This window comes from Canis aureus, chromosome X, assembly GCF_053574225.1.
Source record: "Canis aureus isolate CA01 chromosome X, VMU_Caureus_v.1.0, whole genome shotgun sequence".
In the NCBI taxonomy this organism is placed as follows: domain Eukaryota; kingdom Metazoa; phylum Chordata; class Mammalia; order Carnivora; family Canidae; genus Canis; species Canis aureus.
Genome location: NC_135649.1, coordinates 17,700,318 through 17,843,256, shown reverse-complemented (window position 1 = coordinate 17,843,256; position 142,939 = coordinate 17,700,318). Strand labels below are relative to the sequence as shown.

General features: G+C 46.7%; 2 protein-coding genes and 1 non-coding gene across 15 annotated transcripts; 2 read left to right on the top strand and 1 right to left on the bottom strand.

Moving 5' to 3' along the window:
- Positions 1–31,861: 31,861 nt before the first annotated feature.
- On the top strand, positions 31,862–92,176 carry ZNF75D (zinc finger protein 75D). Of its 11 annotated transcripts, none has more exons than XM_077888698.1 (8): positions 32,056–32,324; positions 33,851–34,377; positions 35,818–36,010; positions 36,732–36,823; positions 37,158–37,284; positions 82,155–82,232; positions 90,792–90,958; positions 91,777–92,176. In XM_077888698.1, exons 2-6 carry the CDS (start codon positions 33,931–33,933, stop codon positions 82,175–82,177), a joined length of 882 nt encoding a protein of 293 aa, XP_077744824.1. In that variant the 5' UTR covers positions 32,056–32,324; positions 33,851–33,930; the 3' UTR covers positions 82,178–82,232; positions 90,792–90,958; positions 91,777–92,176. The 11 variants fall into 11 exon arrangements, with proteins under 11 accessions (XP_077744819.1, XP_077744826.1, XP_077744827.1 ...); XM_077888699.1 differs by having other exon boundaries at positions 91,769–92,176; XM_077888700.1 differs by lacking the exon at positions 90,792–90,958 and having other exon boundaries at positions 32,055–32,324.
- Positions 56,498–56,604, bottom strand: LOC144309295 (U6 spliceosomal RNA). Its single transcript, XR_013375345.1, has one exon. It is a non-coding gene; the product is annotated as a U6 spliceosomal RNA (small nuclear RNA).
- A 9,455-nt stretch (positions 92,177–101,631) lies between the features above and the next one.
- Positions 101,632–116,401, top strand: ZNF449 (zinc finger protein 449). 3 transcript variants are annotated; one of them, XM_077888704.1, is made up of 6 exons: positions 101,889–102,182; positions 102,562–102,635; positions 103,873–104,320; positions 106,104–106,308; positions 113,157–113,270; positions 113,471–116,401. In XM_077888704.1, exons 3-6 carry the CDS (start codon positions 103,967–103,969, stop codon positions 114,352–114,354), a joined length of 1,557 nt encoding a protein of 518 aa, XP_077744830.1. In that variant the 5' UTR covers positions 101,889–102,182; positions 102,562–102,635; positions 103,873–103,966; the 3' UTR covers positions 114,355–116,401. The 3 variants fall into 3 exon arrangements, with proteins under 3 accessions (XP_077744829.1, XP_077744830.1, XP_077744832.1); XM_077888703.1 differs by lacking the exons at positions 101,889–102,182; positions 102,562–102,635 and adding an exon at positions 101,632–101,752; XM_077888706.1 differs by lacking the exon at positions 102,562–102,635.
- Positions 116,402–142,939: the final 26,538 nt, after the last annotated feature.

Here is a 142,939-nt window from a genome sequence, read left to right as displayed (position 1 = left end):
GAGCGACACGTGGGGGGCGCGTGGCCAGAGGGCGGGCGCGTGGACGGAAGATGGGCGGCGGGTGCGTGGACGAAGGACACGCGCGGCCCGCCGCTGGCCCGCCCGCCGGACTCCCTGCCGCCGCTCCCTGCGCCCCAGGCCGGGCCTTGCCCAGGTTGTCTGGGGCGAGGAGCGCCCGGCGGGGCCCTGGGTCATCCTGGTGGGGAGCGCGCCCGCACCCGCACCCGCACCCGCACCCGCACCCGCCCCGGCGCCCCGGCAGCTGCCTGGTAACCGGATTTTGGACGTTCCCGAGACGCGTCGCCCTCGCTTTTCCCCGAGTGCGTGCCCGCTTTGCACGCAGCCTTCTTATCCCGGGGCCGAGTGAGCGCGGGCTCGCTCAGGCGGCTTTGGGGAGAAGCCGCGGTGCATGCAGTGAGGCTGCCCTGCGGGAGAGCGCATGGAGGGACGGCCTGACCATCTGGGCCCTCCCTGGTGGTCGTGCTGGAGGGTTGGGGCCCGTGTGGGGAGGGCTGCCAGCTCTGAGGCCCAGCACGGTCAGGGCACGTATGTCCACAGCCCAAGCGGCCCGCTTCCTGGATGCCTCGGAGCCGCGAGGAAGGCTCGGGGCTGAGGGCGGGCGACCGCGCACGCTCTCAAGGAATGGGTGCTCGCGAGCAATCCCCCTGCAGGAGCGCTTCCTCTGGGCCAGGCCGGCCTGCTGCCCGTGGCTTCCGTGCAGCTGCATGCGCCGCCGCGGGAAACCTGGGGAAACTGAAGGTTCAAGGAGAGACCCTGGGCGTCCTTGCAGATACCTTCCCCGAGGTGGGGGGAGGGGGGGCAGAGGCGCGGCGGCGGGCGGGGCCTGAGCGGCTCAGTTGCTTGAGCTTGGGATCCTGGGGGTCAGCTCAGGCCCTCAACTCAGGGTCCTGAGGTCAGGATCTCCCGCGCTTGTCAGTCTCTCCCTCCCTCTCCCTCTGCCACCCGCCCTCCCTCAAGGGAAGAAATCATTCCTTGTGCAAAAGAAACTTGCCCAGGGGTGGGGTGGGAACAGCGCTGTTTTCCAAGACTGGGCAGGAAGAGTCCTGAGTCGTTTTCTGTTTCATGGCCTCCAGGGACGAGGCCGGGGACCCCAGGGCTGTGAGCAAAGAGAGGGAGAGCATGTGGGGGGCGCGGGTGGGGGCCGGTACAGGTCTGGAGACCTGTGCTGACGTGCACGTGACCACCCCTGTGTCCACCAGCCTGGCCCCGGACGTTGCACTAAGAACCTTTGGATGTTGCTACACGTGAGCATTGCAAGGGCTATCCACTCTAGCCCGGTCGCCATAACCCTCTGGCATATTCTGTGTGACCTGGGACGCGTCATTCAGTGCTCCTGAGCCACAAGCCTCAGGCCCCTCCTCTGGACTCCGGGCATGAGCTTTGGGTGAGGGCTGGGGGACCCGGCCTATGCATACGAGGCTTAGAGCAGCACCTGGACACAGCAGGACGAGCGTGACACGATCGGTGTCCTTCGTCCTTCACGCAGCCCAGATGGCCGGTGGCCCACCCTGTTGCGGTCTGTTTCCGCCACCCCCCAAGCCGTCCCCTGCCCGCCCCCGCACGAGGAAGCCCCGCATGCCCTAGCAGGAGGCCGGTCACGCTGATGCTGGCTGAAGGATGCACTCCTTGAGCGGAGAGGCACGAAGCCTTGTGGATTTGCAGCCTTTGGAGGCATGGCTGCAGCTATGATGCCCGTGGCGCAAGGTGACCGAGGGTCACTCAGAGCCACCTGGACCTTCAGGGTTGCTCAGCAGAGGTGTGAGCGCTGCCCCCACTTGTGCGGCGGCCCGCCTATATACAGAAACAGAAGACGGCGAACAGTAGAGTGGCAGTGGGGTTACAAGCCACCAGATGGATAGGGCTTCGCTTAAGGGGTGGGGTCCTTAGCCTTAGGCCTGTGGAGTTTCAAAGCCGAGCTGTCCCATAGGACTTCCTGAAATTCTGTCTCTAGAGCACTTGAAATGTGGCCAGTGGGAATGAGAAACTGAATCTTTCAGATTAATTCAACTGAAACTGCCACACGGGACGTGCACTATCGTATGGGGCAGCACAGTCATAGAGGGCCCTTGGACGTTCATGGACATTTTGTAAACCTTTGACATGGGATGTGTGTGTGTGTGTGTGTGTGTGTGTGCGCGCGCGCGCTGTGTATTTCTGGGAAGTGAGTCCGTGGCTTTCATCGGCTTCTGCTAACTACGGAAGAGGTCAGGACCTGCAGCTTTATGGCTTTGGGAGAAAGGAAGCAAGGTGAGGGAGGTGAGTGTGGCCTCTGGTAACCACTGCGGTTGCCCCTTTCTGCGTTTGCCTGTGGCTGGCTTCTCGGGATGAGCTCCTACGTCGTTGACTTCTTCCCAGCAGGCTAGGACCGCTAGCCCAAAGCGCACTGGTGTGAAGCTCAGACTCTGATGCATCCTGCGGTTTTATATTTTTTAAGATCTTCTTTATTTGGCAGAGAGAGACAGAGCGCAGAAGCAGAGGGAGCAACAGAGGGAGAGTGAGAAGCAGGCTCCCACTGAGCAGGGGACCTGAGGCGGGGCTCTGTCCCACGACTCGGGGTTCACGGCCTGAGCCAAAGGAGATGCTCAACCGCTGAGCCACCCAGGCGCCCCTCTCTCTGTGTCTCTCATGAATCAATCAATGCAATCCTTTTTAGGAAAGGAATAGAGTGTGACCCTTGAACTCGGGGGTGTGAGCATGAGCCCCTCGTTCAGTGCAGAGAGGACTCAGAGGCAAATAAGCTTTTTACAAAGGGAGCACCTTTTAAGTGCGCAGCGCCCATTCTAGCCCTCCCACCACAGTCCAGCCACTAGCTTTCTGTCATATCTTATGGACATTTTAAAAACTTTCTCTGAAATAGTTCATCGCATGGATGTCTCGCACTTTATGAAAACAACCGGCTCTTTTGGATAGAGCCCTTGGTTCCACATCTCCAAACCTCTAAGTCACGCTTGATGGAAACGCCTGGGCACGCAGACCCTCCTTGCTGTATGTTTTAGACCCGTGACAACGGATGAGCTGGAACACTGGGCCGGGTCCCCTGAAAGGGGAGTCACTGGAGAACGGGCTAAAGATATGAACGGAGAAGAGACAGCTCAGAGAATTCGGAAGAACAAGTGCCCTGAGGTTTTAGGAGTCAATACCTTAGAGCAGACGCCATATCTGAGGTGGAGTCTCAGTGTGAATGAGGGCGAGGGGGTCCCCGGTTGCTACTCCTTCTGCCCTAGGACAGGAACAGCTTCCTCGCAGCTCTGCAGAAGCAGCTTCTGCACGCGGCTGTGGATCTCCTGGGCCAGGAGGGCCAGGAGCTGCTCGGACACCAAGGGACCTAGGACCCGTTCCAGGGTGCGCATCTCGGGCCGAAGCCACCGACCGCTGGCAAAGCTCCAGGAGCCGCCTGACGGTTTCCTGGGGCCCAGCGGCACGATCCACAGGGGCAGGTAGGAGGCCACCAGGCTGCGCCCTCCAGCTGGGCTGGGCTGGGCTGGGCTGGGCTGGGCTGGGGGCAGCTCCTGGCGGCAGGTGCAGTAACTCCCGGGCTGTCACAATCAGGAGGCCTTTGGCTCCTGGGAGCACGGGCCAGACGCCAGGGTCAGGTTCCGAGCCCTCGTGACCCCGAAAGCAGGCGCGACCGCCGCCGACCAAGGAGCCTGCGCCCGGGGCGGGCTGGCGGGCGCCAGACCTTAAAAAGCAGGTGCACGACCGCCGTGCCCCGGGCTCCCAGTCACAGCCCGGAGGGGCCGCGGCCTGTGTGGCTTCGGGGAGTGGGGCTCCCGCCCCCTCGACCCGATTCTGCGCGGCCTTGGGAGGCCCGATCGCAGGCGGCTGTCTCCTCTCTGTCCGGGACCCACGCACCACTAGGCCCTGCTCCCACCAGGGAAGTGGCAGCAGCCCTAAAGTCTGGCGTCCGAACACCAAGGGCTCCAGCTGAGCTGCGGACCAACGTGTGCACCACTTGGCCTCAGTGACAGCATCTGCCTGGCGCCGGCTCAGCCAGGAGGGAAAAAATGGGACCCCAGCCGCGGGGCGGGGACTGGCCCAGCCCCGCCCCGCCCCGCCCCGCCCCGCCCGCCAGGGACCAATTGGAAGACAAGAGGCGGGGCGGCGAGGCCAGCCCCAGCCCCCACGAGCCCTCTGCTGGCGGCCCAGGGCGGAGAGGAGAGCACCGGGCTAGCCAGGTGGAAGCTCAGGTGTCCAAGGGAAGAAAGTAGGAAGGTAGCTCAAGGCCACTGGGACCCGCCAGACCAAGGTCAGAGGGATCAGCCCAGGAGAGCTTCTGAAAGTGCCAACTGTCCAGCTCCTGCGAGATGCGGTGCGTCAGGGCGTCGGGGTGTCGGGAAGGGGGGCCCCAGAGACGTGCAGTGTTCCGTGCAGGGCCTCCCAGGAAATTCTCCCTGCACTGAGACGTTTGAGAATCAGCGACCTGGGCGGAAGAGCCCGAGGGGGTCCCCACCGCTCCGGTTCCTCTCGACTGGACGGCAGAGAAGCCCTCGCTAGGATCAAAAACGGGGGATGTGCCACCCAGGCAGCCCCTGGGCTCTGGAAGCGCTTCAGACCGGAAACGGGGACGCTTCCGAAGCGGCAGGAGGCCCGACCCACGTCAGCGTCGTCTGGGGCCCAGCCTCGTCTGGGGCCCTGGCGGCGGGGCGGGAGGCTCAGGGCCTGCCCAGGAGCTGGAGTCCGCAGGGCGGGCGCTGCCGGCCTGGGAAAGTGGTGCGCCCCGACGCAGTACCTGTCTGAGCCACCGGAGGGCGCGTGGGTCTCTGGGACGCGGGAGGCGCGGCTCCCCGCGCGCGTGCCTGGACCAAGGACCCGGGGCGGGCGCGAGGACGGAGGACTGGCACGTAGAGGAACGATGGGCGCGTGGACGAAGGACGCGTGGCGAGCGCGGGGACAAAGGACACGCGGGGGCGCGGGGACAGAGGACAGGCGCGTGGAAGAATGATGGGCGCGTGGACGAGCACGGGCGGCGGGCGCGAGGACGAGGACGAGCGACACGTGGGGGGCGCGTGGCCAGAGGGCGGGCGCGTGGACGGAAGATGGGCGGCGGGTGCGTGGACGAAGGACACGCGCGGCCCGCCCCTGTCCCGCCCGCCGGACTCCCTGCCGCCGCTCCCTGCGCCCCAGGCCGGGCCTTGCCCAGGTTGTCTGGGGCGAGGAGCGCCCGGCGGGGCCCTGGGTATCCTGGTGGGGAGCGCGCCCGCACCCGCACCCGCACCCGCACCCGCACCCGCCCCGGCGCCCCGGCAGCTGCCTGGTAACCGGATTTTGGACGTTCCCGAGACGCGTCGCCCTCGCTTTTCCCCGAGTGCGTGCCCGCTTTGCACGCAGCCTTCTTATCCCGGGGCCGAGTGAGCGCGGGCTCGCTCAGGCGGCTTTGGGGAGAAGCCTCGGTGCATGCAGTGAGGCTGCCCTGCGGGAGAGCGCATGGAGGGACGGCCGGACCATCTGGGCCCTCCCTGGTGGTCGTGCTGGAGGGTTGGGGCCCGTGTGGGGAGGGCTGCCAGCTCTGAGGCCCAGCACGGTCAGGGCACGTATGTCCACAGCCCAAGCGGCCCGCTTCCTGGATGCCTCGGAGCCGCGAGGAAGGCTCGGGGCTGAGGGCGGGCGACCGCGCACGCTCTCAAGGAATGGGTGCTCGCGAGCAATCCCCCTGCAGGAGCGCTTCCTCTGGGCCAGGCCGGCCTGCTGCCCGTGGCTTCCGTGCAGCTGCATGCGCCGCCGCGGGAAACCTGGGGAAACTGAAGGTTCAAGGAGAGACCCTGGGCGTCCTTGCAGATACCTTCCCCGAGGTGGGGGGAGGGGGGGCAGAGGCGCGGCGGCGGGCGGGGCCTGAGCGGCTCAGTTGCTTGAGCTTGGGATCCTGGGGGTCAGCTCAGGCCCTCAACTCAGGGTCCTGAGGTCAGGATCTCCCGCGCTTGTCAGTCTCTCCCTCCCTCTCCCTCTGCCACCCGCCCTCCCTCAAGGGAAGAAATCATTCCTTGTGCAAAAGAAACTTGCCCAGGGGTGGGGTGGGAACAGCGCTGTTTTCCAAGACTGGGCAGGAAGAGTCCTGAGTCGTTTTCTGTTTCATGGCCTCCAGGGACGAGGCCGGGGACCCCAGGGCTGTGAGCAAAGAGAGGGAGAGCATGTGGGGGGCGCGGGTGGGGGCCGGTACAGGTCTGGAGACCTGTGCTGACGTGCACGTGACCACCCCTGTGTCCACCAGCCTGGCCCCGGACGTTGCACTAAGAACCTTTGGATGTTGCTACACGTGAGCATTGCAAGGGCTATCCACTCTAGCCCGGTCGCCATAACCCTCTGGCATATTCTGTGTGACCTGGGACGCGTCATTCAGTGCTCCTGAGCCACAAGCCTCAGGCCCCTCCTCTGGACTCCGGGCATGAGCTTTGGGTGAGGGCTGGGGGACCCGGCCTATGCATACGAGGCTTAGAGCAGCACCTGGACACAGCAGGACGAGCGTGACACGATCGGTGTCCTTCGTCCTTCACGCAGCCCAGATGGCCGGTGGCCCACCCTGTTGCGGTCTGTTTCCGCCACCCCCCAAGCCGTCCCCTGCCCGCCCCCGCACGAGGAAGCCCCGCATGCCCTAGCAGGAGGCCGGTCACGCTGATGCTGGCTGAAGGATGCACTCCTTGAGCGGAGAGGCACGAAGCCTTGTGGATTTGCAGCCTTTGGAGGCATGGCTGCAGCTATGATGCCCGTGGCGCAAGGTGACCGAGGGTCACTCAGAGCCACCTGGACCTTCAGGGTTGCTCAGCAGAGGTGTGAGCGCTGCCCCCACTTGTGCGGCGGCCCGCCTATATACAGAAACAGAAGACGGCGAACAGTAGAGTGGCAGTGGGGTTACAAGCCACCAGATGGATAGGGCTTCGCTTAAGGGGTGGGGTCCTTAGCCTTAGGCCTGTGGAGTTTCAAAGCCGAGCTGTCCCATAGGACTTCCTGAAATTCTGTCTCTAGAGCACTTGAAATGTGGCCAGTGGGAATGAGAAACTGAATCTTTCAGATTAATTCAACTGAAACTGCCACACGGGACGTGCACTATCGTATGGGGCAGCACAGTCATAGAGGGCCCTTGGACGTTCATGGACATTTTGTAAACCTTTGACATGGGATGTGTGTGTGTGTGTGTGTGTGTGTGTGTGTGCGCGCGCGCGCTGTGTATTTCTGGGAAGTGAGTCCGTGGCTTTCATCAGCTTCTGCTAACTACGGAAGAGGTCAGGACCTGCAGCTTTATGGCTTTGGGAGAAAGGAAGCAAGGTGAGGGAGGTGAGTGTGGCCTCTGGTAACCACTGCGGTTGCCCCTTTCTGCGTTTGCCTGTGGCTGGCTTCTCGGGATGAGCTCCTACGTCGTTGACTTCTTCCCAGCAGGCTAGGACCGCTAGCCCAAAGCGCACTGGTGTGAAGCTCAGACTCTGATGCATCCTGCGGTTTTATATTTTTTAAGATCTTCTTTATTTGGCAGAGAGAGACAGAGCGCAGAAGCAGAGGGAGCAACAGAGGGAGAGTGAGAAGCAGGCTCCCACTGAGCAGGGGACCTGAGGCGGGGCTCTGTCCCACGACTCGGGGTTCACGGCCTGAGCCAAAGGAGATGCTCAACCGCTGAGCCACCCAGGCGCCCCTCTCTCTGTGTCTCTCATGAATCAATCAATGCAATCCTTTTTAGGAAAGGAATAGAGTGTGACCCTTGAACTCGGGGGTGTGAGCATGAGCCCCTCGTTCAGTGCAGAGAGGACTCAGAGGCAAATAAGCTTTTTACAAAGGGAGCACCTTTTAAGTGCGCAGCGCCCATTCTAGCCCTCCCACCACAGTCCAGCCACTAGCTTTCTGTCATATCTTATGGACATTTTAAAAACTTTCTCTGAAATAGTTCATCGCATGGATGTCTCGCACTTTATGAAAACAACCGGCTCTTTTGGATAGAGCCCTTGGTTCCACATCTCCAAACCTCTAAGTCACGCTTGATGGAAACGCCTGGGCACGCAGACCCTCCTTGCTGTATGTTTTAGACCCGTGACAACGGATGAGCTGGAACACTGGGCCGGGTCCCCTGAAAGGGGAGTCACTGGAGAACGGGCTAAAGATATGAACGGAGAAGAGACAGCTCAGAGAATTCGGAAGAACAAGTGCCCTGAGGATTTAGGAGTCAATACCTTAGAGCAGACGCCATATCTGAGGTGGAGTCTCAGTGTGAATGAGGGCGAGGGGGTCCCCGGTTGCTACTCCTTCTGCCCTAGGACAGGAACAGCTTCCTCGCAGCTCTGCAGAAGCAGCTTCTGCACGCGGCTGTGGATCTCCTGGGCCAGGAGGGCCAGGAGCTGCTCGGACACCAAGGGACCTAGGACCCGTTCCAGGGTGCGCATCTCGGGCCGAAGCCACCGACCGCTGGCAAAGCTCCAGGAGCCGCCTGACGGTTTCCTGGGGCCCAGCGGCACGATCCACAGGGGCAGGTAGGAGGCCACCAGGCTGCGCCCTCCAGCTGGGCTGGGCTGGGCTGGGCTGGGCTGGGCTGGGCTGGGCTGGGGGCAGCTCCTGGCGGCAGGTGCAGTAACTCCCGGGCTGTCACAATCAGGAGGCCTTTGGCTCCTGGGAGCACGGGCCAGACGCCAGGGTCAGGTTCCGAGCCCTCGTGACCCCGAAAGCAGGCGCGACCGCCGCCGACCAAGGAGCCTGCGCCCGGGGCGGGCTGGCGGGCGCCAGACCTTAAAAAGCAGGTGCACGACCGCCGTGCCCCGGGCTCCCAGTCACAGCCCGGAGGGGCCGCGGCCTGTGTGGCTTCGGGGAGTGGGGCTCCCGCCCCCTCGACCCGATTCTGCGCGGCCTTGGGAGGCCCGATCGCAGGCGGCTGTCTCCTCTCTGTCCGGGACCCACGCACCACTAGGCCCTGCTCCCACCAGGGAAGTGGCAGCAGCCCTAAAGTCTGGCGTCCGAACACCAAGGGCTCCAGCTGAGCTGCGGACCAACGTGTGCACCACTTGGCCTCAGTGACAGCATCTGCCTGGCGCCGGCTCAGCCAGGAGGGAAAAAATGGGACCCCAGCCGCGGGGCGGGGACTGGCCCAGCCCCGCCCCGCCCCGCCCCGCCCCGCCCGCCAGGGACCAATTGGAAGACAAGAGGCGGGGCGGCGAGGCCAGCCCCAGCCCCCACGAGCCCTCTGCTGGCGGCCCAGGGCGGAGAGGAGAGCACCGGGCTAGCCAGGTGGAAGCTCAGGTGTCCAAGGGAAGAAAGTAGGAAGGTAGCTCAAGGCCACTGGGACCCGCCAGACCAAGGTCAGAGGGATCAGCCCAGGAGAGCTTCTGAAAGTGCCAACTGTCCAGCTCCTGCGAGATGCGGTGCGTCAGGGCGTCGGGGTGTCGGGAAGGGGGGCCCCAGAGACGTGCAGTGTTCCGTGCAGGGCCTCCCAGGAAATTCTCCCTGCACTGAGACGTTTGAGAATCAGCGACCTGGGCGGAAGAGCCCGAGGGGGTCCCCACCGCTCCGGTTCCTCTCGACTGGACGGCAGAGAAGCCCTCGCTGGGATCAAAAACGGGGGATGTGCCACCCAGGCAGCCCCTGGGCTCTGGAAGCGCTTCAGACCGGAAACGGGGACGCTTCCGAAGCGGCAGGAGGCCCGACCCACGTCAGCGTCGTCTGGGGCCCAGCCTCGTCTGGGGCCCTGGCGGCGGGGCGGGAGGCTCAGGGCCTGCCCAGGAGCTGGAGTCCGCAGGGCGGGCGCTGCCGGCCTGGGAAAGTGGTGCGCCCCGACGCAGTACCTGTCTGAGCCACCGGAGGGCGCGTGGGTCTCTGGGACGCGGGAGGCGCGGCTCCCCGCGCGCGTGCCTGGACCAAGGACCCGGGGCGGGCGCGAGGACGGAGGACTGGCACGTAGAGGAACGATGGGCGCGTGGACGAAGGACGCGTGGCGAGCGCGGGGACAAAGGACACGCGGGGGCGCGGGGACAGAGGACAGGCGCGTGGAAGAATGATGGGCGCGTGGACGAGCACGGGCGGCGGGCGCGAGGACGAGGACGAGCGACACGTGGGGGGCGCGTGGCCAGAGGGCGGGCGCGTGGACGGAAGATGGGCGGCGGGTGCGTGGACGAAGGACACGCGCGGCCCGCCCCTGTCCCGCCCGCCGGACTCCCTGCCGCCGCTCCCTGCGCCCCAGGCCGGGCCTTGCCCAGGTTGTCTGGGGCGAGGAGCGCCCGGCGGGGCCCTGGGTCATCCTGGTGGGGAGCGCGCCCGCACCCGCACCCGCACCCGCACCCGCACCCGCCCCGGCGCCCCGGCAGCTGCCTGGTAACCGGATTTTGGACGTTCCCGAGACGCGTCGCCCTCGCTTTTCCCCGAGTGCGTGCCCGCTTTGCACGCAGCCTTCTTATCCCGGGGCCGAGTGAGCGCGGGCTCGCTCAGGCGGCTTTGGGGAGAAGCCTCGGTGCATGCAGTGAGGCTGCCCTGCGGGAGAGCGCATGGAGGGACGGCCGGACCATCTGGGCCCTCCCTGGTGGTCGTGCTGGAGGGTTGGGGCCCGTGTGGGGAGGGCTGCCAGCTCTGAGGCCCAGCACGGTCAGGGCACGTATGTCCACAGCCCAAGCGGCCCGCTTCCTGGATGCCTCGGAGCCGCGAGGAAGGCTCGGGGCTGAGGGCGGGCGACCGCGCACGCTCTCAAGGAATGGGTGCTCGCGAGCAATCCCCCTGCAGGAGCGCTTCCTCTGGGCCAGGCCGGCCTGCTGCCCGTGGCTTCCGTGCAGCTGCATGCGCCGCCGCGGGAAACCTGGGGAAACTGAAGGTTCAAGGAGAGACCCTGGGCGTCCTTGCAGATACCTTCCCCGAGGTGGGGGGAGGGGGGGCAGAGGCGCGGCGGCGGGCGGGGCCTGAGCGGCTCAGTTGCTTGAGCTTGGGATCCTGGGGGTCAGCTCAGGCCCTCAACTCAGGGTCCTGAGGTCAGGATCTCCCGCGCTTGTCAGTCTCTCCCTCCCTCTCCCTCTGCCACCCGCCCTCCCTCAAGGGAGGAAATCATTCCTTGTGCAAAACAAACTTGCCCAGGGATGGGGTGAGAACAGCGCTGTTTTCCAAGACTGGGCAGGAAGAGTCCTGAGTCGTTTTCTGTTTCATGGCCTCCAGGGACGAGGCCGGGGACCCCAGGGCTGTGAGCAAAGAGAGGGAGAGCATGTGGGGGACGCGGGTGGGGGCCGGTACAGGTCTGGAGACCTGTGCTGACGTGCACGTGACCACCCCTGTGTCCACCAGCCTGGCCCCGGACGTTGCACTAAGAACCTTTGGATGTTGCTACACGTGAGCATTGCAAGGGCTATCCACTCTAGCCCGGTCGCCATAACCCTCTGGCATATTCTGTGTGACCTGGGACGCGTCATTCAGTGCTCCTGAGCCACAAGCCTCAGGCCCCTCCTCTGGACTCCGGGCATGAGCTTTGGGTGAGGGCTGGGGGACCCGGCCTATGCATACGAGGCTTAGAGCAGCACCTGGACACAGCAGGACGAGCGTGACACGATCGGTGTCCTTCGTCCTTCACGCAGCCCAGATGGCCGGTGGCCCACCCTGTTGCGGTCTGTTTCCGCCACCCCCCAAGCCGTCCCCTGCCCGCCCCCGCACGAGGAAGCCCCGCATGCCCTAGCAGGAGGCCGGTCACGCTGATGCTGGCTGAAGGATGCACTCCTTGAGCGGAGAGGCACGAAGCCTTGTGGATTTGCAGCCTTTGGAGGCATGGCTGCAGCTATGATGCCTGTGGCGCAAGGTGACCGAGGGTCACTCAGAGCCACCTGGACCTTCAGGGTTGCTCAGCAGAGGTGTGAGCGCTGCCCCCACTTGTGCGGCGGCCCGCCTATATACAGAAACAGAAGACGGCGAACAGTAGAGTGGCAGTGGGGTTACAAGCCTCCAGATGGATAGGGCTTCGCTTAAGGGGTGGGGTCCTTAGCCTTAGGCCTGTGGAGTTTCAAAGCCGAGCTGTCCCATAGGACTTCCTGAAATTCTGTCTCTAGAGCACTTGAAATGTGGCCAGTGGGAATGAGAAACTGAATCTTTCAGATTAATTCAACTGAAACTGCCACACGGGACGTGCACTATCGTATGGGGCAGCACAGTCATAGAGGGCCCTTGGACGTTCATGGACATTTTGTAAACCTTTGACATGGGATGTGTGTGTGTGTGTGTGTGTGTGTGTGCGCGCGCGCGCTGTGTATTTCTGGGAAGTGAGTCCGTGGCTTTCATCAGCTTCTGCTAACTACGGAAGAGGTCAGGACCTGCAGCTTTATGGCTTTGGGAGAAAGGAAGCAAGGTGAGGGAGGTGAGTGTGGCCTCTGGTAACCACTGCGGTTGCCCCTTTCTGCGTTTGCCTGTGGCTGGCTTCTCGGGATGAGCTCCTACGTCGTTGACTTCTTCCCAGCAGGCTAGGACCGCTAGCCCAAAGCGCACTGGTGTGAAGCTCAGACTCTGATGCATCCTGCGGTTTTATATTTTTTAAGATCTTCTTTATTTGGCAGAGAGAGACAGAGCGCAGAAGCAGAGGGAGCAACAGAGGGAGAGTGAGAAGCAGGCTCCCACTGAGCAGGGGACCTGAGGCGGGGCTCTGTCCCACGACTCGGGGTTCACGGCCTGAGCCAAAGGAGATGCTCAACCGCTGAGCCACCCAGGCGCCCCTCTCTCTGTGTCTCTCATGAATCAATCAATGCAATCCTTTTTAGGAAAGGAATAGAGTGTGACCCTTGAACTCGGGGGTGTGAGCATGAGCCCCTCGTTCAGTGCAGAGAGGACTCAGAGGCAAATAAGCTTTTTACAAAGGGAGCACCTTTTAAGTGCGCAGCGCCCATTCTAGCCCTCCCACCACAGTCCAGCCACTAGCTTTCTGTCATATCTTATGGACATTTTAAAAACTTTCTCTGAAATAGTTCATCGCATGGATGTCTCGCACTTTATGAAAACAACCGGCTCTTTTGGATAGAGCCCTTGGTTCCACATCTCCAAACCTCTAAGTCACGCTTGATGGAAACGCCTGGGCACGCAGACCCTCCTTGCTGTATGTTTTAGACCCGTGACAACGGATGAGCTGGAACACTGGGCCGGGTCCCCTGAAAGGGGAGTCACTGGAGAACGGGCTAAAGATATGAACGGAGAAGAGACAGCTCAGAGAATTCGGAAGAACAAGTGCCCTGAGGTTTTAGGAGTCAATACCTTAGAGCAGACGCCATATCTGAGGTGGAGTCTCAGTGTGAATGAGGGCGAGGGGGTCCCCGGTTGCTACTCCTTCTGCCCTAGGACAGGAACAGCTTCCTCGCAGCTCTGCAGAAGCAGCTTCTGCACGCGGCTGTGGATCTCCTGGGCCAGGAGGGCCAGGAGCTGCTCGGACACCAAGGGACCTAGGACCCGTTCCAGGGTGCGCATCTCGGGCCGAAGCCACCGACCGCTGGCAAAGCTCCAGGAGCCGCCTGACGGTTTCCTGGGGCCCAGCGGCACGATCCACAGGGGCAGGTAGGAGGCCACCAGGCTGCGCCCTCCAGCTGGGCTGGGCTGGGCTGGGCTGGGCTGGGGGCAGCTCCTGGCGGCAGGTGCAGTAACTCCCGGGCTGTCACAATCAGGAGGCCTTTGGCTCCTGGGAGCACGGGCCAGACGCCAGGGTCAGGTTCCGAGCCCTCGTGACCCCGAAAGCAGGCGCGACCGCCGCCGACCAAGGAGCCTGCGCCCGGGGCGGGCTGGCGGGCGCCAGACCTTAAAAAGCAGGTGCACGACCCCCGTGCCCCGGGATCCCAGTCACAGCCCGAGGAGGCCGCGGCCTGTGTGGCTTCGGGGAGTGGGGCTCCCGCCCCCTCGACCCGATTCTGCGTGGCCTTGGGAGGCCCGATCGCAGGCGGCTGTCTCCTCTCTGTCCGGGACCCACGCACCACTAGGCCCTGCTCCCACCAGGGAAGTGGCAGCAGCCCTAAAGTCTGGCGTCCGAACACCAAGGGCTCCAGCTGAGCTGCGGACCAACGTGTGCACCACTTGGCCTCAGTGACAGCATCTGCCTGGCGCCGGCTCAGCCAGGAGGGAAAAAATGGGACCCCAGCCGCGGGGCGGGGACTGGCCCAGCCCCGCCCCGCCCCGCCCCGCCCCGCCCGCCAGGGACCAATTGGAAGACAAGAGGCGGGGCGGCGAGGCCAGCCCCAGCCCCCACGAGCCCTCTGCTGGCGGCCCAGGGCGGAGAGGAGAGCACCGGGCTAGCCAGGTGGAAGCTCAGGTGTCCAAGGGAAGAAAGTAGGAAGGTAGCTCAAGGCCACTGGGACCCGCCAGACCAAGGTCAGAGGCATCAGCCCAGGAGAGCTTCTGAAAGTGCCAACTGTCCAGCTCCTGCGAGATGCGGTGCGTCAGGGCGTCGGGGTGTCGGGAAGGGGGGCCCCAGAGACGTGCAGTGTTCCGTGCAGGGCCTCCCAGGAAATTCTCCCTGCACTGAGACGTTTGAGAATCAGCGACCTGGGCGGAAGAGCCCGAGGGGGTCCCCACCGCTCCGGTTCCTCTCGACTGGACGGCAGAGAAGCCCTCGCTAGGATCAAAAACGGGGGATGTGCCACCCAGGCAGCCCCTGGGCTCTGGAAGCGCTTCAGACCGGAAACGGGGACGCTTCCGAAGCGGCAGGAGGCCCGACCCACGTCAGCGTCGTCTGGGGCCCAGCCTCGTCTGGGGCCCTGGCGGCGGGGCGGGAGGCTCAGGGCCTGCCCAGGAGCTGGAGTCCGCAGGGCGGGCGCTGCCGGCCTGGGAAAGTGGTGCGCCCCGACGCAGTACCTGTCTGAGCCACCGGAGGGCGCGTGGGTCTCTGGGACGCGGGAGGCGCGGCTCCCCGCGCGCGTGCCTGGACCAAGGACCCGGGGCGGGCGCGAGGACGGAGGACTGGCACGTAGAGGAACGATGGGCGCGTGGACGAAGGACGCGTGGCGAGCGCGGGGACAAAGGACACGCGGGGGCGCGGGGACAGAGGACAGGCGCGTGGAAGAATGATGGGCGCGTGGACGAGCACGGGCGGCGGGCGCGAGGACGAGGACGAGCGACACGTGGGGGGCGCGTGGCCAGAGGGCGGGCGCGTGGACGGAAGATGGGCGGCGGGTGCGTGGACGAAGGACACGCGCGGCCCGCCCCTGTCCCGCCCGCCGGACTCCCTGCCGCCGCTCCCTGCGCCCCAGGCCGGGCCTTGCCCAGGTTGTCTGGGGCGAGGAGCGCCCGGCGGGGCCCTGGGTCATCCTGGTGGGGAGCGCGCCCGCACCCGCACCCGCACCCGCACCCGCACCCGCCCCGGCGCCCCGGCAGCTGCCTGGTAACCGGATTTTGGACGTTCCCGAGACGCGTCGCCCTCGCTTTTCCCCGAGTGCGTGCCCGCTTTGCACGCAGCCTTCTTATCCCGGGGCCGAGTGAGCGCGGGCTCGCTCAGGCGGCTTTGGGGAGAAGCCTCGGTGCATGCAGTGAGGCTGCCCTGCGGGAGAGCGCATGGAGGGACGGCCTGACCATCTGGGCCCTCCCTGGTGGTCGTGCTGGAGGGTTGGGGCCCGTGTGGGGAGGGCTGCCAGCTCTGAGGCCCAGCACGGTCAGGGCACGTATGTCCACAGCCCAAGCGGCCCGCTTCCTGGATGCCTCGGAGCCGCGAGGAAGGCTCGGGGCTGAGGGCGGGCGACCGCGCACGCTCTCAAGGAATGGGTGCTCGCGAGCAATCCCCCTGCAGGAGCGCTTCCTCTGGGCCAGGCCGGCCTGCTGCCCGTGGCTTCCGTGCAGCTGCATGCGCCGCCGCGGGAAACCTGGGGAAACTGAAGGTTCAAGGAGAGACCCTGGGCGTCCTTGCAGATACCTTCCCCGAGGTGGGGGGAGGGGGGGCAGAGGCGCGGCGGCGGGCGGGGCCTGAGCGGCTCAGTTGCTTGAGCTTGGGATCCTGGGGGTCAGCTCAGGCCCTCAACTCAGGGTCCTGAGGTCAGGATCTCCCGCGCTTGTCAGTCTCTCCCTCCCTCTCCCTCTGCCACCCGCCCTCCCTCAAGGGAGGAAATCATTCCTTGTGCAAAAGAAACTTGCCCAGGGATGGGGTGAGAACAGCGCTGTTTTCCAAGACTGGGCAGGAAGAGTCCTGAGTCGTTTTCTGTTTCATGGCCTCCAGGGACGAGGCCGGGGACCCCAGGGCTGTGAGCAAAGAGAGGGAGAGCATGTGGGGGGCGCGGGTGGGGGCCGGTACAGGTCTGGAGACCTGTGCTGACGTGCACGTGACCACCCCTGTGTCCACCAGCCTGGCCCCGGACGTTGCACTAAGAACCTTTGGATGTTGCTACACGTGAGCATTGCAAGGGCTATCCACTCTAGCCCGGTCGCCATAACCCTCTGGCATATTCTGTGTGACCTGGGACGCGTCATTCAGTGCTCCTGAGCCACAAGCCTCAGGCCCCTCCTCTGGACTCCGGGCATGAGCTTTGGGTGAGGGCTGGGGGACCCGGCCTATGCATACGAGGCTTAGAGCAGCACCTGGACACAGCAGGACGAGCGTGACACGATCGGTGTCCTTCGTCCTTCACGCAGCCCAGATGGCCGGTGGCCCACCCTGTTGCGGTCTGTTTCCGCCACCCCCCAAGCCGTCCCCTGCCCGCCCCCGCACGAGGAAGCCCCGCATGCCCTAGCAGGAGGCCGGTCACGCTGATGCTGGCTGAAGGATGCACTCCTTGAGCGGAGAGGCACGAAGCCTTGTGGATTTGCAGCCTTTGGAGGCATGGCTGCAGCTATGATGCCCGTGGCGCAAGGTGACCGAGGGTCACTCAGAGCCACCTGGACCTTCAGGGTTGCTCAGCAGAGGTGTGAGCGCTGCCCCCACTTGTGCGGCGGCCCGCCTATATACAGAAACAGAAGACGGCGAACAGTAGAGTGGCAGTGGGGTTACAAGCCTCCAGATGGATAGGGCTTCGCTTAAGGGGTGGGGTCCTTAGCCTTAGGCCTGTGGAGTTTCAAAGCCGAGCTGTCCCATAGGACTTCCTGAAATTCTGTCTCTAGAGCACTTGAAATGTGGCCAGTGGGAATGAGAAACTGAATCTTTCAGATTAATTCAACTGAAACTGCCACACGGGACGTGCACTATCGTATGGGGCAGCACAGTCATAGAGGGCCCTTGGACGTTCATGGACATTTTGTAAACCTTTGACATGGGATGTGTGTGTGTGTGTGTGTGTGTGTGTGTGCGCGCGCGCGCTGTGTATTTCTGGGAAGTGAGTCCGTGGCTTTCATCAGCTTCTGCTAACTACGGAAGAGGTCAGGACCTGCAGCTTTATGGCTTTGGGAGAAAGGAAGCAAGGTGAGGGAGGTGAGTGTGGCCTCTGGTAACCACTGCGGTTGCCCCTTTCTGCGTTTGCCTGTGGCTGGCTTCTCGGGATGAGCTCCTACGTCGTTGACTTCTTCCCAGCAGGCTAGGACCGCTAGCCCAAAGCGCACTGGTGTGAAGCTCAGACTCTGATGCATCCTGCGGTTTTATATTTTTTAAGATCTTCTTTATTTGGCAGAGAGAGACAGAGCGCAGAAGCAGAGGGAGCAACAGAGGGAGAGTGAGAAGCAGGCTCCCACTGAGCAGGGGACCTGATGCGGGGCTCTGTCCCACGACTCGGGGTTCACGGCCTGAGCCAAAGGAGATGCTCAACCGCTGAGCCACCCAGGCGCCCCTCTCTCTGTGTCTCTCATGAATCAATCAATGCAATCCTTTTTAGGAAAGGAATAGAGTGTGACCCTTGAACTCGGGGGTGTGAGCATGAGCCCGTCGTTCAGTGCAGAGAGGACTCAGAGGCAAATAAGCTTTTTACAAAGGGAGCACCTTTTAAGTGCGCAGCGCCCATTCTAGCCCTCCCACCACAGTCCAGCCACTAGCTTTCTGTCATATCTTATGGACATTTTAAAAACTTTCTCTGAAATAGTTCATCGCATGGATGTCTCGCACTTTATGAAAACAACCGGCTCTTTTGGATAGAGCCCTTGGTTCCACATCTCCAAACCTCTAAGTCACGCTTGATGGAAACGCCTGGGCACGCAGACCCTCCTTGCTGTATGTTTTAGACCCGTGACAACGGATGAGCTGGAACACTGGGCCGGGTCCCCTGAAAGGGGAGTCACTGGAGAACGGGCTAAAGATATGAACGGAGAAGAGACAGCTCAGAGAATTCGGAAGAACAAGTGCCCTGAGGTTTTAGGAGTCAATACCTTAGAGCAGACGCCATATCTGAGGTGGAGTCTCAGTGTGAATGAGGGCGAGGGGGTCCCCGGTTGCTACTCCTTCTGCCCTAGGACAGGAACAGCTTCCTCGCAGCTCTGCAGAAGCAGCTTCTGCACGCGGCTGTGGATCTCCTGGGCCAGGAGGGCCAGGAGCTGCTCGGACACCAAGGGACCTAGGACCCGTTCCAGGGTGCGCATCTCGGGCCGAAGCCACCGACCGCTGGCAAAGCTCCAGGAGCCGCCTGACGGTTTCCTGGGGCCCAGCGGCACGATCCACAGGGGCAGGTAGGAGGCCACCAGGCTGCGCCCTCCAGCTGGGCTGGGCTGGGCTGGGCTGGGCTGGGCTGGGCTGGGCTGGGGGCAGCTCCTGGCGGCAGGTGCAGTAACTCCCGGGCTGTCACAATCAGGAGGCCTTTGGCTCCTGGGAGCACGGGCCAGACGCCAGGGTCAGGTTCCGAGCCCTCGTGACCCCGAAAGCAGGCGCGACCGCCGCCGACCAAGGAGCCTGCGCCCGGGGCGGGCTGGCGGGCGCCAGACCTTAAAAAGCAGGTGCACGACCGCCGTGCCCCGGGCTCCCAGTCACAGCCCGGAGGGGCCGCGGCCTGTGTGGCTTCGGGGAGTGGGGCTCCCGCCCCCTCGACCCGATTCTGCGCGGCCTTGGGAGGCCCGATCGCAGGCGGCTGTCTCCTCTCTGTCCGGGACCCACGCACCACTAGGCCCTGCTCCCACCAGGGAAGTGGCAGCAGCCCTAAAGTCTGGCGTCCGAACACCAAGGGCTCCAGCTGAGCTGCGGACCAACGTGTGCACCACTTGGCCTCAGTGACAGCATCTGCCTGGCGCCGGCTCAGCCAGGAGGGAAAAAATGGGACCCCAGCCACGGGGCGGGGACTGGCCCAGCCCCGCCCCGCCCCGCCCCGCCCCGCCCGCCAGGGACCAATTGGAAGACAAGAGGCGGGGCGGCGAGGCCAGCCCCAGCCCCCACGAGCCCTCTGCTGGCGGCCCAGGGCGGAGAGGAGAGCACCGGGCTAGCCAGGTGGAAGCTCAGGTGTCCAAGGGAAGAAAGTAGGAAGGTAGCTCAAGGCCACTGGGACCCGCCAGACCAAGGTCAGAGGGATCAGCCCAGGAGAGCTTCTGAAAGTGCCAACTGTCCAGCTCCTGCGAGATGCGGTGCGTCAGGGCGTCGGGGTGTCGGGAAGGGGGGCCCCAGAGACGTGCAGTGTTCCGTGCAGGGCCTCCCAGGAAATTCTCCCTGCACTGAGACGTTTGAGAATCAGCGACCTGGGCGGAAGAGCCCGAGGGGGTCCCCACCGCTCCGGTTCCTCTCGACTGGACGGCAGAGAAGCCCTCGCTAGGATCAAAAACGGGGGATGTGCCACCCAGGCAGCCCCTGGGCTCTGGAAGCGCTTCAGACCGGAAACGGGGACGCTTCCGAAGCGGCAGGAGGCCCGACCCACGTCAGCGTCGTCTGGGGCCCAGCCTCGTCTGGGGCCCTGGCGGCGGGGCGGGAGGCTCAGGGCCTGCCCAGGAGCTGGAGTCCGCAGGGCGGGCGCTGCCGGCCTGGGAAAGTGGTGCGCCCCGACGCAGTACCTGTCTGAGCCACCGGAGGGCGCGTGGGTCTCTGGGACGCGGGAGGCGCGGCTCCCCGCGCGCGTGCCTGGACCAAGGACCCGGGGCGGGCGCGAGGACGGAGGACTGGCACGTAGAGGAACGATGGGCGCGTGGACGAAGGACGCGTGGCGAGCGCGGGGACAAAGGACACGCGGGGGCGCGGGGACAGAGGACAGGCGCGTGGAAGAATGATGGGCGCGTGGACGAGCACGGGCGGCGGGCGCGAGGACGAGGACGAGCGACACGTGGGGGGCGCGTGGCCAGAGGGCGGGCGCGTGGACGGAAGATGGGCGGCGGGTGCGTGGACGAAGGACACGCGCGGCCCGCCCCTGTCCCGCCCGCCGGACTCCCTGCCGCCGCTCCCTGCGCCCCAGGCCGGGCCTTGCCCAGGTTGTCTGGGGCGAGGAGCGCCCGGCGGGGCCCTGGGTCATCCTGGTGGGGAGCGCGCCCGCACCCGCACCCGCACCCGCACCCGCACCCGCCCCGGCGCCCCGGCAGCTGCCTGGTAACCGGATTTTGGACGTTCCCGAGACGCGTCGCCCTCGCTTTTCCCCGAGTGCGTGCCCGCTTTGCACGCAGCCTTCTTATCCCGGGGCCGAGTGAGCGCGGGCTCGCTCAGGCGGCTTTGGGGAGAAGCCTCGGTGCATGCAGTGAGGCTGCCCTGCGGGAGAGCGCATGGAGGGACGGCCTGACCATCTGGGCCCTCCCTGGTGGTCGTGCTGGAGGGTTGGGGCCCGTGTGGGGAGGGCTGCCAGCTCTGAGGCCCAGCACGGTCAGGGCACGTATGTCCACAGCCCAAGCGGCCCGCTTCCTGGATGCCTCGGAGCCGCGAGGAAGGCTCGGGGCTGAGGGCGGGCGACCGCGCACGCTCTCAAGGAATGGGTGCTCGCGAGCAATCCCCCTGCAGGAGCGCTTCCTCTGGGCCAGGCCGGCCTGCTGCCCGTGGCTTCCGTGCAGCTGCATGCGCCGCCGCGGGAAACCTGGGGAAACTGAAGGTTCAAGGAGAGACCCTGGGCGTCCTTGCAGATACCTTCCCCGAGGTGGGGGGAGGGGGGGCAGAGGCGCGGCGGCGGGCGGGGCCTGAGCGGCTCAGTTGCTTGAGCTTGGGATCCTGGGGGTCAGCTCAGGCCCTCAACTCAGGGTCCTGAGGTCAGGATCTCCCGCGCTTGTCAGTCTCTCCCTCCCTCTCCCTCTGCCACCCGCCCTCCCTCAAGGGAGGAAATCATTCCTTGTGCAAAAGAAACTTGCCCAGGGATGGGGTGAGAACAGCGCTGTTTTCCAAGACTGGGCAGGAAGAGTCCTGAGTCGTTTTCTGTTTCATGGCCTCCAGGGACGAGGCCGGGGACCCCAGGGCTGTGAGCAAAGAGAGGGAGAGCATGTGGGGGGCGCGGGTGGGGGCCGGTACAGGTCTGGAGACCTGTGCTGACGTGCACGTGACCACCCCTGTGTCCACCAGCCTGGCCCCGGACGTTGCACTAAGAACCTTTGGATGTTGCTACACGTGAGCATTGCAAGGGCTATCCACTCTAGCCCGGTCGCCATAACCCTCTGGCATATTCTGTGTGACCTGGGACGCGTCATTCAGTGCTCCTGAGCCACAAGCCTCAGGCCCCTCCTCTGGACTCCGGGCATGAGCTTTGGGTGAGGGCTGGGGGACCCGGCCTATGCATACGAGGCTTAGAGCAGCACCTGGACACAGCAGGACGAGCGTGACACGATCGGTGTCCTTCGTCCTTCACGCAGCCCAGATGGCCGGTGGCCCACCCTGTTGCGGTCTGTTTCCGCCACCCCCCAAGCCGTCCCCTGCCCGCCCCCGCACGAGGAAGCCCCGCATGCCCTAGCAGGAGGCCGGTCACGCTGATGCTGGCTGAAGGATGCACTCCTTGAGCGGAGAGGCACGAAGCCTTGTGGATTTGCAGCCTTTGGAGGCATGGCTGCAGCTATGATGCCCGTGGCGCAAGGTGACCGAGGGTCACTCAGAGCCACCTGGACCTTCAGGGTTGCTCAGCAGAGGTGTGAGCGCTGCCCCCACTTGTGCGGCGGCCCGCCTATATACAGAAACAGAAGACGGCGAACAGTAGAGTGGCAGTGGGGTTACAAGCCTCCAGATGGATAGGGCTTCGCTTAAGGGGTGGGGTCCTTAGCCTTAGGCCTGTGGAGTTTCAAAGCCGAGCTGTCCCATAGGACTTCCTGAAATTCTGTCTCTAGAGCACTTGAAATGTGGCCAGTGGGAATGAGAAACTGAATCTTTCAGATTAATTCAACTGAAACTGCCACACGGGACGTGCACTATCTTATGGGGCAGCACAGTCATAGAGGGCCCTTGGACGTTCATGGACATTTTGTAAACCTTTGACATGGGATGTGTGTGTGTGTGTGTGTGTGTGCGCGCGCGCGCTGTGTATTTCTGGGAAGTGAGTCCGTGGCTTTCATCAGCTTCTGCTAACTACGGAAGAGGTCAGGACCTGCAGCTTTATGGCTTTGGGAGAAAGGAAGCAAGGTGAGGGAGGTGAGTGTGGCCTCTGGTAACCACTGCGGTTGCCCCTTTCTGCGTTTGCCTGTGGCTGGCTTCTCGGGATGAGCTCCTACGTCGTTGACTTCTTCCCAGCAGGCTAGGACCGCTAGCCCAAAGCGCACTGGTGTGAAGCTCAGACTCTGATGCATCCTGCGGTTTTATATTTTTTAAGATCTTCTTTATTTGGCAGAGAGAGACAGAGCGCAGAAGCAGAGGGAGCAACAGAGGGAGAGTGAGAAGCAGGCTCCCACTGAGCAGGGGACCTGATGCGGGGCTCTGTCCCACGACTCGGGGTTCACGGCCTGAGCCAAAGGAGATGCTCAACCGCTGAGCCACCCAGGCGCCCCTCTCTCTGTGTCTCTCATGAATCAATCAATGCAATCCTTTTTAGGAAAGGAATAGAGTGTGACCCTTGAACTCGGGGGTGTGAGCATGAGCCCCTCGTTCAGTGCAGAGAGGACTCAGAGGCAAATAAGCTTTTTACAAAGGGAGCACCTTTTAAGTGCGCAGCGCCCATTCTAGCCCTCCCACCACAGTCCAGCCACTAGCTTTCTGTCATATCTTATGGACATTTTAAAAACTTTCTCTGAAATAGTTCATCGCATGGATGTCTCGCACTTTATGAAAACAACCGGCTCTTTTGGATAGAGCCCTTGGTTCCACATCTCCAAACCTCTAAGTCACGCTTGATGGAAACGCCTGGGCACGCAGACCCTCCTTGCTGTATGTTTTAGACCCGTGACAACGGATGAGCTGGAACACTGGGCCGGGTCCCCTGAAAGGGGAGTCACTGGAGAACGGGCTAAAGATATGAACGGAGAAGAGACAGCTCAGAGAATTCGGAAGAACAAGTGCCCTGAGGTTTTAGGAGTCAATACCTTAGAGCAGACGCCATATCTGAGGTGGAGTCTCAGTGTGAATGAGGGCGAGGGGGTCCCCGGTTGCTACTCCTTCTGCCCTAGGACAGGAACAGCTTCCTCGCAGCTCTGCAGAAGCAGCTTCTGCACGCGGCTGTGGATCTCCTGGGCCAGGAGGGCCAGGAGCTGCTCGGACACCAAGGGACCTAGGACCCGTTCCAGGGTGCGCATCTCGGGCCGAAGCCACCGACCGCTGGCAAAGCTCCAGGAGCCGCCTGACGGTTTCCTGGGGCCCAGCGGCACGATCCACAGGGGCAGGTAGGAGGCCACCAGGCTGCGCCCTCCAGCTGGGCTGGGCTGGGCTGGGCTGGGCTGGGGGCAGCTCCTGGCGGCAGGTGCAGTAACTCCCGGGCTGTCACAATCAGGAGGCCTTTGGCTCCTGGGAGCACGGGCCAGACGCCAGGGTCAGGTTCCGAGCCCTCGTGACCCCGAAAGCAGGCGCGACCGCCGCCGACCAAGGAGCCTGCGCCCGGGGCGGGCTGGCGGGCGCCAGACCTTAAAAAGCAGGTGCACGACCGCCGTGCCCCGTGCTCCCAGTCACAGCCCGGAGGGGCTGCGGCCTGTGTGAATTCGGGGAGTGGGGCTCCCGCCCCCTCGACCCGATTCTGCGCGGCCTTGGGAGGCCCGATCGCAGGCGGCTGTCTCCTCTCTGTCCGGGACCCACGCACCACTAGGCCCTGCTCCCACCAGGGAAGTGGCAGCAGCCCTAAAGTCTGGCGTCCGAACACCAAGGGCTCCAGCTGAGCTGCGGACCAACGTGTGCACCACTTGGCCTCAGTGACAGCATCTGCCTGGCGCCGGCTCAGCCAGGAGGGAAAAAATGGGACCCCAGCCGCGGGGCGGGGACTGGCCCAGCCCCGCCCCGCCCCGCCCCGCCCCGCCCGCCAGGGACCAATTGGAAGACAAGAGGCGGGGCGGCGAGGCCAGCCCCAGCCCCCACGAGCCCTCTGCTGGCAGTCCAGGGCGGAGAGGAGAGCACCGGGCTAGCCAGGTGGAAGCTCAGGTGTCCAAGGGAAGAAAGTAGGAAGGTAGCTCAAGGCCACTGGGACCCGCCAGACCAAGGTCAGAGGCATCAGCCCAGGAGAGCTTCTGAAAGTGCCAACTGTCCAGCTCCTGCGAGATGCGGTGCGTCAGGGTGTCGGGGTGTCGGGAAGGGGGGCCCCAGAGACGTGCAGTGTTCCGTGCAGGGCCTCCCAGGAAATTCTCCCTGCACTGAGACGTTTGAGAATCAGCGACCTGGGCGGAAGAGCCCGAGGGGGTCCCCACCGCTCCGGTTCCTCTCGACTGGACGTCAGAGAAGCCCTCGCTAGGATCAAAAACGGGGGATGTGCCACCCAGGCAGCCCCTGGGCTCTGGAAGCGCTTCAGACCGGAAACGGGGACGCTTCCGAAGCGGCAGGAGGCCCGACCCACGTCAGCGTCGTCTGGGGCCCAGCCTCGTCTGGGGCCCTGGCGGCGGGGCGGGAGGCTCAGGGCCTGCCCAGGAGCTGGAGTCCGCAGGGCGGGCACTGCCGGCCTGGGAAAGTGGTGCGCCCCGACGCAGTACCTGTCTGAGCCACCGGAGGGCGCGTTATTGTCTAGGAGGCGGGCGAGCAGAATAATGGTGGGTCCTGGTTTCGTGGGCGAGCGACACGTGGTGGGTGCTTGGACAGAGGACCAACGCTTGGATGAATGAATGATGGTCGCCTGCAAAGTAGACGGGCTGCTTTTGCGTGGTCCGAGGACAATCCTTCTCCCCCTGGCAGGCCTGACTCTGCTGCTCCCTGAGTCCAGGGCCTGGCCATCCCGCCTCTTTTCCAGGACTTTGAGCACCTTTTAGTCGTTAGACATCTTGCTGGGGAGCTCTCTGGGGCCGCGCCGGCACCCGTGCCCTCGGTGGTAGATTTGTCACTGGCCTTTAGACGTCCCAAGACATGTCCCCGTCACCTTTTCCTGACTGTCGGGTTTACAAGCACCCTGGTTATCCGCGAGCTGTGTGTGCAGGGGCTTGTTCAGTCGGCTCTGGGGAAGACGATTTGAGTGCAGGGATGCAGTGACGTTGCTCTGCGGGAGAGCGAATGGAGGGACAGCTGGATGATCAGAGCCCTGGTGGACATGCTGGAGGGTTCTGGCCCCTGTGGAGAGGCCTGCCTGCTTTGAGGCCCAGCACTGTCAATGGGGCTCTACAGCCCAAGGCAGCCCACTTCCTGGATGTCTTGGAGCCAGGGTTGATTGTGGCTAGGGTGTGGGCTGCACACGCTTTATAGGAATCGATCTTAGTTGCAATCACCTTACAGGAGTGCTTCTGGTCTGCCAGGCCAGGCAGCAGCCCTTGGCTTCAATGCACTTCGATCCACAGGAGGAAAATTGAGGAAGCTGATGGATGGTGCAAGGAGAGACACTGGCTGTCCTTCCAGAAACATTCCTAGGGCGGGTGGGCAGTGCGCTGTAGAGCAGGATATCTAGATGGGTCAGCTGATTGAGCTTGGGATTCTTGGTTTCAGGTCAGGTCCTAAACTCAGGGTCTTGAGTTCAGGCACCGGCTCAGCCAGGAGTTGCCTTGACATTCTCTTCCTCCCTCTCCCTCTGCCTCGCTGTCCTCACTTAAGGACAGAAATCATTCTTTGTAAAAAGAAACTTGCCCAGAGATGGGATGGGAGCCGTGTCATTTTCCATGATTGGCCAGGAAGATCCATGAGTCGTTTTCTGCTTCACCCCATCCACGGAAGAGCCTGGGAACGCCAGGTGTGTGGGCAAAGAGAGGGAGAGCATGTGGGGGGGCGCAGGTGGGGGACGGTACAGGTCTTGAGACCTGTGCAGGTATGCACGTGACCACCCCTGTGTCCACCAGCGTGGCCCCAGACGTTGCACTTAAAACCTTTGGATGTTGGTACACATGAGTATTGCAACAGCTATCCATTCTAGCCCCGTCGCCATAACCCTCTGGCATATTCTGTGTGACCTGGGATGAGTCATTTAGTGCTCCTGAGTCACAAACCACAGTCCCCTCCTCTGTACTCAAGCATCATACTAGCCCCCACATCTTAGCTTTGGGTGAATGCTAGGACACCTGATCTATGCAGGAGGCTTAGAACAGCTCTTGGACACAGCAATAGGAATGTGATCTCATGGGTTGTGTGGGCTACCTTCCTTTCGCATGTTCGTCTTTGCCTTGGTTAACATCTCAGAAGCAGATGTCCATTTGGCTGGCATCTGTATGACAGTCCTCATGCACTCCTGGCTACCCTAAAGCTAAGAGAAAGAAAAACAAAGTGTTGTCTTCTAGAGATTGTATTCCTGCAGTACTCCATCTCCCTCAATTTACAAATGTCCTAGTACTTTACAAGAGAAATAAAGCTTTCTTCTCAATAACCAAATTTCCAGTTGGAAACTCCTAAAGATTGTAATGCTTTACTAGAGGGAAAAGAACTTTAACCTGACAGTGACAATGCTTCTGGGTGGCTTGTAGGTCTTCTTTACCATATGAAAGTTCTTTTGATACTCTCCCTTTTTCATTACCTCCCTCAAGTCTAAAGTATATAATTAGCCATCCCTGAAAATTCCGAGCAGCAGCTCTTTCATCCCAAGGGTCCTGACTCCTTGCTTTAATAAAACCTCATTTTTTGCACCAACGATGCCTCAATATTTTTTTTTGGTTGTGGCCCTGGGCCTCACCTACATTCAAAAAGTAAATCTCGGAGCACCTGAGTGGCTCAGTAGTTGAGCGTCTGCTTTTGAGGCAGATTCCGGGGTTGGAACCTCAACCTCAGTGGTTGAGGTCGGTTCCGGGGTCCTGGGATTGAGTCTAGCATCGGGCTCCCACAGGGAACCTGTATCTCCTTCTGCCCATGTCTCTGCCTCTGTGTGTGTGTGTCTCTTATGAATAAACAAATAAAATCTTTAAATACTCCATCTCAATGAAGTACTGATAAATGCTACAACATGGATGAGGCTTGAAAACATCAGTCTTAATGAAAGAACCCAGACACAAAAGGTCACATATTGTATGATTCCATTTATATGAAACGTTCAGAATAGGTAATTATATAGAGATAGAAAATAGACAATTGCCTGCTTATGTTAGGGTTGGTGAAGGGGAATTACAGGAATTCAATTGCCATGTTAATGTACAACTCTAAGAATATAGTAAAGACTACTGACTTCTAACACATTTTAATTTTTTAAAAGATTTTTTAAAATCTTTAAAAATTTTTAAAAATTTATTCATGAGAAACACACACACAGAGTGAGAGAGAGAGAGAGAGAGAGAGAGGCAGATACATAGGCAGAGACATAGGCAGAGGGAGAAGCAGGCTCCATGCAGGGACCGTGATGTGGGTGGGACTGGATCCCAGGACTCCAGGATCACGCCCTGAGCTGAAGGCAGACGCTCAACTGCTGAGCCATCCAGGCATCCCTAACATATTTTAATTGAGTTAATAATACAATTTGAGAGTTAGATCACAATCGAGCTGTTACAGAATCTAATTACTAGAACCAGAAGTCAAAGTCATGTTTATTTGTTTGTTTGTTTAAGATTTTATTCATTTATTCATGAGAGACACAGAGAGTCAGATACATAGGCAGAAGAAGCATGCTCCCTGCAGGGAACCCAATATAAGACTTGATCCCAGGATCACAACCTGAGCCAAAGGCAGATAGATGCTCAACCACTGAGCTACCCAGGTGCCCCCAAAGTCACGTTTAATAAGTCATTAATACAGGGGCACCTGCGTGGCTCAGTAGATTAAGTGTCAGACTCTTGCTCTTGGCTCTGGTCTCGCTCTTGGAGCTGTGGGTTTGAGCCCTATGTTTAAGAAAATAATACCTCATTAATATTGTCAGGCATCAGTTTCAAGAGCTACCAATTTTAGAATGGAATCTACTTGGCAATTGTTTTTCTGATTACTACTTGTTGCGTCTTCTTCAGCACAAAATGAAACCTTTGAGATTCATTTGTCACATCAACAAAATCAAGGTGGTAGTCCAAATCATCATACAGCAGATACTTTTTTAAAAAGGATTTATTTATTTGAGAGAGTGAAACAGAGTTTGCACAAGCAAGTGTGGGAGAGGGCAGAGAAAAATCCTAAGCAGACTGCACTGAGCATGGAGCCTGACATGAGTCTCAAGATAATTACCCCAAGATCATGATCTGAGCTGAAACCAAGAGTCAGAACCAAGAGTCAGGTGCTCAACTGACTGGGCCACCCAGGCACCCCATGGATGATACTTTAAATTCAGCAGTCTGTTCCTCATTAGTCTCTCCTATTCTGAATAACTGCCTTCATCATCACAACTTTACTTATTGGAGGTAGCCTTTTCTTCTTCATTCCCATTTAGCCACATCCTGTCTTTTTGCAAGTTTGCTTCTAATTCTCCATATTTCTCAAGAATTTATCTATGACTGCCCTCTTCTAAGCCTCTCAGAACACTGTCAGGTTCCTTTCTGTAAAGATAGTTCTTTGGTTTACTCCATCTCAGCTCTTGGCGTGGTTAAAAATCAGTTTTGTGTTGTGGATCTTATTTTTTTAAAGATTTTATTTATATGTTCTCATTCATTTGGGGAATATAAATAATAGTGAAAGGGAATAGAAGGGAAGGGAGAAGAAATGGGTAGGAAATATAAGAAAGGGAGACATAACATAAAGACTCCTAACTCTGGGAAATGAACTAGGGGTGGTGGAAGGGGAGGAGGGCGGGGGTGGGGGTGACTGGGTGACGGGCACTGAGTGGGGCACTTGACGGGATGAGCACTGGGTGTTATTCTGTATGTTGGCAAATTGAACACCAATAAAAAATAAATTTATTATTAATAAAAAGATTTTATTTATTTATTCATGAGAGACAGAGAGAGAGAGGCAGAGACACAGGCAGAGGGAGAAGCAGGCTCCATGCAGGGACCTTGACATGGCACTTGATCCCAGATCTCGCACTGGGCTGAAGGCGGCACTAAACCGCTAACCCACCCATGCTGCCCTGTGTTGTGGATCTTAATTCTGGAAACTCCTCTTCCTTCTCTTGCTCATTGTAACCTTATTCAAAAAATGGTTTTCGGGATCCCTGGGTGGCGCAGCGGTTTGGCGCCTGCCTTTGGCCCAGGGCGCGATCCTGGAGACCCGGGATCGAATCCCACGTCAGGCTCCCGGTGCATGGAGCCTGCTTCTCCCTCTGCCTGTGTCTCTGCCTCATTCTCTCTCTCTCTCTCTGTGACTATCACAAATAAATAAAAATTTAAAAAAATATTTAAAAAAAAATGGTTTTCTTCAAGTTGTTTCCACATACTGAGTTTGCCGCTCAGGATCACGCCTTGGTTCCTTTGGTGAATCAAGGTTGAAGGTTGAAGTGTTTAAAAGAAGAAAAATGCCCTGTAGCTTTTACATTTTTTAGTGTTTCAAACATATTCGCCCAAATTTAACCATAAATGTCATCTAGGTGTTATGTGTGTAATTAGAAACCCCTAATTTTTGCAGTTTTATAAAAAGAGAACATAGCTCAATGTTTGGTTTTATTATTAACCATATTAACAATACATAATGAAATTTGTTTTAAATAAATTACAAATTGTCTTCCTGGAGTCTATAGTCCTTTTGAAGATTTTTCTCTTCGAAGCTTATAAACCATATTAGGTTAAAGAGACTATTATGCTTATTTCTATATTCATTCTAAATGCTTAACTGTTTAATCCACAGATAATTTATATTGAAGAGTTACAAGGTATAACTTTATGCAGATTAAGATATAAAGCTCACACGGTGTAAAACCATACGATTAAAAAAAATAAAAGAAAAAGAAAATGCCTTTTATCTAACTACCCTGTTGGTTAGTGAGTGATTCAATTGAAGGGTAAGCCCAGGAAGGAATGGTTCAGATGTAACAATGTCTTGACTTCTTCTTCATTGTCAGAAAACATTGGGTTGAAAATACATGACCTTAGGAACATAGTTTGACCCTACCACCCAGCAATTGCACTGTTGGGGGTTTACCCCAAAGACACAGATGCAATGAAACGCTGGGACACCTGCTCCCCGATGTTTATAGCAGCAATGTCCACAATAGCCAAACTGTGGAAAGAGCCTCGGTGTCCATCAAAAGATGAATGCATAAAGATGTGGTTTATGTATACAATGGAATATTACTCAGCCATTAGAAATGACAAATACCCACCATTTGCTTCGACGTGGATGGAACTGGAGGGTATTAGGCTGAGTGAAATAAGTCAATTGGAGAAGGACAAACATTATATGTTCTCATTCATTTGGGGAATATAAATAATAGTGAAAGGGAATATAAGGGAAGGGAGAAGAAATGGGTAGGAAATATCAGAAAGGGAGACAGAACATAAAGACTCCTAACTCTGGGAAACAAACTAGGGGTGGTGGAAGGGGAGGAGGGCGGGGGGTGGGGATGACTGGGTGATGGGCACTGAGGGGGGCACTTGACGGGATGAGCACTGGGTGTTATTCTGTATGTTGGCAAATTGAACACCAATAAAAAATAAATTTATTATTAAAAAAAGGAACATAGCTTTGAAAGATCGATTCTGAAATCATTTCTCTGTTGAGGCAAACACCTTTACTAGGGTCATATGTCACAGATAATGCACTGTCTTATTGCAGGCTTTGAGGCAGTTTTGTTTTTCAAAAACTTAATTTGAGTCTCCTCTGCTTTTGCAGGTAAACAGTTAGATAAGTACTCTTTATTTTTCTCCTAGGCCTGCAGGTCTCTTTTCTGCTTCCCAGGGAAACTTCTCCCACAGACTTCCAAAAGAGGTGTTTAAACCCCACAGCCCTACTGAGTTAGTTTCTTCTCTTTCAATTCATAGGGACAGTTTTCATCCAAATGGCTCAATACTAGGTAAACATGGATAATTTGGAGATGCTGACAACCGAAGATAGTCAGGTTCTTAGAAAGATGACTTATCCAGAAGACTATGCTGAGCACCATAAGGGATAATGGGGTGAAACAAGGCTCTTGGGATACCTGGGTGGCTCAGTAGTTGAGCGTCTGCCTCTGTCTCAGGGTGTGATCCTGGTCTGGGAATCGAGTCCCTCATTGGGCTCCCCTGGGGGAGCCTGCTTCTCCTACTATGCCTCTGCCTCTCTCTTAAAGTTTTTTTTTAAGAGAGAGCATCTGCCTTTGACTCAGGGCATGATCACGGAGTCCACCGGGATTGAGTCCCACATTGAACTTCCTTCATGGAGCCTACTTCTCCTTCTGCCTGTGTCTCTGCCTCTGTGTGTGTAAAATAAATAAATTCTCACATGAATAAATAAATAAATTCTCTTAAAAAATAAAATAAAATAGAGAAACAAGGTTCCTCCTGTCTCACGGGGAAGAAACAATGCAGCAGAAAAAAGCAAGGGAAATAGCAAAAGACCTCAATTTTTCTCTAAAATTTGCCACTGCAATCCACATGATCCTGAGGCCATTATGCCTTACAATTCAGGAGGCTTGGGACAAATCTAGTGACGATTTTCAGGGCGGTGGCCCTCACTTGGGGTGGGGGTGAGGTTCCAGGTAGAAAGGGCTGCTGGCTGCCAGAACGCGACCAGAAGGATCTGCACTTGGCAAGTCAGGGCCACGTGATCGCGGCACCTGGGGTTGGTAGGCTATACAGCTCGCAGGCGACAAGCCGCTGCCGTGGCTCCCCCCACCGGCCTTTAGTGGGCCTGGAAAAGGCGCGTTCGCGTCCTAGCCTGAGCCTGAGCAGAAAGCCGGACTCCCAGGACGGAAGGGAGCGGGGTCACGTTGCCTGCCTGGCTGCGCCCGAGACGCCACAGGTAGAGAGAGGGAGACGACTGGGCGTGGTTGTCACGTAGCCACCGGAAGCGCATTCTTTCTTTTCCGGTTGGGCTAGGTCCACAGACCGCGACCCCAAAATGGCGAGTCGGGGCACAGCCTCGGGAAGCTAGAGGGGTCGGGTGGGGGAACAGTTCTTCAAGGCCCCCGCGCTCCCGAGCTCGGAGCTTCCGTCACCAGGCCCGGAGAGGCGCGGGAACCGGGCGCTCCCTCCCCGAGGCGGCGGGGAAGGCGTAGCAACACTGTAGCCAAGTTGAGGAAGAGGGAAGTGGCGTCCGCGGAAGCTCGGGCTGGGCAGAGGTAATGAAGAAGCTGCGTTGGCCCTGGGATTTGGTGGCCCGCGCCCCCTTCGCTGCTGGCCGCACGTGCCAGTGGCGGCCCCTCTTCTCCCGGGGCGGTGAGCTGGGGTGGTGAGCTGGGGCGGGGCCGGCAGCCTCCCGCCACGCACCAGGCGGTCAGTGGCCCGCGGCTGCAGGGCCAGGCGAGTGCCCTTGCTCCTTCCGCCCCGTCCAGCCGCCGCCAGCACTCTTTGTCCCCCATGTGCACGTGCAGCCCAGTGATGCACCCTGACCATCCTCGGGTGGTGGGCTGGCCGCCCGCGCAGTCCCTGGGAGAGCGCTGGTGGTCAGGCCCCAGGGCGTCTCGGATTCTTTGGGGGTGGAGGGGCAGCAGCAGTGTCTTCCGCTGCACCTGGCCGAACTTCCCCGTTTCCGCTCTGGCTGCTGGTCAGGTCGCTGGAGCAAGGGGCCTTTCAGCCTCAAAGATGTTAGGCTCTGCTGACATAGATATAGAGGAGGTTCCCCTGTACCTTCCGAGCCTGGAGAAGTGGCAGGGAACCGAGCATTTCTTTGAATACCCGTGGCATCCTCAAGAGAACTTTGTTGCTGTTTCTGCTGGAAACAGAAAGGGTGACCTTTCTGACCCTGAAAGGGTCACCCTTAGCCTTACTTAAAAGATCTGTGCGTCCCTAAGGAACTGTAAAGTCAGGAGAAGAGTTACCTTTACTAGGACCCTTCCTGTCTCAGGAACCTTAATCATCACCCTTTGTCTCATTTTTTACAAGCTGACATTGTGTTTGGAAAACAAGGCCAAGTTGTCTTTCCAGTAAAATAAGCAAAAAGTTAATAACACAAGTTATTAGCACCATGCCCTTGATGAGTCTTCCCAAAAAGTACCCCCCCAATTGTTTTTTGACACCTGGTTGCTCAGTTGGAGGATATTTGCTGAGAGGGATTAGGTTACTTTTTCCCCTAATGGCTTTACTTTTCTTATCTGGTTGTCTCAGCTCTCCTGCTGTATTAATACAGTGGAAAATGTTCCATGAGGTAAAAGTTTCAGCCTTCATTAGGGGTGGAAGGGGCATAGTAGTTGTTTCCCCCTAACTAAAGACAAAAGACTGGGCTGATCTGTTAAAATTTAGAGAAACTCAGATATGCCCTATTTGTGCAGGTGAAACAGGAAGCACACAGATTAAATATTGGATATTCTCAAAACTCCATTTAGCGAGTGAGTTGGCACCCACAAGCTTTTCCTCGACCTTAAACCAAAAAAAAAAAAAGAAAAGAAAAAAGAAAAAAGGAAAGTTACCAATTGAGGTTTGTCTTCTCTGAGCTGTGCTTTGTTTATCAAGCTGAGTGACAAAAAGAAATAGATATCTTGAAGGAACCTGTCATCGTAAGTGTCCTCATACTTGGCAGGTGATTTTAGAGGGGAGCCTGGACAAGTTCTTTTCTGTTTGTTCTTCTCTGGTAACTATAAATAGCAAGTAAATATATATGTCATGTTGCTTTCCTTTTGACATGTACTTTTTTTCTCCCCTCTCTCAGTGCTCTTGGGGAGAAGATCCACTCATTGGTTTTATACCAAGCCTGACAAGGCCTCAGTTGTCAAAGGTGGCACCAGGAGAATGTCACACATAGGAATAAAACTGTTCCTAGAGCAAATGATGATGAGACATCTGGAGGTGAATGCATGCTTATACCCACACATGGAGGCTTTGTGGGAGTCTAAGGGGTCCGTGAAAGAGAGCTCCAGTGAGAGTCAGAAATCCAGCCCAGAGATGGACAGTCTTGGTCCTGAGACCGCTCGCCAGCACTTCCGGAGCTTCTATTATCATGAAGCACCTGGACCCCTTGAGGCTGTCAGCCAACTTCAGGAATTATGCCACCAGTGGCTGAGGCCAGAGACCCACTCGAAAGAGCAGATCTTGGAACTCCTGGTGCTAGAGCAGTTCCTGTCTATTCTGCCCAGGGATACCCAGAACTGGGTGCGGAAGTATCATCCACAGAGCATCAAAGAGGCTGTGGCCCTGGTAGAGCGCTTTCAGAGAGAACGTGGTGGAATAAGTGATGAGGTGAGATGATCCTTTACACGTACAATTAAATAGAACAAAGGTGGATATATCCGGGCTAGGGGGGAGGAGTCAATTTCCTAAAAAATTATTTATTTATTTATTTATTCATTCATTCATTCATGAGAGATGCAGAGAGAGACAGATACATAGGCAGAGGGAGGAACAGGCTCCCTGTGAGGAACCTGATATGGGACTCGATCCCAGGACCCCAGGATCACCACCTGAGTCCAAGGCAGATGCTCAATCACTGAGCCACTCAGGCACCCCTGGGGAGGAGGGATCAATTGACTATTGAGGTGGATTAGGTCCCTCCTCTTTAATTCCTTTAGGACTGCTATGCAGGATCTGAAATCAGAGGTGTGTAACAGCAGTAGATGATAGCTTTCAGGCTTCCTGGCCATCTTTTCCTGGCCTTAGGAAAAAACATATGTATTTTACCCTCTTTCAGGCCAGGGCAAACTGGGAATGGTGGGCCTTGTTTGGCATGGCCGAGAAGAGAAGACTTAAGTTCTTAGAAGCAGAAATAAAAGGCAAGATGGAGTTAGGAAAGGGAGGAAAAAATCTGGAAAAAAATGCACAGCACTTAGAGATCAAAGGAGAGAGGGCAGAAAATAGAAGTATAAATCAAACAACTTTGGGAAGACTGCAAAGAAAGAGAAGAGATGGAAAGAAAAAAGGGATGCAAGGATACAGAAAGAAGAAACCTGCTAAGAGGGGAGTGGATAGAATCAGGGTGTGGAAGGGTAGTGCCTTCTCTAGTGTGAGTGCCTGTCTCTCAGCCAGGAGGAAAGAGCCTCCATTGCCCTCACATAGTGGTCTGCCCTAGGCCTTCCTGAGAAGTGGGGAGCCAAGGGTATGCCCTCAGCAGATGGCAGCACCCTTCTTTTCCCTGGGGGCCTGCTCTGAAGGGCACAGGACAGGGCATATTTTTGGTGTCTTACTATAACAGAATCTTAGGGAAGAGTCCGAACTTTCCCCCCAGTTTTTCCTCCACTGTATCTCCTTTCTCCCTGATGTCCTTCCCTGGCTGTGGAAGGATTGGGAAAGATGACCTATAGGTATCTTTTTTTAATTCAAGTTTGTTTGTTTTAGAGCAAACAGAGAAGTTAGAAATATCCTTAGGCAAGGATCCAAGTTGGGAAAGCAAGCCAGTAAAGGCAGCGTGTAAGAGCCAGTGGGCCCCCACCTGCCCCCATGCTGCTTGCAGAGGGGTGGAGGCTGGCAGCAGCCACAGCTTTCGTCATCTTATACTGATCTCCCTAGCCGGTGTATGTAGTTCTTTGTGAAGAAGTGGTGACACGGTACCTCTTAATTTTTTATTACTTCTTTGAATGTCACAACTTCCTTCCCGAATCCAGGCTCCACTCTTGTTCATCCCTCCACCACCACCCTCGAACCGAAAGTAAGTTCTGTGCTAATGAGGATGGGGATTATTTCTAGGTCACAGCCCATGAGCTGGGAAAGGAGGCAGTGCTCTTGGGAGGAACAGCAGTGGCCCCAGGCTTTAAGTGGAAGCCAGCAGAGCCCCAACCACTGGGTGTGTTCCAGAAAGAATGTTGGAATACACTCCGGGTACCACAGGAACAGCTGGGCTGGAATACTCACAGAGAAAGCCAGCCTGTATATCAAAGAGGTGAGGAGCTTCATAATAATTCTCTTCTGGGCAGTGTGATAGTTATCGGTTCAGCTGGAATGTCATGGGAATTCTCCAGGTGCCCAGCCATGCCAGCTGTTAGGGTGTCTCTCAAGTGTGAGTACAATAGGCCAATGATGGGTAAAGGTGAGGGTCAGCTGGAGTGAAGAAATACCCAAACCAGACATTCCTTGGATTCACACCAGGGACCTTGCTTCTTAGGAATTTGAGAGAAGATGGAATAGGGACAGGTGGGGTCATCTCCCCCTTCTATGTTAGAGAGGAAACTGGGATCAGAAATGGGTTGTCATGGCAGAAGAAGGTGAGGATTGTGCACCAGGAAAAAAATAATAAAAGACAGAAACCACCTACCCTGGAAGGACCTGAGTCTTTCATTTTCAATCACCTCTAATTCCTGCTTAGCTCAGTAAACAATTTGTTTCATGAGAAGCAAAAAAATAATTACAATAATGGATTTTCTTGTAGTAATTTCTCTCACGAAATCTGGGTAAACAGCCAACTAGGGAACCAGTTTGTTGGCATGGTGGGTATTTGGTTCTCATTTACAATGAGAAGGTCACTTCTGGCACCACACACACACACTTGTGGAGGTGAGCCATCTTTCCTGAAGGACTCCTGATGTCCTGTGTTTTAGAAATCAGCTCAGAATATTTGTAAATACAAAAGAGAGACATTTTCTCTGGCTCTTTTCCATCCACAGCTGTGCCTGCTCAACAGATTCTAGCCTTTTCTGAGCAGAAAAGCACCCCACACTGGAGGATGGCATCTGAGCTCATCTTGCCTGAGTACCAGGTGAGCTGTACTTTCCAGCTTTTTCAGGCAGCCTGAACGCAGCCTTGTCTGTGCTTTTGTCTGCTGCCCATAATCCACAGTGCTTGGAAGGTGCTCTGAGGCACGTTAGCCCTGGATGTTCACATCTGGGCAACTAGGCTTGGCACAGTGGGGACCAGGCCCCTCCCGAGCTGTTTACTGATCTTTGGCTTTTTCCTTTTCTGCCATTTCACTTTTTTCCCCTGAATCTTAATACTCTTCTTTGGTGACTGGCCTGCTGTGTATTTCAGAGATGAGTGATAGGATGGCTTCATGCAGTGGCAAGTACTGAACTAAAACCCATTCTCTTCTTCAGAGCTTATTGACATTTGAAGATGTGGCTGTGTTTTTTTCTGAGGAAGAATGGAAATTACTGAACCCTACTCAGAAGATCCTTTACAGTGATGTAATGCAGGAAAACTATGAGACTGTCATCTCTCTAGGTAAAAATTCTTCCTTTCCTTTGCATAGGAGTTGTATAATTGGGCTTCGATTTATGGAAGACTATCTCCCATGGGAGAGTCCCAGTGTCCCAGTTGCTGCTTGTGTCTCAACTTGATGGTGTGAGGGAAAGGCAAGGAAAATCTAGATCATTCAAAATAGATCCTGACTACAACCATGTCTCCCCCGTCTTATGCTCTTACCATATTAGTCTAAGCTGCTATCATCCCTGATCATGTCCGCTTCACCAGCACTGGATTCCCATTCTCTGCTTCATGTACCCTCCCCAGGCTTCCTTCTCCACCTTCTCCTTGTGCATCCCCCCGCAACCACAGTAGACTAGAAAGAGGATAACTGAGTCTAAGAATTTACCCATTTAAACGTTTGGAATAAATGAAAGTATGAAAGAATCATTCACGCTTCCTGAAGAGAGTCTGGAAGTAAGATGCCAGCCCATGACCTCAGGTTTTATACTCAGAGCATTATTGTTACCCCCTAAACCTGAACTAATCTGTTCAGAGCAAGGGATAACCACAGATCCAAGGTCCCCAAGAGTTCAAGGAGTCTTGGAGAGTCTCCTACAGGTAAGTATATACATGGGAAGAAGAGAAATGTTCTTTGGTAAGAATCTTTATAGGGTATTAACATTCCAAGATTCCATTCCTGTGTTTTCCTAAGTGAACTTCATATTGAGTGATAATTGTAAATTTATATGCAGATTTAAAGTGTAATACAAAGAGAACCCATAGATGCTTTACCCAGTTTTCTTCAATGGTAACTTTTGCAAAAGTATCATATAGTGTTACAACCAGGATATTGATATCTATAGTCTTCTGACCTTCCTGTTTTCCATTTTATTTGTATGTGTGCATAATTAGTTTTGTAAAGGTATTTTTTTAAGATTTATTTATTTTAGGGAGAGAGAGAGAGAACGCGAGCATGCATGCTTGTATGTGTGCAGGGGGAGGGGCAGAGGGAAAGAATCTCAAGCTGACTCCCTATTGAGCAGGGAGCATGATGCAGGACTCGATCTAATGACCCTGAGATCATGCCTGAGCAGAAATCAGGAGTTGGATGCTTAACTGACTGAGCTACACCAGGCGTCCCTAGTTCTGTAAAGTTCTGTTGCAATTATAGGTTTGTATATACAGCTCTGCAGTCAAGATACTGGATAGGTACATTACTGCAAGGACCTTTTTTGTTGCTCTTTTATAATCATACATGTGTCTTCTGTACCTCACCCCATCACCAACCCATGCCAACCACCCATCTGTTCTACATTTTGCCATTTCAAAAGTATTACATGAATAGAATCATAAACTGTAACCTTTTGGCATTAACTTTTTTCATTCAGAATAATTCTCTCAAAATTGATCTGAATTGTTGGATGCATCAGTAGTTGTTGGGCTTTTTTTTTTTCTTACTACTGAGTAGCATGCCATGATATTGGGAGACCACAGTGTGTGTAACCATTCACCACTGAAAAGAGATCTTTGCTATCTTCAGCTTGGGGCTAGTGTGGATAAAGCTGCCCTGACCTGAGCATTCGTGTGCAGGATTTTTTACAGAGATAAGTTTTAATTTCTCTAGAATAAATGCTTTTAGAGTGCATTTGCTGGTTCATATGGCAATTAAATGTTTAATTTCCTAAGCACTTGCCAAACTGTTTTCTACAGTGGCTGTGCCATTTTATATTCCCAGCAGCAAAGAACGAATGGTCCAGTTTCTCATGTCCTTGCCAGTGTTTAGTATTCTCTCCCTTTTATGTTTGCTATTCTGATCGATGTGTAGTATTTAGCCCATTGTGGCTTGGATTTGCACTTCCCAATTGGCCAATGATGTTTTACAGCTTTTCATGCACTTATTTGCCATCTCTATATTCTCATCTGTGAAATATCTTTTACCTATACTTTAATTGGATTGTCTTTTAACTGTTGAATTTTGAGAGTTTTTCCTAGATTATAGATTCTAGCACTTTGTCAAATATTTGGATTGCAAATAGTTTCTCCAAGTCTGTATATCGTCTTTTTAATTCTTTTTCCGTGGACTTCCACAGAAGAAAAGGTTTTCATTTCATGAAAAGGTTTCATGAGGAACAATTTTTCATTTTTTCCTTTTATACATTGTATATTTGATGTCAAAGCTAGAACTCTAGCCCTAGATCCCTAAAATTTTCTGCTATTTTTCCCAAAAGTTTTATAATCTTATATTTAAGTCCATGATCCATTTAGGGTTGATTATTTTATAGGTGTGAAGTTTAGGATGAGATTCATTTTTTGGCCTATGGAGAGCCAGTTGCTTAGCCCCATTTCTTGGAAAGGTTATCCTTCCATTCAGTTGCTTTTGCACTTTTGTGAAAGATCAGTTGGGTATATTTGTGTGCACCTATTCTGTTCCATTGAGCTCTGTGTTTGTCCCTCTGTCGATATTGCATTGTCTTGATTACTGTAGCTATGTAATATCAAGGCCACAATATCTGTCAAATAGGCTGATTTTTCCACTTTATTCTTTTTTGTAAAATAAAATTTTATTTTAGTCCTTCTAGGGCCTGTGTCTTTCCATGTAAATTTTAGAGTAAGCTTATCTATATATACAAGAAACTTTGTTGGAATTTTGCTAGATACTATAATAAACCTAAGTATTAGTTTGAGGAAGATTGATATCTTTACTATGTGGATTTTTTTGATCAGTGAACACAGTGTGTGTCTATTTAAGTCTTTGATTTCTTTTTTTTTTAAGTCTTTGATTTCTTTTGTCAACTTTTTATAATTTTCAGTGTACAGATCCTCTATGTGGTTTGTTAAATATATACATTTCATTTTCACTGGAATATTTATAGGTGGTATTATTTTTAATTTTGGTTTCTGCATGTTCATTATTATATAGTAATGCCACTGATTTTGTATTTTGATTTTGTATTCTGTGACCCTACTAACTCACTTATTATTTCTAAAGAGTTTTTTTGTAGCTTCCTTGAGATTTTTATACCTAGATAATCACATTATCTGCAGTGCCTTTTAATATGTTCTTTTTCATGCTGTAACTGCAATAGCTCCAACTTCCTGCTATGTTAAATAAAAGTGGAAAGAGCAGACATCCTTGCCTTGTCCCAGTTTTATCATGAAAACATTGTTTTTCACCTTTACCTATTTATATTAATATGTTTTTTTGTTGTTGATACTATTTTATCAAGTCAATATAATTCTTAACTTAAGTGTTTTTATCATGAATGGATAGTTTGTGAAACACTTTCCTATGTCTGTTGGTAGGAATATGATCTTTAAAAGCTAGTTGAGGGGCAGCTCCGGTGGCTTAGCGGTTTAGCGCCACCTTCAGCCCCAGGTGTGATCCTGGAGACCCGGGATCGAGTCCCACATCAGACTCCCTGCATGGAGCCTGCTTCTCCCTCTGCCTGTGTCTCTGCCTCTCTCTCCTTCTGTATCCGTCATGAAGAAATAAATAAATAAAATTTAAAAAAAAAGCTAGTTGATATGGTATGTTATGTTGATTGATTTCAAATGTTGAACCGACTTTGCATACTTGCAGTAAATTCTTCTTGATCCTGGTATATAATTCTTACATACTGTTACATTCAGTTTGCTAGTATTTTCTTGAGTATTTATATATTTAAGTTCATGGGAGATGTTAGTCTGTAGTTTCCTTTTATTTTTAAAGATTTATTTATTTATTTTAGAAAGTTGCATGCACATGCTTGAGCAGAAGGAAGAGGAGGGACAGAAGGAGAGGGAGAGAGAATCCTCAAACAGACTCTTCACTGAGTGGGGAGGCTAATGTTGGGCTCAATCCCTGGACTCTGGGACCGTGACCTGAGCCAAAATCCAGAGTTGGCCTATTAACTACCGAGCCACTCAGGAACCCCAATACTTTTCTCTTTTAGTACTGTCTTTATATGATTTTGCTATCAAGGTGATATTGGCCTTATAAAATGAGTTGGGTTATATTTAATCCTCTTTTCAGGAAGAGATTGTATAAAATTCGTGTTAATTCTTTAAATATTTTATAGAATCCTCCAGTCACACCATATGGACTTGGATTTTGGAAGGAAGCTTTTAAACTATGAATTCAACTTGTTTAATGGTGATGGTGCTATTCAGATATCTATTTCATGTTGTTTGAATTCTGTTAGTTTGTGGTTTTGAGAAATTGGTCCATTTTTTCCTAACTTTTATTTTTTTTCCTAACTTTTAAAAGTTATGAACATAAGGTTGTTGGTAGCATTCTCTTACCATCTTTTTATTTTCTATTTTTTTTCTTTTTAATTCATTTTCTATTTTTAAAAAAGATTTATCTATTTATTTTTTAGAGAGCGTGTGAGCCAGGGGAGGGGCAGAGAGAGAAGGAGAGGGAGAGAAGCAGACTCCCTGTTAAGTGTGGAGTTTGAAGCAAGGCTTGATCTCAAGATCCTGAGATCATGACCTGAGCCAAAATCAAGAGTCAGATGCCCAAAGAACTGAGCCACCCAGGTGCCCCTCTTACTATCCTTTTAATTGCTGCAGAATGTGTAGTGGTATATCCAATTTACTTCCTCCTATTGGTGATTTGGATTTTCCATCCTTTTATTTTTGTCAGTTGTGATAGAAGTTTATCAATTTTTAAAATTTTTTTGAAGAACAGGCTTTTTGTTTGGTTGTGACTTTTGCTATGATTTTTATTATTTACTTTCTTTAACTTGCTTGCTTTGAGTTTATTTTGCTTTTTTCTCTAATTTATAGAGGGTGAAACTAGATTATTGATTTGAGACCTTTCCCCTGTTCTATCATAAGCATTCGGGGCTGTACCTTTTCCTCTGAGCACTTTGGCTGCATTCCACATATTTTGATATATTTTAATTTCACTTTTTTTCTTATTTAGTTATTTATTTATTAAAGGTTTTTTTTTAATTTTACTTATTTATGATAGAGAGAGAGAGAGAGAAAGGCAGAGACACAGGAGGAGGGAGAAGCAGGCTCCATGCACCGGGAGCCCGACGTGGGATTCGATCCCGGGTCTCCAGGATCGTGCCCTGGGCCAAAGGCAGGCGCTAAACCGCTGCGCCACCCAGGGATCCCTTATTAAAGGTTTTATTATTAAGTAATCTCTACACCCAGCATGGAGCTTGAGCTCATGACCCTAAGATCAAGAGTCTCCCATTCTACTGACTGAGCCAGCCAGGAGCCCCTAGAATTCAATTTTCATTCAACTGTGTATTTAAAAAATTTTTTGAGACTTTCTCTTTGAATCATGGAAATTTTAGAAGTGTATTTTTCTGTTTCCACATATTTTTAGATTTTCCTGTTGTCTTTCTGTTTTTTTATTAAGATTTTATCCATTCATACATGAGAGACACAGAGGGAGAGAGAGAGAGAGGTAGAGACACAGAGGAAAAGCAGGGTCCATGCAGGAAGCCTGATGCACAACTTGATCCCAGGACCCCAGGGTCATGCCCTGGGCTGAAGGCAGGCACCAAACCACTGAGTCACCCAGGGATTCACTGTCTTTCTGTTTTTGATTTCTAGTCTGATGCTATTTTTGTTAGATTGCCTTTTTTCACTCAAGTTGTGATTTTTTTTTTTTTTTTTTTTTGGTTCTTGGTCTGATGGGTGATTTTTTATTGTATCCTGAACATTTTGTTTATTATGTTAGGAGATTCTGGGTCCTATTTAAATATTTTAATGTAATAGACAGTCCCCCTGTTTTAGTTTAGCACATAGGTTTTTTCCTGCTTTTGTGGGTTATGCTTCCAGCGATAGTTTAATTTTCAGAGCCTTCATGGTGTTATCATGATTTCCTTGGTTCATATGCTACTGCTACGGCTTCTTTTTTAAAAAATATTTTATTTATTCATGAGAGACACACACACACAGAGAGGCAGAGACACAAGCAGAGGGAGAAGCAGGCTCCACGCAGGGAGTCCGATGTGGGATTCGATCCCTGGACTCCAGGATCACGCCCTGGGCTGAAGGCAGGCACTAAACCACTGAGCTACCCAGGGATCCCTGCTAGGGCTTCTATATGTCCCTGCTGGTGTTGCTTGAGGGTGAGGAAGGTACTTACCCAGGCCAGAGTACCTCTCAGTGGGAAAGAGGAATCTCAGACCCTAATGGATGAAGAGGCTTCCTGGGCCAGGCCACTGTGGCTACTTACTACTGTGCCTTACACTGTGCCTCTTACTACTTCTGCCCCTCCACTTTGGTGTCTCCAAACTGGGGTTCTGCATGCAGGCTTCCCATTCAGACTGGTGAAGAGATAAGCCTGTCCAGGCAGCTTTCTGTTGCTAAGTTGAGTGTTGGAAAATGCTAGCTTGGGGCTCCATTCCTCTGGTGGGTGTGGGGATGTAAGACCATCTGCTGTGTTATTCTGCTAGTTCTGGAATCCAATACCATTTTGCTTTCATTTTACCATGTTTTAGAATTCTTTGCCGGTTGTGCCTTGCATTCTTTCATCAGTTGTTGTCCCTAGTGGAGAGGATCAGGAGGAAATGTGCCTGTGCCATTTTTTCCATATTGGACCAGAAATCATTTGTTCTGTGTTTTTTTTTAAAGCAATCATCATTGATTTTTCTCTCCATTCCTATAGTTGTCTTGTTCTGGGACACAGACGGCTGACTCTTCTGTTTATTCCAACAGGGTTAAAGCTCAAAAATGACACTGGAAATGACCAACCTATATCTCTTTCTACATTAGAATTACAAGCATCAGGATGCAAAGTATTAAGAAAGGCCAGAGTGAAAGTTGCCCAGAAAACAACAGGCAAAGAAAATCATGATGGTACACGCAGGGTCCAGAAACGGCACCAAGCTTTTCTAGGGAGGAAAAGAAAGAAACTTTCAACCTGTACACAAGCGCTTCCAAAACATATGGATCTTCATGGGAAAGGCCATGCAGGAGAGAAACCTTTTAAGTGTCAGGAATGTGAGAAAAGCTTCAGAGTTAGCTCTGACCTTATTAAGCACCAGAGAATTCACACTGAAGAGAAGCCCTATAAATGTCAACAGTGTGATAAGAGGTTTAGATGGAGTTCAGATCTTAATAAGCACTTAATGGCACACCAAGGAATAAAACCATACAGATGCTCATGGTGTGGGAAAAGCTTCAGTCACAATACAAATCTACACACACACCTAAGAATTCATACAGGCGAGAAGCCCTTTAAATGTTATGAATGTGGGAAAAGATTTATTCAGAACTCTCACCTTATTAAGCACCAGAGAACCCACACAGGTGAGCAGCCATATACTTGTAGCATATGCAGGAGAAATTTTAGCAGGCGGTCAAGCCTTCTTAGACACCAGAAACTCCACAGAAGAAGGGAATCCTGTTCAGTACCTCCAGTCTGAAGAAAGTCACCATATGGATCTTGACCTTAGAGGTGATGAAAGAGTATAAAACTGTGATACATCGATGATAGGAACTTGTCACCCACAGGAAATTTGAGAGGGGTACATGTCCTGCTTTACAGAAAGGAATCTAAGCTGTCTCTCTTGTTCAGTATTGTATTTTCCGTGCCTAGCACAAGACTGATACACAATGAGTACTTGATAAATAAAGGAGTGGAAATATAGCTATTATATATCTATAGTTATCTATTCATCTATCTATCTATATATCTTTCTGGTTATTCAGCTTCCCCATACCCTCTGCAATCTAAGTTCTGCAAGTGTCAGGTGCTCAGCAAATACATGGTGGCCATGAGTCCTACTCTCATTCTTTCTGAAGAGAGATGGAATAGAAAAGTATTCAGGTCCTCTGAGGGGAGCTTAGAATTTCTAAGCTGGATAGTGTTTCTCTGGCCATTATTCTGCCGACATGAACAACCAAGCTCAGGGCCGAGGGAACTTTATTCTGTACCAGGAAGAGAGCATTCAGTGTTTGCCCTGGGAAAAGTGCCCCCATTACAGTAGCCGTTCCCTGGAGTGCCCACTACCACAGTGTTTTCTCTCAAGAAGTTCCAAGAAGCAAGTGAAGGCCTGAATACCACCACAGACCTAGGGACCTTGCAAGCACTTGATATCTCTCCTGCTAATCCTCTCCACACTGAGGTATATGGAATGAAATGATGAAGGAAGCAGTCTGGGCCCTCATCCACACATTTGTCTTTTTGTAGAAAGCCCAGGGCCATGTTAAATGGCCTTTTTTTTTTTTTTTTTTACTTTTCACAATGTGGGCTAGAGGCTTTCACATTGGGGCCACACTGCTCCAGGGCCTAAAGGGAGGCCCATTTTTATGGGTTGCTCAGCCACAACCCCATACACTTTGGATGATCTGCAGGAAAGTCTGGAAGTTTTGTACACTGATTTGCTGAGAATGGCAAGGTGAGACCTGTGGACTAGTAGCCTCAGTACACAGTGGATAGCAGGAGGGAGCCTCTGAAGTGTTGGAGCAAAGTAAGGCCCGTGGGCTAAAGGGATGTCCCCCACCCCAGTGAGAAGTAGGTCAGATGGAAACTGTTTTGTGATGTTGGTGGTTTCTCTTCCTTCCCTTGGCCTCGGATTATCTCCTGAGAACGTAATGTGATGTCAAGGGAAGGGTGAGGAAGTTGAAGGATATGGATTTATAGCTATGTCAGATCCTAGTTTAAGATGTTGGCTGAGAAAACAAAAATTAAAAAAAATGTTGGCTGAGGCTTCTCTATATTTATTATTTCATAAAATTTTCCCCCTTTTTCTGAAGATTTTATCTATTTATTCATGAGAGACACAGAAAGAAAGGCAGAGACATAGGCAGAGGGAGAAGCGGGCTCCCTGTGGGAAGCCTGATGTGGGACTCGATCCCAGAACTGAAGGTGGATGCTCAAGCACTGAGCCACCAAGGTGCCCCCAAATTTTCCTTTTTAATGAAATGAGGAATGTCAAACTAGGCTACCCTTATGACCACCACAAGGAGGCTTAAAAAGCAGCTGGGAATGACGGAAACAACCACTAACTGAGGATGCTTTTTTTGTGTGCTTATTTTCTTTTTAAAATAACTGAGAGATGAAGACTGATCTAAATGTTTATGGAACACCCACTGTGGCCCATCAGTGTGAGGCATGTTCACATCTCATTTGATCCTCACAGCAGCCCTTAGAGGATGGAATTATCATTTCTGTTTTACAAATCTGAAAACAGGCATAGAGGGGGCTCTTGATAGAAAAAAATATCTGGAAGTATCTATGCCAAAAAAGTGACTGCCATCTCTGGGTTATTTGGTAACCATGGAGTTTTGTTTAATGTTTAGTATGAAACAAGAGATGCTTCTCTCTAGTCATTATGAAGCAATAAGCCAATGTCCCCATTGAGCTAGATGCACTGATAGCAAGTAACAGAACCAAAATAGTCCCCAACATATGTGCAATGTCGAGGGGGTGATGGCTAGGGGTGAACCTTTTTTGGACAGTATTTGCACTACGGGGTGTATTCATCCTCAAAATAATGGAGGAAAGGAGTGACTAAAATGGCTACTAAGAAGAATGCAAGCACTAAGCCCAGAGGAGGAAGTGACCCAGAAGGAAAAGATTCCATTTCATTCCTGAAGGCTTGGAGACTGACTGCCCCACCATTCCTTCTAGAACTGAGATTGTGCTCTTGAAATTAACGGAAAATTCAGCTTCTTTCAGAGGGCATTCTCTTTGTGTGACCCTGTTTGGTACCACCCTGGATGGCTCCTGTCATACCACCATTCAAAGGACCTTTGTTCGTGTAGCATTTAGAAAGGGGAGATGGACTCGAAAGTTGAAGGAAGTACTACATCAATGGAGCAAGCAGTTACTGCCCACTTCCAAGATTCAGCAGAATTACTGAAAATGAGTCAGTAAAAGGGCCCTCCTGTTTCCATAAAGCTGCCAACCCCTATTATTATACCTGTTGGTGTGAAAGCTCATTTTGGAGGTCCTCATCTACACTGGCATCCTCAGGAGAGGTCAGAACTAGGGAAGCTGGGTCCTATTTTAGAGATCAGTTATTTAAGGCAAGCAGCAGAAAGGCCTTTAGATGCAAATGGGCCGAAACAGAGAATTCAGGATACCCTGTTCTAAATTCAGACCACACTGCCCTTTGAATACAAGGGCTCCAGGAAGAAAGGACATTCCCTGCAGTTGTGGGACTGGATTTAGAAGTTGGGGCTCCTGGCTGACTCATCAATACCTATTTTTCCCTTTCAGCCTTGTGATATAGCTTCCTGGGACCCCATTCCCAAGGCATCCTGACCACTCCTGTCAGCCCTGATTGTCAGAAAAAGGAGAGACATGGGCACTAGGGGATAAAATGGCAGAATGAAATCAAAGAGAGATGTCATTCTGCTTTATACTTGCCTGCCACCTCCCCAGCATATGGCTAAGAGATGGGAACTCCACTGCCTTTCTGAGGACACAGCAGGAAGCCCGGAGACTGAAGGAACAGGCTGATTAGTCATCTGAGGGACAGAGCAAAGAGGCAGAAGGCTCCATCCCACTGGCAGAGATGGGACCAATGAGACAAAGGCTGGCCTGAACCTGGTGTGAGGGCTGTGGGCTCAGATCCCAGTGTGTATGCTCCTGTCCTCAGGGATCGAGGGGCAGGCATCATAGGGAAGACAGGCTGAGTGGAGAGGAAGAGCAAGGAGCTGGGTGAGCAGAGGCCAGCAGTCCTCTTCCACTCAGATCTGCATCTGTAAGGCCTGAGGTTGGGGGTCGAGGGCTCACAGAGCATAGTACTGCCACTTGCTGCTGCTGAGGCACAAGGTCATGTCTGAATCAAGGCTCATTCATGCAGAACCCAAGTCTCTACCTTCTCTCTCAGAGCAGACCATGGCATGGCTGCCCCCAGGAGTCTGGTTGGGTCCCTCTATAGTTACAGCTGCAATCACATAAAGCTGTATCCCCTGCTCCCTGCAATCATGTAGGACACCAGGGCTGAAGGAGCCTTGGAAGCCCAGGAGACCACGCTCCTTATTTTACAGAAGAGGCCACTGGAGCTTAGGGTGTTTCCCTTCCCAGGGCCTTGTGGCAGGGGGAGGGACTGAAATAGTCTCCCAAGCCCCAGGCCTCTCTCTCCAGACATGACACATTCAGCTCCTGGCAGTAGCTTCTCGGAAGTATCATTCTTAAACCTCTTGGTTGTCTCCCATAGGGTGAGAAATCTCTTCTGAGCAATGGATTGTTTTGTTCTTGGAGGACTCCAAGCCCTGTTCTGTCAAGATAACCCCTCAGGTAGGAGGTTCCACTTCTGAGCTCTTTAAGAAAGAGCTGCTCTGTTAACAGGGGATGCCAGTCCTCCAAAAGTACATCTTGTCCCTTTACAGAGACTAGGACCAGGGAATCATCCCCCTTCTACCCATTCTCAGGTGCAAAGGGGTCTGGGACTTGGAGATTCACAGGGAAAGCTGGGCATGGGGCACACGTCCCTGGAGAGGCAGCCTCTTCTCAGAATACCTCAACCACTTATTTCTGTCCTACATATTCAGGAATGTTCCTGCACCACCATAGTGACCCAGTCACTCTTTGCTTAAGCTTCCAGCAGCCCCCGGTTCTCACATCCTTTATGTTCTGCTCCCTACTTGGGTTTCCAGGCTCTACTTTGTCTGCCTGGCTCCAAGAGAGCCAACCCTCTTTCCTGTGTTCTAACCTACAGATCCAATGCTGAGCCATACTGTTAATGCACCTTCAGGTTTTGTTTTTAGCCCCCAGTATGGCCTTCCGACCTGTCCCAATCCTTCCTTCAATGTCACATCGCCTCTTCCTCCTTAAGCTCCCTAAACTCCATACTGTCCCCTTAGAACAGCATTCATTCATTCATTCATTCATTCATTCATTTTATTTTATTTTTTTAAAGCAGTTCTTTTTTTTTTAATTTTTATTTATTTATGATAGTCACAGAGAGAGAAATAGAGAGAGGCAGAGACATAGGCAGAGGGAGAAGCAGGCTCCATGCACAGGGAGCCTGATGTGGGATTCGATCCCGGGTCTCCAGGATCGCGCCCTGGGCCAAAGGCAGGTGCCAAACCGCTGCGCCACCCAGGGATCCCCATTCATTCATTTTAAAAGATTTTTATTCATGAGAGACACAGAAAGAGGCAGAGACACAGGCAGAGGGAGAAGCAGGCCCTCTGTGGGGAGTCTGGTGGAGGATTCGATCCCAGGACCCCAGGTTTATGCCCTAAGCTGAAGGCAGACGCTCAACCACTGAGCCACCCAGGTGTCCCTAGAACAGCATTTAAAACCCAGATTTTGTTGAAACACTGATTGCTGGGCCTCATTCCCATAATTTCTACCTCAGTTGGCCTCGGGTAGGGCCAGGAAATGGGCATTGCTAGCAAGTTGCCACATGATGCTGATGCTCGAGCAATGCTCTGTTGAGTAGTGTTATCTTAGAATACTTCTCACGTACTTTCTCCTGTGGACAGAGATAGTCTTAAAACCTCAGTAACTGGTGATGGGTGGCCTGGGGCTAGATGTCAATATAAATTCTCTGAACATATGGGGTTGGTCACTTTAGCTTTAAACGTGAACTTAATCTGCACTTTACTCTCATGTAATTGGAAAATCACTGCCAAAATTTAAGTGTGACTGTAAAGGTTCTTGGTGTTCCCTGAATTTTGAGATTTCCATCCCATCTCCCTGATCTTTTTATTTATTTTATATATTTTTAAAAGATTTTATTTCTTTATTCATGAGAGACACACAGAGAGAGGTAGAGACGTAGGTAGAGGGAGAAGCAGGTTCCCAGCGGGGAGCATGATGCAGGACTCAATCCCAGGACCTCAGGATCATGCCCTGAGCCAAAGCCAGATGCCCAAACACTGAGCCACCCAGGCATTGCCCGTCTCCCTGATCTTGCTGTCTGTTTCAGTCTCTGGGACAGCCAGCGTGCCTGGCCTCCTGGCTGTGGGCCCTGGTGGATCAGTCACCAGGAAGCTGGCTGCATTGTAAGGACCTCTGGGATCTGGTGGTGTCTGGGAATGGCTCTGACCAAAACACCTTGGGAGCATCCCTGCACACTGGTTTTTCTCCTTCCTGGTGTTACGTCTCCTCCAATGTCCTGCCTGCCTGCCAGCCTTTTAGAGCTCCGTCCGCCCAGCATGCTGTCCTCACTGGAAACTGACCTTGGCAGATGTCATCGAGCAGTCCAAAACGATGCAATAGGGAGCACAGGGGACTGGCATTCCCCAGGGAGATTGGCCTTTTTCTGAGCGTTCCTACCTCCTTCCTCATTTTGGAGATAGGTGGGGTCAAAAACCATCCAGTGCTCCAGAGGTGAACTTGGCAATTGTTGCAATAAAGTAGACCCTGCACCTTCGCTGAGGCCTGTAGGCAGCCTGGGTGCTCAGGACCCAGAGATCCCTCTTGGAGATGAATCTGAGGAGCCACTTCTGAGGAGTCCATTAGTGACCAAGGTTCACTTGTGCCTGGCAGGCATGTGTCAGGACTGTCCAAGGGAGATTGGGCACAGATAGTTTTACAGGGATCTATTTGAATCCGTAGGTTCCATACGTCCTTCTTCCTAAAACTGATATGAAGAAAACCCAAAGGGAGGTTCTCCTTCACCATCCTCCCCTTCCTCACCCACCTTCCACCACTCTTCCATGCTCTGATCTTCCCGTGGTGCATTGCCCCAGAGTTTAAGATGTCTGAGGAGCCAAAGGGGCATTTAAAATATCCTAGCTGGAAAACTGAGTGACTAATGACTGGTCAGGGAATCCTGCATATCACATAGTTTTCCATGTTTTCCTTTAGACAGAATTGAAGTAGGACTTATTAATCAACTGATCAACTGATAGATCATTGGGGAAAAATGGTGATCTTTCAGTACTTGATTTATGCCATATACCTCTAAGGGAAATTTATAAAATTTGAGTGACCCTGCTATATAACAAAATTTTGCACATGCCTATTGACATATCATCTCTGAAAATGAGAAATAGGAATATAATTGGTGATGAGTGAGGCTTTATTCTGGAAATAATTAATATTCATGATATGAACTAATTTCAAGGATGTCATCTATAGCATTGAGTGGGATTTTCAATAAATATTTATTTTTTGTTTATAAATACCCAAATTTATAATATATTTATGTTGTTTAATCAATATCATTTAATAATTGTAATAATCAAAAGAAAACACATTAACACTTAGAGCCTCATGGTCATAAGACATTTCCCCCCTATTTTTATGTTTTTTTTAAAAGATTTTATTACTTTGTTTGAGAGAGAGAATGAGCTGGAGGAGCAGTGGGAGAGGGAGAAGCAGACTCCCCGCTGAGTAGGGAGCTCACTGCGATGCTCAATCCCAGGACCCTGAGATCATGACCTGAGCCAAAGACAGATGCTTAACTGGCTGAGCCACGCAGGTGCCCCTATTTATATGTATTTTAAAGGAAGCTTACTGAAGCATGGGGCAAAGAGGCTCAAGTAGTGAGTGTCCAGCTCAGTGATTGCACTAAGTGAACATCCTTGTAACTACCACATAGATCAAGTAAAAGAATATTTCTAGCACTCTAGGTGTGGGATGGTTGGGTCATAGGGTTTATATATGTTCACCTTCTTTAAACACTGCCAAAATGTTTTTCAAAATGTACCAATCTGCATCCCCACTAGCAGTGTGTGAGGGTTTCAGTTGCTCCTTATCCTTGTCAACGTTTGAAGTTGGCTGTCTTTTTCATATCTGCCACCCTGGTGAGTAGTACGATTATGGCTTTAATCTGCATTTCTTTGGCCAATTAACATGAGCACCTTTTCATGTGTCTAATATGTGATTAGTGAGCATTTGCTTTTTTAAAATATTTTATTTATTTATTCATAAGAGGCAGAGAGAGAGATAGAGAGGCAGAGACACAGGCAGAGGGAGAAGCAGGCTCCATGCAGGGAGCCTGAGGTGGGACTGGATCCCGGGTCTCCAGGATCACACCCCGGGCTGAAGGTGGCGCTAAACCATTGAGCCACCGGGGTTGTCCATTAGTGAGCATTTGAATATACTTTTTTGCAAAGTGCCTGTTAAGTCTCTTGCCCCTATTTATAGTGGGTTCTTTTACTGATATGTTGGATTCTGAATTTGAGTCCTCTGTTGGATACATGTGCCACATGTACTTTCTGCCACCCATGGCTTGCTGTTTCGCTCACTTGATGTCCCCCTAATGAAGAAAACTTCTCAATTGTAATGTCTTCCAATTCATCAGTATTTTCCTTTGTCATTAGTGCTGTTGGAGTCTTGGTGAAGAAATTATTGCCTGAGCCAAGGTCATGAAGATATTTTCCTATGTTGTCATTTACAAGTCATATTATTTTACCTTATACATTTATTACTCAAATTTATCTGAAATTGTCTTCTTAAACAAAACGTGATGTGGATAATTATATAGCCAAAAAAAGAATGAAATATTGTCACAGGGATATATGACACGTGGACAAATGCTACAACATGAATGAACCTCAAAAAACATATGCTATGTGAAAGAAATCAGGCACCAAAGGTCACATGTTGTATAGTACCATTGATATGAAATATTCAGTAGAGGTAAATCCATAGGGATAGAAAATGATTAGCGGTTGCCAGAGGCTGGGGAGGATGGCGTCTACTTTGGGGTAATGTTTTCAAAGTAGATGTAATGGATGCACAACATAGTGAAGATACTAAATGCTACTTAATTGTATACTGTTTTTGAGGTCCATCCACGTTGTAGCATCAGTTCCTCATTCCTTTTTATGACTGAATTATATACCACTGAAAAGATATACCATATTTTCTTTATTCATTCTTCCACTGAAGGGCATTTGGGTTATTTTCATCTTTTGACTTTGTGAATAGCTCTGTATGAAAATTCATGTACAAGTATTTGTTTGGATGTCTGTTTTTAAAATAGTTGAAAAGACAAATTCTTTCAGGTATATACTCAGGAGTTAGAATTCCTTGGTCAGTTGGTAATTGCATGTGTAAATTTTTGAGGAACCTCCAAATGTTTTTCCGCAACAGCTGTACCATTTTACATTCCCACCAGAAAGTACAAGGGTTCCAATTTCTCTGCATCCCAGCCAAGTCTTGTTAATTTCCATTTGTTTTTAAGTATAGCCATACAAGTGGGTATGAGGTTTTGAGGTTTTTACTTATATTTCCCCAGTGACTGAGTACTAATGTTGACTATCTTTTCATGTGCTTATTGGCCATACGTGTATATACCTTGAACAAATGTCTATTTGAGCACTTTGCCCATTTTTTAACTGGCTGGTTTGTCGTTTTGTAGTTGAATAGTAATAGTTCTTTATATATTCTGAATACTTGGCTCTTATAACATACATGATTTGCAAATATTTTCTCCCATTCTGGAGAAATTCATCCCTTTCTTGATGCACAAAAGTTTTTACTTTGACTGAAGTCCAAGTTATTTTTTTTTCTATACTTGCTTGTACTTTTGGTGTCATATCTAAAAAAAAGCCGCTGCCAAATCCAAAGCCATGAAGATTTGTCCTTTGGTTTCCTCAGAATTTTGAAGTTTTAGCTCTTTGAACATTTAGGTCTTTGATCCATTTTTGAATTAGTTTTTGTATATATTGTAAGGTAGGGGATTCAACTTCATGCTTTTTCATATAGTCATCCAGTTGTCTCAGCATCATTTTTTGAAGAGCCTGTTTTGCCTCATTGAATGATCTTGCATCTTTGTCAAAAATCAGTTGAATGTAGATGTATGGGCTTTTCTCTGGACTTAAAATTCTATTCCATTTTTCTGTATATATCCTTATGTCAGTACCACACTGTTTTGATTATAATAAATTTTGAAATCAGAAAGTGGGAGGCCTCCAACATTGTTCCTTTTTCAAGGTTGTTTTGGCTATTCAGCATGTCTTACAATTTCTTTTTATTTTTTTAAAAGATTTTATTTATTTATTCATGAGAGACACAAAGAGAGAGAGAGAGAGAGGCAGAGACACAGGCAGAGGGAGAAGCAGGCTCCATGCAGGGAGCCCGACGCGGGACTTGATCCCAGGTCTCCAGGATCACACCCTGGGCTGAAGGCAGTGCTAAACCGTTGAGCCACCCAGGCTGCCCATGTCTTACAATTTCAGATCAATTTTAGGGTTGGCTTTTGTGTTTCTGCATAAAAGGCTATTGGAAGTTTGATAGGAATTGTATTGAATTTTGTAGATTGTTTTGTTTAGTATTGTCATTTTATTTATTTTTAAAGGTTTACTTATTTATTTTAAAGAGAAAGAGTGTGTGTGTGTGTGACTGTGTGTGTGTGTGTGTGTGTGTGTGTGTGTGTGAGTGGAGGTAGGGGCAGAAGGAGAGGGAGATAGAGAATCCCCAAGCAGACTTCCTGCTAAGTGCGGTGCCTGATGCAGGGCTCCATCCCAGGACCCCGAGATCATGACCTGGGCTGAGACCAAGAGTCAGCTGCTTAACCAACTAGGCCACTCAGGAGCTCCTAGTATTGCCATTTTAGCAATAAGTCTTTCAGCTTTTCTAGGTGTATTAAAATTTCTTTCAGTAATGTTTTGTAGTATTTATGTTCAAACTTTTGAGCCTCCTTGGCTAAATTTATTCCAGAGCATTTCATTCTTTTTGCTATTACTATAAATAGAATTATTTTGTTAATTTCCTTTTCAGATTATTCATTGCTCATATATGAGAATACAACTGATTTGTTGGAGTTCCTGGGTGGCTCAGTCACTTAAGCATCTGACTCTTGGTTTCAGCTCAGGTCATGATCTCACGGTTGTGAGATGGAGCCATATCTCAGGCTCCAAGTTCTGCAGGGAGTCTGCTTGGGATTCTCTCCCTCTGCCCATCCTCCCACTTGTGCTCTCTCTCTCTCTCTGTCTCTAGAATAGGATAGAATAAATAAATCTTTTTTTTTTAAATTTTTATTTATTTATGATAGTCACAGAGAGAGAGAGAGAGGCAGAGACACAGGCAGAGGGAGAAGCAGGCTCCATGCACTGGGAGCCCGACGTGGGATTCGATCCCGGGTCTCCAGGATCACGCCCTGGGCCAAAGGCAGGCGCTAAACCGCTGCACCACCCAGGGATCCCAGAATAAATAAATCTTAAGAAAAGAATACAATTGATTTTTGCACGTTGCTCTTTTATCCTGCAATTTTGATGAATTTGTTTATTAACTTTAGTGTTTTGTGTGTGAATTCTTTTGGATTTTCTATCTATAAGATCATGAAATCTATTAATATAGTTTTACTTTTTCCATTCCAATTTGAGGCTTTTTGGTTTGTTCATTTGTCTGATTGCTCTAGAACTTCCAGTATAGTGTTGTTCCAGTATATTTGTTCCAGTATATTTGTCTGATTGCTCTAGAACTTCCAGTATAATGTTGTCCATTTCATCTGGGTTACCTAATTTGTTGGTGTTCAGTTACACCACTTCCATTTCTGATTTTAGTGATTTGACTACTCTAGCTAAATGTCTGTCAACTTTGTTGGTCTTTTCAAATAACTACCTTTTTGTTTGGTGATTTCCTGTATTATTTTTCTATTCTCTCTTTTCTTTATCTCCACTCTAATCTTTATTATTTTTTTCATTCTACTAGCTTTATATTTAGTTTTTCTTGGTTTCTTAAAGTATAATGTCAGGTTATTTATTTATTTCTTCTTTTTAAAATGTATATATTTACAGCTCTCAGTTTCTTTGAGCACAGTCTTTGCTACATCTCATAAATTTTTTATGTTGAGAGTTTTATTTCATATATTTCATTTCCTTTCTGGTTTCTTTTTTGACTCCATATTTTTAAGAGTGTGGTATTTAATTTCCACATATTTATTTTTCTAGTTTTCCTTCTGTTTTTGACTTACAGCTCCATTCTGTTGTGGTCAGAGAAGATATTTTGTGTCATTTCAATCATTTAAAATTTATTGAGACTTTTTTGGGAGGACTTGTAAATTAAGTTAAATTTAATTTAATTTTTTAAGATGATGAATATGAGATCTACCTTTTTAAAAATTGTGAAGTGTACAATACATTATTGTTGAATATATGTACAGTGTTGTACAATGGATCTCTAAAACTTACTCATCTTGCTTAACCGAAACTATGCCCATCAATTAGCAATTACCCATTTCCCCCTGCCCCCCAGCCCTGGCCAACCACCATTCCACTCTGATTCTATGAATTTGACTATTTTAGATACTTCATATAAATGAAATAACATGGTTGTTGTTTTTTTTTCTCTGACTGCCTTATTTCATGTAGCAGAATGTCCTCAAGGTTCATCCATATTGTCACATTTTGCAGAATTTCCTTTTTTTTTATGTGGCGTTTCTTTAAAAATATGGAACAGTTCACAAATTTGCATGCTGTCCTTGTGTAGGGGTCATGCTCTTCCCCTCCATAAAGAGCCAGTTTTAGTATATGTACTGTTGAAATGAGCATCCTTCTTTTTTTTAATGCTGAATACTCCGTTGCATGTATATACCACACTTTAAATTCATCTGTCAATGCACATTTAGGTTGTTTCCATATCCTGGCTACTGTGAATAGTACTTCTGTGTACATGGGAGTGCTAATACCTCTTTGAGACACTGACTTCAGTTATTGTGGATAAATACTCAGAAATAAGATTACTAGATCATATGGTATTTTATTTTTAATTTTTTGAGAAACCCCCATACTGTTTCCCATAATGACTGCACTATTTTTCATTCCCACCAACAATATACAAAGGTTCCAAATTCTTTACATCTTTGGCAACACTTGTTGTCTTCTTTTTTAAATAGCCTTCCTGACAAGTGTGATACGGTATCTCATTGTGGTTTTTATTTACAATCTCTGATGATTAGTAATTTAGATCATTTTTTTTCATATATATGTTGTTGCATTTGTATGTCTTTTTTGGAGAAATGTTTGTTCAAGTTCTTAGCTCATTTACTACAGAACACTGATGAATGAAATTAAAAAACCAAACGCATGGAAAGATATCCTATGTTCATGGATCAGAAGACTTAATATTTTTCAAATATCTATATTTCCCAAAGCAATCTATAGATTCAGTACAATCCTATCAAAATACTACTGGCTTTTTAAAAATAGAAATAGAAAAAAACAATTCTGAAATTCATATGGAACCATAAAAGACAATGAATAGCCAAGTCAATCTTGAGGGAAAAAAGTACAAAGCTGGAGGCATAATTCTTCCTTATTTCAAAATGTGTCACACAGCTACAGTAACCAAAACTATATGGTACTGGCATAAAAGTAGATATGTAGACCAGTGGGACAGAATAGAGAGCCTGGAAATAAATCCATGTATATATGGTCAACTGATTTTTGACAAGGGTGCTATGAATTCACTAGGGGTAAGTGATATTCTCTTCAACAAATGGTATTGGCAAAACTAGATATCCACATTGTAAAAGAATTAAATTGGACCCGTATCTTATACCTTACACAACAATCAAGTCAAAATGGACTCAAGACCTAAATATATGGCTTAAGATAAAACTCCTAGAAGAAAACATATTGAGAAAGCTCCATAATATTGGTCTTGGCAATGATTTCATAGATAATATACTAAAAGCACAGGCCACAAAAGCCAAAATAGACAAGTGGGACTATATCAAACTAAAAAGTTTCTGCATAGCAAAGGAAACAACAGAGTTAAAAGGAAACCTATAGAATGAGAGAAAAGTGTTTGTGAACCATAATCTGATGAGGGGTTAACATCCAAAATATATAAGGAACTCTTACAACTCAACAGCAAAAAAACCTAATAACTCAAAAAGTGGGCTATATACTTGTGACTTAACATATACTCTATCCTGAGAAGAGTCCATGTGAACATGAAAATGTATGTTCTACATTTTGGGGGTGGAATATACATGTATGTTAGGTCAAGTTGATTTATAGTGTTGTTCAAGTCCTCTATTTCATTATTGATCTGTCTGGGTGTTCTATCCATTACTAAAAGAGAGAAGTGAAATTTTTGACAATTGCAAAACTATTTCTCCCTTTGAATTTGTCAAATATTGTTTCATATATTTGGGGACTCTAGTAAGGTGTGCATATGTCTATAATTGTCTCCCTCTGCCTGTATCTCTGCCTCTCTCTCTGTGTGTGTCTCTCATGAATAAATAAATTAAATCTTTAAAAAAATTAAAATAAAGTGATTTTCTAAGGGTTTACCCTGGGACTACAATTAACATTTTAAACTTGAACAATGTAGTTAGATAATTTTTTTAAAAATATTTTATTTATTTATTCATGAGAAACACACAGAGAGAGGTACAGACATATGCAGAGGGAAGAACAGGCTCCCTCAGGGGGCCCAATGTGGGACTCAGTCCCAGGACCCCGGGATCACGCCCTGAGCCAAAGGCAGACACTCAACCACTTAGCTACCCAAGTGCCCCACAAGCATCTTTCTTGATGGCTTCAGCAAAAGCCATTTTATCATTTGGGTTGGGCTACATGCTGACTAAAGAGTGAGAAGGGTTTAAGATGATAAAGAGGTATTTTGATTGTTTAGGCCTCTGGTCATTCGTCTACTTTTGAGGTTGGAAAAAAGCATATGAGCTCCACCTGTGTCATGTGGGGGTGAGAAGGATATTAGGATGGGAAAGATTGGGATCCCTGGGTGGCGCAGTGGTTTGGCGCCTGCCTTTGGCCCAGGGCACGATCCTGGAGACCCGGGATCGAATCCCACGTCGGGCTCCTGGTGCATGGAGCCTGCTTCTCCCTCTGCCTGTGTCTCTGCCTCTCTCTCTCTCTCTCTGTGTGTGTGTGACTATCATAAATAAATAAAAATTTAAAAAAAAAAGGATGGGAAAGATTTGGGTCATCTGAGTGGCTCAGTGGTTGAACATCTGCCTTTGGCTTGGGTCCTGATCCCAAGGTCCTTAGATCGAGTCCTGCATCAAGCTCCCCTCAGGGAGCCTGCTTCTCCCTCTGCCTGTGTCTGTCTCTCTGTGTGTCTGTCATGAATAAATAAAATCTTTTTTTATTTTATTTTTTTTATTTTTTTAAAATTTTTATTTATTTATTATAGGCACACACACACACACACAGAAGCAGAGATACAGGCAGAGGGAGAAGCAGGCTCCATGCACCAGGAGCCCGATGTGGGATTCGATCCCGGGTCTCCAGGATCGCACCCTGGGCCAAAGGCAGGCGCTAAACCACTGCGCCACCCAGGAATCCCTAAAATCTTTTTTTAAAAAAAGAGTTGACCATGGAGGAATGCTTTTGGAGCACAAAGGACATATTTAAAGCAAACTTGGAAGAAATAAAGTGTTTATAAAAGACATGATGATTTTTCAACTGAGTTTCAGAAAGTGGTGAAAAGGAGTTTACTAGATTTTATAAAAGGGAGACATTTAGAAAAAAAGAATAGTTCTTGGATGAAGCTAGATTTTCAAAATAGTATGTTAAGAAGTTTGATATATCTAGAAGTTAGATACATTTGTGGCTAAGTGGACAAAGATGAGGCTAGAGAAGTAGGCAGAGGCCAGATCAGGAAGTATCTTGTGTCCTAAACTAAGTCATTGGAACTTCATACTGAAAGCATTGGAGATCTCCTGAAGAATATTCAAAAAAGAATGTTTTCATAACTTCACCCTGTTCTACTCTGAAAAGCAGTGTACAGGATGGGTTGGAAGGGGCCAGACAGAGGTAAGCAAGTTAAGAGACTCGAGTAGAGACACACTCTTTGTCCAACATCATGGTCATCAAAATATCAACTTTCTCCCATCCTTTTTTTAAAGGATTTTATTTATTTATTCATGAGAGACACAGAGAGAGAGTCAGAGACATGGGCAGAGGGAGAATCAGGCTCCCTGTGGGAAGCGGATGCGGGACTCAATCTCAGGGCCCCGGGATCACGTCCTGAGCCAAAGGCGATGCTCAACCACCGAGCCACCCAGGTGTCCCCGTGGTCAACTCTTGAACAACACATTTTATAAGATGTTTGATTAATGTCTGCCTCCATTTTATTGTGTGTTCTCTCTCTCTGTTTTGTTTTTGTTGTTGTTGTTTATTTTTTTTCTTTGTTTTTGAGAGAGAGAGAGCAGGGTAGGGAAAGAGGGGGAGGGAGGAGACTTTTTAATTTTTTTCATCTTTTTTTAATACATTTATTTTTTTATTGGTGTTCAATTTGCCAACGTATAGAGTAACACCCAGTGCTCATCCCATCAAGTGCCCCCCTCAATGCCCGTCACCTAGTCACCCCCACCCCCTGCCCACTCCCTTTCTACCACCCCTAGTTTGTTTCCCAGAGTTAGGAGAGGAGACTTTTTTTTTTTTTTAAATATTTTTTTTCAATTTTTATTTATTTATGATAGTCACAGAGAGAGAGAGAGAGAGAGAGAGAGAGAGAGGCAGAGACACAGGCCGAGGGAGAAGCAGGCTCCATGCACCGGGAGCCCGATGTGGGATTCGATCCCGGGTCTCCAGGATCGCGCCCTGGGCCAAAGGCAGGCGCCAAACCGCTGTGCCACCCAGGGATCCCCGAGAGGAGACTTTTTAAAAAGCATTTATTTATTTTAGAGAGAGAGTGAGCAAACTGGGGGGAGGGGCAAAGGGCGAGGGGAAACAGATTTTCTCCTGAGCATGGAGCCTGGAGGTGGGGCTCAGATCCCATGACCCTGAGTCATGACCTGACCCAAAACCAAGAGGCTCAACTGACTGAGCCACTCAGTCGCCCTGGAGAGAGAAAATATTTTTTTAAAGATTTTATTTATTCATGAGAGATACAGAGAGAGAGGCAGAGACACAGGCAGAGAAAAAAGCAGGCCCCATGCTGGAAGCCCGATGCAGAACTCAGTCCCAGGACTCCGGGATCATGCCCTCAGTCAAAGACAGATGCTCAACCACTGAGTCACCCAGGCGTCCCTGGAGAGAGAAAATCTTAAGGAGGTTCTACATGCAGTGTGGAGGCCTGATCTCATGATCCTGAGATCATGACTTGAGCCAAAATTAAAAGTTGGTCACTTAACTGACTGAGTCACTCAGGCATCCCTATGTGCTCTTTTATAATAAGCAAAGGTGTTCTATTCAGTGTTTTCATCTTCAATAGTTAGCCCAGGACCTGGTACATAGTAGAAAGCCAGAAAATGCTTTAAAGAGCTAAAACGCCTAGCACTTGTCAGGCCCCCCACCATTAAACCCAAAAAACAAATTGTACCTTCTTTACTTTCAAAATTCTTTGTGGATACCAGCACTATTTTAATTTTATGAAACTTTTTGTTTGTTGCTACCTAATTCAAGGCGGATGATTAATACGTGGCTGTACTACTGATGTACTTAAGAAGCTGAATTCCACTGATTATTCATTTCGTGGCTCCCTTCAGTCTATTCTGAGGCCCCAAGATGGCAAGGATCACATTTGATACATTGGTCCACAGCTAAGCCTGACTTACAAAAGGTGCTCATTGAATGTTTGCCAGGTAAACACACACCTCCATGTTTTCCCAAGTAAGCTCTCAATGATTTATAATTAGGCTGTGAATGTTTTCTTTTCTGTCATATACCATGTCTCCTTTTAGTCTCCTTAAAGCCCTAATTTCACATTTTTCCTCTTACTCTGCAACTATTTTTATGTTCTCCATGTAGCCAATAGGAGGTGAGTCATATTCTTGCCCCTACTTCCTCTGAATCTAAATGAGAAGCAGAGACAGCTAAATGGGAGTCGGACACCAAGAGTCCTAATGCAAGAAAGTCATGGCCTCTGCATGTCTATCCGATGCAAGTAAGGACAACACAGACCTGCAGGCCTAGTGTAGGAGCTCTGGGAAGCCAGACCAGTATCAATTCGGTATGTGGCTATGACGTCATGAATCTCATGGAAACTTTCTGTTGTTGAAGCCCCCTGGTCTGGGACTGCTATGGCAGTCCTCACAAATCAATACACATGGGTATGTTAGGAAGCATTTGTATTCACTTCTTCCACTGAAGTGCTAAGGTGTGGTGTGACCAGTTGGAAAGGATTCTAGAATAAGAGTCCGAGGTCAGACGACTGGGTGTCCATGCTTTCTGTTGACTTGCAAGTCCTGGAGCAAGTCACATTTCTCTAATGATCCTTGGTTTCTGCCTCTCTGAAGTAATCGTACTTGCTTCATTCACTTTACTGAATGGCTTCTAGGATCACATTTATAGCTATGAAATCACACTATAATTACGAATCGGCTTACTCATATCCGAGGTTATTATTCCCACCATTCTCATTATGGGGTTGAGGAGTTTGCCTTCTCACCTACTTTCCAATTGTGCCAAGTGTAAGAAGGGAGCACAGGCTCTGTGATTTTCCTTCTTACTGAGAAGCAGAGGACAATGAGAAAGAGGGGAGAGGAAGGTGCAAACTGGAACCAGTGATGTTCAGTTTGCTTTTCTCATAATTTGACCTCATTTGGCTTAATTTTTCAGAGAAAACTCTCCTCACAGAAACCAACAATATGGGACATCCATCTGTGTAAGGAAAGGATCAGTCTGTGCAGAGTATCTATTGAGTACCTACTGTGTGTACCAGGCACTACATTACAGGGCAAGCAAACACATAGGCCTTTGACTTTACAAAGTGTACTGTGCAATGGAGAAGAAAGAACTACTGAATAATTACAGACATCTAATTTAACTACTTGTGAATTTCCAACTGCACAAACATTTCTGGAGGATTAGAGTGTATCTCCTTGGGACTCATCTGGGTCCTGTTACAGTGCTGGCTAGGGAGGGACAGAGACACCCATCATCCAGTCACGGCTACAGATGGACTTGGGAGAAGCAAAACGGAGGTGAGTTAGTTACTTCTCTAAATGGGCAATGATTCAGAAGGGCTGACTAGCATTTTATTTTCCTGGTATGATTTTTCAGGTTGCAGCTACGTTTACATATTAAAGGTCCTGAAAGAAAAGATGAGGCCAGAATTGCTGAGCCTTGCCTGATGAAGCCTAGGACACAGGAAGTGCTAAGTAGCCAAGAGCAGGATTGGTGACCCTGGAAGTGCAACGTGATTCAGGTGCCGAAGGATGGCCCTGCCTCTCAGGAGGAGGCGGAGAGCGCACTGCAGGCAGTTGAGAAGGCAACACCAAAGGATGTGGGCTGCACGTGTGCACATGCACGCACATGCAGTCATCCTTCTCTTTTTTGCACATCATATTAGGAGGATCAAGGCTATGAAACTTTGTTTGATGCCTGTTTCTTCGCAGTTCCTAAAACCAGCCCATCCTTTAGGAAGACAGAAAAGAAAACCATTCTGCTAGGACCGCACAGTTCAGGAAGGTATGATGGTGAATTTTAGGTTACAGCGTGCCTGGGCAATGGGGTGAACAGGCATTTAGCCAAACATTCCTTTGGATGTGTCTGAGGGCAGTTTTGGTTGAGATTAACATTTGAATCCGTAGAGGGAGTAAAGCACCTGGCCTTCCCCAACATGGGTGGGCCTGGCCCAAGCAGTTGAAGCCAACATAGACCAAAAGGCCATGTAAGAGGGAATTTCTGCCTGACTCCCTAAGCTTGGACAATTGGTCTGCTCTTTCCTGTGGACTGGAACTTACATCTTTGGTTCTCTTGGGTCTCCAGCTTGCTGACTGCAGATTTTGGGATTTCTCAGCCTCCATCATCTTGTTAGATGATTCCTATAATACATACATATGTATATACATACAAACATACATATCAATTCAACCTTTATATCATCAGATAAATCCTTTGCAAAAGAATTATGCTTTTCCCCACCTTTGAAACAGATAAAAACAAGAGTTTATAGAGAGAATGTTAACAACTCTGGCCAATTATTTATATATATAATATCATAAACCAAATATTAACAAACTGTGCAATTCTATCACATTTTCTCTGAAATGTCATCCATCATAATAAAAATCCTGATTTCAGGTATGTTTCGTGAGGGGGAGAAAAGGTCAATTCATATCAGGATGAATCTTTTCATCGTTCAATGGGGAAAAGCCCTCCCTCTCCCCCAAAGTCCAGGGCAATGATACAGGAGTTGTATTTTATAAAGAAGTAAAAAAAAAGATATATTCCCAGCTAAGAGTGAGATAACTCTCTCCAGGAACCGATAGAGGATCCCAGACAGAAGAAAAAGGGAAAAATTAAAATTAAAAAAAGAAGAAGAAAAAGAAGGGAATGGAAACCATACACATAGCCTGTTAGGCTTCATGGCCAAAAGTAAATTGAATGACCAGAAATGCACATCCAGAGCTAGGGGTGGAAGACAGGGTAGGTCATCCTCAGGAGGCGGAGGAGGGAGGAAAGGCAGAAGCTGAAACAAGTTTTCTGTTGTTTCCCCTGCTGAAGACAGTCAAAACAGTTCTTTTCCAGGGGTACGCACGCTTGCCCCAGAGACACAGGCAGAGGGAGAGGCAGTCTCCCTGCATGGAGCCTGATGCAGAACTATATCCCAGGACCCTGGGATCAAGACCTGAGACAAAGGCAGACCTCAATCCACAGGTGCCCCTGTCTCTGCCTCTCTCTCTCTCTCTGTCTTTCATGAATAAATAAATAAAGTCTTTAAAAATAAAAATAAAATGCCCTTATTGGAGCCCAAGCTAGAGCCAATAACTGAGGGTGTCTGGGTGTGGTGAAGAAATCTAAATTTAAGAAGTCCAAAGTTTAAAAAGTTCTTGCAAGAACTTCCCCCTCCCCTCCTGTCAGCACAGGGGAAGGTAGAGAGTGCTGGGCCCCAGTTAAGGAGACAGTGGGGCCTCCATCCTGGCCTGTGCCTCTCTGCTTCCAGGCCATCATATGAGCTGGCACATGGGGGAGAACCCCGCTGGTCCCGCCCTGGTGCCACGAGGAGGACTCTCCCACCCTGCCTTAGTGGCTTCCATCAGGAGGCCGCCTGGCTACTACCCCCTGGCCCCCTGCAGCACTGTACCCAGTGCCAGAGAACCTGGAGGCCCTAAGTCCTGGAGCCAGAGGCATGGACTCCCTGATGGGAGTGGCAGGGTTCCCTTGGGTGGCTCAGATCACACAGCAACTGCCCAGGGAGGACACAGGTAGAAGAGACAGCACAGGGCCACTGTGCATCCCCAGGCCTGGGAAAGGAACCAGAGGCGGGTCCCTCCCGTGTCCCTGGGAGCAGGAATGCAAGGGGCAGTGCAAAGAAGGTCCCTGTGCCTCACCAGACAAAGGAAAGGAATGAAATGCAGGTCCTTGTGTGTCACCAGGTGCGGAAAGGAAAAGGGTGGCTCATGGTGGGCCCTCTGTGTACTAGAGATGCTAGCCTAGGGATCTGGGCCCCTTTTATCCCCCAAAGCCACGGGACCTGGTCACCTCCAGTCCTGGCCTGGGCTTTAACGCGAGTTGCAGCGACCCATTAGGTGCCTTTGTCCTTCCAAGGAGCTCAGGGAAAAGTGACTGGCGGCATGCCCCAGGCAGGCCTCTGGGGCACCAGGGAAAGTTGTTCGCCCCGACGCAGTACCTACCTGAGCCACCAGAGGGCAGGGACGCGAGCGGCCGAGCTCCAGTCCTGCTAGGCTATTTCAAAAGGTCACCGCCAGCGGCCTGTGGACAGAAAGAGGGCACGGGGATGAAGGAGGGGAGGCAGGCGCGTGGAAAGAGGACACGCGGCCTGCCTCTGTCCCGCCGGACTCCCTGACGCTGCTCCCCGTGACCTGGCCAGGCCTTTCCGAGGTTGTCTGGGGCGAGTAGTGCCCTTCGTTGGGGCACTGGGACATGCTGCTGGGGCCACTCCCGCGCCCGCTCCTGCACTCTCGCCAGCACCCTCGCCCCGCCCCAGGCAGCCGACTTGTCACTGGCTTTTAGACGCATCCCCTTCGCCATTCTGCCTTTCCCCGAGTGCCGGCTTTGTACAGAGCCTTGTTATCCTAGGGCTTAGCAAGTGCAGGCTCTCTCAGGCGGCTTTGGGGAGAAACTGCGGAGTGCAGTGAGGTTGCCCTGTGGGAGAGCAGATGGAGGGACAGCTGTACTATCAGGGCCCTGGTGAACGTGCTAGAGGGTTGGGACCCGTGTGGGGAGGGCTGACAGCTCTGAGGCCCAGCAGTTAGGGAGGGTCCACAGCCCAAGGCGGCCACTTCCTGGATGCTTTGCAAGCACGAGGAGCAATCACCCTGCAGGAGCTCTTCCTCTAGGCCAGGGTAGGCAGCTGCCCTTGGCTTCCATGAACTTTCGATCGCAGCAGGAAAATTGAGGGAGCTGATGAATGGTACAAGGAGAGAGACTGGCTGTCCTTTCAGAAACATTCCCGGGGACGGGGGCGTGGCACATGGGGGCGGGGTGCCTGGGTGGCCAGTTGGTTGAGCTTGGGATTCTTGGGGTCAGCTCAGGTCCTCAACTCAGGGTCCTGAGGTCAGGCTCCCACTCAGCCGGAAGTGCGCTTGACAGTCTCTCCCTCCCTCTCCCTCTGCCACCCCGCCCTCCCTCAAGGACAGAAATCATTCTTTGTAAAAAGAAACTTGCCCAGGGATGGGATGGGAACAGTGTCATTTTCCATGATTGGCCAGGAAGAGCCATGAGTCGTTTTCTGCTTCACCCCATCCATGGAAGAGGCCGGGTACCTCAGGGGTGTGAGCAAAGAGAGGGAGACCATGTGGAGGATGGGGGGCTGGGATACAGGTCTTGACCCCTGTGTAGACATGCACATGACCACCTCTGTGTCCACCAGCGTCGCCATAGATGTTGCACTAAGAACCTTTGGATGTTGGTACACATGAGCATTGAAAGGGCTATCCACTCTAGCCCCATCACCATAACCCTCTGGCATATTCTGTGTGACCTGGGACAAGTTATTCAGTGCTCCTGAGCCACAAAACTCAGTCCCCTCCTCTGTACCCAGGGTATGATACTAGCTCCCATCTCCTAGCTTTGGGTGAAGGCCAGGGGACCTGACCTATGCAGGAGGCTTAGAACAGCACCTGGACACAGCAGGAGGAATGTGATTGGTGTCCTTTGTTCTTCACGCAGCCCAGGTGGCCGGTGGCCCGCCCTGTAGCGGTGTATTTTTCTTCCGAGGAAGCCTCGCATGCCCTAGCAGGAGGCCGGTCACGCTGATGCTGGCTGAAGTACACATGCCTTGAGTGGAGAGGAATGAAGGCTCATGGATTTGCAGCCTTTGGAGGCATGGCTGCAGCTAAGATGCCCATGGCTGAAGGTGACCAAGGGTCACTCAGAGCCACCTGGACCTTCAGGGTTGCTCAGCAGAGGTGTGAGTGCTGCCCCCCACTTCTTCTGTGGCCCATATATATCTATGGAAACAGAAGACAGCCCACAGTAGGCTGGCAGTGGGGTCTCACACTGGTACTTGTGTGGTGGGTTCTCCTTAAGGCAAGTATCCTTAGCATGCTGAAATTCAAGAGCCCAGCTGGTGGAAAGAACGTTTTACACTGATGGCCAGGGAGCACTGGAAATGTAGCTAGCACCAGAATTGGTATTTTCATCACTCGGGACTTAAATGTCTGTGTGTCTCTAGTGGCTCCCCATAGGACGACAGCACAGTTCTCGAGGGTCTGTGGATGGGCTGGGACATTTTACGTATCTTTTGGAACTTAGATGCAGAATGGGACTTGTATGTGTATTTTTCTAAGAAGTGAGTCCAGTCCATGGCCTTGCCATCAGCTTCTTAAAACCATAGAAAGGCCAGGGGCTGCTGCACCAGGGATGTAGTGGAAAGTCAGCAAGGTAGGGAAGGTGAGGATGGTCTCTGGTAACCACTGGTGTTCCTTTCTGATTTTGGCCTCTCCTCAGCTGTGGGTGCCTCCACCCCATGCCTACAAAAAGAAACAGATCAGAATTGAGACTGGAGGCCCCAGAGCCACTGTACCTCACCAGAAGGGGGGTGGCCATGGCCCTGGGTTGTGCGATCCAGGCCTCCCTGAAAATGGGCTTTGTGTTTCAGTACTATGATGCCCCCTGTGAAGCCTTCTGCCAGCGCTTCAGGCAGTGTAGTGCCCCAGCCGCCCCTCCCCCCAGGCTTTCAAAGGACTCTGGGAGCTTTGCTGCCAATGGTGAGGCCCAGCATGCACGCCAAGGACCAGCTCCTGGAGCTGCTAGTGTTGTTGCAGTTCGTAACCATCCTGCCCATGGAGACAGGGACCCGGGAGATGCCACTGGGGCTGCAGAACACAGGAAGAGTTGTAGCAGTGAGAGACGACTTCTGCACAGAAGCTGAGCTAGCGGAGCAGCGGGTGGGCATTGCCTTTGGTGTCTTGGTGACGAGACCCCGCTAAGGAGTAGAGGCAGCCGGCTCTGGGTCAGATGTTTGTCTCCATGTCCTCTTGGACCCCAGGATCCCGGGGAGGTCCTTTCTATCTCTGGATCAGTGTATGGCTCACTTCTCTGGGTATCAGACCCAGTCCCTTCCTACAACAAAGACTCTGTAGTGTCCCCTTAGATACACGGAAATGAAATTCATAGGTTGGGGACATACCCACATTCATCCTCCAGTAACATCAATATTGTGTGGTAGGCTGTGCCGGCCAGATCTGGCCACAGCCTGTGTTTGTATACCCGGGAGCTGCGGCAGTTTTAACCTGTTAAAGGGTTGCTTTTTAATTTTTAAGGTTTATTTATTTATTTGGGAGAGAGAATGAGCACTACGGGGAGGAGCTGAGGGAGAGGATATCTCAGGCAGACTCCTGGCTGAGCGTAGAGCCTGATGGGGGACTCCAACTCACCACCCTGAGATCAGAACCTGAACCAAAACCAAGAGTCAGATGCTTAACTGACTGCAACAGCCATGTGACCAAAGGGTTGCTTTATTTTATTATTTTTTTTAGGGTTGCTTTATAGAACAAATTAGGAGGATAGTAGGGGACAGGCTGATATGACCACGAAGCCTAAAATGTTTCTTATCTGGCTACTTATAGGAACATGTTGCCAACATGAGTCAAGTGGAGCCCAGAAAGGATATAAAGGAAAGCGAACATAGTTTGTCATAATCGAATAAGCATATGAACACACATGCTGGGGCTTGACTGCACCGGAAAACCTCATGAGGTTGTCATGTGCCCCCATCCCCTCTATGTACAGTCTCAATATGAAGGCAACAGTCACCAACACTGCTGATGGTATAATTTTCGGAAGGAGCATCCCATGTTAGCAAATCTAAACAATAAGTGATAGCGTGGTTGTTTGGTTTCCAAAGTAGGGCTTTCCTAGAAGATTCAAGTCATGCCACAATATGCAAAAAAAATGTTTTGTGCTTATATGAGCAGCAGGATAAGGTCTTGACAAGATCTTTTACGTTTAGCGACAATGCTGAGTTTACTGAGACCCCACGTTTCTGGTGGTACCAGCTGGGATGAGGTGGTGGATTCCTCTCCCCCATGTAGTCTGTTCCAGTTGTGATTGTCTGACAAGGCTTCTCAGATTTCTAGTGCAGGCCAGGTCCACATGGTTAAGGTGCTAAGGTTCTTGAATAAAAAGTGTTACAAACATAAAATTTTTAAAAATATTTTATTTTTTTTTTAATTTTAGGGTGATAGAGCATGAGCGGGGTAAGGGCAGAGGGAGAGAAAGAATCTCAAGCCAACTCAGAGCCGAGTGCAGAGTCCTATGCGGGGCTCAATATCACGACCCTGATATCACAAACTGAGCATAATCGAAGTCAGATGCTCTACTGACTGAGCCACCCAGACATCCCAAATATATTGATAATTTTAAAGATTTACCTCCATCTGTGTACCCAAGACAAGAATACCCAAGACAAGAATAGATGCTGACAGAGGAATCTGGGGGGGGGGAGGGCTTTCCCTCCCCTGCATGTCCCCAAAAGCTCTGTTGCATTCCTTCCTGAGTTCCTGTATGCTGAATCTCCCTGATCTGAAGGTGCATCTGATCTCATTTCCCACACATGCATGTATTTGAAGCCAAGTGGACAAGTCCTGTGGCTGTAGCTGGTAGTAGGACGAAGGCCACAGTTAACTTGCTCACCTTTGTATCCTGACACCCTGGTCCAGAGTCTGGCACTGAGAGGGGGTCTGAGGGGGCCTGGGTCAGGCATCACAGTGTTGGTGGGCCCCCATGAAAACTGAGAGGATGTTCTGGGGTGGACAGCGGTCCTGCTCTGAAGCATTCATCTCATGGCCACGCCCTGGGCTCAGGACCGAAGGGCCTTCCTGCCATGTGGTCATCAGAAGATCCCACAGGGAGGGGAAAGTATTGTCATGTCCACTTTACAGACCAGTCAGGGAGACACAACCAGGGGAAAGTGGGCACCTGGCTAGTGTCACCCGGATCTGGAGGCCCAGCAGCCATTCCCTGCCGTGTGTGCTCCTGCTTCAGCCTCTGGGGCAGCTCCTTCCACAAGATGAGTGCAGAGGGGTTCTGGGGCCAATTTTGAAAGGGTCTCCTCTGTAGTCAGTGTTGTCCTCCCAGCTGGGCCCGGCCTTCTTGGTGCCGTGATCACATGTCAGTTGATAAGGTGTGCTAGTGAGTTTGCATTACAGGGCCATCCAGTGGTTAGTGTTTCTCTTTGTGGGCATGTAGAAAGAGTGAATACTCTGTAGAGCATAGGCTATATCACTCATTGGTTCATTCCACAATTCTTCCTGATTCCCTTTCATGTGCCAGGCACTGTTGTAGTCAATTGATTCATAGTCTTGAAACAAGAGGACAAAATTCCTGCCCTGATGGAACTTGCCTTCTGTTAATTCTCACTTGGCTTCCTGAGCCATGGAGTCACAGGAGAGAAAAGGGGCAATTGGGGCCAGTGTCGGCTCTGGGTCCCCATGAATGTCATCATGCTAAAGTGGCAGCACACCTGTGGTCACACAGGGAAGCCCACTGTTAGGCTGGACAGATGCAGAGACTGTGGATTCTCCCACTGGGTTGATGTGGGGAACATGATTTTGAGACTGCCGGGAGCATGGCTCTGGTCTCCCAGGATGGATGATGTCATGGCACTAGGACCAGGGACCAGGAAGGATCTGTCTGGGCTGTGTTAGAAACAAGCTTTTAATAAGTTACATGAAAACCCACAACATGGAACCCCAATTTTCTGGGGCTCCAGTGTTCTGTGGTGGAGTTTCTGAACTGATGTGCTGGGAATGAGTAGCAGATGTGCTGATGTACAGATCCCTCTCCGCTCACTTAGGGTTCACTGCACTGAAGGAAAGGAAGTAAAATGGTCCTCTTGAGCATGGGTTGCAAGGTATGGCCCATGCTGCACTGCTGCCCAAGATAATTCTTAAACAATGACATTTCAGTAACGTACCTGGAACCTAATCTGTGTCTACAGTGGTGACTCTACTGTCCTCCTCATCATCACTGTGATTGTCGTGTCAATACAGGGACTTTGAGGTATCTCGTCATGACTGGTTTCATCCATTATTATTTGTATTCCTAATTGCACTCAGTTCATTCCTCTGCTGAGGCTGCTCGCATGCGGCTTGAATGGTACATATCCCTGGTACCTGGGCTTTCTCAGCACCAACAGCCCTTCTTTGTCATGTTCAGTGTGTAGTTCTTTGGTTTGTTTTGTTGGAAATGGGAAATGCCATTTCTTCTGCCATTCCTCCAAAGTTCTGTGCCCCCTTTTACTAGATAACCTCAAGTTTAGAGGATCTTATTCCTATCTTCTGTTGCAAAGCATGAGATGACAGGCTTCGTGCAGTTTTCATCCAGAGCACAAAGGTCATCCCAGGATCCCATCTGTGTCTACCTGTCGTCCATGTTTGCCACTCGCTTCGCACATGGGGAGCTCTTTCGCTGCATCCTAGGTTTCTTGGCTGCTTCCCACTGTCATGCTGTGGATCCTTTGATGCTGATGGGTAGCCTTTGTGGGATGCTGTAGTTCCCGCCTCCTGTGGGCCTTGAATTCCACCAGCCACCTTAACACCTTCTCTGGGCAGGCTTGCCAAAGGCTCCCCCTCTCATGGAGGAAGAGGAGAGAAAGGGGATCCGCTTTGCTTTTTAGATCCTTCACAAAGCTGGCTTATATTCTCCACTCTGTGTAACTGTCACTTCTGGTACTCGGACTTTAGCTCGGAATGAGCATCTCTTTTTTAAAAGATTTTATTTATTCATTTAAGAGAGAGAGAGAACACAAGTGAGGAGGGGCAGAGTGGGAGGGAGAAAGGATCTGAAGCAGATTCCACACTGAGCACAGAGCCAACACCGGGCTCACTCCCATAACCTTGAGATCATGACCTGAGCTGAAACCAAGAGTTGGATGCTTAAACAATTGAGCCACCCAGGTGCTCTGTGAACATCTTTCTAAATGCACTGACACCATGACTGGTGCTCTGGACATAATGTGAACTCTTGTGGTTGGTAAAGGGCTAAAGTTAATCACACATACATGAGAGGCAGAGACACAGGCAGAGAGAGACTAAGATGAGTTAGCACGACTGTTACCCTCACCTGGGAGTGGAGAGTTCTGTCTGCTGGGGTGGGAAGGTTGCACTTTGTGAGAGCACTGCCCCTGTTAAACATAAATTATGTTCATGAAAACACTTCATTCCCAACTGTTCTCTATAGCTCAGAGGTACTGTTTATGTCACTAGTGAAAAGTATAATGTTCTTGTTGAAACTACTCCAAAGGCATAAGTTATTTTGACAGAGGAAAGATCATACTTCGCAGAAGGTACATTGACCAATACTCCCTGATTTCTCCAAGAAAGATATGTACTAACTAAGGGCTGAAAAGAAGGGTAAGGATTAGAATTTTCCCACATCCATTAAATCATGATGTAAAACATGCCTAATGATATATGTCATCTAAAGTAATGTCATTGTAAGTTTACAGAAATGCTTGTCTAAACGATCCAGTATCTGTTTCCAGAATAGTTTTTGTAAGGTACCTGGATGGCTCAGTTGGTTGACCATCTGCCTTCGGCTCGGGTCATGATACTGGGGCCTGGATCAAGCCACACATTGGGTACCCTACACAGTGCGGAGCCTGCTGCTATATCTCCATCTGCCCCTCCTCCAACTCATGCTCTCTCTCTCTCAAGAAATAAAATCCTGGGGGATCCCTGGGTGGCTCAGCGGTTTGAGGCCTGCCTTTGGGCAAGGGCGCAATCCTGGAGTCCTGGGATCGAGTCCCGTGTCAGGCTCCCGGCATGGAGCCTGCTTCTCCCTCCTCCTGTCTCTCTCTCTCTCTCTCTCTCTCTCTCTCTATATATATATATATATATATATATATATATATGAATAAATAAATAATAAATATTTTTTTAAAAAAAGAAATAAAATCCTTTAAAAAAGAATAGTTTTAGGGAACTGGATGACTCAGTTGGTTAAGCATCTGCCTTCGGCTCACATCATGATCTGGGGGTCCTGTGATTTTTTTCCTTTCTTCTGTATATATTTCTTTTTTTTTAAGATTTATTGGGCAGCCCGCGAGGCTCAGTGGTTTAGCGCCGCCTTCAGCCCAGGGCGTGATCCTGGAGACGCGGATCAAGTCCCGCATCAGGCTCCCTGTATGGAGCCTGCTTCTACCTCTGCCTGCGTCTCTGCCTCTCTCTCTCTCTCTCTCTTTCTCTCTGTCTCTCATGAATAAATAAATAGATAAAAGATTTATTTATTTATTCATGAGAGTGTGTACACACACACACACAGAGAGAGAGGCAGAAACACAGGAAGAGAGAGAAGCAGGCGTCGTGCAGGAAGCCCAACGTGGGACTCCATCCCGGGACTCCAAGAACATTCCCTGGGTGAAAGGCAGTCGCCAAACTGCTGAGCCACCCAGGGATCCCTGTATTTATTTCTTTCTTGAAGTACAATTTGCCAACATACAGCATAACACCCAGTGCTCATCCTGTCAAGTGCCCCCCCATCAGTGCCCATCACCCAGTCACTCCAACCCCCCCCCCGCCCACCTTCCTTTCCACCACCCCTTGTTCGTTTCCCAGAGTTAGGGGTCTCTCATGTTATGTCACCCTCACTGAATAGTTCCCACTCATTTTCTCTCCTTTCCCCTTTATTCCCTTTCACTATTTTTTATATTCCCCAAATGAATGGGACCATATAATGTTTGTCCTTCTCCAATTGACTTACTTCACTCAGCATAATACCCTCTAGTTCCATCCACGTTGAAGCAAATGGTGGGTATTTGTCATTTCTAATGCCTGAAAATATTCCATTGTATATATAGATCACATCTTCTTTATCCATTCATCTTTTGATGGACATTGACATTCCTTCCACAGTTTGACTATTGTGGACATTGCTGCTATAAACATCGGGGTCCAGGTGTCCTGTCGTTTCACTGCATCGGTATCTTTGGGGTAAATTCCCAGGAGTGCAATTGCTGGGTCATAGGGAAGTTCCATTTTTAACTTTTTGAGAAACCTCCACATAGTTTTCCAGAGTGGCTGCACCAGTTCACATTCCCACCAACAGTGCCAGAGGGTTCCCCTTTCTCCACATCCTCTCCAACATTTGTTGTTTCCTGTCTTGTTAATTTTCCCCATTCTCACTGGTGTGAGGTGGTATCTCATTGTGGTTTTGATTTGTATTTCCCTGATGGCCAGTGATGCGGAGCATTTTCTCATGTGCTTGTTGGCCATGTCTATATCTTCCTCTGTGAATTTTCTGTTAATGTCTTTTGCCCATTTCATGATTGGATTGTTTGTTTCTTTGCTGTTGAGTTTAATAAGTTCTTTATAGATCTTGGAAACTAGCCCTTTATCTGATATGTCATTTGCAAATATCTTCTCCCATTCTGTAGGTTGTCTTTTAGTTTTGTTGACTGTTTCTTTTGCTGTGCAGAAGCTTTTATCTTGATTAAGTCCCAATAATTCATTTTTGCTTTTGTTTCCCTTGCCTTCATAGATGTATCTTGTAAGAAGTTGCTGTGGCCAAGTTCAAAAAGGGTGTTGCCTGTGTTCTCCTCTAGGAGTTTGATGGATTCTTGTCTCACATTTAGATCTTTCATCCACTTTGAGTTTATCTTTGGGTATGGTGTAAGAGAATGGTCTAGTTTCATTCTTCTACACGTGGCTGTCTGATTTTCCCAGCACCAATTATTGAAGAGACTGTCCTTTTACCAGTGGATAGTCTTTCCTGCTCTGTCGAATATTAGTTGACCGTAGAGTTGAGGGCCCATTTCTGGATTCTCTATTCTGTTCCATTGACCTAGGTGTCTGTTTTTGTGCCAGTACCACACTGTCTTGATGATCACAGCTTTGTAGTACAACCTGAAATTCGGCATTGTGATGCCCCTGGCTCCGGTTTCCTTTTTCAATCTTCCCCTTCGGGGAAGAATTCGGGGTCTTCTCTGATTCCACACAAATCTTAAGATGATTTGTTGCAACTCTCTGAAGAAAGTCCATGGTATTTTGATAGGGATTCCATGAAATGTGTATGTTGCCCTTGGTAGCATTGACATTTTCACAATATTAATTCTTCCAATCCATGAGCATGGAATATTTTTCCATCTCTTTGTGTCTTCCTCAATGTCTTACAGAAGTGTTCTGTCGTTTTGAGGGTATAGATCCTTTACCTATTTGGTTAGGTTTATTCCTAGGTATCATACGCTTTGGGGTGCAATTGTAAATGGGATTGACTCCTTAATTTCTCTTTCCTCAGTCTTATAGTTAGTGTATAGAAATGCCACTGATTTCTGGGCATTGATTTTGTATCCTGCCATACTGCCGAATTGCTGTATGAGTTCTAGCAATCTCGGGATGGAGTCTTTTGGGTTTTCTACGTACAGTATCATGTCACCTGCAAAGAGGGAGAGTTTGACTTCTTCTTTGCCAATTTGATTGCCTTTTATTTCTTTTTGTTGCCTGATTGCTGAGGCTAGGACTTCTAGTACTATGTTGAATAGCAGTGGTGAGAGGGGACATCCCTGTCGTGTTCCTGATCTTAGGGGAAAGGCTCTCAGTGTTTCCCCATTGAGAATGTTATTTGCTGTGGGCTTTTCGTAGATGGCTTTTAAGATGCTGAGGAATATTCCCTCTATTCCTATACTCTTAAGAGTTTTGATCATGAATGGATGCTGTCTTTTGTCAAATGCATTCTCTGCATCTATTGAGAGGATCATATGGTTCTTGTGTTTTCTCTTGTTGATATGATCTATCACGTTAATTGCTTTACGAGTGTTGAACCAGCCTTGCATCCTGGGGATAAATTCCACTTGGTCATGGTGAGTAATCTTCTTAATGTATTGTTGGATCCTCTTGGCTAGTATCTTGTTGAGAATTTTTGCATCTGTGTTCATCAGGGATATTGGTCTATAATTCTCCTTTTTGGTGGGGCCTTTGTCTGCTTTTGGAATTAAGGTGATGGTGGCCTCATAGAATGAGTTTGGAAGTATTCCATCCCTTTCTATCTTTTGGAACAACTTTAGTAGAATAGCTATGGTTTCTTCTTTAAAAGTTTGATAGAATTCCCCAGGGAAACCATCTGGCCCTAGACCTTTGTGTCTTGGGAGGTTTTTGATGACTGCTTCAATTTCCTCCCTGGTTATTGTTCAGGTTTTCTATTTCTTCCTCTTCCAGTTTTGCTGGTTTGTGGTTTTCCAGAAATGCGTCCATTTCTTCTAGATTGCCTAATTTATTGGCATATAGCTGCTCATAATATGTTTCAAAAATCAGTGGTGTTTCCTGGGTATTGGTTGTGTCTCTCCTTCTTCATTTGTGGTTTTATTAATTAGAGTCTTTTCTCTTTGGTTTTTAATAAGGCTGGCTAATGGCTTATCTATCTTATTAATTCTTTCAAGGAACCAACTCCTGGTTTTGTTGATCGGTTCTACAGTTCTTCTGGTCTCTATTTCATTGTGTTCTGCTCGAATCTCTATTAACTTCTTCTGCTTGGTGTAGGTTTTATTTGCTGTTCTTTCTCCAGTTCCTTTCGGTGCAAGGTTAGCTTGTGTATTTGAGTTTTTTCCAATTTTGTGAGGGATGCTTGAATTGTGATGTATTTCTCTCTCAGGACTGCTTTTGCTGTATCCCAAAGATTTTGAATGGTTGTATCTTCATTCTCATTAGTTTCCATGAATCTTTTAAATTCTTCTCTAATTTCCTGGTTGACCCTTTTCTTTTAGCAAGATGCTCTTTAACCTCCGCGTGCTTGAATTTCTTCCAAATTTCTTCTTGTGATTGAGTTCAAGTTTCAAAGCATTGTGGTCTGAAAATATGCAGGGGACAATCCCAATCTTTTGGTATTGGTTAAGACCTGATTTGTGACCCAGTATGTGGTCCATTCTGGAGAAAGTTCCATGTGCACTTGAGAAGAATGTGTATTCAGTTGCGTTTGGATGTAATTTCTGTAAATATCTGTGAAATCCATCTGGTCCAGTGTATCATTTAAAGCTCTTGTTTCTTTGGAGATCTTGTGCTTAGAAGATCTGTCATTTGCAGAAAGCGCCGCATTGAAGTCTCCGAGTAAAAGTGTATTATTATCTAAGTATGTGTTTACTTTGGTTATTAGTTGATTGATATACTTGGCAGCTCCCACATTAGGGGCATAAATATTCATGATTGTTAGGTCCTCTTGTTGGATAGATCCTTTAAGTGTGATATAGTGTTCCTCTTCATCTCTTACTACAGTCTTTGGGATAAACTTTAGTTTATCTGACATGAGGATTGCTATACCTGCTTTCTTTTGAGGACCATTTGAATGATAAATGGTTCTCCAACCTTTCATTTTCATGCTGTATGTGTCCTTAGGTCTAAAATGAGTCTCTTGTAGACAGCAAATAGATGGGTCTTGCTTTTTTATCCAGTCTGAAACCCTGCATCTTTTGATGGGATCATTAAGCCATTCACGTTCAGAGTTACTATTAAAAGATATGAATTTAGTGTCATCATGATACCTATTCAGTCCCTGTTTTTGTGGATTAGTTCTTTGGGCATCCTCTTTCTTTTACAGAGTCCCCCTTAGTATTTCTTGCAGAGCTGGTTTGGTGGTCACATATTCTTTCAGTTTCTGCCTATCTTGGAAGCTCTTTATCTCTCCTTTTATTCTGAATGAGAGCCTTGCTGGATAAAGCATTCTTGGCTGCATGTCATTCTCATTTAAGACCCTGAATATATCCTGCCAGCCCTCTCTGGCCTTTCAGGTCTCTGTGGAGAGGTCTGCTGTTAATCTAATAGTTCTCTTCATATAAGTTAGGGATCTTTTGTCTCTTGCTGCCTTAAGGATTTTCTCTTTATGTTTGGAGTTTGCAAGTTTCACTATTACATGTCGAGGTTTTGAACTTTTTTTTGTTGTTGTTGTTTTTGGTTTTAGGGGAGGAATCTATCTCCTGGATCTGAATGCCTGTTTCTCTCCCTAAATTAGGGAAGTTCTCACCTATGAGTTGTTCAAATATGCTTTCTGGTCCTTTGTCCTTCTAGGCGCCCTCTGGAACCCCAATTAAACATCAATTTTTCTTCTGAGGCTGTCATTTATTTCCCTTAAGCTTTCCTCATGGTCTTTTAATTGTTTTTCTCTTTTTCCTAAGCTTCCTTCCTTGCCATCAACTTGTCTTCTATACCACTCACTCTTTCTTTAACTTAATTAACCCTCATCATGGGGGCAAATCACATTTCATAATAGTCGATTTTGTCCCTCAAAAGAGTAGTGGACCTCCAGTTTTGATTGCATCTCATTTAATTGATTTTTAATTTCCACCTGATTAGATCTAAATTCTGCAGTCATGAAGTCTCTTGAATCCTTTATGCTTTTTTCTAGAGCCACCAGTAGGTTTATAATTATGATTCTGAATTGGTTTTCTGATATCAAATTGTAATCCAAATTCTGTAGCTCTGTGGCAGAGAGTACTGTTTTTGATTCTTTCTTTTGTGGTGACTTCTTCTTTCTAGTCATTTTGCTCAGTGCCTAGTGGCTAAAAACGAGCTGTATTTGTTAGAAGCAGAAACTCTTCTCTCTGTAGCATTCCAGCTGTTCTTTCTTTAAATGTCAGGTCAAATTGTATGTTTTCAGGATGATTTGAAAGTTATCTATGTAAGTTGGTGGGGACAGGTGACTTGGGGACTCTACTCTCTGCCATATGCCCCGCCCCCACCTCTCTTTCTCTTTCTCTGTCTTTCTGTTTCTCTCTGTCTCTTGCTCTCTCTTAAATAAATAAATAAATAAATAAATAAATAAATAAATCTTTAAGCAGATGCATAGGTAGCAGCAGCAGCAAAAGCATATTTTTAAAGATTTTATTTATTTATTCATGAAACACACACACACACAGAGGCAGAGACACAGGCAGAGGGAGAAGCAAGCTCCATGCAGGGAGCCTGACGTGGGACTCCATCCTGGGTCTCCAGGGTCACACCCTTGGCTGAAGGCAATTAACTGCTGAGCCACCCAGGCTGCCCAGCAAAAGCATTTGGTAGGGTCCTCACAAGCCAAATATTTTTAAGAATGTGAAGTCATCATGCCACATAACAGCTCTTCATCCATATAAGCCCCTGCCTGATGGGTATATGTATTGCAGGGCATTATTCTTTCCATTGAGTGCTCTATAGAATTGCAGCCAAGGCCCAGTTAAGACACAAAACCAATGGGCACAAGGCAAGTGATATTGCCTGGGTCTAGCATCTGTCAGGCTTATATTGGACTTGAGACACACAATGCAATCTGGGAAACACAGATATATCCAGAAGGAGACAATGACTTAGGGTCATTTTAAGGAGGACCCCAATCTCATAATTCGACCCCTAAATGCTAACTGTTGAAATTTCCAAATTAGGAAAAATTTGGTTTGCATGTCAAGACAGGAAATAGCACGCATGCTCCAAGAGTGTATTGATGGGTTTATCACACACACACTGAGGCTTTCTGGGATCAGGGCAGAATTCCCAAAATGGGAATTGAAATCTGTCAATAGTCAAACATTACAATGGAGTAAGATAGGGGAACCTGGGTAGCTCAGTGTTTGAGTCTCTGCCTTCAGTTCAGGTGACCCCAATACCTGGGGTCCTGGGATTGAGTCCCACATTAGGCTTGCTGCAGGGAGCCTGCCTATCCCTCTGCCTATGTCTCTGCCTTTCTTTCTGTGTTTCTCATGAATGAATAAATAAAGCCTTTTAAAAAATGGAGTAAGACACTTCATTTCAGATATTTTCTTGACAAACTCTGAAGTGGGAGTGCCTAGGGTTACACATTACAGATGAGAAAATAAGGCTTAGAGAAGTGAACACAGATGTTGTAAGTATCAACAATGGGATTTGGACACACATTTACTTTTTGTTAGTGACTGTGATATTGACTCATGCAAAGTAAAGTGGGGAACGTATGAACTAACATCAAGCTGATTTCCAAATTAAGGGAGCAGAGTATTCTTATCACGTCTGGATTCTTATAAATTAATGATGAATGCCACACCAATTATATGCAGTATATGATTACCCTTTAAATTTCAGGATGTTGCTGCTAGTATATTAACCCAGATTCCAATTGCACATAAATCTCACTTTTATGTCAGTGCCTCATATTGCATTAATAGTAATGTATGTTATTGCCTGAGGACTCACATGTACCTCTCTTCCACTGGAGATGAAGCAACACTGGAGATGAAGTCTGAAGTTTGGTGTGTATGTAAGCTATGGGATCTCGTAGTCTTGTACCTGACTCGGGGTAATGACTCCCTGGGCACCATCAGTTATCACTAGCATCAGTGCTTTAGGCTAGTGCTTCACCTGCCATACTGGTACCCATCTGGGTCACCGACAGACCTCAGGATTCCCACTCCTCATCACTGGAATTGAGCTCATGCATGGCTTCAAGGGTAGTTTCCTAGCATGCTGAGTTGTCCTGGCTAAGGTTCTCAATGGCAGATGTTGGAAGAACTTTCAGAATATTCTCTTGAGTGAACTCTAATAACTGTAGCCAAGGATGTGTCTGTTAGCCATGGTGTAGTGACCAGCTTGAGACCCAGGAGCCCTGTGTCTTTTGATACTGTGAGGATCATGAGCTTTGCCTTACCCCAAGACCTCTTCTTTGTAATTGGATGGAGAGGAATGGGACAGTGTCCTTAGGGAGTGAACTTTGCAGAAATTGAATATACATCCAACTGAGACTGCTTAAATCAGAGTTGACTGGGACATCTGGGTGGCTGTTGGTTGAATGTCCGACTCTTGATTTTGGCTAAGGTCATGATCTCAGGGTCCTGGGATTGAGTGCTGCATCTGGGTCCACACTCAGCAGGGAGTGTGCTAAGGCTTCCCTCTCCCCCTCTCCCTCTGCCCCTCCCCACGTATGTGTTCTCTCTCTGTAAATAAATAAATCTTTTTAAAAAATCAAAGAATTGACCAAGATGAATGCTGTAGCCTGAACACTCCCTACATGCTGGACACTGTTCTGAGTGCTTTCATGTTACTTTGTTAATCTTCACAAATCCCTAATGGAGGAGGTCTGGTTGTCATCCACACTTTCAAAGGGGAAACTGTGGATCAGAGAAGCTAAAGGACTTGTCCAAGGTCACACAAACTTGGATTGGAAATCAAACTGCCTGTCCCCCGAGCTTATGCTCCTAACCACTTCATGTAGCAGCATTTTACTTCTGTGACCGAGCATCAATCCTTGCAACTATGACCCAGCAGGATTGGGGTCCATCAGGTCAATTTATTTTGTGACAGCAGATAAAGATGCGACATTAGCTAGCTGTGCTTGACTTAGACCACAGGAGCTATTCTGAGTAGCCACATTTCCTCCAGGAGTAACAATAGGTCTGGAAAAAAGAGCAAAGGAGAAAACAAAAATTTCCTTTCCTTTTGTCCTCCTCTTTTTTCTAAGTCCCAGAGCCTGATTGGTTAAGTGCCCAGAGGAGTCATGGTGACTCACAATGGTTCTCAGACTTTGTGACCACATGTAATGGCAAGATATGGGCACTGGTTACCACCACCTGGGTGACTTCTAGGTCAGGGCTAAATATGGTGTGTTGGAGAGAGGCACTGGAAGAGGTGGAAGCTGGTACAGATACTTGAGTACCATCTCCAGACCTGCTCTTTGCATGATCGACTGTCTTGTCCCAGACCTCTTCGTGAAATGATGCGAAATCTCTCCATTAGCACTTTCTCTGTGGGGTTCACCGAAATGTCCTAACAGTGTTCATTGCATTTCAACAGGTCTACTGGGCAATGGTCAGTGACTCTGACCTTGAGATCCAATCACCCAGTGAAAGCTGAAAAGGAACTCAGTCCCAGGTAGGATTCTCCACTCTTCCCCAAACTCTGGATCATGTTGTGGCTGTGACTCTTAGAGTTCTGCTTTCTTTATGTACCAGTTCACATAAAGGGCATGGATAATTGCAGGAATTTCATCTGAGTAGTCTGATGGCCGTATCATTTTGAAAAATATTTTATTTATTATTCACGAGAGAGAGAGAGAGAGAGAGAGAGGCAGAGACACAGGTAGAGGGAGAAGCAGGCTCCATGAAGGGAGCCTGATGTGGGACTCGATCCTGGGACTCAAGGATCATGCCCTGGGCCCAAGGCAGGGGCTAAAGTGCTGAGCCACCCAGGGACGCCCTGATGGCTGTATCATTGACATTAAAGTATGACCCACGTGGGTGCCATCTAGAGGTAGGATGTGGATTTTCACAGGATATTGGAGGACTGATGGGGAAGATGTTTTGTTTGCTATGGCACTACTCTTTTGAGGGACAAAATAGACTATTATGAGATGTGATTTGTCCCCACATTGGCTGCTCCACTCAGTCTCACATAACAACTGAGGACACTGAGGCACAGATGCCTGGAAGATGGCGCCAGTCACACACTCCTTTTCTTGAGTGTCAGGGAATGCTCAGTCATCCAGATCTCTTCCCATCTCAGATAGAAACATGTAAAACCACAAAGGTACTGTGTTCTGTGATCAAAAGAGATAAACGGGTGAGAATTGTTTCCTTGGCTTTCACGAGGATCAAGCGGAAGCATCCTGAAGGGGTGGAAGGATGGGGCTCTGAAGCCAGACAAGTTGGGTTCATATCATAGTTGTGTCACATGCTAGCTTATGTGACCTTGGGCCAGTGACATACCATCCCTGGGCCTCAGTTCCCTGCCCTGGATAAATGGGCATGACAGCGGCACCCACCAAAGATGTGAGAAGTTAAACAAGCTGTTGTGTAGGAGACCAGAGAGTGGGTGTCAGCACGTCATCTCTCCCTCCTGAGTAAAGCTTCTTAAAGCTACAGACAAGGGTGGAGAATCTTTCCTGGCTAGGTAAGCTCTCTTACCTTGAACTGCATTTACAGGTTGGTTCCCTGTTCCTTTGATTTGGGGTTTGGTACTTTTCTTCTGAACTCCAGTGCCTTTCCCTTGGAGGAGACAGGCAGAGCAAATGAATGTGGGCCAACCTGCCTGGGTGTTGGCACCTCTCTCTGTCTCAAATGTATGCTTCTGAGGAATCTTGTTTTACTTAAAGTATTTTGCAGAATTCACTTACACATATTTTTGCATTCTTGTTGGAGAAAATACAAGAATTACATTTATAGAGATCAATTCATAAGGCCCTCATTTACTCTGCTCCACCATTTTACACTCGTTACACCAGAAGAACCAACATTAGCAGTTTGCTGTAAACTTTTCAGATCTTCTTTTTTTAAAAAAATATTTAAATTTCAATTAATTAACATTTATTATTGGTTTCAGAGGTAGAGATCAGTAATTCATCAGTTTTATATAATATCCAATGCTCATCAAATCATATGCCCTCCTTAATGTTCAACACCCAGTTACCCCCTCCACCGACCCCCTCCCCTCTAGTGACCCTCAGTTTGTTTTCTATGATTAAGAGTCTCTTATGGTTTGCCTCCCTCTCTGATTTCATCTTTTTTATTTTTTCCTCTCTTTCTCTATGATCCTCTGTTTTGTTTCATAAATTCCACATATAAGTGAGATCATGTGATAATTATCTTTTTCTGATTGACTTATTTCAGTTAGCATAATATTCTCTACTTCCATCCATGTTTCAAATGGCAAGATTTCATTTTTAAAGGCTGAGTAATATTTCATACATACACACACACACACACACACACACACACACACTTCTTTATCCATTTATCTGTTGATGGACATCTGGGCTCTTTCCATAGTTTGGCTATTGTGGACATTGCTGCTATAAACATTGGGATGCAAGTGCCCTTCGGATCACTACATTTGTATTTTTTGGGAAAATATCCAGTAGTGCAATTGCTGGGCTGTAGGGTAGCTCTATTTTCAACTTTTTGAGGAACCTCCATACAGTTTTCCAGAGTGGCTATACCAGCTTGCATTCTCACCAACAGTATAAAAGTGTTCCCCTTTCTCTGCATCCTCAGCAATATCTGTCGTTTCCTGACATGTTAATTTTAGCCATTCTGACTGTAGTGAGGTGGTTCCATACAAATTTTAGGATTTTTTGGTCCAACTCTGTCAAATACATTGATGGTATTTTGATGGGAATTGCGTTGAATGTATAGATCACTCTAGGTAACATAGACATTTTAACAATTTTGTTTTTTAAAGACTTTATTTATTTATGAGAGGCAGAGAGAGAAAGAGAGAGAGAGAGAGAGAGGCAGAGACACAGGCAGAGGGAGAAGCAGGCTCCATGCAGCGAGCCTGATGTGGGACTCGATCCTGGGTCTCCAGGATCACGCCGTGGGCTGAAGGCAGCACTAAACTGCTGAGCCACCTGGATGCCCAACAGTTTTGTTCTTATAAATCCATGAGCATGGAACTTTTTCCTATTTCTTTGTGTCTTCCTCAATTCCTTTCATGAGTGTTCTATAGTTTTCTGAGACAGAAACTTTGCCTCTTTGGTTAGGTTTACTCCTATGTATCTTAAGGTTTTGGGTGCAATTGTAAATGTGTTTGACTCCTTAATTTCTCTTTCTTTTGTCTCATTGTTAGTGTTAATGCAACTGATTTCTGTGCATTGATTTTATACCCTGCAACATTGCTGAATTCCTGTATGAGTTCTAGCACTTTGGGAGTGGAGTATTTTGGATTTTCTATATAGAGTATCATGTCATCTGCAAAGAGTTTGACTTCTTTGCCAATTCAGATGCCTTTTATTTCTTTTTGTTGTCTGATTGGTGAGGCTAGGGCTGTGTTGAACAGCAGTGGTGATAGTGGACATTCCTGCTGTGTTCCTGACCTTAGGGGAAGCTCTCAGTTTTTCCCCATTGAAAATGATATTCGCTGTTGGCTTTTTGTAAATGGCTTTTCTGATACTAATGTATGTTCCCTCTATCCCTACACTATGAAGAGTTTCAATCAAGAAAGGATGTGATGCTTTGTCAAATGATTTTTCTGCATCTGTTTCAACTGCATCTGTTGAGAGGATCATATGATTCTTGTCCTTTCTTTTACTAATGTAGTGTATCACATTGATTTGTGGATGTTGAAGTACGCTTATAGCCCAGGAATAAATCTCACCTGGTCGAGGTGAATAATCCATTTAATGTACTGTTGGATCCTATTAGCTAGTATTTTGGTGAGATTTTTGCATCTATGTTCATCAGGGATATTGGTCTGTAGTTCTTCTTTTTGGTGGGGTCTTTGATTTGATGATCAAGGTAATGCTGGCCTCATTGGAAGAGTTTGGAAGTTTTCCTTCCATTTCTGTTTTTTGAAATAGCTTCAGAAGAATAGGTATTAATTCTTTTTTAAATGGTAGAATTCTGGGAAGCCATCTGGCCCTGGGCTTTTGTTTGTTGGGAGATTTTTGATAACTGCTTCAATATCCTTGCTGGTTATGGGTCTGTTCAGGTTTTCTCTTTCTTCCTGTTTCAGTTTTGATAGCTTATATGTCTCTAGGAATGCATCCATTTCTTCCAGATTGCCTATTGTTGGCATATAGTTGCTCATGATATGTTCTTTTAATTGTATTTCTTCAATGTTGGTTGTGATCTCTCCTCTTTCATTCATGATTTTTTTTATTTGGGACTTTTCTCTTTTCTTTTTGATAAGTCTGGTCAGGGGTTTATCAATCTTATTAATTCTTTCAAAGAACCAGTGCTTAGTTTCATTCATCTTTTCTATTGTTCTTTTGGTTTCTATTTCATTGATTTCTGCTCCAATCATTATTTCTCTGCTCCTGCTGAGTTTAGGCTTTATTTGCTGTTCTTTTCCAGCTCCTTTAGGCATAAAGTTAGGTTGTGTATCTGAGACCTTTCTTGTTTCTTGAGAAAGCCTTGTAATGCTATAGGCTTCCCCCTTAGGACTGCCTTTGCTGCATCCCAAAGGTTTTGAATAGTTGTGTTTTCATTTTCATTTGTTTCCATGAATTTTTTAAAATTTTTTATTTGTTTATGATAGGCACACAGTGAGAGAGAGAGAGAGAGAGAGAGAGAGAGAGAGAGGCAGAGCACAGGCAGTGGGAGAAGCAGGCTCCATGCACCAGGAGCCTGACGTGGGATTCGATCCCGGGTCTCCAGGATCGCACCCTGAGCCAAAGGCAGGCGCCAAACCACTGCGCCACCCAGGGATCCCTGTTTCCATGAATTATTAAAATTCTTCTTTAATTTCCTGGTTGACCCACTAATTCTTTAGGAGGATGCTCTTTAGCCTCCATGTATTTGAGTTCTTTCCAAATTTCCTTTTGTGATTGAGTTCCAGTTTCAAAGCTTTGTGGTCCAAAAATATGCAGAGAATGATACCAATTTTTTGGTACTGGTTGAGACCTGATTTGTGACCCGCTATGTGATCTATTCTAGAGAACTTTCATGAGCACTTGAGAAGAATGTGTATTGTGTTTCTTTAGTATGGAATGTTCTGAATATGTCTGTGAAGTCCATCTGGTCCAGTGTCATTCAAAGCCCTTGTTTCCTTGTTGATATTCTGCTTAGTTGATCTGTCCATTGGAGTGAGTGGAGTGTTAAAGTCCCCTACTATTATTGTATTATTATTGATGTTTCTTTAATTTTGTTATTAATTGGTTTATATAATCAGCTGCTCCCAAGTTAGGAACACAAGTATTTGTAATTCTTAGATCTTCTTGTTGGAAAGATCCTTTAAGTATGATATAGTGTCCCTCTTCATCCTGTACTACAGTCTTTGGTTTAATATCTAATTTGTCTGGGATCCCTGGGTGGCGCAGTGGTTTAGCGCCTGCCTTTGGCCCAGGGCACGATCCTGGAGACCCGGGATCGAATCCCACGTCGGGCTCCCGGTGCATGAAGCCTGCTTCTCCCTCTGCCTGTGTCTCTGCCTCTCTCTCTCTCTCTCTGTGTGACTATCATAAATAAATAAAAATTTAAAAAAAAGATTTAAAAAAAATATCTAATTTGTCTAATATGTCTAATATGAGGATTGCTATTCCAATTTTCTTTGGAGGTCCATTAGCACAATAAATGGTTCTCCACCCCCTCACTTTCAATCTGGAGGTATCTTTGGGACTAAAATGAGTTTGCAGACAGCATATTGATGAGTCTTGCTCTTTTATCCAATCTGATATGTTGTGTCTTTTGATTGGGGCATTTTGCCCATTTACATTCATGGTAACTATTGAAATATATGAATTTAGTGCCACTGTATTACCTATAAAGTCACTGTTTCTGTATATTGTCTCTTTTCCTTCTTGGCCTATGTTACTTTTGGGCTCTCTCTCCATTTAAAGGATCCCAGTTAATATTTCATGTAGGGTTGGTTTAGGGATCACAAATTTTTTTAGTTTCTGTTTGTCCTGGAAGCTTTTTAAAAAAGATTTTATTTATTCATTTGAGAGAGAAGGAGGGAGAGCAGAGGGAAGGGCAGAAGCAGAGGGATGAGCAGGGAGGGATGAGCAGGCTCCCCCAATGAGCAGGGAGCCTGATGCATGGGTCTTAATCCCAGAACTCTGGGATCAAGACCTGAGCCTAAGGCAGATGCTTAATTGACTGAGCCATCCAGGCACTCCTGTCCTGGGAGCTTTTTTATCTCTCCTATTTTGAGTGACATCCTAGCTGGATAAAGTACTCTTCACTGCATATTTTTCTCACTTAGCACACTGTATATATCATGCCAGTCCTTTCTAGCCCACCAGGTCTCTGGGGTACGTCTCCTGCCAGTCTAATGTTTCTACCCTTGTAGGTTATGGATCCCTTGTCTAAGCTGTTTTCAAGATTTTCTATTTGTGTCTGAGATTTGCAAGTTTCACTAGTATATGTCGGGGTGTTGACCTATTTTTATTTATTTTTTAAAATTCTTTTATTTATTCATGAGAAATACACAGAGAGAGAAGCAGAGACACAGGCAGAAGGAGAAGCAGGCTCCATGCAGGGAGTCTGATGTGGGACTCAATCCCAGGACTCTGAGATCACATGCTGAGCCACAGGCAGATGCTCAACCACTGAGACACCCAAGCATCTCCTTTTTACTGATTTTGAATGAGGTTCTCTGCCTCCTGGACCTGGATGCCTGTTTCTTTCCCTGGATTAGGGAAGTTTTCTGCTATAATTTGCTCCAATATACCTTTTGCCCCTCCTCCTTCTTCTTCTTTAGGATCCCAATTATTCTAGTATTTTTTTACTTTATGGTATCACTTATCTCCCAAATTCTCCCCTTGTGAGCCAGTAGTTCTTTTTTTTCAAACTTTATTTTTGTTTATTTATTTATGATAGTCACACAGAGAGAGAGAGATAGAGAGGCAGAGACATAGGCAGAGGGAGAAGCAGACTCCATGCACCAGGAGCCCGGCGTGGGATTCGATCCCGGGTCTCCAGGATCGTGCCCTGGGCCAAAGGCAGGCGCCAAACCGCTGCGCCACCCAGGGATCCCGAGCCAGTAGTTCTTTATCTCTCTTTTTCTCAGCTTCTTTATACTCCATTGTTTTGTCTTCTATATCACTAATTCTCTCTTCTGCCTCATTTATCCTAGCAGTTAGTCTCCATTTTTTTAAAGATTTTATTCATTTATTCATGAAAGACAGAGACAGAGAGAGAGAGAGAGAGAGAGAGGCAGAGACACAGGCAGAGGGAGAAGCAGGCTCCATGCAGGGAGCCCAATGTGGGACTTGATCCCAGGACTCCAGGATCATGCCCTGGGCCAAAGGCAGGCACCAAACTGCTTAGCCACCAGGGATCCTTTTTATTGCATCTCATTAATAGCCTTTTGGTTTCAACTTGATTATATTTTAGTTCTTTAATTTCTCCAGAAAAGGATTCTCTAGTGTCTTCCATGTTTTTTCAAGACCACCTAATCTTTCAGATCTTGTTCGTTGTTTTTACTTTTATCTGTATAGATGACCCTGTGAAGAAAAAACAGAGGGCATAAGATACATACTGTTTTTCAAGTTTCTTTCTTAAGTTACCACTTCTTGGAGATCATTTCCATGTTGGTGCATAGAGGACCCCTTTTACCCTTCTTTAAAAATTTTATTTATTTATTTGAGTGAGAAAGAGAGATAATGAGAAAGGGGGAGGGGCAAAAGGAGAAACAGACTCCCTGCTGAGTGGGAACCCAATGTGGGGCTCAATGTGGGGCTCGATTCCAGGATCCTGGGATCATGACCTGAGCTGAAGGCAGATGCCCAAGCGACTGAGCCATCCAGGGGCCTCCCTCTTACCCTTTTAAATAGCTGAATCTTATTTCATATTATTGAGATATAGAGCTTATTTACATAAGGAAATTTGAAAAATTGCCTGTGTCTTCTTAAGTCAATGTCTCTGGAATAGCCAAGTCATTCACTTAGATGTTTTACCAAAAACTAAGGTTAGATACGAATTAAAGACATAAAAAAAGATATTGCATACTTCTCCAAGAATAAAATATGAAATAATGGAAATAACATATCCAGTTCACACTGGCCACAAAACACATGTGAATTTCATATCTTATTTTAATTTTTTATATTATATATTTTTATTGGAGTTCAAATTTCATATTTTATTATTTAATTTTATATTTTAAGATTTTATTTATTGTGAGAGAGTATGTGTAGGAGGAGGGGCAAAGGGAGAGGGAGAGGGACAAGTAGACTCCCCACTGAGTGGGAGTCTGATGTGAGGCTCAATACTAGGACCCTGAGATCATAACCTAATCTGAAAACAGATGCTTAACTGACTGAGCCACCTAGGTGCCCCATTTTTTTTAATAGAGGGAAATATGCACGAAACTTTTTTATGAGTCAACTGTTTTGATGCTAAAAATACCATTTCTTGGGGATGCCTGGGTGGTTCGGTTGGTTGAGAGTCTGCCTCTTGGTTTCAGCTTGGGTTGTGATCTCAGGGTCATGGGATTGAGCCCAGCTTAGGGCTCTGCGCTCAGTGTGTCTGCTTGTCCCTCTCCCTCAGCTCTTCCTCCTGCTCTCTATCTCTCTCTCTCTCACTCTCTCAAGGAAATAAACAAAATATTTTTTAAAAATACCATTTCTTGCTGGAGTGGAACATTAATTACTGTGATCTTATAATTTTTTTTTGCAAAACAAATCCATGAATTCAGTGCAAGCACAGTCATGAACTGTACTAGGTTTTATTTTGCCATGAAATAAAATGAGCTGATTAGTCAATTAAATGATGGAGAACATATGTGGGAGTAGCTGTTGATGGTGAGCTTGCCATAAAAGAGATGAAAATCAACACTATAAGCTTAGCAATTAAAATAGGAATTGAAAATATGGCAGTGGAGCAGAATAGATTCTGACAGAATGGGAGATATGACAAGGTTGGTATTTCCAAACAGATTGTGCCCCAAAGCAACATTCTCTGACCATGCTGGAAAATGTGTGTGGTGAGGAGGTGGCAGGGGGAAGAGGCCCTGGGCCCAACTGGATCAACTGGGTTTCATCATCTTTTTCAGACTTCCTTGGTTGTATTCCTTCCAAAGCCATCTGTAGCATCAGCCAGTCATGGAGAAAGGATGCTCTGAAGTCAGTCCCAGCACACCCATACCGAGCATCAAGAGGAAGGCAGATGAATACTTAAAATCCATTTTGTCCTCCAAAAACGTGCTGAGCTTTCTACTTGGTAGGCAACTAGGGAGCCACAAAAATGATCTGGATCTGTCAAAGTGGCTATGGATGCTGACACGAGCCACACCAGGGTGGAGGTGGCCTTTGCCAAAAAACCACATAACTTACCTGCTTACGCCTGCCAGCAATTTTGGAAAATGCATAAAAAAGGCTTAGAATAACAAACTCTTGCCTTGCTTCAGCTGTTAAAATAAAAGCTGCATTTTCACTTCTATGGTTTGATACGTTTTTATGCCCAAGCAGCTTTCTTGGGTTAGTTAAACCAAACAGGGAATTCCATTCAATGGAATGCAATGGAACCAATGCTAGAATTGTATGCAGGAGCTCTCAGTCTGGGAGGCTGTGAGATCACAGGGCAAGTCACAATTCTTCCACCTTTAGCCTGAAACAAAAGCAAGGGGGCAGTGATGTGGAATTGGTCCCCCCACCCCACCCCCCCCACCCCCCCGGAACCTAGACTCCTCTCCCTAGGCATTTGAGGAGACACCCACTGTGTCTCCCTGGAAAACCTAGCTGCTACCCTGGTGAAAGTTTAAGAACAGGCCTCAAGCAGTGTGGGAAGTTTAGGATACCCATATTTTTTATTCTGAGGCTCATGAGAGTATCATTTAGAAATTACAGCGTTATGTCTTTGTTGGCTCTATTTCATATAAAAAAATCAGAGCACAAGGCATTTTAACATGGGAACGTCACACTTTAACAGCTCCAACCAGTCTTTAGGGTAAACTTGCTTTAAGCTTATGTGCTCCTTGCTTGCTGACCTAGGTCCTTTGGTCTGTAGTGGAACTAACCTACTTTCCTTGAGATTTGCAGAATACTGGCCTTGAGGACTGGAGTTCCGGACTTTCCCAGAAGATAAGGCCTAACCGCCTTTGAAAACTGCCCCCAACTGATGCCAGCAAGTCTGTTCAAGGACATGTCAACATGTGGCTAACCACCTGGGCACCTGCTTCTCCTGTGCCCCCTTTTCCTGAGCCCTCTCTTTTAAAACCCTCAGGCCGGGATCCCTGGGTGGCGCAGCAGTTTGGCGCCTGCCTTTGGCCCGGGGCGCGATCTTGGAGACCCAGGATTGAATCCCACGTCGGGCTCCCAGCATGGAGCTTGCTTCTCCCTCTGCCTGTGTCTCTGCCTCTCTGTCTCTCTCTGTGTGACTATCATGAATAAATAAATTAAAAAAATAAAATAAAACCCTCAGGCCCCTCCAGACGTGGAAGATGGTCTATGAAACCTATGCCCACCATTCTCCCAGGTTGGTGGCTTTCTGAACAAAGCAACCTTTCCTTTCCTACTATCACTTGTCTCTTGAGTATTGATTTTTCACTGGTGAGCAGCTGAACCTGAGTTGGGAAGCAGTTCTCTGTCCAGGACCAATACCCGCAAAGCCTTCTGAAGGTAAGGGCCCTTCTCACTGCCCTCAAGCCCTTCTCATTGCCCTCAAGCCCTTCTCACTGCCCTCAAGCCGTTGCTGGCCAGGTCTTCTTCGGCCGGGTGCACTTTGTGGTGGCTGGCAGCGGAGAACTTATGGGACTGAGGGCCCCAGCCCCTCTCGGCAGGACGGGAGGGGGGGCCAGCTCCCCAGGCAGAGCCCTCCAGGAGCCTGCAGAGCGCGACTGTCCCTGGGGGAAGTGAGCACAGTAGCGAGGACATGGGGGGGGGCGTGGGGAAGCCGGGGAAGACACGACAAGGTTGAGCGGGGATTGTCCCCATGCCCCCCCCAACCCCCCGCCTGTCGGAGATGCTACCCTGCTACTTCCCTGCCCCTCCTGCCGGCACCTCAGGGCGCTGGCTCCTTCCTGCCCATCGGTTAGGTGGGACAAATCCGGCCCTCCGCATCCTATCCCCTGGTTCACGGGCCTGTCCCCTCGCTATGCTGGGGGCCATTGCAATGTGCCCTCTGGTGCTCGGCAGCATGGGCGCGCTACTGTGCACACAGGTCCCCAACCCGGCGCAGCAGCTGGCACCACCTACCGCTTATCTCCCAGGGGTGGCTGATGTCCATTGGCACAAAAATTGTAAAACTGTTGATGAGGCACAATTTATCTATTTACTTTCTTTTGTTGGTTGTACTTTTGGAATTGTGCTTTTGTATGTAAAAAACCAGGACCAAATCTAAGGTCATAATTCACCTCTGTTTTTTTTTTTTTCTAAATGTTTTATAGTTTTAGGACCTACATTTAGGTATTTGATCCTTTCTGAGTTAAGTTTTGTATATGATGTGAGGTAAGAGGCCCATTTTATCCTTTTGCATGTGCCTACCCAGTTGTCCCAGGATCATTTGTTAAAAAAAGATGTTCTTTTCTTCACTGAACTGTGTTGGTGTCTTTGGCTAAAATCAGTTGATTATTCAAAGATCCAGCATATGTAATGAACCCTTACAACTGAATAACAACAAGTCAATATCCCAACTTAAAAATTAGTGAGGGAGGGGCACCTGGGTGGCTCAGTGGTTGAGCTTCTGCCTTCTGCTCAGGTCGTGATCCCAGGATCCTAGGGTCGAGTCTGCATCTGCATCTGGCCCCCTGTAGAGAGCCTACTTCTCCCTCTGCCTATGTCTCTGCCTCTCTCTCTCTCTGTGTCTCTCATGAATGGATGAATAATATCTTTTTTAAAAATAAAAATAAAAATTGATGAAGGACTTGTATAGAAATTTCTCAAAGGAAATATGCAAATTGCCAACAAGCACGTGAAAAGATGTTCAACATCATTAGTTATAGGCAAATGCAAATCAAAACCACAATGAGGTACCATTTCACACTCACGAGGCTAACCAAAACCAAAACCAAAACCAAAACCAAAACCAAAATAAAACAAAACAAAAGAGTAATTAACACATGCTGGAGAGGATATGGAGAAACTGGAACCCTCACATGTTGCAGGAATGTAAAATGGTGTAGAACTTTGCAAAACATCCCAGCAGTTCCTCACAAAAGTAAACAGAATTACCAATGACCTATCATATACCCAAGAGAAATAAATACATATGTCTACACATACACTTGGAGACGAATGTGAATCTTACCTTTATTCATAATAGCCAAATCGAAGAAACAAACCATATGTCCAACAAATGATTATTGGATAAACAAATTGTATATCCATATAATGGAATATTTGGCCATGCAATTGGATGATGTAGCAATACATGCTACAACATGGATGAACCTCAAAAACATTGTGCTAAGTGAAATAAGCTAGAAACAAAAGGCCACATTTTATATGCTTCCATTTGTAGGATAGGAAAATCTATAAAATATCCTTGTCTTGTTTCTGATTATGGGGGGAAAGAGTTTAGTCTTTCACCATCAAGTATATTAACTGTAGGCTTTTTATAGATAGTCTTTACCAGGTTGAGGAATGAATTGAGGATATTGATGTTTACTGGAAGATTTCTCAAGTTTCTTTCTGGTGCCAAATGAATATTTTTCATTAGAAACCATTGTGCGATGCTGTTGAATTTACCTAAGCCATACTCTCTGCACATGGACTGTGTATCATCATCAGGCAAGGGGTAACCTTAACATTTTTCTCTGGCAGAAGAAATGTACATAATCCACTCTTAGTAAGAAATAATATTATCAGAAAGAAATGAGGCTTCCTTTCAAGAAAGGAAGGGAATTTTCATTAAAATCACTTGCAAGTTAGATTGAAGGCCAAAAAATGTTTCAAAATATATGCATTTTTCCCCGTTCAACTGTTCTTGCTATTCTTGAGCTCCTGACATTCAGTGTTAGGAATTCTTTTATTGCTAAGAAATTTGCTAGTAGGTCTTCCTGTAATATATGTTAAGACTTAGCTATTTCAACTGCCTGTGAAATGTTTGGATAAGTTGTAACCCTTAAACCAGTAGTGGTGATTTTGCACATTCTAAAATTGTATGTTGATAGAGTGATTCAACAGTAATTTTTCTAACCTCTTCTTAAAAGGCTGATGAATCTAAAACCTCAAATTTCTGATTATGATGTACAGAGATCCACACATTCCTTTACTACTGCAGTAAAATATTTTAGATAAAGTGACTTCCTGAAAAAAAATCAAACATTGCAGTGATTTTTGTTGTTATAAACTTCCACTTCCCTGACCTAGGTCTGGTACTAGGGCTTTGTTTTCATTGTCATATAAATGTGCTACTGATTCTCTCTACCTAGGAGCCTTCTGCCATCCTCTCCTGCTACTGGTGCCACAGGGAGGTGTGGCTCTCCCTCGGGGTCAACCCATGTATCACAGATACTCTTTTGTGGCCCTGGGATCTTTATTGTCCCCAGCATCAACCTCACTTTTCTATAAAACCAGTTGAAATCTGTTCTGGTTTCTTTTATGGGACTATTAGAGCATAAAAGTATGTATATGATGTAAAAATAGTAATATAAAAAACTGAGCTGTGCCTTCAGGAAGGGGCTTGGACCTGCTGTTTGAAATACAGCTACAAGAGAATGGGAGGTCATCAGTCCTGCCTTCCTGTCACAGGCTATATTCCCTGAAAGTCCTGCCAGTGTTAGCTCACACTGACCCCAGGGCCAGAGACTTAGAAGAAAGGAAATATGCTCACTTTATCTGTGCACCATCGGCACACATGCATGTATGCACCAGGCTCTGTGCTGAGTGCTTGACGGGTGATGTTCCGGGTAACGCTGCCATCTCATGCAAGCAGCAGAGGACAGGTCGGCCTGTGAAGGTTGCCAGCAGGGGCGCAAGATTGGAGGCTGGATGAAGAGTTCTCCCATCGGATATTTTCTAGTGCCTCTTGAGTATCTGGGCTCCTCACTGTTCTAGGCTCAAGGCACAATGCCTCAAGGAAAAACACCATGTGGTGATGACAGGGGAAGATCTGCCTGGGGGAGGTGACAGGGTGGAGGAGAGGTGACAACCGGAAGCGTGGGTCTAATACAATAAAAAAGAGCCTAACTTCTGATGTGTTGATAGCAAATAGAACTACGTGTGACTGGGAAACTCCAGATGGAGGAAAAAAGATGGGTAGGCAGAAACGGATCTGAGGTCCAGAGGAAAATGAGGTAAAAAAAATCAAAACCCCAACTGGTGTGTGCTCTGCTCCAAAGACAAGCAGCAAATCCTCCCTCCACCACCAGCAGACAGACTTCAGACAAGCCCAGCGCCAGTTAGTGGGTATCTGGATCCCTCTCCATATCTGGTGCTCTGTGAAGGGGCTGGGATTGACTTTGGGTACTCCAGTAGCTGAAGAGTGACCGTGGAAGGGTGCATGGGTGGCTCAGTCAGTGAAGTGTCTGCCTTTGGCTCAGGTCATGATCCCAGAGTCCCAGGATTGAGCCCTGTATCAGGCTCCGTGCTCAGTGGAGAGTCTGCTTTTCCTTCTTCGTCTGTTCCTACTCTCTATCTCAAACAAATAAAATCTTAACAAAAAAAGAAAGAAAAGTGATGTGATGTGGAGACAGTGGAGACCGTCCCAGTGAAAGGAAACAGAAGCTAACTGTGACCCCTTGCTGAATCAGTGGCAATATTTTCACAGTTGTGACTCACTTCCTGTACGTGATGCATGAAAGCAAATGGAAGGGTTGTTCTTTCTTCCCTGTTTTGATGTAGTTCTGATTATAAGGTACATGGGTCTTGTTTCATGAGGTCTTTGGATCCCTGGGTGAGCATGAACCATGATTTTTTTAAAAAGTCTTTCCCCAACTTTGGACAGTGCACAGTGTATACTCTCCACCAAACTCCATTGATTATTCATTTGTCATAGTCGATTATGGCATCCCTTGAAGAGAAACAAATGGGCATTCTACAAAATTCTTACTTGAGCTTATTTTTTTAATATTTTATTTTTATTTATTCATGAAAGACACACAGAGAGGCAGAGAAATAAATAGAGGGAGAAGCAGGTTCCTCATGTATGGAGCCCGATGTGGGACTCGATCCCAGGACCTGGGTTCATGACCCAAACCAAAGGCAGATGCTCAACCACTGAGCCACCCAGGTGCCCCACTTGAGGTCTTTAAATGGAAGAGTTCCTGGTGGAGGGCACTCAAGTCTAATCTCAATCGATTGATAGCCCCTCAATTGACTCCCAGATGTGAGCCAGTTTATAGATCTGGAACCACTTGAATGAAGGGGAGGCCAGGTCCCCTGAAGAAAAATTTCACTACACTGCCAGAGATATATACTCTTGATCTTTCTGTCAGCCTTCCCCCAAAGGGACTTATGGCCTATTATCAGGGTGACTTGCATTAGGGGAAAGGAAGTAACCAGCCTTTTGTGGGGGGAGAAACGAACACTGCTTCTGAGCTGACATGAATTCCAAGGGGCTCAAAGTATTGCTGTGGCTCACCAGTCAGAGTGAAGCTCATGGAGATCAGGTGATCAATGGAGTTGTAGCTCAGTACTGACTCACGGTGGGCCCTTTAAGTCCCCAAACTTACCCTATGGTTATTTCCCCAGTTCCAGACTATAACTAGAACACATATACTCAGGAACTGGCAGAATATCCACATTAGTTCCCTGACCTGTGGAGTGACAGCTATTATTGTAAGAAAGGCCAAGCGGAAACCACTAGAACTTTCTTTACTTAGGCCAATAGTAATCCGAAAGCAATGCTTCATTCATCCAGGAATTTCAGAGAGTAGTGCCACCATCAAGGACCTGAAACATGCAGGAGTGGTGATTCCTACTACACGACAACTCACCTGGCATATATTTTTTCTTTTTCAAATCTTTATTTCTTTATTTAAATTCTAGTTAGTCATCTTGGATATTTAACCTGTGTAGAACACAAATACATCTCAGGGCTCTTGAGTGGTGCAGTTATTTAAGTGCTCCACTCTTGGTTCAGGCTTGGGTGGTGACCTCAGGGTCGTGATCTCAAGGTCAAGAGATCAAGCCCCCCTTGGAGCTCTGTGATGGGCTCAGTGCTCAGCGTGGAGACTTCTTGAGATTCTCTCTCCTCTCTCTCTCTCTAACTACATAAATAAATATTTAAAAAAAGAAAAGCAGATATATCTTGGAGGACAACAGTGCTTTATTGTAAACTTAAGGAGGTCGGGATTCAGGTTACACCCACTGTTTCAGATGTGATGTCATTGCTTGAGTGAATTAGCACAGCCTGTGGTAGCTGGTATGCAGCTCTTGATCTGGCAAATGTCTTTTCCTCCCACTCAATAACTGTTAGTAAAGACTACCAGAAGCCTTTGATGTCACCAGGCAAGGCCAGCAATACATCTTCATTGTCCTACCTCAGGGATTTCTCAACTGTCTAATCCTGTGTCCTAATTTAATTCCTGGAAACTTGATAGACTTTCCCTTCCACAGGATTATCACAAAGGACTATTACATTGATGATGCTAGGATGATTGGACCTAGTAAGCAAGAAGTAGCAACTACTCTAGACTTCAGGGCTTCCCTGAGTGATCACTGGCTCCAGCTAGAAGATCAGGGACCTTCATGCTGTTCCCTAAGGGAAAATTTCCTTCAGAAGCATTTCTGTTCCTAGCCCATTGTTTCTGACCATAAGTCAACCTGCCATCACTTATCATCATAAAAGGGCCCAATAGCAAGAGAGATTATTACAGGAATCTGAGGGCCAACTTTCAATAGAGGACCACAGTTTGGAGGGCACCTGGATGGCTCAATCAATTAAGCTTCCGCCTTCCACAGGTCATGATCCTGGAGTCCTGGGATCAGGCCCTGCATCAGGCTCCCTGCTCAGTGGGAAGTCTGCTTCTTCCTCCCCCTCTGCTCCTTCCTGCTGCTTCTCTCTCTCTCTCAAATAAAAAAAAATTTAAAAAAATAAACTACAGGGGTTTTTGAGTGTGAGTCTGTGATTGTGGAGGGGGTGGGGAAACCTCCTTCCCACTGCCACCTTTTCACATAGATCCTCCCAAGTACTGCATTCCCACTTATCCTCTCCACCTCTTTGGGGTGCTCCCCTTCTTCACTGCAACTTAAGCAAACCTAGGAGTGGGGTCCAGGGAGTGTGGCCTCAAAGTCTCAGTGCTGAGTTTGGGACAGATAGGGCTAGGCAGGGAAAGATAAGGAGAGGCCCCAGAGTCAGGCTCCTATAAATCCCAAGGACACTGAGATGCAACAAAAACAGAAGATAATTAAGAAGATCTGGCCATCTGGCCCTAAATGTTAGGGAACATCGTCCTTTGACGGCTACAAAGTAATCACAGAGACCCAGCAGACCCAAAACCAGCCATCTGCCATTCATTAGAGATGGCACAAGAAATCACAAGGCCATAAACTCCCTAGAAGGCCTCTCTATAAAAGGCCAAACAAAAAACCTTCAGTCCCAACTCTGTCCCTACCCCTCTCACTTCTGAGAACTTTCTCTGTATCTTTGCTTAAAAAACTTCTATCACTTTACTCACTCTTCTTTGTCCACGAGATTCATTCTTCACTCCGAGAGACAAGAACCAAACATTCCTGCAACAGTGCCAAAATGTTTCCCTGAGCTCAGTGTTAAGTGAGACCGAGCTCTGCGGATAGGACCAGATCGCTGACCCCAAGGTAACAACCGCAAACCTTGAGTGTGTTTGCTCAGAGACCAGGTCTCCCTGTGTTGCCCAGGCTAGAGTACAAAGGCTCTGGACAGGCACGAACCCACTTCTGGTGCCCAGGCCAATTCTGACCTGCTCCATTTGCAACCTGGGCACAAGTCCACCTCTCCTCAGGCAGCCTGGAGGTCTCCTGCTTCGGGGAGGTTAGCCCAAGTGAAGGCGAACTTGGGAACGAACGTAGCCCGCACAGCCGACCAGCAGAGCGCACGCCAGCCCAGAACTCCTGGGCTAGGGCAGTCCTCCCGCCTCTGCCCCCGGCATCTCTGCATCTCTGCCGAGCAGCTGGGACCAGACGCGCGGCCGCCACACCAGGAACGCTCAGCTGGAAGCACTAACTATCCACCACCAGCAGTGTCATCACACGGATGTGCTGATCCTCTTTGAGTCCTCCAAACCACCCCAGGAGCCGGTAGGCCCAAGGGGGAACAGTAACTTGCGCAGAGTTACACCATTAGTGGGCAGCCAGCAGAGCCAGCATGCAAACCCTTGGGATCCCAGTGGAGCGCACCCTGACGACCTCAGCAGGAACAGCGCCTCCCCGCGGAGACAGGTGCGCCCGGGGAAAACCTGCAGGATCCAAGTGGCAAAGGAAACCACAAAAGGTCACTTGCCCAAGTCAGGTCTCCCGGGACAATCAAGAATGTGAATGGGCAAGTAAGAGTCCATGGGCTCTCAGTCTTTCAGGCCAACCCAGACCAGATAGGAGCCCGCGCTCACTCTCTCTCTGACCTAGTCCCTCGCCCCCAAGCTCTGCCTAGACTCTGCGAGAGGCACAGCTTCCTCGCAGCTCTGCAGAAGCAGCTTCTGCATGCGGCTGTGGATCTCCTGGGCCAGGAGGGCCAGGAACTGCTCGGATGCCAAGGGACCTAGGACCCGTTCCAGGGTGCGCATCTCAGGCCGAAGCCTTTGACCGCTAGCAAAGCTCCAGGAGCTGCCTATGGTTTCCTGGGGCCCAGTGGCAGAAGCCACAAGGGCAGGCGAGAGGCCACCAGGCTGCGCCTTCAGGGTGGGGTGGGCTGTGGTGGGCTGTGGTGGGGTAGGGTCAGCTCCTGGCGGCAGGCACAGCAACTCCAGGGCTGTTACACTCAGGAGGCTTTGGCTCCTAGGAGCCTGGGCTGGACGCCAGGGTCAGGTTCCTAGGCCTTGTGACCCTGAAACCAGCTGTGACCACCATCCAAGGTGCCGGACGCCCCGGGTGGACGACATTAAACAGCAGGTGCATGACCACCGTGCCCCGGGCTCCCAGTCCATCAGCCTGAGTCCAGCCCCAGCAGAACTGTGTCCAGGGCTGTGGCCTCTGTGGATTCTGGGTGGTGGGGTTCCTGCACACTCTCCACCTGCTTCTGTGCGGGGTTGGGAGGCACAATCGCAGGTGGCTGTCTCCTCTCTGTCCAGGCCCACGCATGACTTGGTCCTGTTCCCAACACGGACATAGCAGCAGGCCTAAAGTCTGGCATCCGAACACCAAGGGTGCCAGCTGGGGAGCAAGGTTTGCATGATGTGGCCTCAGTGACAGCATCGCCTCTGGCCTGGCGCCAGCTCAGCCAGGGAGGAAAATGTGACCCCATTGGAGGGCTTGGCCCGTGAGGGATCATTTGGAAGACAAGAGGCAGGGCGGGGGGGAGAACCCCAACACCCCCCAACACCCAGGAGCCCTCTTCTAGTGGCCAGGGCTGAGAGAAGCACACTGGGTAGGGAGATCAAAGCTCAGGTGTTGAACGGAAAAAACTAGAAAGGTACCTGAAGGTCACTGGTACCCGCCAGACCGAGACCAGAGTCATAAGCCCAGGAAAGCTTATGAAAATGCGAATTGTCCAGCTCAGGCGAGATGCTGTGCATCGGGGTGTCAGGGTGTCGGCAAGGGGCCCAGAGATGTGCAGTGTTACGTGCAGGGCCTCCCAGGAAATTCTCTCTGCACTGAGAGGTTTGAGATTCAGTGACCCAGTTGAAGGGGATCCCCACCCCTCCGGTTCCTCTGGGGTGGATGAGAGAGAAGCCTCGGTAGGATCAGGAACAAGGGACGTCCCACCCAAGCCCCTGGGCTTTGGAAGCGCTTCTGACCGGAAAAGGGAAAGCTTCCAAAGTGGCAGGAGGCCCCTAGGAGGCCAAGGAAGTGGCGGCCACTCCCACGTCAGCATGCTCTGCGGCCCAGACAGCGGGACGAGAGTTTCTGGGCCTGCCGGGAAATGTAGTCTACAGGGCGGGCGCGCGCCTGCGTTCTGCGCAGCTGCCCCGGGGAGCCTGGGAGAGCCGTGGGCGCCGAGGCGGTGAGTCCCTGAGCGGCCAGAGGGCGTGGCCGTCCCTGGGGCGCGGGCGCGGGCGCGGGCGGCGGGGCTCCCATCCCGCTAGGGCTACGCCAACTGGCCGCCACCAGCCCTGACCTGGCGGCGGGCGCGTGGACGAAGGACACGCGGCGGGCCCCTGTCCGGCCCGGGTCGCCGCCGCCGCTCCCTGCGACCCGGTCGGGCCTTCCCGCGGTTGTCCGGGGTCCTGAGCGCCCGTCAGGACGCTGGGACATCCTGGTGGGGAGTGCGCTGGGGCCGCACCCACGCCCCAGGCAGCCGATTTGTAACCGGCTTTTAGAAGTTCCCGCGACGTGTCGCCCTAGCCTTTCTGCAAGTGCCCGCTTTGCATGCACCCTGGTTATCCGTGGGCCGTGAGAGCGCGGGCTCGCTCAGGCGGCTTTGGAGAGAAGCTGTGAGCGCAGGGGTGCAGTGAGGTTGCTCTGCGGGAGGGCGGATGGAGGGACCGCGGGACAATCAGGGCCCTAGTGGACGTGCTGGAGGGTTGGGGCCCGTGTGTGGAGGGCTGCCAGCTCTGAGGCCCAGCACAGTCAGGGCGGGTCCACAGCCCAAGGCAGCCCGCTTCCTGGATGCCTTCCAGCGGGGAGGGTTCAGTGCCTGGGGGTAGGGGGGACGGGGGAAGCTTTCTAGGAATGAGTCTTTGGGAGCAATAAATTGGCTTGAGCGGTTCTCCTGTGCCAGGCCACGCAGCTGCAGTTCACTTCCATGCAGTTGAATCTACTACTACAGGAAAGCTTTATGAAATCAATTCTATGATTATTTCCCTATTACAGACAGAAGCACTGGATGTCAGGGTCACAAAGCCAGCAGGTTATCATATGTGGATGGATCTGCTGCTAAAGTACAGGTTAGCATGGAGTTAAAGTATATAGGGTCACAATGTACATTTGGGATGACTAAGTAGGAAGATCATGAGTATTTCTTGTGCTACTGCAGGGAAGAGGACAGGTACATGAGGCATCTGGGCAAATATGTAGAGAGAGGATCCATAGCATAGGGTGAGTAGTGGTGTTGAGATCTGCATTTGACCTCATCTGTGACCTCAGAGATTGCACTAAGAACATTTTGATAGTTTTAGACATGACCGTTGCAGAGATCTGTTCATTTTAGCCTCGTCACCATAACCCTCTGGCATATACTGTGTGACCTGGGACAAGTTATTCAGTGCTTCTGAGCCACAAATCTCAGTCCCCTCCTCTGTACTCAGGGCATAATACTAGCCCCCACCTCCTAGATTTGGGTGACGGCTATGGGACCTGACCTATGCAGGAGGCTTAGAGCAGTACCTGGACACAGCAGGAGGAACATGAAGTGTCCTTCATTCTTCACCCAGAAAAGATGGCCGGTAGCCCACGCTGTTGTGGTGTATTTTTCTCCAGAGGAAGCCCCGCGTGCCCTACCAGGAGGAGGTTCAGGCTGATGCTGGCTGAAGTACACACCCCTTGAGTAGAGAGGAATGAAGGCTTGTGGATTTGCAGCCTATGGAGGCATGGCTGCAGCTAATATATCTGCATCTGAAGGTGACCGAGGGTCACTCAGAGTCACTTGGACTTTTAGGGTTGTTAGCCAGTGCTCCTTCCCCCATTTCTTTTGTGGCCTGTGTATATTCAGAAACACAAGACAGCTTGTATTAGACTGGGGCTGGGGTTATAGGCCAGCACATCTGTGGATCAATGGAATTCTGGAGCCAAACTGTCCAGTAGAACTGTCTACAATGAAATCTATGCAGCACTTGAAATGTGCTCCATAGATTTGAATGAGAAACTGAATGTGTAATTGCAATGAATTTAAACTGAAACTGCCACATGGGACTTCTTGCTACCATATTGTGTAGCAGAATTTTAGAGGGTCCATATTTGGTCTAGAACATTTTGTAAATTTTTGGAAAATAGATGCGGATTTAGGTGTGTATGTGTATTTTTCTAGGAAGTGATTCCATGGCCTTCATTAAATTCTCAAAATCACCAAAGAAGATTAAGTTCTGCTGCTTTAGGGCTTGGTGGAAAGTAAGCAAGTTAGGGGAAGTAAGTATATCCTCTGGTAACAACTGCTGTTCCTTCTTTCTTGCTTTGCCCTGTCCTTAGCTGTGGGTAGCTCCCCTTGACGCCTGCACAAAGAAACCTATTGGAATCTGAGACTTCTAGCCCCAGAGAAATTGCACACCGCCAGAACAGGGCGATGGCTGTGGCCCTGGGTTGTGCAATCCAGGCCTCCTTGAATCAGGGCTCCGTGTTTCAAGACTATGATGCTGACTGTGAAGTCTTCCGCCAGCGCTTCAGGCAGTTCCAGTACAAAGAAGCAGCCGGGCCTCATGAAGCTTTCAACAAACTCTGGGAGCTTTGTTGTCAATGGCTGAAGCCAAAGATGCGTTCTAAGGAGCAAATATTGGAGCTGCTAGTGTTGGAGCAGTTCCTAACCATCCTGCCCACGGAGATAGAGACCTGGGTGAGGGAACATTGTCCAGAGAATAGAGAAAGAGTTGTGTCACTGATAGAAGACTTACAGAGAGAACTTGAGATACCAGAGCAGCAGGTGAGAAAAGAGTTTGGGATCATGGTAATTAGACAAAGAGAAATAGCAGAGACATCTGATCCTAGATCAGACATTTCATTTTGAGCCCCATGCTTTCCTAGAAGTGGTTTTCATTTTTCTCTTCTGCTGTAATTAGCATATATGGCTCAGTGATTCTCAACTATTAAACCCAACTCGTATTCTATAACAAATATTTGGTACTGCCTCTTCTATCCTGAAATGAAATTTATGTGTAATATAACCAATTTACATATACAAAATAAAAAACATTACTGTAAGGGTTCTGTGATCCATGGGCCAAATGCAGCTTATGGCCTGTTTTATGCAGCCATTATCTAATAATGCTTATTTATTATCTTTGTAAAGAGTTGTTAATACAAGAACTGTATGCAGTAGACCAACATGCCCCACAAAGCGTAAATTATTTATTATCTGACTTCCTATAAGAAAATGTTGCCAATCCGAGTCAAGTGGAGCCTAGAAAGGATATAAAGGAAAGTGAACGTAGTTTGTCATAATCAAATAAGCATATGAACACACACGTTGGGGCTTGACTACACTGGAAAACCTCATGAGGTTGTTGATGCCCCCATCTATGCACAGACTTACTGTGAAGGCAACAGCCACCAGCACTGCTGGTCCTGTAATTTTCCCAAATGGCAACAAGTTAGTAAATCTGAACAATAAGTGATAGAGTGGTTGTTTGGTTTCCAAACTAGGGCTTTCCTGGGAGATTTAAATCATGCTAAATTATGCAAAAATATTTTGTGCTTATCTGTACAACAGAGTGAGGTGCTTGACAGGTTCTTTTTACCTAGATGGAAGTTTGAGGGGCAAGTACAAAGTTGGTAGGGACTTGAAACATTTTAGCACTATGAATGATTGATACATACTCCCATCTCCACCTGCTAACTTCTTTCTTTTTTTAGAAGATTTTATTTATTTATTTGAGAGAGAGAGAGGGAGAGAGAACTCGAGCAGGGAGAAGAGAGAGAAGCAGGCTCCCCATTGAGCGGGGAGCGTGACGTCGGGCTCAATCCCAGGGCTCCAGGATCATGACCTGAGCCGAAGGCAGATGCTTAATAGACTGAGCCACCCAGGCACCTCTTCACCTGCTGAATTCTGATAGCTGCCTGTCATCATGCCACATCACCCTTTGGTGGCAGCGCACCGCCTCCTGCTCAGAGGCACCTGGCACAGGGCAGAACCTTTGGCAAAAGGGAGAAAGGGCTTCTAGTTGGGCCTTAGGAACCCAGGATTGCGTGTTGATGCGTCTGTGCAGTTAGCCTGCCGGATCTAGAGTTTTCCCAATTTCCCTGCCTCCCCTTCCCAGGATAGAATGACTTTATGGTTTTCCCTTCCTTTCTCTGTCTTCTGGGTTTGGCTTGCTATATAAGATTTTACCTGCCTGTAGCCCAATTGTGCACTGCCCAGTGTGGTGTGTGGTAGCCACCAGCCAAGTGTGGCTCTTGGGCACTAGAAATGTAGCTAGTCCAAATTGAGATGTGCTGTAAGTATAAAACAGTCATCACATTCAGAAGACTGAGTATGAACGATGAAGTAGGCGAAATATCTCATTAATACTTATTTATATTGATTACACTCTAAAATTGTGGTGCTTTAGCTATATTGGGTGAAATAGTGCATGTCATTAAGATTGACTTAACCTATTCTTTTTCTGTATGGGTACTGGAAACTTAACATGACATGGCTGGCTCACATTGTTGCTACTGGGCAGTGCTGGTCTAGACTCGAGATTGATGGGTTCTGCCGTTTTCCCCAGATCGATAGGCAGGAAATGCTCTTGGAGGAGCTGGCACCAGTGGGAACGGCACATGTAGCGCCCAACATCCACCTGGAGTCACCCTCACTGCAAGTGATGGGACCTGCCCCAGAAGCCCCAGTGGCAGAGGCCTGGATCCCACAGGCGGGGCTGCAGGAGTTGGACTATGGTGCCGCTGAGGATTGCCAGCCCTTCCTGGACCCTGGTAAGGCAAGGGTATGAGTTCCCTTTTGTGGTTTGTATGTTGAGAGCTCCAGAGCTCCCTGGGTTTGGGGTCGTGTTAGAAACGTTGGTCACTGGATGGAAAGGAGTGCTGTGGTGAAGAGCAGGAGGAGGGATACCTTTCTGGGAACAGTTAGGAACAAAGCTCGGGACAGCAGATGGGATTCAGAACCCCTTAAGCTATGACCCTGCTCAGGAAGCCTATTTTCCTCTTTTCATTTTTTTTATTTTTGTAAAATACACATAACATGAGGTTTAGAATTTAATCATTTTTAAAAAGATTTTATTTATTTATTTATTAGAGAGAGAGCATAAGCAGGGGAGGAGCAGAGGGAGAAGCCGACTCTTCACTGTGCAGAGAGCCCAAAGCAAGGCTCGATCTTGGGACTCCAGGATCATGACCTTAGCTGAAGGCAGACTCTTCATTGACTGAGCCCCCCAGGTGCCCCAACATCTTAATCATTTTGACCTGTATAGTTCAATGGCATTGACTACATTCATAATGTGACACCATTCCTACCATCCATTTCCATATCTATTTTCATTTTGTAAACTGAAACCCCATGCTCATTTAAACAAGAACTTTCCATCTCCCTAGCCCCTGGAGACTACCATTCAACTTTCTGTCTCTATAAATTGGACTCCTCTATGTACCTCATGTAAATGGAATCATACAGTATTTGTTGTTTTGTGACTGGCTTATTACACTTAGGAGAATGTCCTTAAGGTTTTTCCATTTGTAGTGTGTGTCAGTATTTCTATCCAACTAAAGGCTAACTAATATGCCAACGTATGTATTACCAAATTTGGCTTATCTGTTTTACCTTAACATATGCTTGGTTTGCTTCTATGTTTTAGTGATTGTAAGTAATATTTGTATGAACACAGAGGTGCAGATATCTTTTTGAGACCCCACTTTTACTTTTTTTGGGCCATATAAGCAGAGGTGGAATTGCTGAATCATATGGTAATTCTATTTTTTTAATTGAGGAACAGCCACGCTGGTTTCCACAGGAACTGTACCATTTTACATGCCCACCAACAATGTATAACTTTTCCAGTTTCTCCACATTCACTAACACTTGTTACTTTCTCTTTTGTGATAGTAGCATTCCTAATAGGCATGAGGTGGCATCTCACAGTAGTTTGGATTTGCATTTCCCAAATGATTAATATTGAACATGTGCTTATTGGCCTTTTGGATATCATCTTTGGAGAATGTCTGTTTACATCCTTTACACATTTCAAAATTCAGGTTGCTTTTTGTCTTTGGATTTTAGAGTTCTCTATATATGATTGGCAAATATTTTCCCATTTGTGGGTTGCCTTTTTACTCTCTTTAAGCTGCCTTTTAATGGATAAATTTTAAATTTTTTTCATGAAGTACTCTGTATCCATTTTTTTGTTGTTGTTGCCTATACTTTAGGTGTCACATCCAAGAAATCATTGACAAATCCAATGTCAAGATGCTTTTCCTCTGAGAGTTTTTTTTAAGATTTTATTTATTTATTCATGAGAGACATAGAGAGAGAGAGGCAAAGACATAGGCAGAGGGAGAAGCACGCTCCCTGCAAGGAGCGTGTTGTGGGACTTGATCCCAGACCTGGGAGCATGCCCTGAGCAGAAGGCAGATGCTAAACCGCTGAGTCACCCAGACATCCCTCCTCTGAGAGTTTTATAATTTTAGGTCTTTGATCCATTCTGTGTTAATTTTTGCATGCACTGTGATGTAAGGTTCTAACTTCATTCATTTGCATATGCATAATCCACTTTTTCCAGCACCATTTGTTGAAAAGAGTATTGTTTTTCCATTGAATGACCTTGGTATCATGGTTAACAATCATTTCACTATATATATGAAAGTTTACTTATGGGCTATGTATTCTATGCCATTGGTCTATATATACTTGTCTTTATGCCAGTACCGAACTATTTTGATTACTGTTACTTTTTAGTAAGTTTTAAAATCAGGAAGTGTGAGACCTCTAGCTTTTCTCTTCCTTTCCAAGATTTTTTTTTTTTTTTGTCTATTTGGGTAACCCTGGAGATTATATATGAATTTTAGGTATGGATTTTTCTATTAATTTTTTTTAGAGAGCAAGCAAGTGTTGGGGGCAGAGGGAGAAGGAGAGAGAATTATAGGCAGGCTCCATGCCCAGAGCAGAGCCTGATGTGGGGCTTGATCTCACAACCTTGAGATCATGACCTGAGCAGAAATTAAGAGTTGGACACTTAACTGACTGAGCCAGCTGGTTGCCCCAGGGATTTTCTGTTCATGAAAAAAGTATCATTGGGGTTTTTTTTTTAATTTTTATTTATTTATGATAGTCAGAGAGAGAGAGAGAGAGAGAGGCAGAGACACAGAGGGAGAAGCAGGCTCCATGCACCGGGAGCCCGATGTGGGATTCGATCCCGGGTCTCCAGGATCGCGCCCTGGGCCAAAGGCAGGCGCCAAACAGCTGCGCCACCCAGGGATCCCGTATCATTGGGGTTTTGACAGAGATTGTATTGAATCTGTAGATCACTTTTGGTAGTATTGACATCTTAACAATATCAAGTCTTCTAATCCATGAACATGGGATGTGTATTCCTATATTTATATCTTCTTTAATTTCTTTTGCCGATGTCTTGTAATTTTTATTTTAAGTCTTTCACGTACTTATTTAATTCCTAATTATTTTATTTTTTTTCAATGTTATTGTAAGTGGAATTGTTTTCATAGTTTCCAGAATTGTTCATTGTTAGTGTATAGAAATGGAACTAAGTTTTGCATGTTCACTTTGCATCCTGGTACTTTGCTGAATTCATTTATGAATTCTATCATTTTGTTAGCGGAGTCTTCAAGGTTTCTACATATTAGGTCATCTAATCTGCTAATAGAGATCACTTTACTTCATCCTTTTCAATTTGGATGCCATTTATTTCTTTTTCTTGCCTAATCGCTCTGACTAGGACTTCCAGTACTGTGTTGAATAGAGTGGGCAAATAGGCATCCTTGCCTTCTACCTAACCTTAGAGGAAAAGCTTTCAGTCTTTCACCGTTGAGTATGAAGTTCCCTCTGAGTTTTTCATATATGGCTTTTGTTATGTGGAGGTAATTTCCTTCTGTTCTATTTTGTTTTTTTTTTTTTTTTTAATTTTTATTTATTTATGATAGTCACACACACAGAGAGAGAGAGAGAGAGAGAGGCAGAGACACAGGCAGAGGGAGAAGCAGGCTCCATGCACCGGGAGCCCGACGTGGGACTCGATCCCGGGTCCCCAGGATCGCGCCCTGGGCCAAAGGCAGGCGCCAAACCGCTGCGCCACCCAGGGATCCCCTGTTCTATTTTGTTGAGTGTTCTTTTATCATGAAAATGTGTTGAATTTTGCTTTTTCCACATCATTTGAGATTATACTGTTTTTTTTCCCTCATTCTGTTAATGTAGCATATTACATTGACTGATTTTCATATGTTGAAAAATCTTTGCATTCCAGGATCATATATCACATGACTAGGGGTGGTAGAAGGGGAGGAGGGCGGAGGGGTGGGAGTGAATGGGTGACGGGCACTGGGGGTTATTCTGTATGTTGGTAAATTGAACACCAATAAAAAATAAATTAAAAAAAATATCACATGATCATGGTGTATTATCCATTTAATATGCTGCTGAATTCAATTTGCCAATATCTTGTTCAAGTTTATTTTTCTATCAGTGTTCATAAGGGAATCGGTATGTAGTTTTTCTTATAATGTCTTTTCTGGCTTTGGTATCAGGGTAATGTTGGCCTCAGAGAATGAGTTAGGAAGTGTCTCCTTCCCTTCATTTTTTTTTTTTTGGAAAAGTTTGAGAATGATTTGTATTAGTTCTTCTTTATATGTTTGATAGAATCTACCAGTGAAGCCATCAGGCTTTTCTTTGTCAGGAGATTTTTGATTGCTGCTTCAATCTCCTTACTGGTTAGAGGGCTATTCGGGTTTTTCTATTTCTTTATGTTTTAGTCTTGGTAAGTTTTATGTTTCTGGAAATTTATCTCTTTCATCTAGGTTATCCAATTTGTTTGTGTACAATTGTTCATAGTACTTTTAAAATTATTTTATCTATGTAGACGCACTGATAATATCACCACTTTAATTTTTTAAAATCTTTATTTAAATTCAATGCAGATAATAACATATACTGTATTATTAGTTTCAGAAGTAGAATTTAATGATTCATCAGTTGTAAATAACACTCGGTGCTCATTTCATCATGTGCCCTCCTTCATATGTCACCAAGTTGTCCCTACCCCCTCCCCTGCTCCCCTCCACCAACACTCTGTTTCTTAGAGTTCAATGTCTCTTATGGTTTGCCTCCCTCTCGATTTTCATCTTATTTGTCCTCTTTAATTTTAACAATTTGAGCCTTCTTTCTCTTTTTCTTAGTTCATCTATTTAAAGGTTTGTCAAGTTGATTAATTAAAAAAAAACAAGTTTTGGTTTCACTGATTTTTCCCTATTATCTTTCTAGTCTTTATTTTGTTTATCTCTGCCTATTCTTTTTTGTTTCCTCCCTTCTACTAGCTTTGGGTTTAGTTTTTCTTCTTTTCTCATTTCTTAAATTGTAAAGTTTTGTTATTGTTTTGGGATTATTTTTGTTTACTAATGGAAGTGCTTATAGCTATAAATTATCTACTTAGCGCTGCATTCATTGTATCTCTAAGTTTTGGTGTTGTGTTTTCATTTTTGTTTATATCTAAGTATTTTGTAACTTTCTTTGTGATTTGTTCTTGCCATCCATTGGTTATTTAAGAGGTTTTATTCAATTTTCACAAATTTGTCAGTTTTCCAGTTTTCCTTCTCTTGTTTCTAACTTCATCCCACCATGGTTGGAATAAGTACTTTGAATGATATATATGTTTTTAAATATATTGGAACTAACTTGTGGCCTAACATATGGTCTGTATCCCATAGACTATCTCATGTACACTTGAGAAGAATCTGATATTTTTATTCTTAGTGGGTGTTAAGTGGCATCTAATGGAAGTTTTCATTTACATTTCTTTAAAGGCTAATGGTGTTAGTCTTTATTTAGTCAATAAGCCAATCTTTTCATTGGCTTATTGGTCATTTGTATATCTTCATACAATGATATGGAGAAATGCCTATTTAGGTTTTTTCCTATTTTAAAATTGGATTATATGTATTACTATTATTGAGTTGTGGATGATCTTGGTATATTCTAGATAAAAATTTGTTACTAGATATATGACTTGTAAAAATACTTTCATGTTCTGTGGTTTGTCTTTTCACTTCCTTTTTTTTTAAAGATTTTATTTATTTGAGAGAGAGTGAGGGAAGGAAAGCACAAGCAGGGGTAGAGGGAGAAGGAGAAGCAGATTTCCTTGCTGACTGAGCAGAGAGCTCGGTCTGGGGCTCGATCCCCAAACCCTAGGATCATAACCTGAGTCAAAGGCAGAACTTTAACCAACTGAGCTACTCAGGCACTCCTAGATACCTTTTCTTTCTTTCTTTCTTTCTTTCTTTCTTTCTTTCTTTCTTTCTTTCTTTCTTCTTCTTCTTCTTCTTCTTCTTCTTCTTCTTTTTCTTTCTTTCTTTCTTTCTTTCTTTCTTTCTTTCTTTCTTTCTTTCTTTCTTCTTTCCTTTCTTTCCTTTCTTTCCTTTTTTTTCCTTCCTCTCTCTCTCTCTCTCTTTATGTCTTGCTAATATTGCTAATATTATTTTAGTAAGGCTAATATTTAAGAAAATAATGTGACCCTTTAAATAGCGTCCTACATTTAGATTTAAAATCAGCAATTTCCATCCCACACTTTACTGAAGACCACTATACTTTGCTAGAGCTGAGGAAAGCTAGGAGGGGTCGTGGAAAGAGAATGCATGCCACACCAGCTCTCAGTGGAGAGAGGGATGGTAGGACACAGGGGATAGTAGTGAAGAATCTTGTCTAGTTGTTCTTTGTTTTTTAGAGAGGGAGAGAGAGAATCTTAACCAAGCTCCACACTCAGTGCAGAGTGCAATGTGGGGCTCGATCTCACACCTGAGGTCATGACCTGAGCTGAAATCAAGAGTCGAGTGCTTGACCAGCTGAGCCCCCTGTGCACCCCGTTGTCCTGGTTGTTCTTAGATTGACAATGAGAAACACTTTGAGAGTTTGGGTTAATTTCAAGAGAGTCCACTTCTAGATTTGGCTTGAAACAAACACTGCTTTTGCTTGTTGCCAATTTCATCATTTTCCATTTTAATGTGAAAATCTCAATGGAAATTATTCTAGTATACAGTTTCATAACCCATGCTTTTAGCTCTCTCTTCATTTGGTGCTCAGTAGCAGCATTTCTCAGTTAATATGCCAAAACTTTATGAAGATTTACTTCCTATTTTGGCTCTAACCTGAATAATCAAACATTGAAATAGATACAGAGATCATTTAGTGCATTGATTTCTTTTTTTTAAGATTTTATTTACTTATTCATGAGAGACACAGAGAGAGAGGCAGAGACATAGGCAGAGGCAGAAGCAGGCTCCCTGAGGGGAGTCTGATGTGGGACTCAGTCCCAGGACCCCAAGATCATGACCTGAGCAGAAGGGAGAGGCTCAGTCACTCAGCCACCCAGGTGCCCCTAGTGCATTGATTTCAACACAGAATAGATTCACTCTCCTTCCATAGATTCAAGGAGAGTATCCTTGAATTTCATGTTTTATTCTTATCTTTAAAAAATAGACTCTCGTAAGAGGTCCGGGTGGAGTAGTTCTGATTAGGGAGGAAGTAGATATTAGGCAGCCACATGTCCAATATATCATCAGGGAAAAACCTTGATGATGTCATCTATTCTTCTCATCTTTCTTGTGGCTAGGATATCCAATACCAAAGCTTGACGTGAGCTTTCCATTGGAGCCTCGGGAAGAGGTGTGGGTGAAGGAACTACAAGATTCCAAAGAAATGAAGCAGTTACTTGATTCCAAGATTGGTAAGTAATTGTTTACTGATACCACAGAGAAAAGAAAAGAAAAATTCAACCTGATCAGGATAAAGAGTTTGGGATTCTCCTTGGGAATTTCTGTATTCCTACTGGTGCCTAAATACAACTCTTCACTTTAGCTCATGGTTTTTTTTTTTTTTTTTAATGTGGGACACAGTGATAGCAGCCATTTCTGTTTCTTCCCTCAGGTTTTGAGATTGGGATAGAAAACGAAGAAGATACTTCAAAACAGAAAAAACTGGAGAACATGTATCCATTCATTGTCACTCTAGAGGGGAATGCTCTCCACGGTCCCATTTTGCAAAAGGACTATGTACAGTTAGAAAATCAATGGGAGAGCCCCCCAGAGGATTTGCAGGCAGATTTAACAAAACTGATAGATCCCCAGAACCCCCCTGCTGGAGAGAAGCCTGAGAATCCCAACGTGGAAGAACCTCTCAACCCCAGGCCCCAGAAGAAAAAGAGTCCAGGAGAAAAACCTCATCGATGCCCTCAGTGTGGAAAATGTTTCGCTCGGAAGTCACAACTTACAGGGCACCAGAGAATTCATTCAGGGGAGGAACCTCATAAGTGTCCCGAGTGTGGAAAAAGATTCCTTCGTAGTTCAGACCTTTATAGACACCAACGGCTGCACACAGGGGAGAGGCCCTATGAATGCACTGTGTGTAAGAAGCGATTCACTCGGCGCTCACACCTCATAGGGCACCAGAGAACCCATTCTGAAGAAGAGACTTACAAATGCCTTGAGTGTGGGAAAAGCTTTTGTCATGGATCAAGTCTCAAAAGACATCTGAAAACTCATTCTGGGGAAAAACCTCACCGATGTCACAGTTGTGGTAAAAGTTTTAGTAGACTGACAGCTCTGACTTTACATCAGAGAACTCACACAGAAGAGAGACCTTTTAAATGCAATTATTGTGGGAAAAGCTTTAGACAGAGACCAAGCCTTGTTATTCATTTAAGAATTCATACAGGGGAAAAGCCATACAAGTGCAGTCATTGTTCTAAAAGCTTCAGGCAGAGGGCAGGCCTTATTATGCACCAAGTCACTCACTTTAGAGGACTTCTTTAAGGATTATCCAAGGAAACAGGCTTCTGCAGAAATTGATGCTAACTAAAAAAACAAAAAATCTTAACCTACAGCAGCCTGTTTGTCTTCGCAGAATCTTTTCATTTGAACTTATGAGAACAGGTTTTAAAAACGATTTTAAAACCCTATCTTCCAAAGTATATGAATTCTAGAGTGTCTGTCTACTCTTGCAATGTTCTCAGATTTGATCTTTTCCTGTCTCTGATATTTTTCTCATTACAGTGAAATGTTTTGTGTCCCAGGCCAAACCTATCATAGATATAAAGCATATCATTGATGACAATCCTTTTCAGGGTAGGGTTAATATGATGAATAATCATGTCTATCAACATATCCACTATAGCAGCACTGTAATTATTCTGCTGTCATTATTAAAAGTGATTATATTAGTTCAAAGCTTTGTGTCCTACGTAGCAAGGAAGGAGACAGTGTATTTTGTCAAATAATAAAAATGTGTCAGGAACACATTTGCCTGGTAAGAACTGGGTTATTTCCACTGAAAGTTTTTTATGTTTAAGGAAATTAAGATTTTAACCTTTACTAATGAATTGTATGGAGTTTGTTAGTCTGTGTAGTTGGTGGTCTAGGCTGATGCTGCTTAGATCTGAGTACTAATTTGATGATTTATTTTGTTCACAGAACAAGTAAGCTCTTTGTGGAAGAATCCATTTGACAGTTGATGTCATACAAGTAGAATCAGATTTAATTTAGATTGACTGAGGAACCAGCATCTGTTGCTTTTTACTCTCCTTTGGTTTTCATCCCTGTGTCTCTCAGTGCTTTTAAGACTTTCCCCATTCTTTACTTCAGTGTCCCCCTAACTATGTGTTGTAGAGCCCTTAGTTCTACAAGAAATTTTACAGATGACTTAGGGAATCCTTGCTGTCTTCACTTTCTAGATTCAGAGTGCACATCAGCATGTAAGAATCTCTGAGAGACCCTCCAGTAAAGGTGGAAAAAAAGCACCTCTTTTGGCTCAATGTTTTGCCTACCTAGTTGACCCCAGAACCCTTTCTCATGTACACTCACTAATAACCCACGGAAGTGGTATTCTGCAAATATTCCTTGGAATACCTTATCTTTAACAAATGTATCTATAGCTATCAATATAATCTTCTTGCTCCCAAGCCTAGTTATCTCCAGTTGTTTCAAGGGTGTTATGAAAAATTTTCTACATATATACCTTTTTTATTTAATACACAGACACATCAATTTGTGGAGATGAGCATCACTAATTGAGATAATTTATATGTCACTCGGTGATTCTCAGCCTCTTTGAATTTTACTTATAATCACACACACTTATTGCTACTTATATAAACATTCTCATGTAATCGTGGTCATGACTCAAAGTCCCATAGCAAGGGAAGAACTCTGTCAGTTATAACTGTTAACACCTGAAAATATTCATTCAGCCTAGTTCCTTGTTATAAAATACAAGAGGTAGGACATTCAAGCATTTTCCCTTTATGAAGATACCAGTCATTCTTTCCCCAAACTAGAATTAGGAAGATTATATATATATTATATAATATATATATTTTCTATTCCATTGAAGTTCTTGTAAGTGATATTGAATATAAATATTTCGAGGGCAACTATGTGCCCACCTAGTCCTGTTCTAGGCTTAATGGAAATCAGTAAAGACATTAATCCATGAGTCAGGTTCATAAGGAGTTTATAATTGTTAGTTAAACAAGAGTTGGGAAACACATGGAGAACCATGCAAGAGAGTTTGGAATTAGTGCCAAATCATATCAAGTGCTAGAGCCAGGGTGTGTCCTTAATTCTCGTCATCCGGGTCCCTGTATGATGCTGCTATAAGTGTGGGGTTAAAGTTGAGATCCCAGTAGCAATAAACATGTAACATGGGAGGAGTCTGAATGTAGAGATGAACAATACAGAATGTAATGGCTTCTCTTTTCTCTCTTGTGGACTTGCATATAAACCAGGACAGTGCCTTAGAATGAATGTGCCCAACTGCTCTGTATCTATGCAATATTTTAATAAAGTGGAAATGTGTATGTTCTTCCTGCTTCAGTCACATTAATAATGGTTTGCACAACTCAGAACCACTTCTTTGAGCTGTGGCAACAAGCACCACAATTGACTCCTGCTCCCACCCAAAGTTGCAATCACTTTACTCTCTGCACCCATGGTACTGGATTTATTCATCATTTTGATAATTTAATACAGTCAGTTTTAGCTGGCAGGCTCAGTTGCCATCATAATATGAGCCACATCCTCCCTCTCATCTATAGCATAAATGTACAACTGAATTTTGCAGGATATTATCCATTTCTTTGTTCTGGTATCCGGTATATAGCAGGCACTAAGAAATATTTGTGGCATTGAATCAAGAAATATGTGAAATAGTTCTTGGAAACATATACTGGTGGATGTCCCTAGTGGATCCTAGTGGATGTGCCTAGTTATATTTCTGAATGTTTCCAAAAGGTAATGGCAAAATACAGTACCTACCTCCTAAAGCACTTATGACGGGCAAAGCCCCAGCATCCACCTCGTAAGTGCTGTGAAGGTTAAATGAAATGTGTTGTTCCGGCCTTACAAAGTGTAAACTTTCAATAAATATTCAGGATATTGCCTCTTCATTCTCTGCTTTTTAATGATAAAAAGCATTTAAGTTATGGATTTTCCTCTAAATATGGTTTTAGTCACCTTCTATAGTTGTATATATAATGTCTCTATTAGGCTTTTCTGGAGAAACAGAACTAATGGTGTGTGTGTGTGTGTGTGTGTGTGTGTGTGTGTGTGTGTAGAGAGAGAGAGAGAGAGAGAGAGAGAGAATGATTACAGGAAGTGGCTCATACAGTTGCGAAGATAAGTAGCATAACCTGCTGTCTGCTAGCTGGAGAGCCAGGATAGCTGGTGGTATATAATTCAGTTCTAGTTGGAACACAGAACTCAAGCCTGATGGCATAACTCCCAGTTCAACGTGGAAGACTTGAGAATTGAGGTAGGAGGGTTGCATGTATAAGTCCCAGAGTCTTAAAATCAGAGAACCAGGAGCTTTAATGTTCAAGATCAGGAAAGGATGGACATCCTAGCTCAAGAAGAGAGCAAGGGAGTTTGCTCTTCCACCTTTTTGTTCTATTCAGGCCCTCAAGATTGGATGCTGCCCACTCCACCTGGTGAGAGCAGATTGCTTTGCTTAGTCACTGAGTCAAATGCTAGTGATCTTTTTTAACACCCTTCTGACAAGCCCAGGAATAATGTTTTACCAGCTATCTGGGCATCTCCTAGTGCAGTCAATTGGCACATTAAATTAACTACCACAGTGTTATTACTGATGATTTCAAAATTACTTGTTTTGCAGTTTTTGTTATAATTCCTCTTTGATCCAAAGCAATATGATATTGCCATTTTCTTTTTACTTTTCATTTTGCCACAATGTGATTAGAAAATAGCTTCATTCTATTTCTGCTTTCAAAGTTCATTTAGGGTGCTCCGCATCACTTGCCATCAAGGAAATACAAATCAACACCACAATGAGATACCACTTCACACCAGCAAGAATGGTGAAAATTAACAAGACAGGAAATAACAAATGTTGGAGAGGATGTGGAGAAAGGGGAACCCTCTTGCACTGTTGGTGGGAATGTGAACTGGGCATAGCCATTCTGGAAAACTGTGTGGAGGTTCCTCAAAGAGTTAAAGATAGAACTGCCCTATGACCCAGCAATTGCGCTGCTGGAGATTTACCCCAAAGATACAGATGCAGTGAAAGACTGAGACACCTGCACCCCGATGTTTAGAGAAGCAATGTCCACAATAGCCAAACTATAGAAGGAGCCTCGGTGTCCATTGAAAGATGAATGGCTAAAGAAGATGTGGTCTATCTATACAATGGAATATTAGCCATTAGAAACGACAAATACCCACCACTTGCTTCGACGTGGATGGAACTGGAGGGTATTATGCTGAGTGAAGTCAATCAGAGATGGACAAACATTATATGGTCTCATTTATTCGGGGAATATAAAAAATAGTGAATGGGATTGAAGGGGAAAGGAGAGAAAATGAGTGGGAGATATTAGACAGCGTGACAGAACATGAGAAACTCCTAACTCTGGGAAACGAACAAGGGGTGGTGGAATGGGAGGTGGGTGGAGGGTGGGGGTGAGTGGGTGACAGGTACTGAGGTGGGCACTTGATGGGATGAGCACTGGGTATTATACTATATGTTGCAAATCAAACTCCAACAAAAAAATATACCAAAGAAAGGCAAGGCAAAAAATAAGTAAAATAAAATAAAATAAAATAAAATAAAATAAATAAAGTTCATTTAGGGGAAAAATAAAGTTCATTTAGGTTATTTAAAAAAATACTTATTTGAGAGAGATTGTGCATGCATGCAAGGGGTAGGAAGGGCAGAGGGAGAGGAGAAGCAGATTCTCCGCTGAGTGTGGAGCTATATGTGGGGGCTCCATCCCATGACCCTGAGATCATGACCTGAGCTGAAACCAAGAGTCAGATGCCTTAACTGACTGAGCCACCCAGGTGCCCTCATTAAGGTTTTTTTTTTCCCAAGAGTTATAGGTGATAAGATTTGTTAAGTATTCTAAAGCCCTAGAAAATAAGGATTCTAGATGTAAGGTACACACTTAGAATAGTGTCTTGGGCCTCTCAATTACTTCGATGTCTTCAGGGGTGTCCTTGGTGCTTGCGAAGGGGCAGTGACAGAAGAGATTGGGTTGCTACCCATTCTGCCTCCCAGCATTTTGTACTCCCTGTTCTCTTGGTAAGAGGATTTTTTGGGAATCCACTCTGGGTGTTATATAGCAATAGTTAACAGCTGTCCATCTATCAAAGGTGGCAGTAAAAACAGGAGGCCAAAGGACCTAGGAGAGACCCAGCCTCTCCACTCCAAGCTGACAGAGCTGTCCCCTGGATTCTGTAGTGGTCTGTCCCCCCGAAAGTAGAAAGAACCTGCACTGGGTGCCTTGAGGTGAGAATCCAGGCAATAAGGAAACATGTAGGTGAATCAGCCCTGGGCAGCTCACCAGCAGGTCAGGGAGGGGAGACATTGCACTTGGCCCTCTTGCACTTGCCATCACATGACATTTGGAAGAGAAGCAGTGGTGGCCGCCTCCAGAAAGTTGCAGGAGCTTTCTTCCTAAAATCTCCTGTCATTTCTAGCCTACGGATATGGGCTGGATAATCTCATAAATCACCAAAGCTCACACATAAGCCCTGAGCAGCCTGTGCTTCTTTTCTAGTCTTCTGTAACAGATATGCAATGGATGGGAAGAGAGCTCATCTCCTTGTCTCTCTGTAACATTAATAATCAATGTACTCAGTTCCCCAGTTCTGGAATTTTAACTATTGAGATTGAAGGGTGGTGGTGGACTCTTTTCTCGCCATAATGATGGATAAGTTAGTCTCTATCTAGCCTTTTCCATCTAGCTTGACCTGAGGATCCAAAGATATTAAAATATGATTTCTCTTTCCTCTCAATGAATGAAACTCATCACAATCCCCAATATACAGGAAACACTGATATGTAAAATCGAAATTTTATCTCCAAGGATTACCTGGAAACCTGATTCATCTATTAGAGAACCAGTTTACATTAGAAAGATACATAAACTACTGAGTCACTAAAGAATCCCTCTAGATTTTTATTCGAACTAAAAAATATGAGTAGTCCATGTTGATTTTATGCAATTCAGCATTACACCCGGAATTTCCCTTAGACAGAGCAATAGTGGATTCCATCCACAGCCCTCCCTCTCCTGGACACTCCTAGTACCTCTTCATCTTTCAACATAGCCCACATTTTTTAAAAATAATTTTTTAAAAAGATTTTATTTATTTATTTATTTATTTATTTATTTATTTATTTGAGAGAGAGAGAGAGAGAGATTGATTGGTGGGGGGTGGAGGAGCAGAGAGAGGGACAAGCAGACTCTGAGCCCCGATGGGAGGATGAGATCAAGACCTGAGTCGAAATCAAGAGCCAGACGTTCAACCAACTGAGCCCTCCAGGCACCTCAACATGGCCTGCGTTTGAAGGGCTGTGTGCCAGAGAAGAATGTCTAGAATGAATAATACTCTGTCCCTCATACCAGACTTTTTTACAGCCCTTAAACTACTCACTTCATCATAATCCCTTTCAAAACAAAATTCCTTTTCTCTCAGGTTTACTGAAGGCCCTGTTCTGATTCCTACCTCAACTGACCCACATTTTACGCATCTAGAGAAGTCAAAAGTGTGAAACAGAGAAACCAAACCACTCCTCTGAATGCAACTTCCACCTTATCCTTCCACCACTCCAGCTGCTGAAGAGCTATAAGAAGTTAAATGAATCTGTTGTGTCCACAACACCTTCCTGGAGAGTGATGAAGTCAAGCCAGGGCACTCCTTCCATCCACTTTGGTGATCTTCGAGTTCCTTTCAGACCTCCTTCTCAATGCACTGCATTATGATAATGGAATCTCCAAACTTTGGAGTCTGATTTTCACCTCAGAGGGCTTGTATTAACTTCCTCATGCCCCTATGCCTCTCTAAAGGCCCCTGAGGTTACAAGCATCAGTGAGCCATTCGGTTAATTGAGCTATTGTACCAAGACCATACCTTGTACACAAGGGGAGAGGTCACCCATATTTGTACAGGTGGCCCTGAAAATTCAATTCTTCTGTGTGATGCCAGAAAGCCTCCTAGTACAAGTAATTTGCTCATAGTAAATGTGCATATTGCTCCAGGAGGTAGTCCTTAGTACAGAGAACTTCATTTGCCCTCAAGAAAATGGCTCACTTGCTTTTTCTCCTCTGCTAAAAGCCATTAGCATTGAGCTGTTGGTAGTCTGAACCTATTTGTCATGTTGGTCTTCTCAGAGGGGCACTTGCATTGCCTCAGAGGGGTATTGCTTACCAGAACTTTATCTGGGAAGCTTTAGCCCTCTGCATTTCACTTTACAAAACTCATTCAAGGTTTCGCTTTCTTGCCTGCACCTGATAATGTGATGATATTGTTCCCCCAAGGAGTAAACAATACATGGTTTCAAGTGGGGTTAGAGGATTTGAATGTCTTTTTTTTTAGAAGGGGAGAGAGAGAGAGGCAGAGGGAGAGGGAGACAGAATCTTAAGCAGGTTCCCCACCCAGCATGAGACCCAACACAGGGCTCAATCTCAGGACCCTGAGATCATGACCTGAGCTGAAATCAAGAGTTGGGTGCTTAGCCGACTGAGCCACCCAGGCAACATGTCTTACTTTTTAAATTTTTTAATTTAAATTTTAGTTATCATACAGTGCAATATTGATTTCTGGAGTATCTCAGTTTTGATTTGAAACCACATAACATAAACTTGTACAGAGGTGGCCTGCTTCTTGATCATGGCCCAAAGGTTCCTGGGATAGTTATACTGGATTGGAGCCCTGTGTGATTCAGGAGATTTAATAATTCTGCTGATATCAAGTGTGTGCCATCTGTAGCCTCTTCCTGACTTTGAGGCTACCTATAGGTATGTATGCTGGTGGACACTGAGGAATAGCAGGGTCCCTTAGCCAGCCTGGACACCTGGCCTGGGACAGCACTGGCCACCCAGTTTTTACTGCAGGAGCCCATTAAGATTCCAGCCTGGAAATGGGTAAGGTTCACTATAAGTCGCAGCACTAAGCTAGCTGACCTTGGGATAAGTTTAAGTTAAAAGTGACATACAAGGACACCTGGACACCTGGGTGGCTCAGCGGTTGAGTGTCTGCCTTCCGCTCAGGGCACTATCCCAGGGTTTCGGGATCGGGTCCCACATAGGGCTCTCTGCATGGGGCCTCCTTCTCCCTCTGCCTATGTCTCTGCCTTCTCTCTGTGTCTCTCATGAATAAATAAATAAAATATTTTTTAAAAAGTGACATACAGGGCAGCCCTGGTGGCGCAGCGGTTTAGCACCGCCTGCAGTGCAGGGTGTGATCCTGGTAGACCCGGGATCGAGTCCCACGTCAGGCTCCCTGCATGGAGCCTGCTTCTCCCTCTGCCTGTGTCTCTGCCTCTCTCTCTGTCTCTCATGAATAAATAAATAAAATCTTAAAAAAAAAAGTGACATACATACAATGATGTTTGGTGGAGTAAGCTTAAGTTTTACTGTGAGACGACAATAAGAATGATGATACTTCCTGGAGCTGCTACTGGTCAGGAGACAAGGAACATTAAGACCAAGACTCAATTAATGGGGATGTCCAATGTGTGACAATAGCATAAGAACGACTGCTACAGGTCCAGGCCTTGGTGAGGTGGGGGCGGGAGGAGTGCGCCTGCGCATTAGAGCTGCCTGGGGAGGCGGGGTTGGGGAGTGGAGTCCTGCTCCCACGGGTAGGTGGGCTGGTCTCATCTCCACCTCCTCTGTCTGTACTCAGTGACCAGGTCCCCTATACAGAAATCACATCGCACTGGATAATTGAATGAAACGGGGACAAGTAAAGCATTGATTACAAATGTCTTAACGATGAGCAAAAGTGGCAGGAAAAATTATATTAAGACAAGTGATACTGGAAGCAATTGAATCTCAGAAGGATGGAACATTCTGTGCAACAGATTCTAGTGGCAGAGAGTGAATTTGCACATATGCAGAATTCAGAATGATCAAAATTCAAGCCCTACTTCAGCTTGCATTTCTGCAGCTGGATCAGGCACTGGACAAGTCTCCCCAGTTGTAAGTCTAGTGCGTGCAGTTACCTTCAGGCCCAACTGTAGGTGACCAGGGAGCCACTGAGACACCACAGCATTTGGTTATTCCATCTACAAATACAAACTGTTCAGGTGGTAGGCAGAGACAGAGGAGTCTTCAGAATCGGAAGTTGTAACCAAGCCCCATAAATGTAGAGAAATCCTTTCCCAAAGACCCTTTATATATAGAAAAAGACTGAATTAACTTTTCTCTGATGTGCCTAGTGTTCCCAAGATTGAAGAAGAAAATCAGAGGAATGAAGAATTCCACTTAACATTGCTATCATGGCAATAGTGGCTATCATGTGTCAGGCTAGCACAGGGTACTGGGGCAGGTGCACAGTCCTGTATGATGCAGTACTAGCTTTGAGTCTTCTTGGCTCTCATGGAAGCAACATGGGTTTGGCATGAAATTATTCCATTTAAAAATGTATCATGAATACTTAACCTGTGTATCAACATGAAATGTGAATGTTAAAATGAGAAATTCATACTGAGAGCTGTCAATAGACTTTTGAAAAGTAAAAATTTTTATTACTGACTATAGAAGAAAATCTGGGGTAAAAATAAACAAGGGAAAGTTTTTCCTATTTATATGTATTTTTAATATTGAAGTATAGACATAAAATGTGATATTAGTTTCAGGTGTACAATGTAGTAAATTGACAGTTCTATACATGACTCAATGCTCTCTATAAGTGTGGTCACCAAACAATGTTATTACAATATTATTGACTATATTCCTTATGCTGTACTTTTCATTCCCCTGCCTTATTTATTTTATAACTGGAAGTTTGTGTCTCTTATTCCCTTTCATCTATTTTACCCATTCCCCCCACCCTCCTCTCCTCTGGCAACCACCAGTATGCTCTCTGTATTTAAGAGGCTGTTTTCATTTGTTTGTTTTGTTTCAGATTCCACATGTAAGCAAAATCATATGGTATTTGTCTTTCTCTGTCTGATGCATTTCATTTAGCATAATATCCTTTAGGTTCATCCATGTTGTCACAAATGGCAACATCTCATTCTTTTTTATGGTTGAGTAATATTCCATTTTGTGTGTTTGCATATGTGTGTGTGTGTACCATATCTTTATCCATTCATCTCTTCGTAGATATTTGATTTTCTTCTATACTTTGGCTACTGTAAATAATGCTGCAATAAACATAGGGAGGCATGTACCTTTCAAATTAGTGGGGATTTTTAAAAGATTTATTTATTTATTCATGAGACACACACACACATACAGAGAGAGAGAGAGAGAGAGAGAGAGAGGCAGAGACATAGGCAGAGGGAGAAGCAGGCTTTTCTCAGGAGCCCAATGTGGGACTCGATCCTGAATCCCGGGATCACGACTTGAGCCGAAGGCAGCTGCCCAACCGCTGAGCCACCCAGGCATCCCATCAAATTTGTGTTTTTGTTTTCTTTGGGTAAATGACCAGTAGTGGAAGTACTAGATCACATGATATTTCTATTTTTAGTTTTTTGAGGAACCTCCATACTGTTTTCTACAGTGGCAGCACCAATCTACATTCCCACCAACAGTGCAAAAGGATTCTCTTTTCTCTAAGATTCTCGCCAACACTTATTATTGCTTGTCTTTTTGATACTGATCATTCTGACAAGTGTGAGGTGATATCTCATCATGGTTTTGATTTACATTTCTCTGATGATGAGTGATGTTGAGCCTCTTTTCATGTGTCCATTGGCCATCTGTTTGTCTTCTTTGGAAAAAAATCTCTATTCACGCTCTCTGCCCATTTTTTTACATTTTTTAATTTAAATTCAATTTGCTAACACATAGTATAACATCTGTCCATTTTTTAATTAGGCTGGTTTTTTGAAGTTGAGTTGTATAAGTTCCTTATATATTTTGGATATTAACCCCTTATCAGATGCATCATTTGCAAATATCTTCTCCCATTCAGTAGGTTGCCTTGTTGTTTTGTTGATGGCTTCCTTTGCTGGGCAAAAGCTTCTTATTTTAGTGTAGTCTTCGTAGTTTATGTTTGCTCTGATTCCTTTGCTCGAGAGAGAGATCCATAAATATGTTGCTAAGGCTAATGTTCAAGAGGTGACTACCTGATTTCTTTTAGGGGTCTTATGGTTTCAGGTGTCACATTTAGGTCTTCAATCCATTTTGAGATTATTTTTGTTTATGATGTAAGAAAGTAGTCTATTTATATGTTTATATCTATCTCCTGTAAAAATTTAAAACATGTTTTTATTGTCTTTATGATGCATGCAAGCATGATAAGATACAAATGTTTGTATTTTATTCTTGTTGGGTTTTGCTACCAACAACTACATATTATACTTACTAACCTAATATAAGTACATTTGTTTTCTAAATATATTTTAAAGATTTAATCTTATTTATTTATTTGAGAGAGAGAGAGAGAGAAAGAGAGAGAGAAAGGTAGTGGAGGGGCAGAGGAAGAGGGGAAAAAGGATCCTAAGCAGACTCCACTCTGAGCACAGAGCCCAACACAGGGCTCGATTTCACGACCCTGAGATCACAGCCCAAGCTGAAACCAAGAGTAGGACGCTTAACCGCCTGCACAACCCAAGTGTCCTATTTTCTAAATATATTTTAAATGTTATTCTGTTTTCACTACTTTCTACTGAATTAATCTGTGTTGCAGGATTTTTTTTTTCTAAGAGAGAATGGAAATTTTTATTTTTAAACCATGGCAATTTAGTAGACTATTTTATTTTAAATATTAAGCACCAAACAGTCACAATTACTTTTTAAAATGACTTCCATGAATTAGATTAATGTTCAGAGTGAGACAGCTACTTGGAATGAAGTGAGGGTTCAGTGTTTGATAACAGGCTTATCGGCCTGACTGGTGGAATAATCGTAAGGTGCAGTATTACCACTGCAAGTGACCACTGGAGTGAAATTAAGATTCAGGTTGAAAGCAGAAGCATGAAGATGACTTGTTCCTTATATGACAAAAGCAGGCAACTTTCACTGGGATAAAGGTTACGGTTCAGTGTGAGATATCAAGCAGGAAGATGAACACTGGAAAAAAAAGTATGTCCTCAGTGTGAAGAATCCTGATGATGTCTGTGGGAATGTTAAGACTCATTGGGCAACAAAACCAATTAGATGGCTGCTCAAGAAAGGATTGTTTCAATTTAACACAAGGCTAATGGCAAATGCAAGAGTGAATTTACTCCTCAATGTGAGACAAAGAGCAGCAAGCTGATTGCTGGGTGAGGTTAGGTTTGGTGTGCAATGGCAAGAAAGAAGATCACTGGGGGAATAAAGTTTAGTGGAACACAACAACCATGAACTTGATGGCTGGAGTAAGGCAAAAACTTTGAACATGACCACAAGCTAGAAGGTCACTGCACAGATAGGATAACGTTCAGTGTGACCCAACAACCAAGAAGATGGCTGATGGATTACAGTTATTGTTCAGTGGGAGTCCACAAACCCAAAGATGACCACTGTGGTAAGGGTTAAGGTAAGTGTCATAAGATCAGACACTTTCAGGGTCATGATTGCTTGAATAAGGTTACAGTTGAGCAAGACACAACAGTGTAATGATGGCCACAGGCATTAGATTAAAGCTCCTCCTGAGATAGCCAGCATGATAGGGACTGCCAGAGCAAAGTTAAGATGCAGTATGACACCAGAATATGTGAAGATGACCAGTGGAAGAATGTTTTGCCTCACAAGAGATACCAAGCATTCAGTTGACTGCTGGAGTAAAGTGAATATAAAGTCTGCAATAAGAGCATGAAGAGGACATTGAAATAAGTTTGAGGTTCAGTGACTGGCAACAAGAATGAAGATGAGTGCTGGAGTACAGTTAAAATTCACCAAGCCAACACAAACAAGGAGAGTACTGATGGGGACAGGCTAAAGTTCAATGTGACCCAACAAACATTAACGTTAGTAGAATAGGGTTAGGTTTAAAGTGCATCAACAACCTAGAATATTAGTGATGGAATAGGTTAAGATTCAGTGGGCACAGGGGAGCCTGGGTGGTGCAGTCAGTTAAGCATCTGACGCTTGGTTTTGGCTTGGGTCGTAATCTCAGGGTTGTGGGATTGAGACCCTCATTGGGCTCGTGCTCAGTGCAGAGTCTCCTTAGGACTCTATCTCTCTCTCTTCCTCTCCCTCTCTCCCTGCTCTCTCTTTCTCTCCCTCAAATAAAAAGAAATAAATCTTTTTTTTTTTAAAGACAACTTAAAAAAAAAACCAGCTACAAAGTAGATGCCTGTTGGAATAAGGGCAACATTCAGCTGAGACAACCTGCATGAAGATGAAGAGGATTGCAGGGGTAGTATCAGCGTTCAGTGTCAGATAATAACTAGGACGATAACCAGCAGAATAAGTTGAAGTTGTGTGTGTCTGTGATCACAGCATGTTGATGAAGGCTGAAATAAGGCAATTTATTCAGTTTGAGACAACAGGCCTGAAGACAACTACTTCAGAGTGTCACATTCCCTGGGGGCCAAGAACAAAGATGACCATCGCAATAAGGTTAAGTTTCAGTGGGAGACAAACAGCATAGTGTTGACTCCTGAATAACAAGCTTCAGTGTGAAATAGCAAAAGTGATGGGAAGGGCTGCCGTAAGGAGAAGTTTCAGGGTAATGTGACAGGCACGAAGATGGCTGCTGGAATAATCATCTTCTCTGTGAAAAGGGAGATAAAAGTAGTTGCATATCCCTTGAGGTTTTGAGAAGATTGAGACAGATGAAGAACTGAGTACAGGTGTTGGTCCTAGTTAGGCTTTGAGTCATCGGGGTACCAGCTGTTTGCTGGTTACCATCACCTCTGCTGCCAGCGGCACTGTCACCACCATCAAAATGGTCATTTCCAGCAAGTTAGTATCTTTTTCTTTTTTAAAAAAATATTTTTTCTTCCTTTTTTTTTTTTTTAGATTTTTTTTGAGAGAAAGAGAGAGAGCATGTGCGAGTGTGGGGAGGGGTAGAGGTAGAGAGAGAATCTGAAGCAGGGTCCATGCTCAGCACAGAACCCAACACGGGGCTCGATCCCAGGACCCTGAGATCATGACCTGAGCTGAAATTAAGAGTCAGAGGCCTAACCTACTGAGCCATCCAGAAGCCAGTAGTGCCTCTTTCAAAAGGACCATTGCTGCATGGGTTCCGATATTGGCTGGTTTAACAGGAGCCTTTTTGTTTTCGGGAAAGAATACACACAGCTACATTTTCCCGCAAGGCTGATGTCTCCCATCTGTGGTTGGAATCTAGGCTCCAGAAAACCAACCCAGTCACTAGGAAGATTGAAGGTGGCACTCAAGGTGGCAAGCACAGGCCTGAAATTTCCAGCAGGGGTCAGAGGAGAGAAGTGCCTTTCCCTCACCTATATTTTTTTTTAAACAGGGCTTGTTTTCTGTTGTTGGCATATAGCCTCACTTCACGAGGATCCTGAGAAAGGCAGCCACTCAGCAGCCAAGGGGGAATAGTGAAAACAAGAGATTGGGCTTGTTGGGTCAATAGTTCATTCATTCATTCATTCATTCATTCATTGGGATCCACACCCAACATGGAGCTCGAACTCTCGACCCTAAGATCAAGAGTCACACGCTCCACCTATTGGGCAAGCCAGGTGCCCCATAGATGATACATTTAGAGAATGGATAAAGTTAATCTCCAAGTAGGAGGCCACAGAACAGTTCCTCTGTGTGCTGGGAACAGTCCTGTTCTCTCTGCCACTTTCCAACCAGGCTTCCAGCTGGCATCTCTTACTCTGCCCCCTCTAGTAAAGTCCTTGCCCACACATCAATTACTCTGTCATCAGATGGAGAAGGGTTCAAGCAAGGTATCACTCTGTGAGGAGAGCTCTAGCAGAAATCCACAGGTCTTCTCTTTAGTAATCTGTCAGTTACTAGACTCCTCTGTGCCACTTTATGCAATAGCACAGTAGAGACTTTCTACCCTCTCTAGCTATGGAGTTAGGGAAGCTTAACTACAAATATACTAAATTGCTAACAGTGGATATAATTCCAGGTAGGTGGACTTTTGGTTATTTTATTTTATTTATTTTTACTTTTTTAAAAGTATACTCCACACCCAGCATGAATCCCAAAGCAGGGATCCCTGGGTGGCGCAGCGGTTTAGCGCCTGCCTTTGGCCCAGGGCGCGATCCTGGAGACCCGGGATCTAATCCCATGTCGGGCTCCCGGTGCATGGAGCCTGCTTCTCCCTCTGCCTGTGTCTCTGCCTCTCTCTCTCTCTCTCTCTCTCTCTCTCTGTGTGTGACTATCATAAATAAATAAAAAATTAAAAAAAAAAGAATCCCAAAGCAGAGCTCGAACTCACAACTGTGAGATTAAGACCTTCGCCAAGATCAAGAGTTGGACACTTAACCCACTCAGCCACCCAGGTGCCCTGATTGTTGGTGATTTAAAATCCCATTATACACTTCTGAAATCTCTACACCTTCCACATAAGCACATAATACATCTATTGTTTGAAAACTCATTTCAAAAAGAACAAAAATGGAGTGCGTCCAGCCTTTTTGGGCATCGTGCTTTCTCATCACTTACTAGCAAAAATGCCTCCTACACAGGTAGTCCACAGGGTATAAGTAAATGGCCTTGCCTTAAAGTTTCAGTGAACTGGTGCAGCCACTCTGGAAAACTGTGTGGAGGTTCCTCAAAGACTTAAAAATAGATCTGCCCTATGACCCAGCAATTGCACTGCTGGGGATTTACCCCAAAGATACAGATGCAGTGAAACACCGGAACACCTGCACTCCAATGTTTATAGCAGCAAGGTCCACAATAGCCAAACTGTGGAAGGAGCCTTGGTGCCCACCAAAAGATGAATGCATAAAGAAGATGTGGTCTATGTATACAGTGGAATATTCCTCAGCGATTAGAAATGACAAATACCCACCATTTGCTTCGATGTGGACGGAATTGGAGGGTATTATGCTGAGTGAAATAAGTCAATCAGAGAAGGACAAACATTATATGGTCTCATTCATTTGGGGAATATAAAAATTAATGAAAGGGAATAAAGGGAAAGGAGAGAAGAGTGAAAGTATCAGTGAGGGTGACAAAACATGAGAGACACCTAACTCTGGGAAACGAACAAGGGGTAGTGGAAAGGGAGGTGGGTGGGGGGTTGGGGTGACTTGGTGATGGGCACTGAGGGGGGCACTTGATGGGATGAACACTGGGTTTTATGCTATATGTTGGCAAACTGAACTCCAATGAAAAAAGAAAAATTATGTAAAATGATGAGCTTAGATTAATAACCTTTAATGTCCTTCAGCCCCAAATTTCTAAGATTTTTTTTTAAGTTTTATTTTTTTAATTATTTTTTAATTTATTTTTTATTGGTGTTCAATTTGCCAACATATAGAATAATTTCTAAGATTTTATCATGGGCTGATGCCTTGGATTATGAAAACATTGTCTTCTGCCATGATAAAAAATACTTAAATGCTTCTAGAACTATGGTGGATACTCATACTGCCCTATCGTTGTTTTGTTCTTTATAAAAGTAACTTTCTTCTTTATTAATAAAAGTAGGTTGTGGAAAGGAATGTGTGGGGGGATGGGGTAACTGAGTGAAGGGCTTAAGAAGGGCACTTGATATGATGAGAACTGGATGTTATGCTATATGTTGGCAAATTGAATTTAAACAAAAACAATTTTAAAAAAACAAAAGTATACTGCATAATTTCCAAAAAAAAAGTTTCAGTGATAATTCATTCTCTTGTGATTAAGGATAATAACAAGAAGAAAGACAACACACTTAATCCAGTACTTTGTTTGCTGTGGAATATATCACCCCTAATTTATAGCAAATAATCTCACCAATGAGGAAACATCCACTGAACAGAATTCACATGAGAGAAAATACAAAAGCTTTCATAGGAGTCAACTGCTCAAGAATGATCTAAGAAGCCATACTTCACCATATATTTGGAAGAGAGTAAACTTCCCTTTCCCTGGGGGAGTGGTTTTCCCAATTTTGGAGATTTCCACCAATTAGAGTTCCCCTTCCTGGACTCCTTTGCCCTTTTTTACTTTATTTATTTTTTAAATAATGTATTTACTTATTTTAGAGAGAGAGCACGAGCAAGAGCACATGGGAGCTGGAGGAGGAGCAGAGGGAGAGGGACAAGCAGACTCGACTCCTCACTAAGCATGGAGCCTGACACCAGGCTTGATTTCACAACCCTGAGGTCATGATCTGAGCTGAAATCAAGAGTCGGACACTCCACCGGCTGAACCATCCAGGCACCCCTGCCCTCAATTAAATGTCAATTCTCAGTGGAATTGCTCATTAAACCAAATAACTCAGAGAGGCCTTCCCCCAGCATACAATAAAGGCACTCAAGATGACTGGGTTTCTTTTTTTTTTTTTAAGATTTATTTATTTATTTATGAGAGAGAGGGAGAGAGAAAGAGGCAGAGACACAGGAGGAGGGAGAAGCCGGGAGCCTGATGCGGGTCTCAATCCCGGGACTCCAGGATCGCGCCCTGGGTCAAAGGCAGGCGCTAAACTGCTGAGCCACCCAGGGATACCCGATGACTGGGTTTCTAAGGAGAAAGAGGTTTTATAGATATGTTTCTACAGCACCTGGGTGGCACAGTCAGTTAAACATTTGCCTTCAGCTTCGGTCATGATCTCAGGGTCTTGGGATGGAGCCCTGAGTAGGGCTTCCTGCTCAGCAAGGAGTCTGCTTCTCTCCCTCTGTTCTTTCTCTCTCTCTCTCAAATAAATAAAATCTTTATAAGTAAATAAAACTCTTTTTAAAGATAGGTAACCATTTATTTTTTTAAAAAGATATATTTCTCTTTTTCAGCTTTCTTGCTCTAGAAAATAAGCATCTGGTCAAGAAGCAATTATAAATCTGGGTGGTAAAAATAAATAAATAAATAAATAAATAAATAAATAAATAAATAAATAAATAAATAAATCTGGGTGGTGACTGGCCCTTGGTCACCATCAAGTCACCTGGTAAAAGAACTTGGCCGCCATGGTTCAAATAAGTGGTTTAGGGTTTAACTTCTAAATATGTAAGGCCTCAGCTTTTCACAGGTAGAAAATAACAATGATCCCCACCTTCCTAGGTTTTCACATTATTTAATCACTTATGGTAATAAATCTAAAGGCTTTTCAGTGTCAGCAGGTTCTACAAAAGTGAGGTTGGGTGTTAGATTTCTAATCAAACAGAAATTTCGAAATTTGAATCTTAGGTGTGGGGCTGGCCTCATGAATATGCATCCCGTGCATTCAAACAAAGCCCTGGGGCTTGGTTGGAAGCTTTGCTATTGGTACCTTGAAATTCCTAATAATTTTTGAACAAGATACTTCTCATTTTCATTTTGCACTAAGGCCCTGCAAATTATGTAGCTTTTCCTGACATGAGATGCATGATGCCACTCTGATAACCAAACCTGTTCATATAGAAAAACAGAGTAACTAGAGATTTCTGCTGAGAATAAAAGTAAAAAATCTCTTTGAGAACATTTTCTAATAGGTCATATTTATATTTGGCCATCTCCGCCCCCCACACTTCAGTCTCAAATTGTCTTTACCTGATCTTCATTGATTTAATCACTGCCCAGAAAAGAAGGGACCTTGTATAAGAAGGGAAAGAGCAGAAAGCTTTCTGCCACTGCCAGTTAACAGGCACCATGGCCTCCAGTGTTCCCATCCTGGATAGTCCTCCAAGGTGCTGGGTGCTGAGCCACATCAGCCTCCATATAAAGGGGCTGAGTCGACCAGGACAGAATGTGGCTCAGAGCAAGGTAAAGCCCAGGGTCTTGGACCACCTCTTGTTTCAGAGCAAGATTATAGAAACATGGTTTCCAAAGGGAAGTCCATTTAATCCCTGAGGAAACTTGCTGGCCCTGGGAAAAGAAACAAACAATGAAAGGACATGATGACCAAGTCTAAAGATCTTGGATTGGGAGTGGGGGTGGGAAGGGAGAAGGGGGGAGGAAGGAGGAGAGTGGAAGAAGATCGGAGTAGGAAGAAATGCTCAACCAGGCACCATTCATGTGTTGCCCCCCAAATATGGATTAAGGACAGGGGTTACTGATTCCTTGACTATCTCCTGCGAGCTGGGGCACTTTACAAAGATAATCATACTTGGTCCTCACAACATTCCTCACAGCAAAGTGTGATTCCCATTTTATGGCTGAGGAAATTCTCGCATGAAACTGAGGTTTGCTGAGAATGAGCCATGGGGTTTCCAGACTCAGACCCTGGGAGACTTGTGAATAAGACACAGTTTATGGTTCTGGCAATGTCCACAAAGCAAAAAAATGATATATCAAAAGTGAAGATTTGAGTGATACTAATGTACTTATTATTTTGATGGTTGGCTTATGTCTCTGTGACCCCCAGCACATGCCTACACCACACCACTTCTGCAGGGAGAGACTGGGTAGACTGCTGCTCCTTGCTCTCCACTTGGTCCACAGGCCCCATCTTTTCTCTTTTTCCTGGATGGAGCTGGCTTTAAAGAACATTCAGATCCACATTCTCACCTGCAATAAAGGCACTTGAACAGCACTCCCACAATCCTATGCAGCCCACCTTCCTGCTGCTTCCTGCTATGGCAAAGCTTTCTGAAAAAGGGAGAAAAATCAAGATAAACACTTGGGTGTTTAAAAGGTGACATTTAGGCTTATTTTTAAATGAAAACCACTTAATAAAGTCAAGATATCTATGACAGAGTAACCCACAGTGCACAGAAGAAGACAAATAAGGACTGGAAAAAGATGTCACCACCAAGTCAAAGAGCAGGTTGTAGAAATGCCCAGTAGTGACTCTACCACTGCTGGTAGTTCCTCTGTCTAGAGACTCAGAGAAGGAATATCAACACCATCTTTAATGATGGCACAGGGGACAGCAGAGGGAGGCAGCTCTCTGCCCAACACCCCTCACTTCCCACTACATAGAGATGTACTTACTTGTCTGGCTGGTCTTGACAGTTCTGGTTCCACTCTCCTGACCTTACAATCCCCTAGGCTGACAAGTGCTGGACTTTTTCCATCAACTGTTCCTGAAAAAGTTGATCATCGGACATACTATGTTCATAGGACTATCTCCATACGCTGTATGCCCAGGAAGGCTGCCAGTCCCAGACTGCATTACCCTCCTTCACCCTCGAGCTGGTAGTTGGGTTGGGCCAATGGTAAGCAACTTCATGAAATCCAAGGATAGGAGGAGACAGGCCAAAGTATTTTTATTCCCTACCACAACTCTGACTAGTCATTTTGTCTCTGGCAGTTGGCGATGTCCATCCACAATTGTAGCTTCTGGCAAGTGGCCCTTCCTCCTATGAATCTATTGTGGCAGAAACAACACCGGTGGTTGCTTAGGTGCGGGAGATAGGAAAGCATTAGAAGAAGAAATTACAAAGGAACACAAGGAGACTCGAGGGTGATGGATGCATTCACTTGAGCACAGTGATGGTTTCAAGAGGATATATATATATGACAAAACTGATTAAATTAAGTATTTTAAATATGCTCCATATATTGTATGTCAGTTATACCTCAATAATGGTGTCTGGTAAATGAAATGAACATTGTCTCTTATCTCATGCCATACACAAAATTTATTACTTTTTTTAAGCCAGAGCAGGAAAGTTCTCTGCCTGTGCACAGACACTTCTGGCAGCTCCACCCTCCCACTTTCTGTGAGCCAGAAATACCCAGCCACCACTCCAGCTGAATGGAGGAAGACCAAAAATTATTCTAAAATGTTAATAGATCGGGCTGCCTGGGGGGTCAGTTAAGCGACCCACTCGGTTTTTGCTGAGGTCATGATCTCGGGATCGTGAGATAGAGTCCCACGTTGGGCTCTGCACTCAGCATGGAGTCTACTCGAGATTCTCTCTCCCTCTCCCTCTGCCTCCACTCATGCTCTCTCTCTCTCTCAAATAAATATATTTAATAAAATAATAAAGTAGGTAATAGATCAAAGTGAAACACCAAGACTATAAAACTTCTAAAGTCAAGGATAGGGGAAGATCTCTGTAACTTTGGGATGACCACAGATTTCTAACACAGGACCAAAACCCATGAACCCAAAAGAAAACACTGATAAATTAAATTTTATCAAAATGTAAAACTCCTGGTATTTGTAGAGAGTAAGATGGAGTCACTCCTGTCAAGCAGGGGCCTATGCCAAGCAATGATGTGGCAGCTAAGACAAGGTATCACTGAGACCAGCATCAGCTGATGATACACTCATAACTGACAACCAACAGCAGCAGAGGAGGTCTGTGGGGGCCCAAGACTGGTCACATCCCTTTAAAAAGAGAGGATTTGGGCAGCAAACTGTCAGACTCCTCAGACCCTGACCCCTCTACATCTGACCACTTCGAAAACACAGCTGCCACTGAAGGCTCTGCCTGATTGATCTGGGAACAGACCTGAGATCATTCACTCCTGGAACATCAGAAGGAGTAAGTGCTGAGAGCTGACCCAGCCCGAACCAAGGCCTTAACTGCACACCCATAGACTGACTTCTCTTTGGGTTCCTTAACTTCCTACTCTCTGTTCTATCCTGTTTGTCATGTGCTTTGCCTTGTGCTTTGCTTTGTATGCTGTGTAAGAAGCCAAGTTAAACACGTGATGAAATGTCATTGGGTTTGAGATCCTAAACCAGTTTTATTTATTTATTGATTTTATTTTATTTATTTATTCATGAGAGACACACACAGAGAGGCAGAGACATAGCCAGACAGAGAAGCAGGCTCCCTACAGGGAGCCCAATGCAGGACTCAACCCCAGTACCATGGGATCATGACCTGACCCAAAGGCAGACATTCAATCACTGAGCAAACCAGGCATCCCTCTAAACCTTTTTTATGATTATGTTGATGTTGCTCAAATACTGAATAAAGGGAACACTGTGGAAAGACACAAGCCATGTGTGTGCCTCCATAGCATGCGCAGGACAGAAATACCTTGCAAAAATTAAAAGGCTGGCTGCAGCCTGGGACAAAATACTTGCAAAACATGTATCCCAGAAAGGCCTGGTGTCTAAAATATATAAAGGCCTCTCACAACTCCATAATAGACAACCTAACTTTTAAAAGAGGGTAAAAGATTTGGACGGATGCTTTATAAGAAAATAGATATTGAATAGCAAACAAGCATGTGAAAAGATACTGAGCATCATTGGTCATAAGGGAAACACACAAGAAAACCACAGTGAAATATCAGTACGTACTCATGAGGATGGCTAAAATTAAAAAGACTCACACTAGCAAGTGTTGCTAATGAATGTAAGTCAATCGGTCCAGCCCACATTCAAGGCTGTGGGTGGCCCAAGGGAGTGAATACCAAAAGTGTGTGATGACAGAACACAGGCCAGGGATGGCCTGGGCATGGGTGTGGAGAGAAGGAGTGTCTGGGAACAGCACAAGGGAACTTTCTGTTGTGTTGGAATGTTCTTTTTCTTAAGATTTTATTTATTGGGATGCCTGGGTGGCTCAGCAGCTAAGCATCTGCCTTCAGCTCAGGGCATGATCCTGGAATCTGGGATCAAATCTCACATCAGGCTCCCTGTGTGGAGCCTGATTCCCCCTCTGCCTGTGTCTCTGCCTCTCTCTGTGTGTCTCACATGAATAAGTAAATAAAATATTTAAAAAAAAAGGCAGACGCTCAACCGGTGAGCCACTCAGGTGCCCTGTGATCTATATCTTGATTGTAGTGATGACTGCACAGATGTATAACTTGAACAGAACTCCTCAAAATAATAGATTTGCATTTCATTGTATGTTGATGGCACCTCAAACATAGAAAAACTGAAAGGTGGAAGTAGGGCTGCCTGAGAACCTTGGAACTTGAGGAATGACATGGCAGTGAGTTCCCCGGATTGCCCCTTGCCTGCCACATATGTCTCATGAGGTGCTGGAGTTTCCTGCAATCCAGAACCTCCAACAAATAAAAATTGCAAGAAAAGCTTGCTCCCCCATGCCCAAGGCTGGGAAAAGGGTGGCCTAACAGAATAGGATACCTTTTTTAAAAAAATATTTTATTTATTTATTTGAGAGAGTACGAGAATAGGGAGGGGAGGGAGAAGCAGACTCCCACTGAACGGAAAGCCTGACGTGGAACTTGATCCCAAGACCCCGGATCATGACCTGAGTTGAAGACGAATGCTTAACAGACTGAGTCACCTAGCACCCCAATATGGCACCTTTTGGACAACACTCATCTTCCTCTTTGCAATTTCAGCAGGGTGGGTGAGGAGCTGACCTTCATTCCCCACATCGCGACCCCCCTCCTAAGAGAAGAGAGAAGAGAAGAGAGGAGAGTCCCCTAAAATCAGAAAGGAAATGATAACACAAGGAGGATGGGACTCCAGGCCAGAAAAGAGGCCAGTGGAGTGAGAAAACGTCGTAGTAAATAGAGTAGAATCACAATCTCCTCTTGAGTTTTTAAGATCTTGCTTTACAGGGGTCCCTGGGTGGTGCAGCGGTTTGGCGCCTGCCTTTGGCCCAGGGCGCGATCCTGGAGACCCGGGATCGAATCCCACATCGGGCTCCCCGTGCAAGGAGTCTGCTTCTCCCTCTGCCTATGTCTCTGCCTCTCTCTCTGTGTGTGACTATCATAAATAAATAAATAAAAAAAAAAGATCTTGATTTACAGGGACGCCTGGTTGGCTCAGTGGTTGAGCGCCCACCTTCAGCTCAGGGTATGATCCTGGGTCCTGGGCATCAAGTCCCACGTTGAGCTCCCCGTGGGGGGTCTGCTTCTCCCTCTGTCTATGTCTTTGCCTCTCTCTCTGTCTCTCATGAATAAATAAATAATATCTTTAAAAAAAGATCCTGTTTTATAGTTAAAGCAAAAGCTCTAACATCATCTGATGTGGGTTCCATGTACATAATGGAAATAGTTAAGCTATTTCTTTTTTTAAAGGAGTAGAATAAAGGGACCTAAATGGAAAAAAAGTTTCTCTACTTCACTCCATGGGTTTAAGTGCTGATACCAGTAAACTGTGACAGGTACACATGTATATTGCATTGAAAAACTATAAAATAAACAGTAAAACTATAAAATAAATTTTTAAAACTGATACAAAGTTATACAGAGAGATATACTAAAACCACAATAAATAAATAAAATTCCTAAATTCCTCAAACATGCTCAAGTATCCTACAGGAAGATAAGAAAAGACAAAGAGGAATGAAAAACAAAATGAACAAGCAGAAAACAATATGGTAGACTAAGCTCTAACATATCAATAATTACTTTAAATATAAATGGCTTAAGAAGGATAATCAAAAGAAAATAAGTTGATTTTGCAAACATCACCCAACTCTGTGCTGTCTACAAGAACATCACTTCAAATTTTACATTAGATTTATTCATTTTAAGCATAATTTTATGCTTCTTATAAAAAATATATTTCCAAATAAACTCCAAAATAAAATTACTTAATTTTATAATGAACATAAACATGAGTGAACCTAGAAGCAAATGAGCCTGGAATTGTAAAGGATTATTCAGTGACACCCGGGTGACTCGTGGTTGAGTGTCTGTCTTTGGTCCAGGTGATCCCTGGGTCCTGGGATCGAGTCCCATCTTGGACTCCCATGTGGGGAGCCTGCTTCTCCCTCTGCCTATGTATCTGATTCTCTCTGTGTCTCTCATGAATGAATAAATAAAATCTTTTAAGAAAAAAGGATCGTTCAGGCCACTGAAGCTTAATGGTTCCATCAAGGAAAACTTAATTTAATAATGTTTCTGACCAAAAATTTATTTCCAGGTGGTTCTAGGACACTTAAAATAACAGGAGCCTCATTACTTCTCAAGGCTGTCCATTTCTTATGTTGGCCAAGAACAGTTTCAGCTGATTGGCCTAAATTCTAAACCATGGAATAGTAAAGCAGTACTTTAATCCCTTTTGAACATGGCAGATCTTCAAATATTTTTTCAAAAGATTTTATTTTTAAGTAATCTCTACACCCAACGTGGGACTCCAACTTACAACTCCTGAGATCAAGAGTTGCCTGCTCTACCGACTGAGCCAGCCAGGTGCCCTGACTTTCAAGTTTTTAAAAGAGCTGTCACATCTCCTTTATAAGTCTTTGTTCTCTAAACTATGAACGTTTCTTTCAATAATTCATCACAAGACATGGATCTAGTTCTTTTATCACCCACACTGGCTTCCTCTGGAGACATGGCAGAGTAATGCTCTTCTTAAAATCATAAAATAAATCCAAAAAGATTTAAAAGAATTGAAAGCATACAGAGTTTGATTTCTGATCACAATGGTATCAAACTAGAATTTAATCACAAAAACGAAAGATGAATGGATAAAGAAGATGTGGTTTATGTATACAATGGAATATTACTCAGCTATTAGAAATGACAAATACCCACCATTTGCTTCAACGTGGATGGAACTGGAGGGTATTATGCTGAGTGAAGTAAGTCCGTCGGAGAAGGACAAACATTATATGTTCTCATTCATTTGGGGAATATAAATAATAGTGAAAGGGAAAATAAGGGAAGGGGGAAGAAATGTGTGGGAAATATCAGAAAGGGAGACAGAACGTAAAGACTGCTAACTCTGGGAAACGAACTAGGGGTGGTAGAAGGGGAGGAGGGCGGGGGGTGGGAGTGAATGGGTGACGGGCACTGGGTGTTATTCTGTATGTTAGTAAATTGAACACCAATAAAAAAATAAATTAAAAAAAAATTAACCAGAAAATATCCAAACCAGAAAATATCCAAACATGTGGAAAATAAACAGCACAATTCTAATGAATTCCACAAAATTTCTATGTAATAATCAGGAGCATGTGGAAACTGAGATTAAAAACAAAGTATCAAAAAACCCACAAAATATCATTTATAATTGCTTCAAAGAAAGGGAATATGGGATGCCTGAGTGGCTCAGTTTGTTAAGCATCTGCCTTTGGCTCAGGTCATGATCCCGGGGTCCTGGGATGGAGCCCCACGTGGGCTCCCTGCTCAGTGGGGAGCCTGCTTCTCCCTCTACCCCTTCCCCACAATACTCGTGTGCTCTCTCTCTCTCTCTCTCAAATGGATAAGTAAAATCTTAAAAAAAAAGAAAAGGAATACTTAGGAATCCATTTATTAAACACATATCGGATCAAACACAGAAAACTACAAATTTGATGAAAAGAATAAAACATTTAAATAAATAAATAAAGAGACACACTGTGTTCATGGATTGGAATACTAAAAACAGAAATGATGTCAATTCTCCCAGAAAGTGGTCTTTGAGCTTAACACTATTTCTAGCATAGGTTTTCTAAGCCAATAGACAAATAAATATGGAGAAACACAAGCCCTAGAATTGCTAAAGAAATTTTGAAAAAGAAAAAGGAAGTGGGGGAAATCACTCTACCTGATTATTAACACAAACTAAAGAGATACCACAATCCAGACAGTATAGTAGAAAGGAAAGGATAGACACATAGACCAATGCACCAGAATTGGATGCAATCCACAGAGATGTGCTCAACTGATTTTTGACAAGTTGTGAAAGAAATTCACTGAAGGAAGGATAGCCTTCCCGACAAATTGTGCTCTAGCAATTTGACATTCTTGTCAAAAAATGGAACCTGGACCTACACCTCCAAACCTGACACAAAAATTAACTCAAAACGGACCACAGATTTAAATGGGAAATAAAAGTTTGAAATTTTAAAAAGAGGGGCACCTGGGTGACTCAGCCGTTGAGCATCTGCCTTTGGCACAGGTTGTGATCCCTGGGTCCTGGGATCGAGTCCCACATCAGGATCCCTGCAGAGAACCTGTTTCTTCCTATGCTTGTCTCTACCTCTCTCTATGTGTCTCTCATGAATAAATAAATAAAATCTTTTTAAAAAAAATTAAAAAGAAAACACAGGAGAAAATCTATGGGACCTAAGGCCTGGTAAAAAAGAGTTTTTATATCTGTATAAATCATTTGAAACTCATCAAAATTTTAATATTTAGCTCTGAGAAAGCAGAATGAAAAGACAACCTGAAGACTGGGAGGAAAATATTTGCAAACCATGTGTTTGACAAAGGGCTCATATGTAGAATATATAAAGAACTCACAAAACTTAAAAAACAAACAGCTCAATTAGAAAATGACAAAAGACATCTCACTGAAGAGGATATACAGATAGAAAATAAGTACATTAAAAGATTTTCAACATCATTAGCCATTAGGGAAATACAAATTAAAACTACAATGAAAGGGTGCCTCGGTGACTTCATCTGTTAAGTGTTTACCTTCGGCTCAGGCCATGATCTCAGAGTTCTGGGATTGAGCCCCACATCAGGCTCCCTGCTCAGCAGAGAGTCTACTTCTCTCTCTCCCTCTCTGCCTCTGCCCCCAACTTATGCTCGCTCTCCCTTTTAAATAAATAAATAACATCTTTAAAAAACTACAATGAAATATCACTCCATCAGAATGGCAAAAATAAAAGTACAATGATAACTAACACCTGGTGCTGATGAAGATGCAGAAAAACTGGATATATTCATAAATTGCTGATGGGAATGTAAAACATTATAGCCACTCTGGAAAAAAAGTTTAGCAGAGTCACAAAACTAAACGTGCTCTACAACCCAGAAATTGAATTTTGGAGAATTTATCCAGATAAAAGATTTTGTTCGCATAAAAACCTATAAACAAATACTCATGGTAGCTTTATTCCTAATAGCAAAAACTGGAAACAACCTTGATGTCCTTCATGGGTGAATGGCACACAAACTATGATGCCATCATACCAAAGAATACTACTTGGCAATAAAAAGAAATAAACTATAGGGGCTCCTGTGTGCCTCAGTCAGTTGAGCACTGGACTCTTGGTTTTAGCTCAGGTCATGATCTCATGGGTCATGAGATCATGCTCCAAGAAGGGCTCTGCACTCAGCTGGAAGTCTGCCTGAGATTCTCTCCCTCTGCCCCTCCCTCTGTACATGCACCCACGTTCTCTCTCTCAAATAAATAAATAAATCCTTAAACTATAACTTTTTATTTAAAAAAAAGAAATGAACCATATGCTATATATATATATGCTATAGTTCCACTGTGGCGGTGGATGCATGGACCTACATATCTGATAAAGTTGCATAGAGCGAAACATACACATGCACACACGTGCACACACGCACAAGTAAATTGGGGGAAATTTGAACAAGAGAGATAGATGCATCAATATCCTGATTTTGATACTGTACCACAGGTTTGAAAGATATGTGAAACTAGGTTAAAAGTACATGGGATCTCTGTACTTTTTCTTAGAACTGCATGTAAATCTATGATTATCTCAAAAAAAAAAACCCTAAAAGTTCAGTTGCAGTTCTATTTATCAACAATGAACATGTGAAAACCAAAATAAAACACCTACCATCACTTATAATCACTCCAAATAAAATGAAATAGATATAACTCTAGCAAAATATGTATAAGTGGCTGAGTGAGTTCGAAGAGGTAGCACTAAGGAGTTCTTTTGTGCTGATAGAATATGTTTTTATCTTGATTTTTAGTGGTGATTATAGGAATCCTGATATGAAATGAAATAGCTACAGTGATACACACACACACACACACACACACACACACAAATTAATGCAGGTAAGGAAAATGGGGAAAACTGAATTAAGCCTGTAGTCTACTTAACAAGTAATGTACCCATGTCAATTTCCTGGTTTTGATACATTGCATCTGTAGAAAATGTAACCATTGAGGAAGCTGGGTAAATGTGCAAGGTTTTTTTGTACTATTTTTGCAACTTCCTGTGAGTCTTTAATTATTTCAAAATAAAATGTTAAAAATAAATGAGATGAGGCCAAGGAGGGGTTTCAGAAATGGTTAGAGAAAATAAGCTATTCAAAAGAATGAGGCTGGATCCAGTCTGGAACAAAGTACTGAGATTTGT

Coding starts and splice junctions, on each gene's coding strand:
- ZNF449 (XM_077888703.1), top strand. CDS start 103,967: ATGGCTGTGGCCCTGGGTTGTGCAATCCAGGCCTCCTTGAATCAGGGC. Junction 106,309..113,156: donor CCAGCCCTTCCTGGACCCTG/GTAAGGCAAGGG, acceptor TCTTGTGGCTAG/GATATCCAATACCAAAGCTT. Junction 113,271..113,470: donor GTTACTTGATTCCAAGATTG/GTAAGTAATTGT, acceptor TTCTTCCCTCAG/GTTTTGAGATTGGGATAGAA.
- ZNF75D (XM_077888693.1), top strand. CDS start 33,931: ATGTCACACATAGGAATAAAACTGTTCCTAGAGCAAATGATGATGAGA. Junction 36,011..36,731: donor CCAGCCTGTATATCAAAGAG/GTGAGGAGCTTC, acceptor TTCCATCCACAG/CTGTGCCTGCTCAACAGATT. Junction 36,824..37,157: donor TCATCTTGCCTGAGTACCAG/GTGAGCTGTACT, acceptor TCTCTTCTTCAG/AGCTTATTGACATTTGAAGA.